This window comes from Betta splendens, chromosome 17, assembly GCF_900634795.4.
Source record: "Betta splendens chromosome 17, fBetSpl5.4, whole genome shotgun sequence".
Taxonomy (NCBI): domain Eukaryota; kingdom Metazoa; phylum Chordata; class Actinopteri; order Anabantiformes; family Osphronemidae; genus Betta; species Betta splendens.
Window position 1 is genome coordinate 16,118,870 of NC_040897.2, and position 110,620 is coordinate 16,229,489.

Sequence of the window (110,620 nt, forward strand, 5' to 3'; positions counted from 1 at the left end):
TGAGGAGGCGCTTCCTGTGATCACCAGGCGTCACCATCATCAAGGCTGCAAGATTCTATAGGGCCAAACGTTTCTGATTTAAAGAAATTCACGAGTTCCTGTAAACAAAGAGAGGAGATGACACTACGGTTAAAGTAGGTTATAAAGCTGCTGTTTTTCACTGAGGCGCTTTTGGTTTATTTGTCCTTTGAAGCTCCTAAAGCAGATTCTCCAACTCGCATTAAGTACTGATAACATGATGTTGATCATATGTTGCAGCATTTGACTGTTCTGACTCCAACTGCGCGTCCCAAAGATCAAACCAGGGAACAAGCAAAGTACACACACACACACACACACACACACACACACACACACACACACACACACACACACACACACACACACACACACACACACACACACACACACACACACACACACACACACACACACACACACACACACACACACACACACAGCTTTTTGTCACGAGCATCTTTGTGAAGACGTTATCTCTTCTGGACCAATGACTTTAATTCACAGCTACAGATCAACGAGCGCTGGCGCAGGACGTTCAGCAGCCGAGGCGGAGGAGCAGCCTGTGACATGCACACAGCCAGTACTATGACCCGAGAGCAGAGGAGGCGAAGCAAGGTGGATGAGGAGGTGCAGTGAAGCAGCAAATTAAAACACACTGAGACCCTGACAGCCATTATGCTCAGTGGCTGGAGGGGCTTTATGTTCCATCAGCTGTGGCCAGAGGCCTCAAACATGCAGTCTCCCTGAGGAACGTAAGACACTCAAACGCTGACACGCTCCTTTCTCTGCTCTTTAGAGCTGCCTTTAGTGAAAGGAGGGAGGAAACTAAACCCTGAGTGTGTTGCTGCACATGACATGTGACTGACCAACCAGCAAACAGCAGAGAACTAAACAATCCTTGGAATGCGTCGTTAACACTCAACCTGCAGATGGACATTTTTAACATAGATTAAAGGGACGCGTCGCTAGAGTCCGATCTAATTTACAGACGATCAACTGGAGCAGGGACAAAGTGGCCTTTGTGCTCGGACGCAGAGAGCAGATAAGAGTTCACTCATCACAAACGGAGCAGCTTGGAAACATGAGCTCCTCTGTCTGCACAGAACCACCGCTCCACGACGCCATGTTCAGGGACAGGGCGGGCGAGCAAACAGGAAGCCCTGAACCACACCTGTGGTGTTGACACCAGCAGCTGCCAGGACGCACACAACAAACAGGCAACGCACTGAAACCAGCTGCTTTCATGTCAACAGGTCTGTGGGAAACACCCATCCAAGGACACGGCTGCTCACGGCCAGCAGGGCCATTACTACACGTACGCGTTAGACAGGAACAGTGCAGCACCAGGCTCTGAGTCATCACACGCGATGTCCAGGAGGCCGACTCCGTTTACCATGTTACCATGTGAGGAAAGGCCAGGAGCTCGGCCCTCTGGACACGCCTGGCGCTCACGCTGATCCTCAGGTCTACGGATTTTAAACAGCCAATGAAAAAGCACGCTTTAATAAGGGCTTCAGTGATGAACTCTGTCCTAAGGAGGAGAGAGCAAACAGAATGAGGCCGTCAGCGTCCACCTGCAGACGAAGCCGTTCCACTGTTCTGACCTTTCTCCTGCTACGTAAACAGCACAGAGCGACTGAGGAAGGAAGCAGAGCAGCAGTAACTGCACATAACCTTCACCAACATCACCGAATGAAGCGAGAACACAAACACAGTTCTGCTTTGTTTCAGCCAGGGCTGAAAATGCCAAAGGTCTTATTTTAAACACTGATGTGTTGTGGCTTCATGGAGTTAGGATCCTGTGACTCTATTGTTTGACGTGGCTCATTCGACCCGTTCCCACACACTAACAGCAGCTGTTGCGTGACTGTACCTGCAGATGCTCGGTGGACGAGCTGCTCAGGTCGTCTCCAGACTCCGAGTCGTTGGTGCGTCGGTCTTCGCCTGCCGAGTCACAGTGCCGGGTGCCGTCCACGTCCAGCGGGGCCCGCACCATGTCTGGGGACCGGGCTCGAGTGCGAGGCAGAGTGCTGGACTTCCCCGTCTGCGGCGGCGGAGGGCCGGGGTCGGTGGGGCTGCTGGGGGTGTGGGTGTTGTTGGGGGGGAAGTGCCCCGAGGAGGCGGTCTGCGCAGACGGTGAGCGTCGACTGTACGACTCCCGTCTGTGAAGGTATTCAGGGGACCGGTCTGTGACTCCTAGCTCCAGATTGCTGGGCTTTAGCCAGGATGCATTGTTGCTGGGAGCCGCATGGTGTGCAATGGCTTTGGGAGGTGGCATGAGGGCTTTGCGGACCTCCCGCACATACTGAGCTGGTACGTAGAAGGGCTTGGCCCCCTCCTCCTTCTTCACCTGCCACCAGTCCTCGTTGCTTTTCTTGACCAGCATGTAGCACTCTCCATGCCGGATGCTGATGAGGCGGTCCTTGGACTTGTAATCGTAGTCATACTCCACCTCGATGTAGACCTGCCCCGGGGCAATAGCCAGCTCTGCCATGACGGTCACCACAGCAGGAAGATGTCTGTTAGCATGGCCTCATGAGTGGAGCTGCAGAGAAAACACACAAGGCTCAGGTTTCCATGGAAACGCATCAACTATCTCCGGTTTCTGTAGAGTCCAGTGGCCCAGAGCTCCAACATGTGAACCTCATCTATCCAAATTTCCTGCCTGACTCTCAGCTGTTTGCTATTACATTAAAGCAACATGATGAAAACATTTGACCAATTAAACAGTCTGGGTTCAACGCGACAGTCATTACAGGACAAACCTCTGCTTATGGACGCTGACACAAAGGTCAGCGCAGGTTTAGTTCACATCACTGAAACTGCATCAACGTCCTCAAAGACACTGATTCTGTGAACAAGGTCACAGTGATGACGGCTTTTCAACTGAGAGCATCGGTTTCAGGGTGAATTAATAAGAGAAGCAGTACATAAGCTGACTTTCCATTTAGAAGAATCCCACTCATAGTTTCGTGCTGAGGTCATGTGTGCACACAAACACAGACAGCGTGAGATGAGGCTGCAGCACCTTGAGCAACCTCTTAGCTATTTAAAGCTCCTAAGTCACCTGACAGAAACAAGATGCACGTGATGAGTCGGCTTTAAAACACAAACATCCGTTTGAGTCAACAACAACACTACACAACTAAAGGGTGACAGATAAAGACCGTGGCCAAACAGCTGCAGTCCAAGCTTCACTGGGGAGAAGGTCACGATCAGCTTCCTGTAATTAGCAAATCAGAGCTTTCTGGTGTAGATGAGGTGTAAGGATGTTACAGTGACTCTCAGAACCCACCAAGTCATCAGTGAGTCACATCCAGTGAGACTCAGTCATGGTGCACAGCACATTATGGTTTGTCTAATCAGAGTCCTGCTGTGCTGGTTTAAAGGGGAAACCACGTCGCTGCTGCGGACCTTCTGCCAGTGCATTAACTTAAAAAAGGTTTTTGAGGTGTGACTGGGTGAGATTAGGACCTGGATTACTCCAATGGAGGATAACATCCTGCTCTGAAGAAGCTCTCACTGACCATTAGCTAAATGAAAGAAAGCGCTGCCTCACACGAGAGCAGCTTCCACTCATGACCTGTGACCTCCTCATTCAGTCGACTAAAGAAGGTTCCTTCATCTACGCCTCATGTTAAAGACGTGAACAGCAGACAAGCATCACGTTCAAATTCTAGTCGCAGCTGGTAAATTAACCAAACTCCCAGGAAAAGTTAAATTCCTGCAGCAGTTGAACAAGCTAATTTACAGACTTTCTTATACAACATTTCCTTTGGCTGTTTGCTTTTCATTCTTAAAGTGTTCATGTTTTAGGTACATCTCCTCTGAGCCTGACTGAATGAAGCCAAATAAACTCACGTCATGAAAGCATTTAAACCTGCCATAACTTGAACATGCGTCTCAACACACTTATATTTGAGGATGAAGGATGTTACGGTCTCTTTAAGCCCCTTCTCTGATCAGCTAATTCAAAGGAAGCACAGTAATTCAACCATGTGGCGCTGCCTCGCTGGAACAGAGACTGACGGGTGTGTTTGCTCCAGTCTCGTCCTGCCTCAGCCTGTCTCAGCAAAGCACCAAGCAGCTCCTTGGAAATGGTTCCTCCCAGACGTGTAGTCAGTCACTGCACTGAACCTCAGCTGCTTCTATCCACCACTGGCTGATCAGCCATTACTCTGAGGACACCAAGGTCTGCAGTTAACTGGATCTAGTGGGCAACTTTACCATTCAAGACCGCTAAGAAGCGAGTAGAGCCACATACAGCGCAGTGACCTCCACAGGTTAACATTAAACAGCTGGAGCCTGTACAGACTGTCCCTGCAGCTCCCTGTGGTCCTGCTGCTCACATACCGTGGCGTCTTCAGGGAGAAGTGAGACGGTGGAAGGTCGTGGAGAGAATGAGGCAGAGACAATCACCACATGATGGAGCGCACGCTCATCAAACCCCGACTGTGGAGTCAATGATGCTCCAACAGCAGGACGCTGCCTCACATGATGCTGATGTTAAAGCAGTACATTCATTAATAATTATAAAGAGCTGCAGCCATTGATTATTACAGTGTAGATGCCCTGACTCTCCTTTAGTCTGTAAATGGATTATCCCCAGTACAACAGAGAGGCACAAAGTTGTTTAGTTGCTGTTAAAACTTTGATTCAAAGAAAACAATACTATGACATTAATAAGTTAAATGTGTGTGTGGTTAATATTAAATATATTACTACTGTGTGTTATATTATAAAGTAGCGCCACCTCAAAAAGTCAAAAATGACACATCTGGACCACACTTGGTTCTATGGTACTTGAAGTACTGACTGTACTATGAACTACTCGTTTATAGTTTTAATGAAGTTTGAAGCTTCAACATAATTCAATATTTAATTTGTTTAATGTTGCTGACACACTTTTTTGACTTACTTTAACATGACGTGAAACATTTTATAATATCTACTTGACTCTTCAGACTAAGTACTGATAGTGAAGTACTATCCCTGTGTAGTAACGTTACGTGTACTGTCAGTACTTTAGCACTGCGGCTAACGTTAGCTCCTTAGCTAATTAGCTTCCAGGCTAAACATTCCTCCGCGTCCGCACCTTTACGCACCTTCTCTCTCGGACCCAGGAAGTCTTTCCGTGCGGAGGGAAACCGCTCCGACGATCCGGTGGTGGCGTTAAATTCCCACAAACTTTCCCAGCGGCAGAACCGGGTAAAAGTGTCCGTATCGGGTCTGTCACGACTCTCCCGGTGCCCGGTGCCCGCTGCCCGCTGGCCGGTGCACTAATCCTCTGGCCGGTGTTCGTCCCCGCGGACTCAGACTCCCGTCAACTTCAGCTTCTACCTTCAGCCAAAGATCGTCTATTATAAAAATGAAATCATCACTCCGCCGATATTTTAAAAATCAAGAAGCGTGGAGGATATTTGGGAAACTATATTTACAAAATGTATGTAAACAGTAAAGTAATTTGAAATTGAAAATACAATGCGTTTATTAGAAAGAAAAGACAATTATTTTAAAATATCTACCGTTAAACTAGTTCAAATTGATACTGTTGAATTTTTGATTTTTTATCTGCTGTTTATTACACTATTGTATATAATTACCAATTATCTTTCACAATTTATTTTGTTTTTTCCAGCATTTTAAACTTGTAGCATTTTAGTAAATGCGTTTTAGAGTAAGTGCTCCTGTCAATTTAAAGTCGGTTGTTGGAGATGTCCATGCATTTGACTCCACCTGTCGGTAAAACGCGCTAACTACAGATGCATCAGCTTTCATGCTCTGATTTGCATCAATGACCACCGTACAGATTGTTTTATTTACCAGCTACAATCGAACGTAACCCCTATTATTATTCCCTTAGACACTGATTTGTAAACTCGGGGCCATTATTCCAGGTGAACCTGGTGAAACCCTTCGTACAGGTACTCAACACTCAGTCAAGTCTTACATACTGTGCTGTTTAAAGGCAAAGCTACACCACTAAAAGTGTATTATAGATGTAGATGAAGTTATTAAAAGTTTGAGTATATTGAATATTTTATTGGAATTTACACTAAAACTTTAAAATGAATCATTCATGTATTGTAATGAATACATACCATTAGAACAAAGAGCATTAATATGTACATCTAAAGGTTTCCACTAAATGAAGCCTTGACACTCGATTCAAGTCACATTTTATTATGCACAACAAAATAAAATTCACAGGGCTGCCTGGTTAGGTTTACATGTTTATTTAGCACATAAATTCTGAAATAGCAATCACAGTCAAACAGTATTAGTATATAGAGGTTAATTCAGAGATTGAAATGCTTTCAATTATATTAACATTTGATAAGTCATGTATGAGTGACTAGAATAAAGATGAATAGTTTTAAATAGTTCTTCAACGTGTTGTAATAACACAAACAACAGAAAAGAAACTATTTACTGGATTCAAAGACATATTTAAGTCACAGTCAATCACCACAATGCTATGAAAACAAAATAGTTATTGAGATTAGACTTTTATAGGTAAATGCACATAACATGCTGTAGCTAACACACTACAAGCCGAAGAAAGTTAAAACCTTATTCATAAAGCCTTTCTTTTCCTGTCTCTCCTGTCTTTCCTTGCACAGCTGCTCCTCGCTTTTTGTCAGTGTGTCTCGTCTGGTGACTTTGCAGATGATGACTGCGCGCTCCTTCATGGCTTCCAGAGACTGAATCCGGGCCTGGTAGCCCTCTCTGGCCTCGGACCGTTCCCCCTCTATCAGCAGGTCGATGTACTCTGGGGTGGTCAGAGGGTTGGGCCTCAGGGCGATCTCCTGCAGGCGGGTGATGCAGCTGGCCGACTGGTCCATCAGGGCAAAGACCAGGTCCTGAAGCTGCACGATCTCTTCTTCCTGCCTCTCAATCAGCTGCTGAACTGTCAACTTTTCCCTCGTAGCTTTTTCGTACTTCTCTTTGAGTTCCTGCAGTGTCTTCCTCTCTTTGACTTTAACATACCCCCAGCTGTAGGTCTGGTTGAAATGGACACTCCACACACATTTACCAGGGCAGACAGTGCACATCCCTGCCCCGTCCATGGATGCACAGCCACGCTTCTCACTATCAGCAGCTATTCCACATGGGTAGTGGCACGTCACGGAACATTTCTGGCAGTTGGTGATGTACACTCCTTTGTTTGTGAGCATTGTTTGCACTGGCTGAATGACGTCTACCTCGATTTCAAAGTCTTTATTTGAAACCATGACTGTTTCGTGCTCTTTGATCTTTTCTTTGGTTGATTTAATTTGTTGAAGTTTGGCTAATCCAGCTTTAACCTGTGGCTGCAAACCTTCGATGGCCGTTTCCAGCTGCTTCCGTTCTCTGAGAACCTCTTTGGTCATCAGCAGGCTTTTGGTTGTCATTTTACCCAAGGCTATGAAGAACTTTTCCATACTTCTGGAACCCATGTTCCAAAACATTTCATCAAAGTTCTCATCATCATCTCCAGATTCGTCATCACAGGTTGAGGCATGAGAACATCTGCTGTCTGCAAACAAGGCAGAGTTGTTGAACTTGAAGTGGACTGGAAGCCCCAGGTCATTTTTGGGACAGGGAACGCTTGAGACATTTATCGCCTCGAGAACTGGCGGCTGTTTGCCGTCTGCAAAAGTCACCAGCATTTCAATGTTCTCGGCCACATCTTTGCCAAAGATGGAGAGCACGGAGTCAAACACGTATCTCTGTGTTGCTGTCAGTCGAGCCAGAGAAGCCTGAGTGACAAAACACACAGCGTCTATCTCACTGACGCCGTCAGCTGAACTGAAAAGCCTCCGGATTTGTTCCGTTATCTCTTTGTCTCTTCCAACTCCTCTGGTGTCTCCAAACCCTGGAGTGTCCACAACCGTCACAGAGAACGGGATTCGAAATCCCTCCTGATGGTTGAGTCTGTACACAGTGACTTCAGACGTCTGACTTTCAGCCTGGGACTTTGATTGACCCTCATCCACTAGTTTAAATCTGAAGTCGTCCTTCCACTCCACACCAACGATGTAGTTGATCATTCCATTAATCAGAGTGGACTTTCCTGCTCCAGTTGCTCCTAGAAGCATTATGGTCCGGTTCTGCCTCATGCTTTCTTTGCCAAAGTTAAACATCCTGCATCCATCTATGTCAACATCTTCCTCTTCCAGGGACAGTTTGAAACAGGAAGGAGCTTCAGAGTTCATTTTCTTGCTAATGTGTTTGAGGTGTTCAGCAAGACGTGCAAATTCTCGCTTTGTTGTGCTAACGCTAGCGCTGACGCTTTCTTTGCTGTTGCCAGAAGCGCCACAGTCACATCGGACCCTGACGACGTATTCTGTCTCTGACTGAAGCCCTGAAATCACAGATTTTCCCGATCCTGCCGTCACTTGTTTCCACACCCGCTCTTCTTTCTTGTCTGCTTTTGTGAACTCCACCACGTAGCTCAAGACGTGGACGTCAGGTCCGAGCTCGGCCGGCGGCTCCCAGCTGACTGAGATCTCGCTGGAGTTGGGTTGAAGGCGGGGTTTTCCTGGAGGACAGCAGGGTAGGGTTCTAACGGATCCACTGAGGTCACTGTGAGGTCCGACCCCCGCTGAGGTCTCTGCTCTGCATCTGAACTCATACTCCGTGTCCAGCCTCAGACCGCTCACTGTCACCTCTCCAGGCTTTGGCGCCGCCTCTCGCTGCCACGCCTCGTCTCCACGGACACGGTACTCCACCGAGTAGGAGGCCACGCTGTCTGCTCCGAATCTGGGAGGAGAAACCTCCAGCGTCACGCTGCTGTGGTTCACATCACTGACCGTCACAGCTTCAGGCTTTGAAGGAGGCTCAAAGCTCTCACTGACAGAGAACCCGTCCTCATAAAGGTAGATGCTGGAGCCTTTGAGCTTCTCGTTGGTCTGACCCAGTGTCAGGAACTTCACCTCCTGCTTCTCCTTGTTGGCTTCTGCAAAGTCTCTGAACAGCTTGGCTTTGTGTCTCATGTCATTGGCTGCTTCGTTTGAAAGGTACCACTGTTCCTTCTCTATGTCGTAAGCATTTGGGTTTTGAGGGTCTCGTAGGTGATGTGACAAAGCTGAGAGGTACGGTTCAGAACCTCCCAGTGAAGTGAACACAAAACACACCACATGCTCTGCACTCAGAATCTCCTCACTGAGACCTTGTAATGAGACGATCTTGGTGTTTTTCATCATGTTGGTAAAAGACTTCAAGGTGCAGAGTTCTCTCTCCTTACAGTCCATCCACTGGTTCAGGTGTTCACTGTTGAAGGGAGATGACTGTCTCCTCTTAAGGATCTCTGCCAGCACAGCCTCCTCTTCTCCTCCTCCTCGGATCGATGGAAGCTTCTTTGCCAACTTACGCTGAAAGTCCATCCTGAACTCAGAGCACATTCTTTTAAAATCTTTGATCTTCTTGCTGATCTGAGGGAACTGCAGAGCAGTTTTAGTCCTCAGAGCATCGTTGCACCTCATTTCCAGCTCACTGAAGTCCTCCAGGACACTTTGTGCTTCCTGAACCAATCTTACACTTATCTCGCGTACGAGTTTGGCAGCAGAGGAGTCCAAGCTCACCAGTGGCAGCAGCCAGACCTTCAGGGGTACGGCCTTGTCTCCATCGGCTCCAAGCAGCTTCGGCAGACTTTGGTAAACTTCTACTGCATCTTGAAAGGTCACAGGATTTCTCTCGAGGGAAAAGTCACCATGAAACTTGCAGGAGAATTTTTCAACGTCTGCTTTGTCCTTTTCTTCCATTTTCAGAGAACCTTCACCTCCTACAGCTAAACCGGGAATTTTATTGATCATCACTTTCAAGTTGCCCCGAACGTCTTGATGACTTTCCTTTTTAGACACCTCACGGTCAAAGACGAAGAAGGCCTGTGCCCCGTAAAGAATACCTGTGACCACGTGAGTCGCTATCCCTTTATCAAACACATATGGATGCTTCACATTTCCTCTTCCCAGGTGATTCATTGACAGCTCCTGGAACTTTGTGGTGGTTTTGTATTTCAGTGTCACTCTGGCCTGATGTTTGGACGTCTTTTGGTCATTCAGGTATTTAGCTGATCCTTCAACCTCTACCAGACCTCCTAAGAAACTAGCTTTTAGTGAGGCTTCAACATTCAGTGCTGAAGATTTGTCTTCTATTGATTCAGATGCAACTATCTCAAACTCAGTGGCAGGGTTTGGTCTCTCTCTTGCATCTTTTTCCAGGTCATCACGGTCCCACAGAGTCATTCCTGACAAAAGTACAGTGAGGAAAAGAACAAAAGAAAAAAGTTTAGCTTAGAAGACTTTTTCTTATCCTTTTGGCTTTTTCAAGATTTAATTCAAGATTTAAAAAATGAGCAAAATTGCTTTGACAATCAAGCTACTTTGCATGCACATACAACTCCTATAGACTGCTGCAGACACATATACACATATGTATGTTGTTACAAACTCCCCCCATACGGTTTACAACTGCCAGGGCTTGACAGGGAATTGGGGCCAGGAGAGGAGCTGCAGTGGAGGTGGAGGATGGAGTTAACGGCCGCTCTAAGTGGGGAAGCTATGGCTCTCACAGCCTGGAGGAAATACAATATACTGTAAAGGCACTTCGGCCTTTGTGCACATGGCACTACGCTGCGACCTTGTCGCTTTACTAAAAACACTTGGTTCTCTATGGAACCTTTACGCTCACCTGGCCGCATCCGCTGACCAGGTAGCAGGGGAACAGGGAACAGGGAAGACCCCAAATGCGCAACCCAAACACAGGAAATAAAGTTTAACATAAAAATGATTTATTAAATACAAACATAAACTCACTGCAGGGCAGCACTAAGGTTAAACAAAAACGTGAGAACTAAAAATCGCTACTTTGCAGGAAACTAAGACTAATTAAAAAAACTAAAAAGGCTCCGTTCCTAACAGGCAACCACCTAAACATGAAAAAGAAGACAATCACTCAAGACAACTACACAATCCTACAGGTCAAAACTAAACTATGCTCCGTTCCAAACGGGCAAACAACCTAAACACAGATGACAACCACAAACCTTCAGATGACAAAAAGGACAGGACATTAAAAGAAACCAAAACTCCACTTCTTTAAGACTCCTCTCTTAAACAGGTAACGTAACTTTGGCTTAGCTTTCGAGCTTACGACCGTGTGGTGACCCACACAAAAAACACAGGAGCGCCCCTAGCGGCGCGAAGGCTGAATGCCACATATGTACTATACTACACAGATACAAGTGGACCCTTACAGAGGGAGGAGGAGTTGTACAGGCTGATGGCACCGGTAGGAAGGTTCTCCGGTGGCGTTCTGTGGAAAACCTAATACTGATCAGCTGTGGCTGAAGGTGCTCCTCTGTCCAGCCACACACTGTGTGGGGGTGGAGGTATTGTCTATAGAGAGGAGTTGGACCAGCAACCTCCTCTCAGCTACAGCATGTAAAGGGTCCAGCTCCACCCCCAGTACAGAACCAGCCCTCCTGATCATTTGTCCAGTCTGTTACTGTCTGCTACATCCATGCTGCTGCCCCACAGACCACAGCCTAAAACACTGGGTTACTTACCGTAAACCCTGGTTCTTTGATAACAGAGTGAGGTGTTTCACTATGGGTATTGCCTTGACGTGACCAACCGTGGAAGCTCCAATGACACTACGCCTGTCCACGACAGACAGGTCGAGCCGTGCAGTCCTTCATCACCTTCCTCTGCTTCAGGGGAGGAGAAGTGGGGGGTGACGGAACAGAACAAGTGGGCTGTTTCTTCGCTGGGGTGGAAAGACCGGTCTCTTGCTGCCACTGTCGCAAATGTATGTTTACCCCATTGCCTAGAGTTTACTGGCTTAGCCTGCTGGTTGGGCTGCTGTCTGGTTGTCACAGTCTGGGTTTTTATTGTTATTTTTATTGTTTTATTGAATTGTTACATTTCCTGTTTTATTTCAAGTTATTTCCGGTTTCTTTTTAGTCATTCCGTTTTCCACTTATGTTTCTAGTCATGTAATCTGCCAGCTGTTTTCAATCCGTTCAATCATTTAATTCTGTATTTAAGCACCAGCACTTATATGAGTTCTCTGCCAGATCGCTGACTTTGTTCCGTTCCAGCATTCTGTTCATTGCTTACATGTTACCACTCTTGTCTCCTGGATTCTCCTTGTTGGTACCGTAGCCTGAACCTCTTGTTGTGTACAGTATGATCTCCTGTCTGTTTGACCTGTCTACCCGCCTGCTGTCCTGTACCTTTGCCAACCTGCCTTCCTGGTTTTAACCCTCAACTGTACTTGACCTGAGAAATATTAAACTGTCTTATCTGCACCTACAAGTCTCTGAAGCTGTGCATGTGCGTCCGCCGCCTCCGCTCAAACACTGTTTGTGACATTGGTCTGTCTGGCACAGGACGGGTTTGAGTGGTAAACAGGGATTAAAGGCTGCGCCTTCTTCGAGTGCTGGTTTTTCTCATTTTCTCCAACGCTGGGCCAAAGAGACCCTTGGATGGATCATATGTGACATCCATGATTTTTGCCTTCTGTGCATCACTTAGGCCTGGCGGGTTTAGCCAGAGAGCCCTCTCTGCTGACGCTGCCACTCTTAGATAGGGTCAATGCCATAGATATCGTTGGAAAGATGGAAGACTATGGGATACACAGTAAGCGTCAGTTGTAAGACCACTAATAGATGCGGGGTTTAAGCCGCGTCAAGTACTGGTCTTGGAGCTAGCTCGTCTTAGCGCGTTAAGACAGTCTTTTCATGTTTGTGTCCAAGCTAAACACTGGGTTCGAAGCTAGCTCGCCTCGTTAGCTAGTCACCAAAAACTTTCCTGTCTGACAAGCTAAGCTAGACAAAGGTAGAATAGGCTCGAACTGAAATGCAGCCTGAGCTACGCTAGCACGATACGTAAGTAAGACAGCTCGTCTTAACACGGTCACTGTGTCCTAAAGCGTAAATAATAATTGTCTTACCCAGAGCAATCTAGACAATGGCCTGAAATCTGCGTTCGGCGACGCCCTCCTTAACGGGTTGTCTATGAACTTTTGAACAGATAACAGGTTGCCTGGATATGCTGAGGGAGCTTATAGTTCCTCACAGAAAGAAACCTATGGGGTGAGATATGGGGTGGGCGGAGCCCGAGCACAGCTCGACCTGTCTGTCTCTGACAGACATTGGAGCTTCCATGGGTGGTCACGCCGAGACGATTACTATAGTGAAACACAGAGCAAAGATAGAAAAAGAACACTATACTGGTCACCACAGACGTCCTAGAACATCCGTAGAACATCCTCAGCATGGTGCTGCAGACGTTTAAGGACCTGAGGTTCCTCAGGAAGTACATCCTGCTCTGAGCCTTTTGTTCACAGCTGAGGAGTATTTGTACTTGGTCACCACCTCCACCCATTTTCCCATCATGGGTTGCCACAGAGAATGATTTGCATTGGTTGTAATTGGCAATTTTTTACGCTGGATGCCCTTCCTGATGCCACACCTTTATTTTTGGGGGCTTAGGTCTGGCACAGAAGTCACTTCATACAACTTCTGTGGTGTGGTGGTCTTTCACGGTGTCCAAACTTTCTTGTAGGAGCTAATTACAGTATGTACAGTTGTCTGCGTTTCATAATAATGTCATTTATTTCTACTGAAAAACTTCCTGCCATTAGATTGCTATTAGTGTGATCTCTCACCTGGCACTAGTGAATCTTGGCGCAAGTCGTACAACATTCCAAGGCTGAAGGGTCGGCCCAGTGCTGCCACCTCCATCGTTCTACTGGCTTCATGATCCATCGCTTTATCTAGACTTAAAGAAATTGAACATTTTAAATCTTGCTATTAGTTCTCATGTTATTTAAAAAGTTAAGAGACAAAGGTTAAACAAACATTTTCTTTGAAGTGATCTCTTATCGCAGTTGTTTTAAATTGAACAAAAATATCACAAATTAAAAATGAGTGCAATAGTCATTTGTTTTACTTTTACATCAAAATTCTTGGTACCTTAAATGTAAATTATCAAAAGCACTCATAATTTAATTACAACGTCAGAAGTGTCATACCATACCAACTGGTTGAAACTGGTTGAAAGTTGTGTAAAGACACAAAAATTCAAGGCCCAACCCTAACCCTAATCATTCCTCATCTAAAGACTCATGAAAGGAAAGATCCTTGTACTGTATTATGGACTCTAGACGTCATTTCTGAGTTTAAAGACTGAATTATCGCAATAATAACAACAGTAACCTGTTGAATTTCAGTGAAAGAGAAACTATTAAAGCACTTTATAAACAGTCTCTTAAACAATGTTTTAAAAAGTTGATCCTGAATGGGACTGAAGTGCTCTCAGCATAAATTTAAACATGTCAGCTTGTGCTGCAAGATTTCTAAGAACATCACACTAGGAATTGTGCAAACAGTTTCAACAGTTTTTACATTACATTTACTTTTAAATTGTTTTTTACACCACTTAAACAAAAAAGAACCTTAATGTACTTACAGGACAGCTAGGTGTGATGCTCTGAAGGAGACTGGGTTTGCTGACAATTTAACCTTCGACAGAGAAACACCCCTGATCAACACCCAGGAGGCGGGAATAAGAAGAAATGAGACAACCTGCTGAATATGAAATTAATCATTAAATGACTCTAAAGTTTATTAAATTTACACATCGCTTTCTCTTTCATTTTGAGCACAGTACAAAGTGTTGCTGTAAGTGTCTTTCCAATGCACCTGATAAAAAACTTTATTAGTTACACTTGAAATTGCATTTTACAACAGCAGAATACAGTACTCAAAGGCCAACCAGGTCAAATAGCATTACCTAAATGAACCAAAGACCAGTACCAGTTTGTGAGGCACAGAAAGAATGCCTAACTTACATTATTTTCATTTCAGGTATTATCTGACTTACTCTTGACACATGTCAAGACGCTTACCTACATCCTGTAGGTAAGATAGGTAACATACCTACATCTTGTATTTAAAAAATACAACTTTCATTTTTTTTTGTATATTTCCGCCACATCTTAAAGACCAGTCTGTGAAAATAATGTCTGATATTAAAAAGGTCTGTAGTACAAAAAGGGTTGGGGACCACTAACTTATGAAACTGACATGCAATGTATATTAACATACAGGAACATACAGTAGCACCAGTGAACTAACTAGATGCCAGATAGCATAATCAATGAACAAGAGAAAAATTTGAGCAGAAACCTTTAATACTAAAACAGATCAAAGGTGTATGTGATGGGCAAACAGGAAACAGACAGAGAGTGATGTAACACCAACAAGAAAAGACAAAAACCCAGATGCCCCCAGCAGGTTGGCAGCCCGAACCGCAACAAAAAGAAAGAACTAAGATACACCAAACTAGACAAACTAGGATACGTAAGTATACTAAGGGTCTGTGGTTAAAAAATGAAATTTACTTCCAGAATCTAGGTCTCACTATGACAATTACAAAGGAAAATTTTGATGTTTTGCTTTTAAACAATTTTAAGGTTTTCACTGTTAAAATCTATGTTCTGTTGACAGCACCTTTGATTACATTGTCTTTCCACAATAGAAAACGGCAACCAGGTTAAAAGTATCTATTTGTTTAAAGTACTTCATACCAGCCAGTGGTTTGTGTCTAGTTTGTGGTGTAATTTTGTTCTTTTGTATGACTTTATATAACATGTTGTCCTGATTTAGTCTTCATTAAGAAGACACCTAGAGTCCTAATGAATTATATCTTGTTTTGTGTGGTCATGGCTGTTACCTCTTATATCTTATCACCACAATGATTGTTTCAAGACCTCCATAAAGACCTCCATAAATGCACATTTTGAAAGTGAAATAATGCAGCTTTTTGTTTTTCAGGAGGTGAGGTGGGGTTTCTGGGAAGTGGTCTTATCTCCATGTTGAAGTATCAGCACTGTCTGTATGATTTTTAGTACAAACTGAAGACACATCTAGACATGGGCAGGGCTTCAGTAAACTATAAGGACCTAGACTGCGGCAGAGCTCAGTCTTTCTTGAGCAGAGGCAGACTGACTGGCACAGTAAGTTGATGGTGGACAAGTCTCTTTTATATGTTCACATGCTTGTGATGAAGATAATGTATAGTTTGATTTTTAAAAGTATGTTACTAGTTTTGTCGACCTAGAGTAAAGGTCAAACAAACTTCCCCTTTAAGAAAAGTAAAATCTTTCATTTTAGTGTGCAAAGAAAGGGACTAAACCCGAGTGTGGGTAAAAACTCTTATAAAACACTTTTCACTATCATTAATTTCTAGTCTTTTTTTCTTTGTTTCATTTTAGGAATAACAGATTGTATATTAAAATATAAGCAACATTTTTAAACAACCGCAGCCTGAGCTGAAACTAAACTGAGCAGCTGACAGAGGTTCGATTACAGTAAGTGAGATTCAGCAGCTTTGTTCTTCTGCTTCTTTGTAGTCATGTCTGTATATACTGTATGTGTATATGTCTGACATTTGTTACAGAGCAATGTATTCATGCAGCAGTGAATATCTTTAGCCTCTAGAATTAATTAAACAGCAATATACTGTAGTAGTTTGTCAGAGTTTAATGTCCTCATATGAAGAATAATATCTATATTTTATCTATATAATATCTTTACTTTTAACACACTTAAGGAAACTTAAAGGAAAACATTTCAACATTCAATGGGGGATGACCAAAAAGATCTCGGGTAGCATTTAAGAATGAAGGAACACTCAGATTCCTCTATATTTTCTGTGGAGAGAAATTATCATTTATTCCTCCAGTGAGACGCCTCGGCAGATGGCATCCTATAAGATAATTTCCAGCTCCTCTGAACATATGTAACCCAAAACTGATCACAACAAATACTCACAGTCAGTGGTAGAATCCGCAACTTCATCTAAGAGGAACCGACAGCGGTAGATTCATTGCAGTACTGGAATATTTAGTTGTGCTTCTATCGGCGCAAGAGACAGGATGCACCTGGCGGTCTGTTGCAGGACACCTGGTCTCTGCTGCAGGCAGCTTCGTACTTCAGCAGGCTGAAGTACTAGTTGTAGTTTTTGAGCCTGAGGCAAAATAAGTTGGATGTGTTCCCCAGTAATTACTGTGTTTGTGTTATTTCACAGATTTGGGTCTGAGACACAGAAAACCTACACTAGTTAACCTCTGGTCACAAACGAACTGCAGCCATGGCAGGATTCTTCTCACGTTCAGATAGTGACAAACCTCTTTCTGATGTGGTTAAAAAAGAGAGCAAGCTATTGAAGGCTGATAAAGGGCCTTTGGATGTTTATGCAGTTAAATTACAAAAGAAAGAAATGAATGTAAATGGGTGCAAGAGTTTCAGTTTTGGGAAAAACTCCACTAAACTAAATCGCACCATCATGGTTCTTGGAGCAACTGGTGCTGGGAAGTCGACGCTCATCAATGGGATGATCAACTACATTCTGGGCGTTAAATGGGGGGATTCGTATCGGTTTAAGTTAGTGGATGAGGGTCAGTCAAAGTCACAGTCTGAAAGTCAGACATCTGAAGTCACTGTGTACAAACTCAACCATCGGGAAGGATTTCAAATCCCCTTCTCTCTGACCATCATTGACACTCCAGGCTTTGGAGACACCAGAGGAATAGACAGAGACAGGATGATTGTAGAACAGCTACGTAGTCTGTTCTCTGCTGAACACGGTGTCAGTGAAATCGATGCTGTGTGTTTTGTAGCTCAGGCCTCATTAGCTCGACTCACACCATCACAGAAGTATGTGTTTGACTCTGTTCTGTCAATATTTGGTAAAGACATCGCGGAGAACATCAGGGTTCTGGTGACGTTCTGTGACGGCCAGTGTCCACCGGTTCTAGAGGCGATCAATGCTGCAGACGTCCCATGTCCTAAAGCTAGAAACGGACTGCCGGAACACTTCAAATTTAACAATTCAGCTTTGTTCGCTGACAACAAATCTGAAGGTGGCGATGAGGATGATGAGGAAAACTTTGATCAGATGTTTTGGAACATGGGAACAAAAAGCATGAAGAGGTTCTTTGGTGCCTTAAATCACATAGAAACTAAAAGCCTGAAACTGACACAGGAGGTTCTCAGAGAAAGAAAGCAGCTGGAGAATTCAGTAGAAAACCTACAGATGCAGGTTAAAGTTGGATTAGCAAAGCTCGAGGAGATAAAAGAGACATCTAATAAACTCAAGGAGCACGAAGCAGAGATCAGCAGAAATGAGAACTTTGAGTTTTATGTCACTGTTAAGAAGCCAGTTCAAGTGGACATTTCTGGTACTGGGTGGTACATCACTAACTGTCAGACGTGTCACCACACCTGTCATGATAACTGTGCCTATGCAGATGATAAGGATAAAGTTAACTGTTGTGCAATGGGACGAGGTGGAAACTGCACCGTGTGTCCAGGTAAATGTCACTGGAGCATTCATTTTAATCAGAAATACAAATGGGATTATAAGGAGGTTAAAGAAAAGCGAACAGTGAAAGATCTGAAAGATAAGTACCTACAGGCCACAGAGGAGAAGAAACCAGTTGAGGCTCTGATTGATCGACTGAAGGCTGAGTATGATGAGGTGCAGCTTGAGGTGGTGAAGCTGATGGAGGAGTCTGGTCGGTGTCTGAACAGACTTGGGGAGATAGCCCTGAAGCCAAACCCTCTCTCCACTCCTGAGTACATCGACATGCTCATTGAGGGGGAGAAATCTGAGGCCAAGCCAGGCTGGAAGCAACGCGTTCAGTCCCTGATAGCCATGAGAGAAAGAGCAGAATACATGGCTAAAGTGGAGAAAGGAGAGAAACTCCTTCGCCGGCAAGAATCTCAAATCCAGGATGTAGCAGAGACAACTCAGAACTAAGCTGTTGTCTCTCTGCCTGTTGAGATGTACCAAAGATGTTTAACAGATCAATATGGAGACAAGACATCCCTGAATCATTGTATTGTACAAAATACAACTTTCTGTTTTCATAGACTCACAAATCGGAGCTACTGGCTACATTATACAGCCTTGTTTTTTAACTCAATCAATGTTATGATAAATTGTAAAGGACTATGATCTGCTTTAGCTGTTAGTGATGATTAATTTAATTAACAAATGTAATGAATGTAAATTCTATTGTACTGAAATGTTCTGTGCAGCAATAAGTTAACTCTCATAGAAAAACTATGTAATAAATTCAAGATAATTCACTCAAAATCAGTTAATGTGTCATAGAATTTATTGTGCATTGATGTTAGTGTATTGTAGCACTATTTCACTGACCAAGCTGGGACAACAAGATGAACCAGAGTCACTGGTTTTAGATGAGGTTGTGAAGACTTTATGAAAACATTCGAACTTGGTAATGTTTACACTTTATCCACAGGGCGGAAGCATGGCATTGCAGCAGCCAGTTAGTTTATGGTAAACCTTAATGCTACAAAAATTACAAACCCATTTCAAAGCAAAGTTACTTTACAGCCTCCACGTCGTCCGGTTACTCTGTATTTACTCATGTCTTCACTTCACTAGTTTGAGTTGGAACAACGAGTTGCGGTCTTCATTTCTCCCTGTGTGGGGGTTGGGTTCCCTGCTCGGCTGCACAGTATGTGGTTTAGTTTGAGTGGAAGACCACATGGGGTGAGCATGAACATGCTTGAGTGACAGTGGAGGAAAGGTGGCTCTGGCTGTGCTGCTTGTAAGGCCCTTGGGTCTGGCTCGGAGGTGCTGCAGGCCCTGCCTGGGGCCCCGCACAGGGGTTTCTCCCGGTGGACTACCTACTGTACAGACTGTGGGTCCTCGCGCTCCATTCTCTCGGGCTGACCCTTCCACTGGGGGGAGTGTTTACCTCTGACTCTCCTAGGGTGGACAACGTTGGCCCAACAGTGGTCCGTTCTGACCTTGGGTGCTGTCTCTGTGGCTGCTGCAGCTCTGTCTGGGAGGATCTATATTGTAATGTTTCACTGGACACAATGAGGACAGCAGAAGTGTCATAGAATGTCCGCTTTAATAAAACAACAAAAACTCTCTTTTTCCGTGCCACCTTCAACCTCTCGAGCACCTACTTCCCGTAACACACCTGGCCCAGCCCTTAAAGGAGAACACACATACCAAACTGTTTACAAGCATACAGTAGCAAATGCAGGATCACTACAATATGGATGACTCGTGTCATGACACCTGCCCTCCTGGAACTGAAGGTGCGTGGGCTCCCTGGCTACTGGGTTTCTTCCCTCCGCTCGTTTGCCTATTTTTATGGTGGCCGGGCCCCTCCCATCACCCTGGTTTTCACAGGTGGCATTATTCATGCCTGTCTCCCCCTTTTGGTGAATAATGTTATGTTACTGTTACGAACTACCCACAGACTGGTTCCTAACTGGCGAGATTTGATAAGACAGGTGAGGGGTAGAACCCAAATGCAACGACCCACAAGTCAGCACGGAGATTAACAGTTAATTTATTCAATGTAAAACACAAAACATAAAATCACTGCTCGGCAGGTAAACCAAATAATACTACTCACTAAACTAACTGTTCTACAGGCTACTAAATTAAACCAAACTAAACACAAACACACAATAAGTATAACCCTGGCACAGGACGGAAGATAGGACATTAACGACAACACGAAACTCCGCGTCTTCAAAATTCTCCTCCGATTAAAACTCACAGTAACGGCTGTGCTTATGGCTTAACACATTCATGGCCTCCTCCGACTCTGACTTGATCCATTCACACACTCCAGCAACAATATTGTTGCTAGCAATTTTGCAGCCTGTAGTGATTGGCGCCATCTACCCGGGACTTGGAAGATAAGGTGAAATGTTTCAAACATTTCTTACTTGTTCCGGAGGGCTGCCCTTCTGACTGTCTATTTGTCCCATATGCTTTACTAACGCAGGGGCTTCGATGAGGGCACGACTCTTGTTTGGCTTGTGACACGACTATGTCTCAGACCATGTTTTTAGTGGCCTAATGCTTTTGGTGGCCCTCTGTGAGGGTGAGCAGATGTCACAGCCTGCAGGGTAAGTGCCAGGACCCCCCACCTGAGCGTCTGCTGTGCCCTCTGCCGGTACTGTCCCTGGTCACACATATTGCTCATTCACTCATCCAGGACTCGACTGTCGCACTGGACAAGTTTCATCTACTGCATGTGGACAGAACGGATGACAGCGGTAAGAGGAAGGGAGGGGCGCCCCGGCTGTGAACATGTAAACCACATCCACAACATCGCACATCATACAAAAGCTTTAACAGAGACATTGAGCTGCTAGCGGTGGGCATGAGGCCATACTACCTGCCAGGGGAGTTCAAACGCGTTTTTATAATTGCTGTGTACGTCCCACCCTCCGCTAACGCTGACACAGCATCGGCCCGACCTCATCCCCTGGCACCACACCGGCATGCAGCACAAGGCCAGCAATTGGTGGGGGTCAGCAGAAAAGAGACCACCTAGGCAGACCATCAACGTACCCCGGGCGGAAAACCGGACCCCCCACACTCCAACCGCACCGCACGCATACAAACTCACACAAACACAGACGCATACACCCACCCACGCATACAACACACACCATCACATGTGTGTTGTTGCCTGTTCAAGGTTGCCGTTCGCCTGTGGTATTCCAAGGTACTTGTAATTGTCCTCAATGTCTGCTATTGTTCCTTCTGGGAGTGAGACCCCTTCTGTGTGGATTACCTTGCCTCTCTTTGTCACCATCCTCCCACATTTCTCGAGCCCGAATGACATCCCGATTCCCGAGCTGTAGATCCTGGTGGTGTGGATCAGCGAGTCGATGTCTCGCTCACTCTTGGCGTACAGCTTGATGTCATCCATGTAGAGGAGGTGACTTATGGTGGCCCCATTCCGGAGTCGGTATCCAGAGCCAGTCTTGTTTATTATTTGGCTGAGGGGGTTCAGACCTATGCAGAACAGCAGTGGGGACAGTGCATCTCCTTGGTATATGCCACATTTGATGGATACTTGGGCAAGTGGCTTCTCATTGGCTTCAAGGGTGGTTCTCCACAACCTCATCGAGTTTTCAATGAAGGCCCTTAGAGTTCTATTGATGTTGTACAGCTCCAAGCATTCAGTGATCCATGTGTGTGGCATTGAGTCATAGGCTTTCTTGTAGTCGATCCAGGCTGTGCACAGGTTGGTGTGTCGCATTCTGCAGTCTTGGGCGACTGTTCTGTCTACCAGGAGTTGGTGTTTGGCTCCTCTGGTATCCTTACCAATGCCCTTCTGTGCTTCGCTCATGTATTGACCCATGTGCCTACCTATCTTACCTGCGATGATGCCTGACATGAGCTTCCATGTTGTGGAGAGACAGGTTATTGGCCGGTAGTTGGATGGGACTGTACCCTTTGAGGGATCCTTCATTATCAGGATCGTTCGCCTTCGGTTAGCCATTCGGGGTGAGTCCCATCCCTTAGCAGCTGGTTCATTTGTGCTGCCAGGCGCTCATGGATTGCAGTGAGCTTCTTTAGCCAGTAGGCGTGGATCATGTCAGGGCCAGGTGCTGTCCAGTTTTTCATACCTGAGACTCTTTGTTGGATGTCTGCCACTGTGATAGTCACTGGGTTCTGTTCAGGGAGGTTGCTGTGGTCTTCCCTCAGATCCACCAGCCACTGCGCATCGTTGTTGTGTGATGCCTCCCTCTCCCATATCCTTTTCCCCCCCATATATATATGAGAGAGAGAGAGAGAGAGAGAGAGAAAGAGAGAACAGAAATGAGCGTCTTAAATGTGAAGTAGTTTAAAACTGAACTTAAAGCTATTTATGTCAAGCAAGTAGAAAATTACAGCTGTTATAAATACAATGCTCTTTAGTCAAACATTCAGTCAACATCCACATAGATATTTTATTTGTTTTAATTATACTGTATTGTATGTATTACTGTATTGTAATGTTTAGCTCTAAATTTACTGGCATTTTTTGACAACTGATAAAGACCAAAAGCTTCCTCAGTCTGAGGGAAGTTCCATATTATCCTCCAGTTTGGCTTCACTTCACACTTGCAAAGAACTGGCTCGTTACGTGAACAAAAGACACAAAAGTGAGTAGGTATGATGAACCCTCCCCCAAGAAGGACACCAGACTGAAAGAGTTGACATGACTCAACTTCCACACAACTTCACCTGAGCCATGAAAACCAGATATAGTTGTAAACTGCTTAAAAAGAAAATTCTTCATGGATCCATAACTTTAAAGGTTCCACTCAAATCAAGGCTCTGTTAACATAATGCTGTATGAAGGAATTTAGTTACTGTCCATACAGTAGGTCTCCCTCAGAGGACCAACAGCCTGGTGGTTAAGGCACAGAAGCTCCCAGCTAGAGACTCCTGGTGTAAACTTGCCTCTGGTGTCTTTTGTTTACCGCACAAATTCAAGTGACACAATACAGAGATCTGCATCCATATGTGTTATGAGTTATGCCAGCTGATATTCTTTCAGTTCTGTGTCATTTCAGTCACCTTTTACTGCCAAATGTCACCGCAATCGGCTGATTGTGACTGCTCAATAATTTTCAAGTAACTTACAGACTTTTCTTAAAGCAGAAACATTACCAAAAGTGCAGGAACCTTCAGTCTGAGTATAATTAGGCACTATCCTCTATTTACAGGCTTCACTTCACACCTGTAAAGAACTGGCTCATCAGTTGAACAAAGGACTGTGAGAAGCTGTGAAGACCATGTCCCCCATGAAGGACATATAATGTAGAAGCATTAGAAGAAACATTTCTGCTCTTAAAGAATTTAGTGACCCAACTTTCAGACAACTTGGTTTAGAAAATGGTCAAATGAACTGGACGTTTATAAAATCTGTAAATATCTTCCTGTTAATGTCATGTCACAGCTGTTCCCTGTCATTACCGGTCATTATCCACACCTGCAGCTCATCAGTAGTCAGTTCACCTAGTATTTAAGCACCACCTCTCACCCCGGTACCTTGCCAGATTGTTTCGTGATATCCACCACGTTCCAGCGTGCTGTATTTCGAGTCTAGCCTTGTTGTTGTGAACCTTGCTACTGACCATCGGCACCGATTCCATCTTGCCCCTGTCTGCTCGGTACGCCTTAGATCTTGATCATGTCTGGTAACGACCCTGCACGCTAGCCTGACGACGACCCTGCCTCTGACGGAACGGTACTGTAATCCTGAGCTCTTTTGGTTAACGAACCCTGCCTGTCCACGACACGGATTCTGTCTGATCCTATGTACTACTCGGTATTGCCTACCTGTGTATGACCTCATTTATGTAAATCCTCATTTACCTTTGCCAAGTGTGTCTGAGCTGTGCATTTGGGTCCAGCGTCTAGTATATCCTGACAGAACAATCCGGCCAGAATTGGACTCAGCCGGCTTTCAGGCAAAGACTCAGTTCGGGGATTTTTTTTGCTTTTGCTTTTTCTCTCAGTCACCGACCCAGCCGTGCTCCGCTCAGGTTCCAGCCCAGCCGTGTTCCGCTCAGTTTTTAGCCCTGGAGGAGGTCGTCTCAGCTTCGGTTCCTGTCGGCCTCCAGGAGGAGGTCGTCCAAGCTTCGGTTCCTGTCGGCCTCCAGGAGGAGGTCGTTCCAGCTTTGTTTCCGGTCGACCTCCAGGAGGAGGTCGTTCCAGCCCTGGTTCCGGTCGGCCTCCAGGAGGAGGTCGTTCCAGCCCCGGTTCCGGTCGGCCTCCAGGAGGAGGTCGTTCCAGCCCCGGTTCCTGACGACCTCCAGGAGGAGGTTGTCCCAGCATCGGTTCCTGGTGGCCCGGCTCCGGCCAAGCCTGCATCGGTTCCTGGTGGCCTGGTTCCGGCCACGCCTGCATCGGTTCCTGGTGACCCGGTTCCGGCCATGTTCGTCTCAGCTCCTGGTGACCCGGCGTCAGCTGCGTCCATCCAGGTCCTTCGTCTGGTCCCGTCTCCACGACGTTTTCCGGTCTTTTGGTTAACAAACCCTGCCTGTCCATGACACAGATTCTGTCTGATCCTATGTACTACTCGGTATTGCCTACCTGTGTATGACCCTACATGATCTGAACTTTGTCTCTGGGAATAAATCCTCATTTACCTTCGCCAAGTGTGTCTGAGCTGTGCATGTGGGTCCAGCGTCTAGTATATCCTGACAGTTTGCCTATTCTTATTTTTATTGAACAAAACAGGAAGTGCCTGCAAAATAAAGGTTTGGAGGTTCTGGACTTAGGTCCTAAGCTTGTCATATGTGAATTTAATTTAACAGTACTTCACAAAATATAACACAGACTTACTGTAGATCTAGAATTACAGAACAAAATTATAAAACAAACAAGAAACACAAAATCTTTGGTGACATCCTTTGAAGCTCTCAGACATTTTGTGGGACAAATTCCTTCATTTTACACTAACGAACTGAAAAACTCTGTCTCCTGATGAGGTCAAGGATTTATTTCAAGTTCAGAGTTGGACTCTTGGCATTTGGTTTCTTCGGGCTTGATTGTGACAGTGGCTCAAGTTGTTTGCTTTGGTTTGACTTCATCACCAGCTTATGGTAAACATCCATGTATCCATATAGTAGCTCCATGAGCCAGTTGGATCAACCCGTGGTCAGTCCTTATTGCTCGGCACCAAGTGGACCCGATCACAAAGTTCTGTTTCCTCAGGTCTCATCCGGATTTGAACGTCCTCAATATGCTGCAGAAAACACACAAGAAGCTTCAGACTGGATTCACCAGGAAACAGACTGATTTACATTAAGCATGAAGGTTCCATCAGACTAAAGAACCAGTTCAGCACGGTTTCATTCTTCTAGTTCTGATTTCATCATTTTAATAACTGAGTCTGACCAGTGACTGGGGCAGTGGCTCCTTGGTAAAATACGCCCGGCAGTGATGTGGTTGACAGTGGACGATGGACCAGAACACGACGAACAGGAGCCCCGACATGATGATGACGGTTCCAGTCACTGTGGTCGGAGTTTTCCACTGAGCGTCTTTGGCTGAAGGTCAATTAAACAATCAAGATACAAACAGCAGCAGCAACATCTGTCTGGACTGTGTGTGTGTGTGTGTGTGTGTGTGTGTGTGTGTGTGTGTGTGTGTGTGTGTGTGTGTGTGTGTGTGTGTGTGTGTGTGTGTGTCTGTACCTAGGATGGTAACACATTGAGCTTCGGTGCTGCTGAGAACCCTTTGGATCAGAACAACCTGGGCCATGACACAGTACTTGGCTCCTTCCTGCAGACCAGGAACCTGTAGCTGAACTGGAACCGAGTAGACGGACTCCTGGAAGACAGGCAGCTGAAAATACACATACAGTGTCACTGGACCAGGTTCACAAATATAAGTGTTGTTTAACAAAGACAAACAGGGGTCTACATTTATTAAGGGAAGTTACAGTTACACCTCTCACACATCACAGACCCAGGTTCTGATCCAATGACATGAGGACGGCACTGACCTGCTGCTTGTCGTCTTTCTTCCACACAGTCACTTTTGCTGCAGCAGCGACAGGAAGCTCGTAGAATGAGACCTGGAGACCCGTCCCCATCGCTTCCACCTTCATGTTTGGCACCATCAGGACGGCTGCACAGGGTCCAACCATGCGTTCATGATGTAAACAGTACAAACCTCTGGGCTCAGTCAGTGCTGTGTCTACGTGTGATCTTACTGTGTCGCCGGTTGAATGTTGGGCTCAGCTTGGACCAGGCCGAGGCCTCAGAACCACACTGAGCTCTGACCCGGATGTTGTAGTCGGAGTCGGAGCCCAGGTCAAAGGTCAGGTCACAGTGAGTGCGAGGGACCCGCTGGCAGTCGGAGGAGTCCACCCAGCTGCCGTTCAGAACCATCAGCTCAAATTCCCTGAAGGACACAAGCACAAGAGGAGGCGGTGGTTGGTTCTGAGGCCTCACATTCCTGGTTCAGCGTTTTGGTTTCTGTTCACTGTGTTTACTGTGATTCAGCCCTTCACTCTGTGAACGGTGCAGCAAACCTGCTGGGTGACATGTGACATCAACCTTATTGTTCGTGCGGCCTCAGTTTCTACAGCAGGTTCTACAGACCTAGATTAGATACACCTCAGTGTAAATAAATGGGTGTTTGTAGCTGTAGTTTGTAGCAAAGAATCAGAACATCAGCTGGAAGACCTGACTTCAAGTCCAAATACACACTTACATAAGAAAGGTCTCTGAACTTTATCTGTCTTTATATTTAGTTGAAGGCGTTAAGGCCACAAAAATGTTCATGAGAGTTAATTAAATGTCTTTTGATTGACAGCTCCTTTGACACAAGTGAAAATAGAGAAGCTTTTATTGAGAAAAGGGGCGTGGCCTGGATAATTGCTCCCCTTCAGCTGCATCGTTCTATACTTCAACCGGTCTTTCAACATTACAGTTAATTAGGAATTGTTTTGTAACAATACCTGTGAGTCATAATAATTAAACTCAGCTTTGTAGCTTTGCTGTTTATTACCAGGCCCAGTTCACAGAATCGAGGTCATTCCAGCCCCCGAGTGTGAGCTGGATCAGCGTGTCCTCATCATGTTTGTAGAACCTCCTTTCTGTTTCAGCTGTGCTCTGTGTCTGAGCACTGACGTAACAGTGATGGGTCCTGGTGCAGTACTCACCCCTGGAACTGGACGGAGTACAGGATCGTAGTGTTGCAGGGCGTCTCTGGGGGGATCCATGTCAGTGTGTGAGTCCTGTCCACGGACGTCATGGTGACGGAGCCCGGAGCCGCTAACGTCCACACATCTGCAACCACAGGTTCTCATGTTAAAGAGATGTTGCAAACATCCTCTACAGCCTCTAGTGAAGAAGTGATTTTATAGGTTATTGGATTTTTGCAGCCAGGCTCCATCTCATCTGTTTAAATAAAGGTCAACGGGCCTCTGCTCCATTAGGACAAAGGAGCTCCTCTTCTTTATTAGTCACCATGAACCCCCTGCACACGTTGGTGATTTTATCATTCACTGCGTTCTTTAAATAACCTGACTCCACATACAATAGCAGCAGGAGGAACTGGCTGGAGCTCGTGTCTCTCTGGTTTATTCTAGTTCCTGTTTCGTTAGCTGGTGGCTCTTGTTGTTGTTTTTAAGGTAACAGACATCTGTGAAGCTGATAAGAGCTAAAGATCTGACTCATTCTAAAGGATTGAGTTTTTTTTACTTCAGTTAAACCAATTTATTATTATTAATAAGGATTCAACTCCTTATATATTTATATTTATTCAAATAACTAATCTGTGATGACTTTAGCAGTTTATAGTTTTTCAGTGCCGCTGAAAGAAGAAGAGCTCACCGTTTATCGAGTCCAGCAGAACCATCATGATGAGGCAAGCTGGAGTCTGCCACAGGGTCATGACCACAGAGTTGATCCATACACAGAGCAGCAGGTCAGAACCCCCTTCACCATGTGTACGTACACCCCAGACTAGACAGAAGCTCCTCACCCAGGAGATGAACAAACGGCTTCAAGATGGTTGGAACATCATAGTAAGTCCTCACAGTCCTCCAGAAACCCATTCATTCTCCGATCCTCCACGTCCAAGCAGCTTCAGAGCTGAAACCAGGATCCATGTGAGCTGTGATGTGTCTGGAGGCAGAATGAAGTCAGGTCTGTCAAGATGCTGCCGCTGCTGGATTCTTAGTTGTGGAGCCGGTCCGACTCGTCAGCTCCCTCAGGACGTCAGGTGCCAACAGTTAAGCAGAAGATTGTTTACAGCTCGTCAGGGTTCAGTGATTGGGAGGAGTTAGTTTAACCTTTTAACAAACACCACAGATGAGTTAACAAACTGATGTGGTTCACAGAACAGCTACTGGTTCTGGTCAGCATCATGTTCTGACTAAATGATACTGAGCTAAAGCAGCAAACCAGGGACTCATGACTGTGTCCTGCAGGTTGCGCTTCATTTAGGAGCCATTGAGGAGCAACGCGAACACACGACTGTTTGATGAACATCAGTCACATGGCAGCAGGCAACGCTGAGGTCGAGGCTGAGGCTGAGGCTGAGGCTGAGGCTGAGGCCGAGGTCGAGGCCGAGGTCGAGGTCGAGGCTGAGGTCGAGGCCGAGGTCGAGGCCGAGGTCGGAGGTCGAGGCCGAGGTCGGGGCTGAGGTCGAGGCCGAGGTCGAGGCTGAGGTCGAGGCCGAGGTCGGAGGTCAACAAAGTTTTTAAGACCTTCTGCGACTTGCTGATCACGCCGTTCAATGGTTCATTATCAGTGTTTATCAGCCCATACGTATGGGCCGGTAGGTACCAACCTACTGACAGCGGTGTGTAGGTGCAGTAGGTCATCGTCATTGATTCGTAAGGCAGATCACGGCTTGGATGATCAAACCAAATGAAGCAGTAGGGGCGCTGTTGAGCGGATGTTGTCAGACGGGAGGATCGACTGTTTTTGATTTTGATTATATTAGCGAGCATAACTTAGCAACTAGCTAGCTGTACTGTGTCACCTGCCCCTAACCTTAACCGCAATAACGCCGAAGCTGCTGAACATAGCAACTTAGCGAGTAGGTAGAGCAGGCACCTACTGGCCATTCTGTATGGGCTGATAAGTACTGATCGGCCCATATGTTAACGCTGGTAACATCTAAAGCAGGTTAGTTAGAAAACAAAAAAAAGAAAAAAAAGTTAGAAAAGAGAACAGTGTGTTTAGATTGAACTGTTTCTGTTTCAGTCACACGGTTCAAAACAAGAAGAGAAGCTGTAGCTTCAGACTTTGGACTTTCATGGGCAGTAAACTTTAACTGTCATCAGCCATAAAACTATAAACCACAGAGCAACTCCGTCCAAAACCAGCCTTGATTCTGCAGCAGCACTTCATTTTCATTCATTCATTTACTTGTTTCTGACTCATGAGCTGTTTAAGCGTCTTCCAGCTCTGCCTGTCACATATATATACAGGTTTGTGGGTTGGTGCCATTTAAACCTGCTGCATCTCTGTCACAGGTTTCACATTGACTAGTATCATCAGGGTGAGGCCCAGCAGGCCTAATTACCTGAGGCAGGATGTTTGCTGTGCTGCAGCACAAGACTTCACTATCAGTGAAACAGAAACTGCTGGAAGTCCAAGAGTCAGAGGTTTGATCCTGTGAAGGTACAGATCATTTAACCTTGAGCTTATGTGAGTCACTGCTGTTCTTTGACAGTAGATACTTAAGTTTGAGGTGAATGTGGCTCAGCTACTGCACATGATAAGTACTGGTCATTTATTAGAGTCACTGATTACAGAGAATAAAAACACTAGAGGCTCAGACAGAAGAACTGAGCTGCTCATCAGTGGTGTGATGCTGATCACTGTGCTGTGTGGTGTATGTGTATATATGTACACAGTGTCCGTCAGGGAAATTGAATGTTCCCTTTGTAAATCTTAAATAAAAGAGACACAATCAGTTGAGACCTTCTTCAGGATTTTACTTGCAAGAAGTGAGCAGTTTATGTCATGTTTCACGCCATGTCCTGTTGTCTGTCATGTTTCACGCCATGTCCTGTTGTCACACTACTTCCTGTTTTATTTTGTTAACTTCCTGTTCACCCAGTCGTCACTCTCCGGTTCCCAGTATCCACACCTGTTACCAATCAGTAATCAGTACCAGTATATAGTCCCACCACTCACAGACTCCAGTTGCCAGATTGTCGAGTTTCTTGTGTCTCCTGAGTTTCGTGAGTTTCCTGAGTTTCGTTAGTTTCCTGAGGCCTTTAGTTTCCCGAGTTCCTTGAGTCTTCTTGAAGTTTCCCGTGTTTCGTGTTCCGTGTTCCTCGTGTTTTGTTCCCGTTTGCTTTGACCGTGTATCCTGCCTGATCCTCGTTTGTACCGCCGCCTGTAAAAATACCTGGACTAACTATCTGACCGTGAGTTTGCCTTATCCCTGCCTGTACTTTTGCCGTGACCACCTGTGTACGAACCCTGCCTGAATATCGGACTGGAGATTGCCTGCTCCCCTTTGTACTTATTGCTGAGTCTTTTTGTGTGTGACCTGGACCGTCTGACCCTGCCTTGCTAAATAAACCTGTGTTTTACTATCATCGCGCCTCTGTGCTGTGCATGTGGGTCCGCCGCCTGCCCGAGTCTGACAGAACAATCTGGCCAAACTTGGACCCAGCCAGCACTCAGCCTCCGGTCAGGTCAGTGACTGTTTTTCCTTGCTTTTTTTTTTTAACGGCGAGAATTATTCACCCGAGGGAGTATGGAGTTCACCTGCGCCGAGTTACCTAGCAATCTACAGACTTATTTTAAAATCCTCGCGGAGGATTACCGACGAGCGCGTAACCCGGAAAACCAGCGCAGCGCCGTGGAGGTGGCGATATTGACTTTGGAGGACGAGGACAGCGTGTTAGAGCGCTCCAGTGTTCGTCGCCTCTATGAGCGATTGTGCGCAAGGTTCAATGAGCTAAGCGACGCGCTCCGCACCACACCAGCGCCGGTCGCACCGCCGATGGTTTCGGTTTCCTCCTCCCAGCCCCGTCGGACCATCGTGTCTGCACCAACCTGCCCAGCTCCATGTTTGTTCCGCTGGGAGGATTTCCTGCACTCATGCGGTCCCCCGTCTCCAGTCCAGCCGCGCGCTGTTCAGTCTCCAGCCCAGCCGCGCGCTGTTCAGTCTCCGGCCCAGCCGCGCGCTGTTCAGTCTCCGGCCCAGCCGCGCGCTGTTCAGTCTCCGGCCCAGCCGCGCGCTGTTCAGTCTCCGGTCCAGCCGCGCGCTGTTCAGTCTCCGGTCCAGCCGCGAGCTGTTCAGTCTCCGGTCCAGCCGCGAGCTGTTCAGTCTCCGGTCAAGACGCGAGCTGTTCAGTCTCCAGCTCAGTCGTGTTTTGCCCAGTCTCCAGCTCAGTCGTGTTTTGCCCAGTCTCCAGCTCAGTCGTGTTTTGCCCAGTCCCCAGTTCAGCTGTGTTTTGCCCAGTCTCCAGCTCAGTCGTGTTTTGCCCAGTCTCCAGCTCAGTCGTGTTTTGCCCAGTCTCCAGCTCAGTCGTGTTTTGCCCAGTCTCCAGCTCAGTCGTGTTTTGCCCAGTCTCCAGCTCAGTCGTGTTTTGCCCAGTCTCCAGCTCAGCCGTGTTTTGCCCAGTCTCCAGCTCAGTCGTGTTTTGCCCAGTCCCCAGTTCAGCCGTGTTTTGCCCAGTCCCCAGTTCAGCCGTGTTTTGCCCAGTCCCCAGTTCAGCCGTGTTTTGCCCAGTCTCCAGTTCAGCCGTGTTTTGCCCAGTCCCCAGTTCAGCCATGCTCCGCTCAGGCTCTAGTGCAGCCCTGTCACGCTCAGGTTCCAGCCCCAGCCCAGTCCAGATCCCAGTCCAGATCCCAGTCCAGATCCCAGTCCAGTCGAGCCCAGCCCAGGTTTCAGCCCAGTCGAGCCCAGCCCAGGTTTCAGCCCAGTCGAGTCTAGTCCAGGTTTTAGCCCCGCCGAGTCACGTCCCAGTCCAGTCCGGTCACGTCCAGGCCCCAGTTGAGTCGAGTCACGTCCCAGTCCAGTCCGGTCACGCTCAGGCCTTGTTCCAGCCAGAGGGCACCGTCCGTCTGTCGAGTGTTAGCCCCACCCAATCAGGCCCGACGTCTACTCTGTCGAGCTCGGTAGCTGTAAGCAGTCATGTCGGCTCCGGAGGGGACGCCGTTCCAGTCCCTGTCGGCCATGTTGCGGCCGTTCCAGTCCCTGTCGGCCATGTTGCGGCCGTTCCAGTCCCTGTCGGCCATGTTGCGGCCGTTCCAGTCCCTGTCGGCCATGTTGCGGCCGTTCCAGTCCCTGTCGGCCATGTTGCGGCCGTTCCAGTCCCTGTTCCTGTTCCTGTCGGCCATGTTGAGGCGGTTCCTGTTCCTGTCGGCCATGTTGAGGCCGTTCCTGTTCCTGTCGGCCATGTTGAGGTCGTTCCTGTTCCTGTCGGCCATGTTGAGGCCGTCCCTGTCCCTGTCGGCCAAGTTGAGGTCGTTCCTGCCCCTGGTCCTGTCCCCGTCGGCCATGTTGAGGTCGTTCCCGCTCCCGTTCCTGTCGGCCAAGTAGAGGTCATTCCAGTTCCCGTTCCTGTCGGCCAAGTAGAGGTCGTTCCAGTTCCCGTTCCTGTCGGCCCTGTAGCGGTCGTTCCCGTTCCTGTCGGCCCGAGAGAGGTCGTTCCCGTTCCTGGCGGCCCGAGAGAGGTCGTTCCCGTTCCTGGCGGCTCGAGAGAGGTCGTTCCCGTTCCTGGCGGCCCGAGAGAGGTCGTTCCCGTTCCTGGCGGCCCGAGAGAGGTCGTTCCCGTTCCTGGCGGCCCGAGAGAGGTCGTTCCCGTTCCTGGCGGCCTGAGAGAGGTCGTTCCAGCCGCAGCTCCTGCGCACCTCCAGGAGGAGGTCGCGCCAGCCGCAGCTCCTGCGCACCTCCAGGAGGAGGTCGCGCCAGCCGCAGCTCCTGCGCACCTCCAGGAGGAGGTCGCGCCAGCTGGAGTGTCTGCCGCGGTTCCCGCCGACCTCCCAGGAGGAGGTCGCGCCAGCTGGAGTGTCTGCCGCGGTTCCCGCCGACCTCCCAGGAGGAGGTCGCGCCAGCTGGAGTGTCTGCCGCGGTTCCCGCCGACCTCCCAGGAGGAGGTCGCGCCAGCTGGAGTGTCTGCCGCGGTTCCAGTCGACCTCCAGGAGGAGGTCGCCCCCGTCGTGATTCCAGTCGACCTCCAGGAGGAGGTCGCCCCCGTCGTGATTCCAGTCGACCTCCAGGAGGAGGTCGCCCCCGTCGTGATTCCAGTCGACCTCCAGTTGGAGGTCGCCCCCGTCGTGATTCCAGTCGACCTCCAGGAGGAGGTCGCCCCCGTCGTGATTCCAGCCGACGTCCAGGAGAAGGCCGCACCTGCATCGGTTCCTGGCGGCCCGGCTCCGGCCGCACCTGCATCGGTTCCTGGCGGCCCGGCTCCAGCCGCATCTGCATCTGTTCCTCGTCGCGGTGGTCCAAGGAGGACGCCGCTGGTTCCTGTTTCTCGTCGCGGTGGTCCAAGGAGGACGCCGTTGGTTCCTGTTTCTCGTCGCGGTGGTCCAAGGAGGACGCCGCTGGTTCCTGTGTCTCGTCGCGGTGGTCCAAGGAGGACGCCGCTGGTTCCTGCCTTGTCCTTGTCTCGGCTGCCGGACTGGTGGCCTCGCCCTCATCGCGCCTCTGTGCTGTGCATGTGGGTCCGCCGCCTGCCCGAGTCTGACAGTTTACAGCAAAGGCAACAACAAGTACAGCTCAAAAATATTTCTAGCACCAATCACATCAGATAAAGATGCTACGGTGCCGCACACACAGGTCCTCCCTGTTCTCGCAGAGCAGAAGGGAGAAAACGTCAAGGCCACAGCACAGTTATAGCAAATCAGTGAAACACGTTTCAATTATAAATGCAGTATTTTTCAAGTGGGAATGAAAGAAGGATCTCATGGTCTGTCACCAGCAGGTCAGTGGGACCAGGATGACTGTTTGACAGGATCAACCTGGTATAAAGCTGAATACTACACCTGCGTGACGCAGCAGCCGTCAGCAGGTGACTCAGCAGCGGCTGCTGCCAAGAATGTGGCCTGTGTTCTCTGGCTCCGTGGGTCTGTGGTTGAAGGGAGAGGCATCGCTATGTGACCTGAAGACAACAAAGACCAAGGTTTGGATCAAAGCGGCTCCTCTGAGTTCACGCTCAGCTTCTGGTCTCCTCTGGTTCCTCCTCCACCTGTGCAGGTGATGATGGAACCAGCTGGATCCCAGGGCAGAGTTGGGCCCCGACCGTCCTACACCCTCAGACCTGCGTTTACTGCTCATACCTGAACCTGAGGTGTGGCCTGGTCACAGCTGAAGACTCATCATCATCATCATTATGACCAGTGCTGGGCGAGTGGTGACTGGGGAACTACAGGGAGTGGCTCCTGGCGCTTTATGGCCCCTGGTGCAGAGTAAAGTCCTCCTGTCTGAGTCTCAGACGCCACATTAGCGACAGAGAAGAGAAGAGCCGGATCCGAACCCTCCACCTGCTGCCTCCACCTGCTGCGCCGACCTGAGGACCAGGCCCCGTTCCCACATTCAACCTTGCCTTCGTTGCCGTCGGTTCCTCTGAGGGACCTGCAGCCGTTTCAGCCCAGGAGCTCTCTGGAAACGTTGCCATCATGTCTGCGGCCATGGAAACCACCGGCTTCGTCATGGCCATCATCAGCTGGCTGGTCACAGGAACGGCGCTGGCGAACGACCACTGGAAGATCTCCACGGTGTCGGGAAACGTCATCACCTCCCAAAGAATAACGGAGAACCTGTGGCACAGCTGCGCCGAGAACAGCGCCAGCATGGTCCAGTGCCGAGACTTCGAATCGCTGCTGGACCTTCCCTGTAAGAGCTCCGCTCCGAGTCTAAGAGTCCAGCTCTGCATTTTACACTGGTTGATTCCGCAGTGAGTCCGTAGTTTCGTGGTCTTCGTGTCCCCGCGTCTGTAGTTACATAAGACGGCTTCACTGATAACCTGAAAGTGAAGTCATCAGCGTGTTTCTTAGTTACCTTATGTCTGTTTAAGCTGTGTGGTCCAGAAACGAGGCCATTCTATCGCGTGGCTCCATTTCTGAATCAGTCGATCAAAGGTTCATTGATTTTACAATTAAAGTTTTCCCGCCAAAAGCAATTTAAGCTAAAGTGAAACCACAGCCGACTACTGATCCTAAAAGCTGTGGCAGAGGACAGTCATGTACAACCACATTGTTCTTTCTATATATAATCCTCTGACAGCATCGCGTTGACGCCATTTTGAGCAGTGACTGACGCTGAAATGGAGGGAAACACCGTCGAGCAGCCGACAGAGGAAGCTAGCGACACTTTGTCTTTACATCAGTTTACTCTGGATTCAGCTTAATTGTTCATTTGCTTTTAAGTGACTTTAACAACATTTTTATAACCATATAACTTTTTTTACTTTCACACATGAATGTTTCCACTAGTATTGGAGTGCTAGAAGCAGTTAAAGCAGTGGAGACACAGATCTCAGCTGTCGTCATGGTAACAGTCACCAGTTCAGTCTCTATCTGCCCTCAAACCCATAAACAGGCGTGACAGGGTTTTATGATCGGTCAATAAATGACTACGACGGCGCGGCTGTAAATCACACATTAGCAGGTTCCTCCTCTCCACCAGCGCTCCATGAACGGGTGAAGCCTTCAGCTGGATCAGCTGCGTAACGAGCACATGCCTCCTCTCTGCAGCTCACATCGCAGGCTGCCGCGCGCTGATGATCATCTCGCTGCTGCTCGGCTTCGCCTCCATCATCGTGTCTCTGCTGGGGCTGAAGTGCATCACCGTGGGCTCGGCCAGCGACCAGTCCAAGGCCAAGATGGCGCTGGGAGGAGGCATAGTTAGCATCCTGGCTGGTGAGCGCTACACACAGTCCGGTTCAGTGTCCGTGTGAGCAGCTCACGAGTCACAGCCTGATGCAGTTCACGCCTGTCCCGCGTTCTCCGTGTCCACGGGCATGGCACCAGGAGACCCCGCAGCGTTCTAAGTGTTCCCCTGTGTGCAGGGCTCTGCTGCCTGGTGGCCTGCTCCTGGTACGCCTACAGAGTGGTGCAGGACTTCTACAGCCCACAGTACCTGGGAATGAAGTAAGTCGAGCTGGACACAGACTGAGCCGATCCTCCTCCAGTTCTGCTGTAGAGCTTTGGTTCTATTGAAGACACGGCCGTACCTCGGGTGAGGGAACCCGTTCCTCCTGACATGTCCTCGTCTGCAGGTTCGAGCTGGGCGCCGGCCTCTACCTGGGCTGGGCCGCGGCCACGCTGGCCATTCTGGGAGGAGGGTTCCTGTGCTCCGCCGTGTCCAGAACCAAGTCCAACGCCAGTGCAGCGTGAGTGCTCAGCATGAGGTCTGATCAGTACCTTCCCATGACAGTCTTAGTGAGTCAATGATGGAACCATTCTGTTGTGTTGCAGCGCTTACTATGGAAAAGCTCCACAGAAGATCTACACGGCCAAGACCGAAACTGAAACCGCCAAGTCCTTCGTCTGAGCACGCGTTTGGGACATTTACAGGAACTGTTAAACCCTTAGAGTGAAGTTTGTGTGGGACCAGCGTCTCAAGCCTTTGTTCTTTTTATGTAGTTTTTGTTGTTTTTTAGGTGAAATTCTGAAATAAAATCTAAATCTTGGGACCAGACATTTGCTGATTGTGTTTCTGAATAAAGTTTGTATTACTTAACAAGCTGTGCTGCGTCTTTACTGTCTACACTGACAGGTGACCGGTCCTAACTCACTCTGACACTGCTGATTATGTAACAGCAGAGGACAAACATGAGAGACGGTGCTGGAGCTCAGGACATCGCTGTTTTGCTGCAGCATTGGAGTCATGGAACATACGTGTGCATGCAGCGTTACAGTAAACTGAGGCTCGATTAAGGGGAGAAGCTGCCAAACGTAAGCCTGTGTCGACTGTGACTAATCCACCACAGAGCAGTAATCCACCAGGTCCGGTACCTGCTGACGGGCAGAACTCTGGATTAGAACCGCACCGCGTCTCCGTCAAACCTGCTGCTCAGCTTTTACTGAGCTTCTCCATCACGTCTCTCATTCACCAGAGACACGAAATGGTTTAAAGTGTTTTAATGGTTCTGAAACATTAGAACTTTAGTCCACTTTATTCATCTGTCAACATAAAGACGACTCGTTCTCTTCACTCCTGACTGATCATGAAGCGGATCAGATGTTTTTGGTCATGGTTCCCTCCAACATCACACAATGTGCTGTAATTTAATGGAACAGACCTCAGTGAATGGATTCAGACGTTTAAGATCCAGACTCAGGTCTAAATAGAGGAAACAACGTGGATCTGGTGTCACATTGTGTCTCAACAGTTCATGGGATCCAACAGCTCTGATGATATGAAGACAATAAATTCTTAACTGCTGAAACATGTTGTTCTTGTGTGAAAATAACAAACACAGAGAGAGGTGCCTGTGGTGTGCAGATGCACACACACACACACACACACACACACACACACACACACACACACACACGCACACACGCGCACACACGCACACACACACACACACACACACACACACACACACACACACACACACACACACACACACACACACACACACACACACACACACATCCCTCCCTCTCTAATCCGGTCCTGTAGTGCTGACCGAGGCAGAACCACCTTCAATCCTCTCATTCAGGAGGTTTGGTCTGTCTGGATGTTGTGGCTCGTGGGGGAGGGACCAGGCTGCACCGAGCTCGTCTGATTGGTTGAGGACGTCCGATGACGGACAGCAGGTGTCTGCATATAGCGTCTGTCTGAGCGTCACTCGTCTCGTCCAGCTCGTCTCACTTCATCTCTTCATCACAGGTGAGTTTTTGTGGATCCACAGTTTTACGTCTCTGAAGTCAGCATCTGCTACAGTAGCATGAAGGTGATTTAGCTCCTCCACAGCCTGACAGTAGAGACAGTAGTTTAGTGGTAAAGGTGCTGATCTGCATACACTCTGTAATTAACCGTAGAGTCAAAGTTTTTACACAGTTTGATCTTAGTTTTATATTTGAGCAGAACGTGGTTGATTTTATTTGACAAGCAAAGTGATGGAGCTGTGGATTGTTGTTTTCTGCTTTCGGTGAAGAGAGAAGCTTTTAACTGGATTAAGAAGCTGAGCTGAGGTAAATCTGATCAGTCGCATTAGTTTAACTCAGACTGACCCAAACCCAAAGCTCAGACTGTGTTCGGTTCCCAGCTGAACCTGGAGCCTCCCTGTCTGGAGCATGGGGCTGCTCTACTTGTTCTACTGCTGGTTCTGATTGACAGGTGGAGGCCCATCAGCTCATGACGTCTCAGAGACTCAGCTTCTTGTGCTTCCTGTCTCCTTCCAGGCGCCGCTGACTTGCCTCCATCTGCAACATGACTTCAAAAAACGTTGTTTTCAAGAAGATCAGCAAAGACAAGTCGGTGAGCGACCAAGCAGCTTCCAGTGTTCCCAGTGTTCCCAGTGCCTGAACTGAAGCCAGACGTGAAGTTGAAACAACTTAACCAACTGACAGCGCCTTTTTAATACACTACACACAATGCACTAATTCACTAAGAGCAAATACACAACTTTGGATGTTTAATGACATACGACACTGATGTTAAATCCATCCACAGCTTTGTTAAATTTAACTTGTGCCGCTGATAATCTGCTCGGTGGGACATTCATCTGATGTTGTGACCGAGTCACTGTTCCTCCATCGCGTGCGGCTCTGACACCTAATGCTGGTGAACCACAGGCATCAGTGTAACCTCCTTCGTCCCGCCTCAGGTTGGCGTCTACATGGGGAGAAGGGACTTCGTCGACCGCGTGGACTCTGTGGATCCAGTGGGTGAGTTTCACAGTTTCAAACACATCACATCTGTTACACTCATTTTCATGCGTTGCCAGGTTTAATGTACTGGTAGAAGTCATTTAACCACCTACTAATGCTGCACAAAAATGAAGCAAGGTTCATCCTCTGGGGACCAACAACCTTGAGCTCCGTCTAAACTGAGGGATGTCTTTAACATCTTGAGGGTTTTCGTTGCTTTTCCCCCAGATGGCGTCATCCTCGTTGACCCTGAGGCGCTGCAGGGCAGGAAAGGTCAGTGTCCTTCCGCCAACACCACTGAGCGCTAACTAACAACAGAGCTGTTCCAGTTGGAGCTCAAACGGTCTCACCTCCGTCCTCCAGTGTTCGTCACCCTGTCCTGCACCTTCCGCTACGGCAGAGATGACATGGACGTGATCGGAATCGCTTTCCGCAGAGAGCTGTACCTCACAACCCGGCAGGTGTACCCGCCTCTGCAGGACCGCGAGAAGGGGGTCCACAACAGGACCCAGGCCAAGCTGATGCGCAAGCTGGGGGAGCACTCCTACCCGTTCTTCTTCGAGGTGACCACAGTCTCAACACAGCGTCTGTCCCTGTGAGCGCTTGTCTGACTCATCCGTCTCCTCCAGTTTCCTGACAACCTGCCCTGCTCAGTGTGTCTGCAGCCGGCGCCCCATGACGTGGGCAAGGTGAGCCTGCTGCTCCACTGTCTGCTGCTGCCAGCGCCGTGAGCCCCACCAGCGCTCACGCCTCGTGTCCTCTCTCTGCAGCAATGTGCGGTGGAGTTCGAGGTCAAAGTGTTCAGCGCCGAGAGCCAGGACGCAAAAGTGCGCAAGCGGTGAGTCTGCACATCTGGAGGCGTCAAACAGGAGGAAGCAGAGCCTCACAGAGCGTTTGTAAACAGGAGCACCGTGAAGCTGCTGATCAGAAAGGTCCAGTTCGCTCCAGAGAGCGAGGGAGACGCGCCCTGGGCGGAAACCACCAAGGACTTCCTCATGTCGGACAAACCGCTGCACCTGAAGGCCTCTCTGGACAAAGAGGTGCTGACGTGCTGTAGCCCACGCTCAGCTCATCACCCACAGGCCCTTAAAGCAGTGTGTGCTTCTCATGTCGCCCTCAGGTTTATTATCACGGTGAAGCCATCAGAGTCCACGTCAGCCTCAAGAACAACTCCAGCAAAAGCATCAAGAACATCGTGGTCTCTGGTGACGTGGCCCCGTTTCTCTGCAGACGTGGAACATGGAGCGTCCAGATGCGGGTCCTGGTCTAACGTCTGCTCTTGTCTCCTCCTCAGTGGATCAAGTATCCAACGTGGTGCTGTACTCCAACGACAGCTACGTGAAGTGTGTGGCCATCGAGGAGCACGGGTAGGATTCATGCTCCACTTCACACTGGCATCACGTCAGCCTGGCGGCTTCAAATGCCTGAGCGTGCATGTGTGTCAGGGACTCGGTGTCCGCTGGGGGGAGCCTGCAGAAGGTCTTCACGCTGCTGCCCCTGCTGGTCAACAACAGGGAGAGGAGGGGCATCGCGCTGGACGGCAAACTGAAGCACGAGGACACCAACCTGGCGTCGAGCAGCATGTGAGCACACGTTCAGCCCGCTCACAGCTGCTTGTGCTTGGTGAAATGCTCAGACTTGTCTTCCAGCATTAAGGAGGGAGTCCTGAAGGAGGTTCTGGGGATCATGGTGTCCTACAGGGTCGTGGTGAAGCTCATCGTTGGAGGGTCAGTGTGTTAACGCCCATTGAGCGGCTTTTATTTGCTCCTTGCTTCTCCGTTTGCTGACTCTCATCTCTTTCCCTGCTGCGTTTTCAGGATGGTGGGATCAAGGTGGGTCCACTGCTTCATGGGCAGTTTGAGCCTCAGCCTCAGTTTGGGATAAAATGAAAGCTAATTATGAAAGAGTCCGACCTTTGACCCCTGTCACCGACGTGTTGTTGTTATTTAGCAGATTCATGCATCTATGAATGAAGCCTCTCCTCGTGTTTGATGAGTTAACTCGGTCTGTGTTGCAGTGAGGTTGTTTTGGAGGTTCCCTTTAAACTGATGCATCCTAAACCTGATGCAGGTAAGAAACTGTGAAGCTGAAACATCACACACGCCTTCAGTTTGCTGTAAGTGTTGGACTGACTCTGGTTTCCTTATTGCTGCGAGCAGTGAGGGAGAGGTAAGGCCTCCGATCAGAGCTTCTCTCCAGCTGCTCTGTTTCTCCCTTAGATGATGAATCCACGTGTCTCTAACCGCTGTCCTGTTGTTCTGCTGCCAGTGAGATCGAGGACGAGCTCGTCTTCCAGGAGTTCCAGCGCTCGTACCTGAAGGGCATGACGGCCGACGACGACGACGAAGATGCAAACGTGTCGGGCGGCGACGACGTGGCTCCTAAAGAGAAGTAGAGGCTGAGACGGACACGGCTGCCAGTCTGAACCACCGAGGCTTAAAGGGCCGTAGCTGTGATTGAGTAGAGGTGTTATTTTGTTCTGATGTTACACTAAAAGGAGCTGATTTCATTTTATTCCTTGATTCAATCTTGTAGCTGCTTCAGGTTCTTAGATCTCTGCCTGCTCGTCTCACTTTCTGCTTCAGGTTTGTTGTAGAGACATGACTCTGAAATAAAGGCTGGTTGACGTCTTCTTGCTTCCACTGCTCTTTCTTGACTGGAGGTTGATGCCACATGTGGGACATCAGACCTGCTCAGTGGTTTGAATGAGCCGCCCTTCATCCAGTTCCACCACAGCAGCTCACAGCCCAGGTCGCTGGTAGCTAAATCTGAGGTTCCAGCCAAACACCTGCTTTTGTTTGACAGAACAGGTTCATAATCTTCAGTAAATGTCAGTATGTTGGCTTTTCTTACATGAACAATGAAAACACAAACCTCAGAGAAGGTTAATCTTTATTCTGAGATAAAAACCACAATTCAGAGGTGACAGCAAACTGGTCACCTCAACTGATTCTATGTAATGCAAGGATGCATCAGAGACCAATGCAGAAGTGAGTAAACTATGAATTACTTCTGAGAGCGGTATTAACTGCAGCAATTTAGCTTCTATGATGTTTAACCTTCTGTTTATTGAGAAAGAAAAAGGACAAAATCTCTAAATCAAAGCTGCAGCAAGTTGAAAACAGTGTAATGTTTTAAACATTAAACCTTTTAGCCTTAAAGCAGTTCAGAGCACGAATGCACGATCAAACATAGGAGTCAAGCTGGAACGTGCCTATAGCTGTGCTGAGTTCATCTAAAGGAGGGGCATCTTCCCTTTAGGTTCTGGATCACGTTGATTTTCTTTTACTCTCATGAAACGCTCATGAAAGAGAAACTACTGACTAGAAGCATCCACACACTGACCCGCTTCCTTTTGTCCTGCTTGTAGAATACCCCCCCTTGAAACCTGGAGTGGATCGACGCAACAGGTCCTTCTACCATTGAGGAGTGGGGAGAAGGTTCTGTTGTGAGTTCTTTAGGTTCTTCAGTTTACTTAGGTTCTTCTATGGCTGTGGTATGTGGAGGCGGTTCTGTTGCAGGTTCTTCAGGTTTTTCTATGACTGTGGTATGTAGAGGAGGTTCTGCTGCAGGTTCTTCTATGGCTGTGGTATTTGGAGGCGGTTCTGTTGCAGGTTCTTTAGGATCTTCTATGACTGTGGTATGTGTAGGAGTTTCTGCTGCAGGTTCTTCAGATTCCTCTATGTCTGTGGCTTGTGGAGGGGGTTCTGTTACAGGTTCTTCAGGTTCTTCTATAGCTGTGGTATTTGGAGGCGGTTCTGTTGCAGGTTCTTCAGGCTCTTCTATGGCTGTAGTATGTGGAGGCGGTTCTGTTGCAGGTTCTTCTATGGCTTTGGTATGTGGAGGCGGTTCTGTTGCAGGTTCTTCTATGGCTTTGGTATGTGGAGGCGGTTCTGTTGCAGGTTCCTTAGGCTCTTCTATGGCTGTGGTATGTGGAGGCGGTTCTGTTGCAGGTTCTTCTATGCCTGTGGTATGTAGAGGAGGTTCTGCTGCAGGTTCTTCTATGGCTATGGTATTTGGAGGCGTTTCTGCTGCAGGTTCATCTATGTCTGTGGTTTGTTGAGAGGGTTCTGTTGCAGGTTCTTCTATGGCTGTGGTTTGTTGAGGGGGTTCTGTTGCAGGTTCTTTAGGCTCTCCTATGGCTGCAGTAGGTGGAGGGGGTGGTGTTGTTGTGTCCGTCTTGTCAGGGCCCTCCCAGTTATAATCTCCATTTGAAGCTGTATTGTGTTCAGGAGGTGCTTTTGTGGTAAATGGAGGTTCATCCGAGCCCGGAGGACCATTCCAGCTAAATTCTTCATATTTATACACCTGCGGGACTCCAAAATCGCGCCCTGCTATAAAATCACAGGAGTCCGGATACAGCAGGTAGCCAGAAAATAAGCTGGTACTCTCACTGTCAGCAAAAATACCATTGGTGAGTGAATTCTTCACCTGCAGCCACACTTGGTCAAAGGTAGCGAGGTGAAGGACAACGGTTTGGCTGGAAGTGGCTTGGTTGTTTCCTTCTGTTGCTCTGACTATAGGGAAGAGGTTTTTGAAGAGGCCGACCTTAAGTGGCCTGGAGGCAACAGCCAGGTGGAAGCTGAAGACATAGGTGCCATTGACAGGTGCTGTGTAGATTCCGGTGTTTGGATTGTAATGGCCTTGAATGTTGGTGAAGACATTTGGGAAAATAACGGGCTGGTTTTCAGGAGGAAATGGCTGTACAATAGATGCAGAGAATGCAGACTGGATAGCTGGGGAGCAGGGGCCAGGTTGTCCAACGGGACCTAGATCGCCTTGGCTGCCTTTTAGCCCAGTTGCCCCCTGTACCCCTTGGGCACCTGTGTCACCTTTGTCTCCTTTAGCACCCTTTTCCCCTAGTTTACCGTCAGCACCTTTCGCACCATCAGTGCATGTACATAGACCTCGCTCACCTTGGTCACCCTTCTGTCCATTTAGTCCAGGGTCACCAGCTTTGCCCATGTCACCTTTATCACCCTTAAGACCTTTGGCCCCTATAGGTCCCTCTACCCCAGGTAAACCTCGAGCTCCAGCTGGTCCTGGGGGACCTTGTGGACCTGATGGACCCTCAACACTTTGACATGATGCAGGGCACATGCCGGTTTCTCCTTGAGGGCCCTGTGGACCTGGAGGGCCCAGCAGTCCTTGGTCCCCTTTGTCTCCTGGTAACACAAGTAACAACATCTAGATTAGTAAACTTCTTTATTTTCTGTTTTGCTAATAGGTAAGATGGTTGACCATGAGTTGCAATCTCCGCTTTGTTATGTTCCACCCTGTCTGTGAACAGCTTCCTGTACTTCAGTCATCTCTACTCTACGAAGGGAGCAGGGAAGGGTTGAAAGGAGATTGAAAACTGTGACAGTAAAAATATTTATTCAGCTAGGTTTTAGCTGACCCTTAATATGCACAAAGAGGATGTTAAAATAGTTTCACTAGGTTGACCACAACCAACCTTTGAATCCTCGCTCGCCCTTTGTTCCACTGAAACCAGTAGGTCCAGGCTGCCCTTTCTCCCCCAAGTCTCCCTTCTGACCTGTAACAACATATAGACATGAATCATGACAAACTGCCAAACAGTAAAGCGATGCTTCGAGTGACCTGCAGGATGACACTAAGGGAATGTTCCACGAGTGAAGAGTTTCTCTAAAATTGTCCATCAGCCTGTACAACTCCTCCTCTCTCTGTAAGGGTTAATCTTCATCCGGGCAATAACATGTATAATAAAACTTTAGCTAGTAATAGTTGTGAGTGTGTGTAGATGTGTTAGCATTCTTATTTTTAATCTCCCTACCTCCTTGTGTGTACCTTTAACTGCGACAGCGATCAAAGTGAGCAAAATAATTTCCCTTTGGGAATCTTGAAAAATTCGGTGGTGATTCAGCTTCATCGTATTATAATGGTAAGGACAGCTGCCCCAGGGATGGTGTTAAGGAAACATATACAGCTGTAACTTACCCTTTATTCCTGGAGGGCCTGTGAATCCCGGACGACCAGTGAACCCAGTCATTCCTCTCATGCCAGGACTCCCAGGTTCCCCTAATCAAAATTACAGTCAGTCCACTGTCTGTTTTGAATTTGTTTTCACTTCTATCTACGAAAGACCAACTCGTTACAACAAACCTTTAACACACCGGCTACAAAGTTCTGATGCTAGCCCCTGCTCCTCCAACCACACACTGATCCAATTTTAGACTGTATTTGTTGATTTAAAGTGTTGGATATACCTGGAGGACCACGATCTCCACGATCTCCCTTGGGTCCCACGGTGCCCTTACACCTCCCACAGGCACAGAAATATGGAACCTCGGCAATGGACGGTGGCACTGGAGCGTTCACCAGCAGGTCACAGATTGAGGTATCGGGCACAATGGGCGTCACTGGGTTGATGGTCCCGTTTGGTCCTCCTATGGGGGGAAGTGGCAGAGGCCCACTGCGGTACGTGCCTGTGTCAGGAAATTCTAAAGGATCCCCCTCTGCCCCTGAGCCGGTCTCCATGTCGAGAGGTAACAGCATGGCCGAGCAGAGGGAAGACAAGCTGAGGAGTCCCAGCAGCATCTGGGGGGACGAAATGATGCTTAACTCAGTACATCATGTTTAGGAAACAGGTGTTTGTACCTCAGAATGACTCAGAATAAAGAGTATCACACTGAAAAGGACCAACTACACCCAGACCCATGTTTCTAAACCTGAAGAATAACCTAAGCTAACTAACTCCTGCTAACTAAATGAACACTATGTGATACCCATACATGTAACTTAACATTCTTAATTGAACCTCATTTACAGCAGAAATCAGTATATTAGCTTTAACTTAAGTAATTGTTGTTTTAAGTAACTATAAAATATATTTCTTGTTTTCTGCTCAAACAACACAACATAGATGTTACTACCAGCGCAGGAAACATCAGAAGAAACTTACCACACTGTCCGATTTGTGCGGCATTGACCCAAGAGGAATTTTTGGAGAGATGAGTTGGTGAAAGGAGACTTTGATCCATTTATAAATGAAACCGCTTGTTCAAAAAAACTTTTCTTTTCAGATCAGTTTCACCTGATGGGCTGGCAAACAATAGCTGGGATGGAGGGAGGAGACACATTTAGGAAGAACTGGGCCCACATGTGGCACGAACTCTAAGTTTATCTGTCCATCACTATCCACCCTTCTTTTTCTTTCATGCTTCCAGAAATCTAGCTTCTTTCTTTAGAGCTCTGGGACATTAGGTCTGGTGGAGATTTGTACAGTAGGTTCCTAAAGAATCAGTGTTGAAACAATTAATCTTTGACATTAGATCCATTTTTATCAGAATGAAAAATAATTAAATCTGAATCTAGGATCAGGTTCTTCTGTTCACACATATTTCTTGTTTTAAATAATTTTAAAAATAAATAATAATAAAGAAACAAAATACATTTGTAAAGCGATGATTTGTCATTTCTTCCTCTAAATAAACACGTCAGTTGAACAATGCAGTTATCCAACCCGTGAAATGCAACCGAACAAAGAACAATGAGCAGCCTAATTTGATTTTTAAACAATGAAGGATTTTGGTAATGAAACCTCATGAGATTTAAAAAAAAAACATGAATAAAACTAATTGCACAAATAACAAAAAATGAAAGAGGCACGGATCAACACAGAAAGTTAAAACATTGACAGGTCATCAATCTAATCACCAGCCAAATACTGTAGAACATTCCTTAACTCTGGTTATTAATACATGTAGTTAAATAAACAGTGCTAGTGGAGGTGTATACTAAAGTGAGAAGAGTTTATTCTTATACTGTGAACGTAGCAAAACCAGGGTAATAAAAGTTTTATAGTTTTAATCAAGTCAAACAACAAACATGCCTTTAGCATGAATGCAAATGATTGCCTCATTGTTGTGTCAACTGTGCAGCAAATCATGTGTCAGTAAAACTGAAAGGATACAGGACACTAGAGGAAACTGGTCCAGACACAAAGCAGCCGGCAGCCGGCCAGGTCTGAGTCCAGCTTCCATCACAGGACGTCTGGGAAAACCTCCGCCCTCCCATCACCGAACCACCCGAGGAATCAGAGACACGTCCTGCCCGTCTGTGGGACAGCTTTTATTATGAAGAATCCAAACAGCCACGCACACAAAAGTAAAGTGAGCTCAGGAAACGAGGCTGAGGCACAAAAGGAGACAAAGAGAAGAATAGTTCACCCTAATAACCGTCCTGGTTTCCACAGCCCTGGGTGCTCAGCAACACCCCCGAGGCCAGACCAGGTTTCACACCTGCAGCACATGAAGAAGATGTTTACATAGAGACAGGGACGGACATCTGACCTGCTCCGCTGGTCGGGAAAGTGGACTGGACAAAGACTCTGTGTGTGTGTGTGTGTGTGTGTGTGTGTGTGTGTGTGTGTGTGTGTGTGTGTGTGTGTGTGTGTGTGTGTGTGTGTGTGCGTGTGTGCGTGTGTGTGTGTGTGTGTAAGGCTGTCTGTGTGTGTGTGTGTGTGTGTGTGTGTGTGTGTGTGTGTGTGTGTGTGTGTGTGTGTTGCTGTATTGGTCACAATATGGGGAACCATGGTTCTGAATCCTATATTGGGATCTCCCATGGCACGTGCTGGTCTCCATAAACAGGATCATAGGGTATTAGTTATAAATATTTCGTGCTTATAGTTTGATCACATTTAATTTCCAGGGAATAAACTGAACTTTTTTCAGTTTCACATTTCAGTTCCTTTCTGAGCCATGTGTCCAGTCCCTCCAGTCCCCAGGTTTCTATGACTGACCTCTGGTGGTTCATATTTAATTTCAGGTTCTGTGTTCTGTGTTTCTGTGTTGTCTGAATGAACCTTGTTTTGACAGAGCATGTCCATGGTTCATCCTGTAGGTTGAACCAGCTTCCGTCCTAATGGAGCATGAAGCACGGGGTCGTCCAGCCTTGGTCTGTGCTGTGCAGCAGCTTCAGAGGCCGTGGAAGCACCGCGTCCCGTCCTGAACAGCCTCTGGAGTCCAGGGGGTGGAGGACGACGGAGGGTCGTGTGCATATTGACCGTGTTGGCAGACAGTGCTCAGCTGCAGACTGTGGACTCTCAGTAAACACTGGTGGTTTAGTCATTAACGCAGCAGCTCCAGAATAAACGCTTGTCTCTGTCCGCGGCTTTGAGTCTTCACACGTAAGTAGAAAACTCATCTCAGACGTCCGGTTGTTCTGCTGTGTCTTGGTTTGGTGTCATCACGTGTAGAATGTCGTCCCAGCTTCGTTTCTTCCCTGCGCCTGTCAATCAGCTCGCAGGGTCAAAGGTCACCGTGGTTCATCAGGCTGTTTGTTATTGACCAATGTACTGAACAACACAATTGTTGGATTATTATAAACACCTATTTCAATGAGACAAATCTCTACTATTTTGGTCACGTCAACCTGCGTGATGCTTCAGTCAGGTGACACAGACATAATATAAGTGTCTGGCTGCAGGTTCACCTGGCATCATGTCTCGCCTCGTCCTCTGTCTGTCGGCCATCTTTGCTCTGTGGTGGGCGTCGGTGCTCAGTCTGTCAGGTGAGAAAGGTTCAGACCATGGAACCACGTTCACGTTGCATGAGTCTGTCGGCTTCCTTTCATTGGGAGTTGAGCGTCTTCTGCCTCCTCAGTGTTCTCGGACCCTCCGCGGGCCCACATGCTGCTCCGGTCTCGCCGGGCCAACTCCTTCATGGAGGAGCTGAAGCCTCCGTCCAAGGAGCGGGAGTGCATGGAGGAAAGGTGTAGCTTTGAAGAAGCCAGAGAGATTTTCACTACCAGGGAAGCCACAGTAAGATGTTGGGTTGTGTCTGGAAGCAGTTGCATTCAAACACCGACGCCACTGACTCCGTGTCCTGTGACTAATCCAGGCTTCGTCCTCCTGTTCTGGCAAACGGAAACATGTCTGATGATCTGAAATGATTTAACACAGATGTTTGAATATGAAGGGTCACTTAAAAGAAAATTAATGACGATTTTAAAGTGTGTGACCAGCAATGTTTTTTACCCATTTCAAATTTAAATGGGTAAAACTACAGTTTTACTGAAATCCCATGCTCGTCCTGGATCAACACATCCATGTGTGAACTAATTGTCTTTGGTGGTTTCACCGTGGAGCCGAGCGGCGTCACTCAGGTTTTGTCTTGTGTTTTCAGCTGGAGTTCTGGACGGTGTACGTAGGTGAGACTCGTCTGACCCACATCAAACCCTGAGGTGGAGACGTGACCATGTCTCAGCGTCTCAGCTTGTTTGTTTGCAAAGCCTGCGGTGCATTGTGGGTAATGCAGTCACGTTGGTCTGACTATGTTTCAGACGGGAACCAGTGTCTGGCCAACAGCTGCGTCCACGGCCACTGTCTGGACAAGTACCAGGACTACGCCTGTGTCTGTCACCCCGGCTTCGAGGGCAGATACTGCGACCAGCGTGAGTCCCTTCCTTTATTCAGGTCTATGGAACGCAACATGAATATGCAAAACTCACCCCCATAACTGTATTATCATTCAAAGTTTTAACAACAAAGACATTTTCCAACATTTTCTTGGTTCTGGGTCAGTGAGGAGTTGGTTCTGTGAGACCCGGTTCCGTGACGTGCTGCTTGTGGACTCTGTTGTTTAGCCCAAACAGCCACTAACTGCTCTGTGGATAACGGCGGCTGTGACCACGACTGTGTTGAGAACCGGGACAAGCCGTCGAGAACCTGCAGCTGCTTGAAAGGATACAAGCTGCACAACGACGCCAAGAAATGCGTCCCGGCAGGTGAGAGCAGGAGGCTGACGGCTGGAGGCCAATATCAGGCGCAGACCTCTGCTCAGTGTGAAGCTGTTCCCACTTCCCGTGGCAGGAAGCTCCTCCTGCGGCCGCCTCATGATCAGCCGCTCGTCCTACACCAAACCGAGGGACGGCCTGCTGCCCTGGATCCTGGGGGGGGAGGTGGGGAAGAAAGGGGAGAGTCCCTGGCAGGTAACGGCCTGATGGACGGCGTCATCAACACAGACACGTGGTTCAGTCTGGACGGCTGTTCCCTCGATCCATACAGGTTTGAGCTGTGAGTGTCTCTGTGCAGGCGCTGCTGCTCAACGCCAACGGGCTGTTCCACTGCGGCGGCGTCCTCATCGACGAGAGCTGGGTGCTGACGGCGGCTCACTGCCTGGAGGGAAGCACGCGGTTCAAAGTGCGGCTCGGTGAGTTTCTGACTGGACACACGAACAGCAGCAGGTCTTATTAGTTATCATTAGTTTACCTCATCGTAGTCATCGTTGTCGTCGTCATCGTTGTCGTCATCACCGTCGTTGTCATCGTTATCGTCATTGTTGTCGCTGTTGTCGTCATCGTTATCATTGTTATCGTCATCGTCGTCATCGTTGTCATCGTTATCGTTATCATCGTCATCGTTATTGTTATCGTTATTGTTGGTACCAGTGTTGCTCTGGCAGATGATGGTTCATTCATTCATTCAAGCTGTGTCACCTATTCCACCACTGGCTTCACCTCGGTTCTGACCCGTCTCCAGGTGACTACGAGCGCTTCAAGAAGGAAAACACCGAGGTCATGGTATCTGTGGCTCGGAGCTACAGACACCCCGACTACAACAGCCGCACGGTGGACAACGACATCGCCCTGCTGCGTCTGGAGCACCCCGTCTCCTTCACGTCCTACATCTCCCCCGTGTGCCTGCCGGGCCGCCAGCTGGCCGAGCGGGTCCTGCACCTCAACGGCACCGTGATGGTGGTGAGCGGCTGGGGCCGGAACGACAGCCACAAGTACAGCTCTGCGCTCAACGTCATCCGCATCCCGCTGGTGGACCGGGCCGTCTGCGCCCAGCGCATGTCCCACAACATCTCCGACAACGTGCTGTGCGCCGGCGTCCTGGGCCAGAGGATAGACGCCTGCGAGGGCGACAGCGGCGGCCCGATGGTCACGCTGTACCGCGACACCTGGTTCCTGATCGGCCTGGTGTCCTGGGGCGAGGGCTGCGGCAAGCGGGACAAGCTGGGCATTTACACCAAGGTGTCCAACTACCAGGAGTGGATGAGCGGAGTGATGGAGGAGTGGGCGGGTCGGCAGCCACAGCCGGCGCCGGGCGCCGCAGCCCGGCTGTAGTGGTGCTTCAGCCTTTACTCTGAGCCAATAAAGAGCGTTTGGGTGACCACGGTCTTTGTCTCCTCCGCCTTTACTCAAAGCACGACTTACCGTCAGCTTTGTTTCCTAAAAAGCAGCTCAAACCGTAAAAAGACGAGACGCTGGCGTTAGTGACGGCTTTAGGTTTTATTGTGGTTACACAGAGCTGGACCATCACAGCCCGTCGCCATGACGACGAGACAGTCACACACCGGAGGAACTAAAGCCACATTAACTCTAATAACGAGCTGCTCCTAAACTAAACGCTGTTTACTAGTAACCAGCACATCCACCTCAGACTCAACAGACCGGACACAGACTGAAAACAAACTGAAGCTTGTACCTCGTTTTAAATGTTGCTGAAACTATGCTATTTGCCCGCTGATTAAAATGGCATTTGAGCCCTCTGAGGAGGATCCAGCTCTGCCCTCAGGCTGCAGCAGCGAAGGCGGACGAGCAGGAAGAATTCACCTGGCGCTGCATTCAGGGTCAGTCGGCCGCTCCGCGTCGTCTCTTCAGCTCCCGTTCGTATCTCTGCAGCTGAGACATGAAGCCGGGGTTTGGGTCGATCACGTGTCGAGCCGTCTTCACTTTCTGGTAAAAGTTAAGAGGGATTCATTAAGGCGTCTAGTTTGTGTCATGGTTCAGACTTATGATACAGTAAATGGTAAATGTTACAGCTGCTGCTCTGCTCAAGGGCACAAACTGTCAACTCAAAGCTTGTGTTTCAGAAAACGAACGAAGCAAATTTCACACAATCTGCAGTTTCCTGACCTTCAAACATGATCAGCAGCTGGCGGCACAAAAACCTGCAGTCTACGGAATAATTCAATCCTCAGCAGCAGGTTTGGAGCCGAGTTCAAACCCACATTAACACTTTGTCTACAACACGGGGTTAAAGAAAACCTCCATTGTGTCTATGAAGGCGTTTAAAGGGCAGAGAGGCGTTAAAGGGGAGTTAGGCCAAATTTAAAGGGCTCCTCTGACTTATGTGCGTAGTGATAGTTGCATGGTCACGTTTCATGAGGTCACTGGTGAAGTGGGCCCGGCCTCGTTGGCGTCTCCCGCCTGCGTCCCACCTGTACGGCCTCCGTCAGCGTCAGCTGGCGGTGCTTCATCAGGTAGGCGATGCAGACTGTGGCCGAGCGGCTGCGGCCGTTCTTGCAGTAGACCACGCTGCGTCCGCCGCCGTTCGCCTCCGTCTGGATGGCGTCGGCGCAGCGGTCGAAGTGGCTCAACAGGTCCTCGCTGGGGTCGTCGTACACGGGGACCCGCAGCTTCTTGATGCCGGAGGAGGGAAACGGCTGCTGCCTGGAGACGTTGATGCAGAGCGTGACCGCCTCCTGCTGGAGGAGCTCATCGCTGCAGGCTGAGCGGGCGCAGCTGATGAACAGGGCGCTGGTGACTTTACACAGCTGCAGCATGCTCCTCAGGAGGAGGACGTGACCCCCACAGGATCAACACCTGTCACAGGTCTCTAGACTCTGACAGGGGGTCCATCCATTCCTGAAATAAACAGACTGATTTGATGCATTTGTTATTAGAACCTTGAGCACTTTGAGTGTAAATGTTCAGTATGTTTAACTTTAGCTGTCTTATAAGTGTAATTCATTTATCACTAACTACACAAAGAAACAATCAATAATCAGCAGGTAAACTTAACATAGACAAGTTTTTATAAATAATCCCAACAGCACAGACAACCCCCCGCTGGGGTCAGTGAACGCATCACTCTGACTGTAACACTAAGGACACAGACTCACATCCAGAGGATCTTCAGGCTCCTCTCAGATCAACGCTGACGTTCTTCACAGCCTGTGTTGTCTCTGCAGTTGGACTCAGACCGATTTGTCTGTTCAGACCTCCTCATGACCCCCAACCGCTCTGAACAACACGCTGCTTCTATATTTACTGCTCTGCCCTGGGTCCTAACACTGCTCAGATTCATGACGGACACAGCAACTGTGCACATGTGGAACCAGAACGGTCCAGGCTGCAGCATCTGGTCTGAACCAAAGTAGCTGCAGTTTAGAACAGGAAAACTAATTCTATTAACCCCTGTCGTCCACCTGAGACCACACAGGTGTGACATCATCGCCACATGCTTTTAATAACACGTGTCAAAGTCTAGAGCAGGTTTGTTTGACAAACGGCCAGATGGAAGATACCACCTTAATAAAAAGGGAACCAACAGCTAATAAAAGTGTAAACGTGACTTCCTGTGGTATATTATATGATGTAGACTTAATGTAAACTTAACCACACATAAAAATGCTAAAGTACCACACGTTGCATTTGAGTAAAATACTTGTCCTCAGTTACTTTTTCATCGTTCAATCATGCGGAACAAAAAGTCGCTGTCGGACTCCGGCCGGAACCTTTCAGTGTGACATCCGGTGGAAGTAAACAAAGGACGCTGTGGAGGAGTGGAGCTGGTTTGAAGCTACAGCCGAAGAAGAAGCAGCGATGTCTTCGGTTCAGCGTCTGAGAGCGTTTGTCACCGAGCGACTGACTGCTGCTGCAGCAGAAATCCTCGGAGCCTTTGAGAAAACCATGGAGGAGTATGAAGCAGAGATCGGTCGGCAGCGCAGGCTGCTGGACGTGGTCTGGAGACCTGAGGTCAGGCTGCACAGGCTGCGAGGTAGAACAGTGCGAGAACACGAAGCTTAAAATGAGCAACCATGAATGGTTCATGTCCGTTTCTCTCTCCAGAACCCACGCATCAACCCGTGTGTCAGGAGGAGGAGCTCTGGAGCCGAGAGAAGGACCCCAGTCTGGACCACGAGGAACCAGAAGCTCCACGGGTCAAAGAGGAGCAGGAGGAGCTCTGCAGCGGTCCGGAGCCGCTGGTTCTGAAGGAAGAGACGGGCCCCTTGATTCCTGCTTATGCGGCAGGTGATCCCAGAGACGCAGAAGCACACGCTGAGCACCACAGCTTTCCTGTAGCTGAAAGCCGAGATCCAGAGGGAGGCCAGCGTGTTGGGGCGTCAGGTGGGAACACAGAAAAACGCCCAAAGAAGAGACGGTGTAAAAACACCCGCATCATCAACCACATGGACGTCTCCCCTACGGCACCGTGTGAGACTCAGACGGATGAGAAAGCCTTCGATTGTGTTTTTTGTGGAAAGACATTTAAGCACAAGTCCAACATGAACGTTCACCTGAGGATCCACACAGGGGAGGAACCCTATGTTTGCAAAACATGTGGGAAACGGTTCCGGCAGATCTCTGCACTGAAGGTCCACCTTAACGTCCACACGGGGACGGTTCCGTTTTCCTGTGGGACGTGTGGGAAGGGCTTCACTCGCAGTAGCAACCTGCTGGTCCACCTGAGAACGCACACGGGTGAGAAGCCGTATTCGTGCGAAACGTGTGGGAAAGGTTTCACGCATAAAAGTAACTTGTTGGTTCACCTAAGATCCCACACGGGCGAGAGGCCGTACCGCTGTAAAATCTGTGGCATGTGTTTCATATACAGCAATGAGCTGACGGTTCACATGAGAGGACACACCGGTGAGAAACCATACACCTGTAACACCTGCGGAGAGAAGTTCAGTGGAGCCAAGTTCCTGAGAAACCACATGAAGGTCCACACAACGCAGACGTCGCGTGGTGCAGAACCGGGTCAGCAGCTGGTCCACACACCGTCTGTCCCATCGCAGCAGCCGGCGCTCGTGCCTCCCCCACAGGATCTCACTTCACCTGACTGAGCGTTCCTCGCTCACCACAGAAGGTGCTTATGACGGACCTGTTGGTGACTGGAAGTGGACGATACTGAAGCTGTGAATTTATACACGGTGTCCAGAATCAGCGTCTGGCTCCAGACGTGGATCTTTGTTAACTGTAGGTCTTTCTGACAGAGAATCATGAGTTCCATCCATCAATGAGAACCATCAATTGAAGGATTCAGTGTCTAATCAATAAAACACTTTAATAGTTATTTACTGTTTTAATTATATTAAGGGTCAATTATGCATCTGCAAATTATAATGAATTTACAAACAAAACTGTAAAGAGATTTTAAATAACTTATGGCTGAATGAAGTCATAATAATGAAGTCACTATTACTGTATTTACATGCAGACTGAATAATTATTATTGGAGGCAGCATGTAAGAGAAGCTGTAGCCCATAATCAGCTGCCATCCTGCAGCAGCAGGCGAAAAACAGCTGAAGCGAGAAACATTAGAGTCGCTGTGAGGAACCGTGTTCCGTGTTCTGAGCTCGTGTTTCTCCTTTGGAACCTAAAGTTCCATATAAGTTGCTGAATGTTGAACCTGTGAACGTTTCCAAACATTTGTTTGTTTTGGTTCTCAGACCTCCTGTGATTAGTTAAATGCCCTTTACAGTTATAGTTACTTTTTTAAATAAAAAAATGGTCTTTTTGGCTTCTGCACTAAATGTGTCTGGAGAAGAAAGATGAGTTCAGAAATGGTTGTATTTAGTCAGATTGAAGCAGGTTTCTACCAGGTTAAGGTGAGTTCACTTCACCCAATAAGAAGAAAATGGACAATTCTCCATTGGTGTAAAAAACAAGATACTGACAATAAAGTCTAGTTTGTGTGTATTACTGTTTTTTTTTCTTTGTAAATAAATGTTGTTTTGTAAATACTGTGTTTTTCCAGGCGGTGGCGACACTGCAGTTTTTAACCTCATTAAACGAAGGAACAAAAACGAAGAAGAAATACGACAATCAAAGATGCTTTAGCTCCGTGGAGCTACAGGTTCGGGTTTGTGTTGGATGAACAATTAGCGGCGGTGTCGTCGTTTGAACGCCTGAGAGCGTGTGTGACCTCTGATGAGCACGTTGCGCCTGTAGACGGCGCTCACACGAGTCATAACGCGCCCGTGTCAGTTCAGCGTCTGAGAGCGTTTGTCACCGAGCGACTGACTGCTGCTGCAGCAGAAATCCTCGGAGCCTTTGAGAAAACCATGGAGGAGTATGAAGCAGAGATCGGTCGGCAGCGCAGGCTGCTGGACGTGGTCTGGAGACCTGAGGTCAGGCTGCACAGGCTGGGAGGTAAAGGAACATCTGTCTGATAATCAGCGGCGGTCAATCTCAACATTTGTTTTCATCTCAGGGACGTTTGTCTTAATAATCAAGTCCAGGTCTGATCAGAATACGTGCAGGGCTTTTACATAAACACTTATAATGGACTTGTTTGTGTTCTTCTCCTCCAGAGTTTTCACCCCAACATGTTTGTAAGGAGGAGGAGGCTCTCATTGACCTCCAGCTCTGGAACCAGGACGTGGAACCTGGTGTGGACCCGTTGGAGCCAGAACTCCCACAGAACAAAGACCTGGAAGAACTCCACAGCGGTCAGAAGGGAGAGCAGCTGGTTCTGAAGCAGGAAACTGATGATGTTACCATCATTCCTAGTTCTGAGGAATCAGAACCAACCAGTGAGCTGCTCTCTAACAGCTCTCCCACATCAGACACCAACAGTAAAAGTCACACAGATAAAAAGACTTTCAATTGTGTCATTTGTGGGAAATCATTCAAGTATAATTCTATTTTTCAGAGGCACCTGAGAACCCACACGGGTGAGAAGCCACATGTGTGCGACACGTGTGGAAAAGGATTCAGTGAATCATCATATTTGAAAGCTCATTTAAAAGTTCACACAGCTGAGGGGACTTTCAAATATGTGAACGCTCACACAGATCAAAAACCTTTACCCTGTCACACCTGTGGGAAAAGATTCACTTACTTATCACAGTTGAAAATCCATTCCAGAATACACACAGGGGAGAAACCATATTGTTGCCAGACCTGTAAGAGAGCTTTCAGCACAAAAAGCGTCCTGACAATCCACATGAGACGAGCGCACACGGGGGAGAGGCCGTATCCCTGCACCTCCTGTGGGAAAAGGTTCCCAGGATACGCCGACCTGATCAATCATAATCGAGTCCACACAGGAGAGAGGCCATACACCTGTGAGACATGCGGTAAAACATTTAGACAAGGATCAACGCTACACAACCATCTAAAAACCCATACGGGCGAGAAGCCGTACATTTGCAGCATTTGTGGTAAAAGATTCCTTCAGGTGGGAAACATGAGAAATCACATGAAAACTCATAAATAGATAAATTCTCAAAAACATACATGACAGCCTAAATATGTTTTAAATCAAACCAATCACCATCATTTTTGATTTTAGGAGTATTTCCCTTTGGGTAAAAGAGTTTAAATGAGGTCACTGGTCTGAAGGCTCACCTCTGTATTTCTTGCACTAATGCTTGTTTTCAGTCCAGTTAAGGGATCCGTGTCAGTGATGTTGTCAGAAAATTGTGTTTGTGCATAAATATTATTGTAACATAAACATGATCAGATTTCACACATCATGAAACCAAATAAAAACATTTGTTTGGTTGAGTTTCAATATGTACATAACTCAGTTCATAAAATGTGTGTTGCGGAACATACATTAAAAAACATCTGTGTTCTATGATTCTATGTTCATCTTTTGGGCTGAGACAAGATGTGGATTCAGGGTGTAAGGGCCGTCTCGTTGATTCATGCGAAACCTGTAGCTAGAAGAAACAAAAACACGTTTTTATTTTCTCAAAATTCAGGCCAAACGGGGGCTGGAATGGAAGTGGAGTGGAAACATCAGGAGAGGAAATCAGAGTCAGAACAGCTGATCACATAAGTGTGTTTGCAGTGGAACTAGAATAAGAATAAGGGTGGGACTGAGGTGAGTGGAACTTAGAGGGCTGAATAGGGTGTTCATCTGCAGTGACTCTCTATTATTGCAGTCGCTGGGGGGGAAAAGGCAAAGTAGCACCAGGAGGTGTGTAATGGAAAAATTTTGCTTTGTGCTATTTCTTATCCAACACACTCGTCATGTGCTGGTTAGGTGCAATACTGAACTGAACATTCTTACACAAACAACTAATCTCTTGTGCTGTCGTACATCAAGTCTAAACATCTGATGTTCCATTTGACTGACTAATAGTTTATGATATATGTTTGTCTTTTACACCCGGACTCTGGCTCCATCCTATCTGACTCCCCACCAGACCCAAGGCTGCTAAAGCCAATGCATCTTGTCTTGTAAGCTCTGTGTTCCTTCCTTTGGATAACAAGACATGACGATGCAGAAGTGAGAAAGCAAACATTCTCACTCACAGCGAGATAAGGTGGCACAAACAAGGTGCACAGGTGTTATTTGAAGTGGTGGGTTTATTAAGTAGGAACAGTAGAAGGAAAATGGTGTTGATGTGGGTTCCGGAGCACATGGGTATAAAAGGGAATGAGTGGGTGGACAGGGTGGCGAAAGGGCAACAGAGCAGGAGGGTGTGGCACATGTTAAATTGTCAAAAGGTGAAGGGAAAAGCACAGTGTGGGTGAATATTATGGAGGGCAGTTGGGATAAAGAGGATAAAGGACGGAAATTGTATAGAATAAAACAGAAAGTGGGGACACGGGGAGGACTAGGTGGACGGGGGAGAAGAGAACAGGGCATTTTAAGTAGATTAAGAACATCGTATCTGAACAGCACTTTACGGTTGATGCGGAGACACGTGGATGGGAGGTGAGTTTTGTGGAGAGGTGGAGGGAGTGGAACATGTTATAATAGAGAGTGACCAGTATAGGAGGCAAAGGGAAGGAATGGTGAGGAGTGTGAGGGAAGCAGGAGTCAAAGATATCTGTTTGAGGAGGCTGCTGGAAGTTGGAGGAGCAGGAAGTGGAATGATAGCATTGTTTAAATTTAAATGTTACTGGGTTGAGGAAAAGAATATGAAAGGTAGAGAAATCGATAGGTGGCGGTAATGCAACAATTATGATGCAAGCTGCCGGTAAACTTAAAGAAGAAGAAGAAGAAGAAGAAGAAGAAGAAGAAGAAGAAGAGGAAGAAGAAGAAGAAGAAGAAGAAGAAGAGCTCCGTTTCACTGTCGGAGCTTTCCGGTGTGACACCTAGCGGCACTTCATGTATTTAGCTGCAAATCTGCGTTGTAGCTGTGTCATAAAAACACTTTGTTATAAAGCAGCGATGTCTTCGGTTCAGGGTCTGAGAGCGTTTGTCACCGAGCGACTGACTGCTGCTGCAGCAGAAATCCTCGGAGCCTTTGAGAAAACCATGGAGGAGTATGAAGCAGAGATCGGTCGGCAGCGCAGGCTGCTGGACAGCGTTTTCAAACCTGACGTAAAACTGCACAGGATCGAAGGTAAAATAACGACAAACTGGAAAACAAGGTCCAAATGTCTGAAGTTGTTTTATTTATCCGGATTTAGTCTGTTTGCATGGCGTCACGTGCCTCCTGCAGTCTGCAGTGTCCTCGTCCGTTTGTTCTAACGTGCAGATGCTCGATGTTCTACCTCCGGTCCAGTATGATGCTCTTCTTGGTTCCATTGATGACTTGTTTGTGGCGGTGTTTCTGTGAACTAATCCCATAAAGACACCATCACACCAATGAAGTGTTTTTGTATTCACTCTAGAACTTGACAAAAGAACTTGACTGTGTGAATATGCAGATTCAAGACGTGCTTTAATCACATTTTTTTTTCTCCAGAGCCCGCAGACCAACCTGCTCATAAGGAGGAGCAGGTTCTCAGCAACCAGCATCTCTGTGGCCAGAGAAACAAGTCCAGTTTGGACCAGAAAGATCCACATGTAAAGGTTAAAGAGGAACAGGAGCAACTCTGCATCGTTCCGGAGGGAGAGCAGCTGCTTCTGAAGCAGGAGACCGATGACCTTACGTGGATTCCTCCCTGTGGAGAAAGTGACCACGATGAAGCAGAACCAATCATTGAGCACCAGCTCTCCTCCAGCAGCTCTCCTGTGACCTACAGTGTCCACAGGTCTCCCACCTCAGAGACCCACAGTAAAACTCCCACGCACAAAAGCACTTTAAAATGTGTGACTTGTGGAAAGTTATTTAAGTATAATTCTATTTTTCAGAGGCATCTGAGCAGCCACACAGCTGAGAAGCCACATGCTTGTGACACATGTGGGAAAAGATTCAGCGAGTTATCGTCTTTGAAAGTTCATCTAAGACTTCACAGACCCGTGAAATACCTGAAAGATCAGGAACTATGCCATATTACGACTGATCCTTTTCATGAGGAACGTGACCAGCAGTCGGTCTCTCCCAGTTCTACTGCAACCCACAATGCTCACATCTCTTCATCCTTAGGGACCCACGGTCAACATTACGAATGTGACTGTTGTGGAAAAGTGTTTAGATGTCAATCGAACTTTCAGAGACATATGAGAGTTCACACCGGTGAGAAACCGTACATTTGTCACACCTGTGGAAACAGATTTCGTCAGGCATCGACTTTAAAAAGTCATTTAAGCATTCACACGGGGGAGAGGCCACATGTCTGCACCACTTGTGGAAAGCGCTTTTGTCAGGCATCAAATTTAAAAAATCATTTAAGCATTCACACAGGCGAGAGGCCACATGTCTGTCACACTTGTGGAAAGAGCTTTCGTCAGGCATCGACTTTAAAAAATCATTTAAGCATTCACACGGGTGAGAAGCCATATGTCTGTAACACTTGTGGAAAGAGCTTTCGTCAGGCATCAAATATGAAGGCTCATTTGAAGATTCACACAGATAAAATAATCTTTAAATGTAAAACCAACATTAACAAACACCTGATAACCTTCAGTGATCACAAGCCATTTCCCTGTAGGACCTGTGGAAAAAGATTCCGTAACTCATCACAATTGAAAAATCATTCAAGAGTCCACACAGGTGAGAGACCATATCATTGTGAGATATGTGGTAGGGAGTTTAAGCAGCATGGAGCGTTGAATTATCATTTAAAAGTGCACACAGGTGAGAAGCCGCACCAGTGTAACACCTGTGGGAAACGATTTGTGGCTAAGAACGACTTGGTCGTACATCAAAGAGTCCACACAGGTGAGAGACCGTACTCTTGTAAAATGTGTGGTCAAAAATTTAAGCAGCTTGGAACATTAATTAGTCATTCACGAGTCCACACTGGTGAGAAACCATACGTCTGTCAGACATGTGGAAAACAATTCATTCAGAAGACACACATGAAAACTCACATGAGGAATCATCATACGCTACAGTTGAACTAGAGATTTAAACTTTATAGACTTTAGATTCTGGTTACGGAGTCAAAACTTGGACTGAGCTGATTTGCAGCCCAACGAATATGTGAAGATGAGTCTGTTAAGTAGCCTGGTCCAGAGTAAGAAAAGCCGGCGACACTGTAATAAGATCCAGGAGAGCTGAGGAACCAGACATTGAACACATCAGCAGCATTGGCTCTTTGCTTTCGATGGAATACTGTGAAGTAGCTGTATACAAAATAAAGACTTGAGTTTTGCCAACGGTGTCTTCGTTCTGCTTTGAGAGTGTTTGTCATCCGGCAGCTAACTTCTGCTGAAGAAACAGAGGCACAGGCTACACAGGCTACACAGGCTAGGCCTAAAGTGACAAATGTCTAGAGTGAAGCTTGTTTAGTGGCTCAGATCTTTTAGACTACATAGAATAAACCTTGATTTGTCCCAGGAGGTGTTTCAATGTTGAGATAATGTAAAAGATATTACAGTATGTAATCATTTATTTCTGCAATAGAAATAGAAATGTATATACAGACGTTCACAGTGATACAGAAATTGAACTATGATACGCTGGATGCAAAGTTTCAGTAAGAAGTTGTAGCTTTTACTTTACGTGTGGAGACAGAGACAGTGTCTGAGCTTGAACAGGTGGATGTTTCCTCTTTAGACTAAACCTCAGCAGAAGCCACATATTCAGGACCAGGCCTTTGTATAAAGCCTTGGGCCACGTGTCCAATTAATGAACCAGCTGTTTCACTGAAATTTAAAATGAAATTATTGAAGTTGACTCTGATTACTTTTGTCCTGATTACATTTGCACAAACAGTGATTCCCGTAGAAGTGTGATGTTGTGTTTTAATGCTTATCCTGGTAAATAAAAAGCATCAGATAATTTTAGAGTCAGCAACCATGAGACCATAAAACCATGTTAATTTTCAAGTTATTGTAGGATTTGAGCTAAATAATCCATCTGGCTCCTTTTACGCAGCTATAGTCTGTCACCCGTATGACATAGAAGTTGTTCCCACCTGGTTTCGAACCGAGGACCCCCTACATGTGTTTATTCCTGGATCCAGAAAACTAATCGCCAACCACCAATAATTGTAACTGAATGAAAAGGATCTTATTATGGATTTTATTGGATGCTGTCAAAAGTCAAATTAATTGACTTTAAATCAGTTAAATGTTTAATTGAACATAAGTTGTTATTACATTACGTTATGACTCACTTATGACTAAACATGGATTAAACAAGAAAATAACATGTTAAAACAAATACTGTGCAAATGATAAGAGCACAGACACATTTTGTCGTGAGGTTGTGGTTTATTTGAGTAAAAAATGTTCCAACGATTGAGTTTCTATTTCAGAACAAACAGGTTTCGGGTGAAGTAACTGTGTTTCTCTTCTTTCAATACTGCAGCCATTAACCACAGCTGAGGTTTGTGATGGTACTGGTATAAACCCAGCTGCTCAGAGGGTTCTGGGTTCTGGACACCTTATCAATGTGCAAAATTATGAATACTTGAGTGCTTGATTTTCATTATTAATATAAAGGTAATTAGTTAATTACAAATGGTAATTGTAATCAGATAAATGTCATCATCACTGACTGCTCACACAGATCTCAGCAGAGTCTCCAGGGCTGTAAGGAAGCCAGAGTCCAGCGTAGAGAGGCTGAGTGAACGAGGTCTGGACTCTGTGGAGCAGAGTCATGGTCCCAGAGACGCTGTAGAAGGACAGACCCCCTGCTGTGTGGTCCAGGTAGACTCCTACTCTGGAGGACACGGGGCCTGAAACTTGGGTTATAATATTGTTGTGCAGAAATTTATAAATGTTTGTTTCCCACTTTAAAGCCCATGATTTTTCATTGTGTCCAAATCCGCATTGTTTCCAGTTCCCTGTTCTGTTGATGTTCCTGTATGCGACTGCAACATAAACCCCTCCTCTGCTTCTCCTCTCCACCTCCCAGTAACAACGTCCAGTCAGACTCTCTCTGCTCAGAACCTGCCAGGTTTCAGTGAATCTGTGTTGGTAAATATAATAAGACTGACGCTGGCTCATTAATGTTGCTTTTCTGTTCCCATCAGATAATAATAACATTGTGTTTGCTGTGTTTGGATCCAATGTGATTTTACGCAAACATTTTAGGAATCCAGCTCTAGTCTTAGGCCCTGATTGTAACTTTGTTAAAAGTGACAGCAAAACGTCCACCTCAGTCACTGCCACTGAGACGTCTGTCCACGTCGTCCTCAGAACCTCCTGCAGTCGCTCTCTGAGCTTTGACGCGACTGCTGTCACGTCCTCAAAGTATCTGAGAGGACGGATGTTGGTTCTGGAGGAGTGTGTGGGTCCACTCTTGGACTCCGGCGCTGACAGTGACGGGTCGCTGTTTAGAAACTGGACGTGATCCTGTGTGTGTGAGAGCTGCTCCAGCTCAGCCTCCTTTGATCTCCTGCTCCAGCTTCTCCTGCAGCTCTTTGACTCGACCCACTTCAGTTTCCTGCTGGGATCTGATCCGCTGCGTCACCTCACACCTTCTCTGCTCCAGGAGACGGATGAGCTCAGTGAAGAGCTTCTGGCTGTTCTCCACCGTCTGATCAGCAGAGCGGCCGATGGCCTCCACCTCCTGCTGGAGCAGCTCCACCTCCTCGTGTCTGTCCTGGAGCCTCTGCTGGAGCCTCTGCCGACTCCCCTCCAGCTCTCGCTGCCTCTCAGTCCTCTCTGCTGCCGCTGACACCGTGTCGTGGCCTCTGTGTTCGTCCACGGGGCAGAGGTAACAGATGCACTGCCGATCGGTCCGACAGAACATCTTCATGGCCTCGCTGTGACGGGAGCAGATGTTCTCCTGCAGCTTGGTGGACGCCTCCACCAGCCTGTGTTTGATGTAAGCAGGTAATTCATAGTGAGGCTGCAGATGTTGGTGGCAGAATGAGACCAGACAAACTGAACAGGACTTGGCAGCTTTGAGTTTGGAGCCAGTGCAGACGTCACAGGCCACGTCTTCAGGTCCAGCAGGGCAGAGATCAGCAGCAGCAGCAGCAGCTTGGAGTCCAGTCTTCTTCAGCTCCTCCACTAAATCAGCCAACATGGTGTTTTTCACCAGCGCAGGTCTGGGAGTGAAGCTGTGTCTGCACTGAGGACAGCTGAGCAGCTTCTTCCCCTCCTCTTCATCCCAGTGGCTTTTAATGCAGGTCATACAGTAACTGTGTCCACAGGGAATAGTCACTGGCTCCTTCAGTAGATCCAAACAGATGGAACAGGAGAACATTTCCTGGTCCAGATGAGGTCCTGGCTGCGTCATTTCAGTTGTTAGTGTCTATGAGTGAGTTCTTTGCTTCTTCAGTGGTGTTTGGTGGTGGCTGAAGAGTGAGTTCCACTTTATGAGAAATGAAACTCGTTTGAGCTCCGATCTCAACAACATGTGTTTCTGTTGTGGGTGGAGTCTGTCAGCTCTAAAGCTTAACTACATGTTGGGTACACCCATCCTCAAACTGTAGATTTAAGGGGGAGGGAGCAAGAAAACGTTTAGACAGAGTGGAGCTTATTGTGCTTCAGAGCAAAACAGAAAGAAGGTAAAGTTAGCGGAATTAAAATTAAATCACGTACACTGACGGAACGTCACGGAAGGACATCCGGCGGAAGCAGCTAGCTAAGTAGCAGCTAGCTAACAGTGGTAAATATCTCATGTGGAAACGAGCGACAACGTCTTCGGTTCAGTGTCTGAGAGCGTTTGTCACCGAGCGACTGACTGCTGCTGCATAAATACTCGGAGCCTTAGTGAAAATAGTCGTTGAGTATCAGGAAGAGATCGATCGGCAGCGCAGACTGTTGACAGTTTAGAATCCCAGTGGATCGCTGGAAAACCCGATAGAAAACTACACCCAAAACGTTGGTATGGGTCGCACTGAGCTTGTGTTTTATTCGTTCATACAGAGGATTAGCAACACGTTTGTTTTATTTTTCCAGACCTCTTTCAACATGTCACTGAGCAGGAGACGCACTTGAGTTTGGACCGAACCGATCCCCGGCTTCCACACATAAAGCAAGAACGGGAAGAACTGGACACAGTGGAGGTCGTTCTGAAGCAGGAGACTGAGACGTTTATGTTGAATTCTACTTATGAGGAAAGCGAGAGTGACCCCGAACCGAACAGTGACGGTGACGGTGAGCTGCTCTGTCACAGCTGTGGCGCAGAGACAGGAGGAGGACGCTGCGTGGACGCGGGACCCACCGGAAACAGCCTCTCTGTGACGTTCACACTGGCGAAAAGTCTAGCGAATGTAGCTTTTAAGTATAAGTACAACTTAAAGAGACATCTTAGAATCCACACTGGTGAGAAGCCGTGTGTCTGCAGCGCCTGTGGGAAAAGGTTCAGTCAGACGTCAATACTGAAGAGGCGTGTGAAGATTCACACAGGTGAGAAGCCATATTCCTGCACAATCTGCCCTAAAAGCTTCTGTCAGAAAAGCCACAAACATTCACACACGCGAAGCATCCAACACCTGAACTATTTCAGTCTTGCCGGTTAATTTTCGAGAACCATTTTGCGTCTAGCAGCACGCAGGTGCAGCTGTTAGCCGCTAGCTGCTAGCTGAGAACTGTAGCATAGCAATGTGTGACTGGTGGAGACGTTTGATCGTTTGTGGTCTACATTTTATACAGGTGTCTAATGTAGTTTATAGCTGCAGGTCACTGTAACATGCGACTTGTCTGTTTAGAAGCTGAGAAACCGCGGTAAAATGACAAACTATACAGTAAAAGTATTTATTTGCTGTGGTACTAAACAGAACTGTGAAGGAATTGTGATATACCCAATTTGAACAGAGTCATTTTATTCAAATCCAAGTTTTAGAATAGAGGCCAATTCCCTCTTTATATTTTCACGTGGGTTCTCTGCGGGTTCCCCGGGTTCCTCCCACGGTCCAAAAACATGCATTAGGTTCACTGGTCACTCCAGATTTCCCTCAGGTGCGTGTTGCCCTGCGATGGGCTGGCGACCTGTGCAGGTGTTCCCTGCACGTGGCCGGTGACGGCTGAGATACGCTCAGGCACCGACGTGACCCGCGTGGGAACAAGTTGACATTGTGAGAAAGATGCTGTGCTGGAGCTAAACCTTGTCATTCTGGGGGAAAAACAATTCCAAACTGAAATACTTGTTTTAACACTTTCAACAGTTATCTGGTAATATAATCATTATTAAAGTAATGCTTTATTTAAAATCTTTACTGCAAAATGTGTTTACCTAAATAAACAACTGTTTTCACTGGAAGACATTTATTTTACATTGAAATATATAAACTTCATTTACACATAATTCAATCCACCAATGTTCAAACTTACAAATCGATTTAAAAAACCTAATACTAGTAACCTAGGCTTTTCTCACATAATCCACTTGTAGGTGCTGTCATTCTTGTTTGGAGTTTTCTCACCTGGGTAATGAACAAATCCTGGTTGTGGTTGGCATCTGATTGGACCCTCACACACAGGTGACACAGGCAGACTCTCACCAGTGTGGCTCAGCTTATGCCCTTTCAGTTCTAATGAATAAACACGTTTCTTCCACAGATGCTGCAGGGAAACGCCCTCTCACCTGTGTAATTTCTTGTGCCTCACCAGGTTTGATGAGCTACTAAATGTTTTCTTACAGGTGCTGCAGAAGTATGACTTCTCACCTGTGTGGCTCACCATGTGCTGTTTCAGGTGTGATGGGCTAGTGAATCTTTTTCCACAGATGCTGCAGGGATACTGCTTCTCACTTGTGTGTAATTTCTTGTGCCTCACCAGGTTTGATGAGCTACTAAATGTTTTGTTACAGGTGGAGCATGACTTCTCACCCGTGTGCATTTTCATGTGAACCAACAAGTTACTGCTAAATATAAAGCTTTTCCCACATACTTTGCACAGGTGTGCATTTGCACCTGTGTGGGGTTTCTTATGAGCCAACAAGTTACTGCTAAACACGAAGCGTTTACCACTGTCTTCACGTATTTTCACCTTCACACCTGTGTGGGTTTTCTCATGACTACTCAGGGTTGACTTTTTTAGGAATGCTCTACCAGTGGTGCTGCAAACGAAAGGTATCTGACGTGTGTGATCTCTTAAATGAGCAGTCAGTGATGATTTCACACTGTACTTATTCCCACAGATGTCACAACTATATGGTTTTTCTCCTGTGTGGCTCAGCATATGCTCTTTCAATCTTGATGGGATAATAAATTTTTTACCACAGGTGCTGCACACATGGGGCTTCTCCCCTGTGTGGATCATCATGTGTCTTTTCAACACTGACCTGTCACCAAATCTTTTGTCGCACATGCTGCAGAGGTACGGCTTCTCACCAGTGTGGATTATCATGTGTCTTTCCAGTGATGATTTCAGATTGTATTGTTTCCCACAGAGGTTGCAACAATATGGTTTCTCCCCTGTGTGAACTCTTAAATGAGCTTTTAATGATGATGCCAGAATGAATCTTTTATCACAGAAGCTACAACAATATGGCTTCTCACCTGTGTGGATCATCATGTGTCTTTTCAACACTGAGCTCTCACTAAATCTTCTGTCGCACATGCTGCAGAGGTACGGCTTCTCACCAGTGTGGATTATCATGTGTCTTTCCAGTTTAGATGAGCAAATAAAGGTTTTCTTACAAGTGCTGCAACTAAATTGCTTCTCGTCTGGGTTGGTTTTCAGATGTCCTCTCAATTTAAACCTAGACTTGAAACCTTTTCCACACGTGAAAGATGTTTTACGTGTGGAATTACTAGAACGGGGTTCTGACATGGGAGCGTTGTCTGTGTTGTCCCGATGACTTGTGCTGCCTTGATACTCTGTCTCTGCTTCTCTCATTGATCCCACATCTACATGTGGACTTCCTTCCTGAGCTTGACCCTCAGCTACAGGAGAGCCATGAGAGAAGAGCTGGTCATCACTGATTGGTTCTGATTCACTGTGGTAACTTCCATCATGAACCGGAGTCAACATGAAGTCCTCAGTCTCTTCCTTCAGCACAATCTGCTCTATCTCCTGACTGGTGCCGGGTTCCTCCTGCTCCTCTTTAATCCGTAGAGGCTCTTTTTGGTCCAGACTTGAATTAACCTTCTGGTTAATCAGACCCTCCTCCTCTTTACAGACGTGCTGTGGGATCTCTGGAAGTACAGAAACAGACAAACCCCGCGTTATGCCAGCTTTTGGCTGAGCAGTGGCCTGCTAGCTCAGTAGGTAAAGCATTGGTTTGATCCCTGGCTCTGGCACCAAAACACCACTCTAGCTGTAATTGTCTGCCCACTGTTCTCCCAGGGAATGGGTCACATGCAGAGACAAATACTGTTACCATGTACCTGTACATGTTTAATGTGCAAGAAATGTCAATAATATTCTATTGCACACATCATATTCAATAATGTAATTCATATCTTGGAACCAATTAACCTTAACAACGCTTAGATTTTTTGAGGAGTTTCCTTTTTAATTCAGCTCCATGTTTTGACCAAGTTACTGTTCCTGTTGCAATAAAGTTAATTTCATCATGTAAACCTCATTTCCAACCAGCTTCAGTCATTAGTCGCATTACATACAGATAAATAGCATAACAGTATTGTAGAAACCACTTGTTCACTGGTTTCCACAAAACAACGCGAGTGAAACAGCAGAAAGACTGATTTTAGGAAAAACGAGGTGATGTGAACACACCATGAACGTGCCCCTTAAAAACATGCTTAAACTCGTCTCGTCTGAGCGTCACACGATCCACAGTTTTCTGCCGAGCCGAGCTCGCTGATCCTGGACCTGTGCTGTTTCTCCCGAATAACGCCTCACCGCCTTCCGTCGCTGAACCTACCGATCCTGTGCAGCCTGACCTCAGGTCTCCAGACCACGTCCAGCAGCCTGCGCTGCCGACCGATCTCTGCTTCATACTCCTCCATGGTTTTCTCAAAGGCTCCGACTATTTCTGCTGCAGCCGCAGACAGTCGCTCGGTGACAAACGCTCTCAGACGCTGAGCCGAAGACATCGCTGCTTCTTTGAGCGTTTGAGCTGTAAAACTTGAACGTGACGATATGATACAATCAACTTCACCGCCTCTGTCGCTGCCGGTGTTTCAATTGTTTAGTTACTTCCGTCCGGTGTCACAGTTTAAAGTTCCGTCAGTGGAAGCGAGCTTTACTTGAGTTCTACTTCTAATTACTGGTATTTCACTTGTAACTTGTCACTACACGTTTAATTCAGACTTATTAAATCTACTTTTAATGCCTGCAGCGTGGATGTACATTTATCCATCCATCATTGATTCACCTGATAAGCTTTTTCAGGCTGTCCCCAATTTGATTCCACATTGAGGTGTTTAATTTTATGCAGTTCTGTTCCCATCAACAGATCATTTTACAAATATATGAAACAAACCAAAAACTGAATATAACTAAAGAAATGTGCAGCCCTGTGGTCGTCATTTAGGCAAAGTTTCACCTGTGATGTCCTACAACTGTCCTGATGCAGCGTTGAGTCATCTCCTCCACCATCCTGTTTGTTTAAACCAGAGGAACCTCACAGTGACAGAGTACAATGGTTAATGCATTGGAGTCACGGTGAAAGTAGTCTTACATTTTTCTAGCTAAACAATACGTCTGTTTCAACTTTATTTTACTGACATTATTATCACACATTTAGAAATAAAAATGACCTCTTTGAAAAGTAATGTTAAGAATTGCAGTTGTGCAAATAAAGACATAAAACACAACTTCGAAATCCACATTTACTATATGACAATTGTCAAATGCGTTATTCCACATCATATCACCAGTTTAAAAGCCGTTAGTGTGCATAGAATTAAAGACTCCCACAAAATAAAAAAATAAAAAAGATGTTCTGAGAAGTGTTACTGATGAAATACGCCAAAAAAAGAAGTCCACTAATTCTCAAAAGAAACATTTAGAGTAAAAAATGGAAAAATACTAAAACAAAAACTTAACAGTTTGTACATAAGCATCATGCAGTACTTTCCCATTGTGGTCATATTATGTGTAGCAATTAGCAGAGATGGAGCTAGTTTTCACACAGTTCTGTAACATTACATCCTATAACTTCAGTAAATCTATAGAAAAGTTTCTCCATTAATGACAAATGAAGGCGTCGCTCTGAGTCCATTCGTGTTGTGTTCCTCCGTTCACCCGCCTGAAGTCTGAAACTCATCACTGGGAGTCTCCACTTCTACTTTACTGGCCTCTGTTTAGTTATTTACTGTGTTCACAGCTGTTGTTTTATTGCATTTTCCACATCTGCAGCAGAATCATTACAAACATAGAAAACACTGATAAATCTTGCCCCAATGAAGTTTAGTTTACAGTAAATACACATTATATGAAAAAAAGGATTTACAAAACTATCAATCTACAAATTCAATAAAATTTAAATAAATTATGATTATTAAAAAAAACACTAACAAGTACATATTTGGCAAGGTTTCATTTTTACACCGTAATACATCAACATCAGTTACAAAAAGGATAAGAAAAGAGAGAAAGAATAAATAGAAAAAACATTTGAGTCACTTCAGAAGCAGTCAGTAACTAAGAAACAGACTTTCAAGACAGTCAAGAAGAAAATGCATCAGAGTTCAATCATTTACATTTGGATGAAGTATGTTCTAAGTGTAGGAATATTAACACAAATAGTGTTTCAAAGCTAAGTACAAACATTATATGAAAGTAAACATGAGGCTATTTTAAAATATGATGCCACAGGTTCTGGTTGAAGGTTGATATTAAGATCTTTTTTAAATTGTTCTGATTGTTTACACAGAATTTGGCTCATTGCATTAAAACTGCACACAAGTCAAATAAGACTCAACACTTAGTGGTAAACATTGCTTCTGTGTTGAATGGAAGCCGCCTGCTTCACACATGCCCCATCTCAATGACTCAAAGCAGCACTGCGCAAGTAAACAGTGCTCATTTTTAATTGTTTTAACACAGCTGTCATCAGTATGGTGTATAATTCCTATTAGTGGTTTATACAAAGCTTCTTAAAAAGAATTATTGTGCATTTATCAAAAGTAACTCAGATGTAGGTTTACCAGGTCTATTGGCTTTAGACTAATTCAAATAGTGTCAATACTTCATATGAGATCTGCTCTTAAAACAGAGGGTGTTTCTGACTGCAGAGCTCTGCTGTAGAGATACAGTGAAATAGAGGGAAGATCCCAAACATTCCGGTGCGTGATCCTATTCTCTAAGTAACTACTCTTGGCATGTGAGCATTAACAAAACGCTGTAATTCTAATCAACCCGTTACCCCCCAAGCCTATTGGCACAGCCATGTTAGAGATGGGTATATCTCTGCAACCATAAGGTCTATTTGAATGCGTTTGGTGTCATAATGGGGGGACACTTCTGAGATGTGATTTGAGGTGTGGGTGTTACTCATTTATGAATAACAAAAATAAAAATTCTTCAGTTCTGTCTGAAAAATAATTCACTTTCAGGATGAATATCTCTGTAAATAGAAGCCTTAGCAACTTCTATCCTCCATATAATCAAAGCATAAGAACTCAGCAAAAAGATGGTTTTGATAAAGTGAAGCAGGACAAATATATACAAATTTTAATGCAAACAGTCGGATGAGGTTCTGAGTTTTCTAATCTGGATCTGTAATGTTGTAATGTGGACTATAGCACCTATAATAGCAATAAAGTGATTAATATATCAAAATAACAGGTATTTATACCTATCTGACTAAATATAAACCGTGTCAAGTCATTGTCCAGCCTGTCCACATCTGTCATATATGGCCAACAGAGGGCAAGTGTCTGTGTGGCCATATCTGCAACTGACTGTGGTCAGTTGGCGTCATTTTACTCACTAGAAGCTATGCAATTGGCCTGAAAACAGGACTCCCCCAACTGTTTTATGGCCTTGGTTCAATAAAAATGTGACCAGATGGCAGACTAAGAAATCACTTTAGACAAGCTCTGTGGGAGAGTTAGAAAGTCAGAGTGATTGAGTAACTCCACAGAATGTAAGAACAACAAATAATACCATTGTGGTTTGGGTAAAGTATTGGCAGCGGTAGAGCCACGAATGCGCCGTGGGCTAACATTAGCAACTAATGCAGGGGGCGCTGAATGTTATCAGGTATTATGTGTTACTATTATCTTCACATAAAAGACATTTATATAGTGCTGTAGCCCATGCTTTACTGTTTAATGTGATGTTCGATATCTTTACTCAGTCAAACCGACCAGATCTGGACCATCTCTCCCATATTTGGGAGAGCTGGAGGTAAACAAAACACGTTCTATTTGCTATTAAAAACTCCCTCACACTAAAAAGCACAGAACATCTCACCTGGGCGAATTCCTAATGAACAAATCCTGATTTTCATTGTTGGCGTCTGATCGGACCTTTTCACACAGGTGTGTGAGGAGGCGGGTTCTCGTCTGTGTGTTTCAGCATGTGTTTTTTTAATTTTGATGAGTTAGCAAATCTTTTTTCACAGAAGGTGCAGGAGTACGGCTTCTCACCTGTGTGGCTCAGCATATGTCGTTTTAATTTGGATGAGTTAATGAATCTTTTTCCACAGGTGCTGCAGGGATACGGTTTCTCACCTGTGTGGATTTTCATGTGAGCTAACAAGTTACTGCTAAACATGAAGCTTTTCCCACATACGTCGCACGAGTTTGCCTTCTCACCTGTGTGGGTTTTCTCATGACTATTCAGTGTTGACTTTTTTAGGAATGCTTTACCACAGGTGCTGCAAACATGGGGCTTCTCTCCTGTGTGATTTCTTAAATGAGCATTCAGTGATGATTTCAGACTGTATTGTTTCCCACAGACGTTGCAACAATATGGTTTCTCCCCTGTGTGAACTCTTAAATGAGCATTTAATGATGATGCCAGAATGAATCTTTTATCACAGAAGCTACAACAATATGGCTTCTCACCTGTGTGGATCATCATGTGTCTTTTCAACACTGAGCTGTCACTAAATCTTTTGTCGCACATGCTGCAGAGGTACGGCTTCTCACCAGTGTGGATTATCATGTGTCTTTCCAGTTTAGATGAGCAAATAAAGGTTTTCTTACAAGTGCTGCAACTAAATTGCTTCTCGTCTGGGTGGGTTTTCAAATGTATTCTCAATTTAAACCTAGACTTGAAACCTTTTCCACACGTGAAAGATGTTTTACGTGTGGAATTACTAGAACGGGGTTCTGACATGGGAGCGTTGTCTGTGTTGTCCCGATGACTTGTGCTGCCTTGATACTCTGTCTCTGCTTCTCTCATTGATCCCACATCTTCATGTGGACTTCCTTCCTGAGCTTGACCCTCAGCTACAGGAGAGCTATGAGAGAAGAGCTGGTCATCACTGATCGGTTCTGATTCACTGTGGTAACTTCCATCATGAACCGGAGTCAACATGAAGTCCTCAGTCTCTTCCTTCAGCACAATCTGCTCTATCTCCTGACTGGTGCCGGGTTCCTCCTGCTCCTCTTTAATCCGTAGAGGCTCCAGCTCCTCCTGGTCCAGACTTGAATTCACCTCCTGGTCACTCAGATCCTCCTCCTCCTCCTCTTTACAGACGTGCTGTGGGATCTCTGGAAGTTCAGAAACGGAAAAACCGCACGTTACTAAACCATTAACTCTGCTCAGGCCCTGATCAGCACTGATGTTGCTTCTGGACAAACAGAGGAATGTAAATGGGCCCACTCAAAGATTAGAGTGAAGCCAGTGAGGGTCGTTCTATCCTCTGGATCCTAAGAACCACTAATAAGCCTCACAGCAGCTACGCTGATTCACCGTAGCCGAGCTTAGCATGAGCCCCACGTCATCTTGCTGTTTGAACGTTCTCCATCCTGTAAAAGGACGAGGGAACGACTCTGTCCAGTGAGTGAGTGATCGTAAACTTTTCCATGCTTCACTCCAACTAATGAAGAATGAGAGGCGGAAAAAGCCAGAGGCTGAGAATAACACAATAACACACTTTGGAACGTGTGTCTCTGTCCTGGTCGGTTTTTGTGAAACAGCACAGCAGCCGCTTTAGAAAGACGGAAAAACCGAAATGATGCGAGTTGTGAATTTATAACAAGTTAAAAAAGCATGAACCTGTCATTATGTTAACGGTGTCACGCTGCTGTGGTTTATTTTACCTGCGATCCTGTGCAGTTTTACGTCAGGTTTGAAAACGCTGTCCAGCAGCCTGCGCTGCCGACCGATCTCTGCTTCATACTCCTCCATGGTTTTCTCAAAGGCTCCGATGATTTCTGCAGCAGCAGCAGTCAGTCGCTCGGTGACAAACGCTCTCAGACCCTGAACCGAAGACATCGCTGCTTCCACGATCACAGTCGTCCCGCTAACGTTAGGAGCTAACGGTGCTAGCGCCGTTTACTTCCGCCGGATCGTACCCTTATAGCCTCCGGCGGTACTTCAGAGTCTGACTTTAGTTCCGCCTGTGGTTTGGATGAAACTCGTAATTAATATTAGCAGCATGTTAATTAATGCATTGATTTCATCCAAATGAAATCATCCAAACTGAGCAACAGTAAATGTTCATGCCACAAGAGGGAACAAAGAGTTAGATCGCACCGAATTCCTTCCTTTGTGCAACTTGGCGAATAAAGCTGATGCTCAAGTTTCATTTCATGGCTGCTGAATTACTATGAAACACTGTCACAGTGAATTCAACACGTTAATCAAGTCCGTTGTCCGTTCATAATCGACAGAAAACCTTCAGAGAAGTAAAAAGCAGCCCTTGCTTCTTTATTGATACGATATTAAAAACTGTTTATGCAGCATGTTTCCATCTAAAGCACTCAACACTTAACCATAAGCTAGTAACACACTTCTTGAACTGTCAACTGAAAATGGCTTCATTTTGTAGGTTCCTCTTGATTTTGTCCATCTGCGGCCCTGGAAACAAACTGCTTCTAGCTTCAGAATCCAGTGGGAATATTTATGGATTATACCAGGGGTGGGCTCTCCTGGTTCTGGTCCTGGTCCTGGCCCCGGTCCCGGCCCTGGACCTGGACCTGGCCCCGGTCCCGGCCCTGGTCCTGGTCCTGGTCCTGGCCCTGGTCCTGATCCTGATCCTGGTCCTGATCCTGGTCCCGGCCCTGGTCCTGATCCTGGTCCCGGTCTTGGTCCTGGCCCTGGTCCTGGTCCTTGTCCTGGTCCTGATCCAGGTCCAGGTCCAGGTCCAGGTCCTTGTCCTGGCCCTGGTCCTTGTCCTGGTCCTTGTCCTGGTCCTGGTCCTGGTCCTGGTCCTTGTCCTGGTCCTGATCCTGATCCTGGTCCTTGTCCTGGCCCTGGCCCTGGCCCTGGCCCTGGCCCCGGCCCCGGTCCCGGTCCTGGTCCTTGTCCTGGTCCTGGTCCTGGTCCTGGTCCTGGTCCTGGCCCTGATCCTGGTCCTGGTCCTGCCCCTGGCCCCGGCCCCGGTCCCGGCCCCGGCCCCGGTCCCGGTCCCGGTCCTGGTCCTGGTCCCGACCCCGGTCCCGGCCCTGGCCCTGGTCCCTCCTGGTTTCCCAACGCTCCCTGCTGATCACCTTGACCAGGTGTGTCAGTTACCTTTTCAACTGACTGAACACAGCTGGACGAGGTGATCAGCAGTAACTGGGGCAGGGAGGGTTGGAAAACCAGCAGGACAGAAGCCCTACGCTGCAGATTTTGAGGCTGTACCTGAACTCCTTCCTGGATCTTTAGCCCATCCAGCGCTTGGCTGTCGCTGTGGGCTTCTCTATGTTTAACAACATTCATATATTCACATGTGTGACTCCTGATGTGACTCTTCAGATGGATCCTGGTACAAATGATCCCTGCAGCTGCTGCATTGGTGGGGCCTCATGTCCGTGACTCATCGCGTGGCTCTTCACCTTTAGCTAAAACCCCACAGATGGAGCACATATGCAGGTTGGGGCCTGGGTGAATTCTTAGGTGAATGTTCAACATTGATATGCATTACACAAAACTGATTCTGATTATAACATCAACCTGCTTATTGACACATTGCTGCAGAAGCTCTGGAAAGATTCAGTGGCACAAGAAATAAGCTCTAGACAAGCTGAAACCAACATCTGCCTGTTTAACAAGTACATGTCAAAGAATCAGATAAATGTTACCGCTAAAAAACATGGAAACAGAGTGGAAACAACAGGACAAATTACTTTTTTTCTGGTTTAGACACTTGCAGGTTAAGTGAATATATTATCTAACAAATGGAGAAAATATCATTTTTTGTTTATGCTTACATTCTATTTGTATGTTTCTCCACAATTAACACAATATTAGTTTTAATCAAACAAATTAAATCTTTAGATGTGCAACTTCTACAGGAAAAATCGGCCTGCGCTGTCATCCGATCTCTGCTTCAGCCTCCTCCATGGTTTCTCAAAGGCTCCGGGTGTTTCTGCAGCAGCAGCAGTCGCTCGGTGACAAACACTCTCAGACCCTGAACCCAACACATCACTGTGCTGTCAAACAAAATCAAGCATTTTGCCTCTATATCACTATATCGACAGCTGACCTTTTGTTTACTTCCGTATTTCCTCCATCTGTTGGGTTCTGGCTGTGAAAGTGAACTAGTTTTAGTTCCGCCCACTTAATTAGTGTCTTGTATCTTAACCACATTCTTTCATCAGTCAATCAATTTATTACCATTACATACTGGACATACATATAAGTTCAGACACATAACTGAACAAATACACAACAAACAATAAATGATTCACACCTCAAATACAAAATGTTTCTAGATTTTAAAAACAAACAGGAAAAAATTGTAAGTGAAGACAAAGTACAAACACAGTGAAGGAAGTGATTTTATTGTTGGGTTTGAAAATTCATCACACATGCAAACAGTGATGTCAAAGCTCAGTATCATTGATACTTTATTAGCAAACCAGAGAAGTAAACAACAACCAAAAAAGAGCTGAAGAACTGAACAATCGGTGTTTGTGTAGTTTATGTACAGGTCCAAATATACTACAATACTGTATATACTATTATACAACTGAATTACATTTCCTGTCATCAGTACAGCAGTCACAAAGAAAAACTTCAAGTCTGTTTCTGCAGCGGCTCTGACCAACGGTTCAGCTACGCTAACGTTCCCTCAAAGTGCCAAGTTTTCCATTTGTTCACTTCAATGTCAAAAGTAACTTCAGAGCCGACGACAGCAATTCACATGCTCAGATTTTCAAAAGTGAAGATGAACTTCACACAATGGAGTCTGACGTAAAAGCAAACAAAAACACTCAATGTCAAACTGACTTTGAACTGGTTTTAAGGCCTGATGACGGCGAGTTCCTCCAACCACCGCAGAGACCAGGAAAAAACATTCTGTTGGCTGCTAACGTGTAAACAGATGTTTAGCTCAAACGGTTATTTGCTTTAGTGGCGTGAACGCTACTGTCGTGTCTGCACAGCGTTCGCCAGCTTAGTCTCAACCTGACCTTTAAAATAAATGAGAAACAAATGAGACCCCAGGAAGAGACCCTGCCGAGGTCTGCGATCAACAACCACAAGCTTCAGCAGTTGTGTGATTCTGGGTTTGATATTGGCATCAATAAAATCACACAGAAATAGTTTGTTTTATTTAAAAATAAAATCCCAGTGCAACAGAGTCTGACTGTTCCATCTGCCTCCAGGTTTTTAAAACCTTTAAATGCAAAGCGTTTGGGAAAGTGGAGCGCTGTGAAAAATAAAAGACAGATGGTGGAGTTCACTGGTGAAGACAAAAGTCTGTTTATCTGCTTCACTGAGACAAAAGCAGCTCCTTCCTGACACTCAGATGTTTTAAATGAATTTATAAATGTAAAATGTAACAGCAGCGACTGCAAACGTTTGACCATGGGAACCAGTGAACCCTGGAGCCCAACCAGAACGATCCGTCCTCAGACCCGTCTACAGGAGCGGATCCAAGCAGACGCGCGATGGACCAGATGCAGCGCAGTCTAAACTGGACAATGGGTGAGGACTCAGGCTGGAAGTTCACGGTTTGTCTATTGTTGCATAGAACAGAAGCATCCGCTGAGAGTTCACTTCATCAGACACCGAACCCTCTCATCGGGACAGAGACCTGCTGCTTTACCTTTGTTTTTAATCAGCGCCGCACTGACCTGGATTAGTTCTGGTCCACGTCATCCCAGCTCAGAGCTGAGTGTAGATGAGTGATGTGAAATAACAAACCAAACTAAAGTCCCAGTGTTTGGTTTCATTCCTTTAACTTCTCTATCAACTTATATTTGGGTTAAACAACTTATCGATAAATGATGGTTTGATATTTGGCTGAATTTTTACCTTTGACTGATCCACATCTTCAAATTCGACCCCTCATGACATGGATTTGCTGTTTCTACATTATCCAACCAGCGCAACACACCTGCACCACCTTTACACAGCGGAAGCCTCAGCTCCACCAGCTTCAGACATCAGACCTTCACAAAACAGGGGAGATCCTGAACGTCTGCTGATAAAACCATCGGCTGTTTAAACCTAAACACTAACAGCTCATGGCTGGAAAACAAACTCAGTGACTCAACATGTTCCAGGCACTTTGCTCCGTAGCTGCAGTCTGCAACACGTTAAAAGTCACCATCAAAGGGAGATTTCGTTTCAACTAAACTGATCAGTTGTGTTTGGCATCAAGGCTTCTTCAGGCTAATAAAACAAACTAAAGGCATCGTTCCCTTGTCCAAACGCTCGCTGGCTGTGGACGTGTGGGAGGTTTAAGCCTACAGGTGCAGGTCTGTCTGAAGCTGGAGTCAATGCATTTACGAGGCCACTGTCGGGTGTGTGAGCGCCCCGTCTCCACGGCGATGGAAGCGGCTGAGCGTCAGGTGAGCAGCAGCTCTTCTCCTGGTGCAGATTAAGACTTGTTCTATCTACAAGTTTCACATCAGAGCTTTAGTTTCCTTTGGGTTTTGATTCGTGCAGGTGAAAAGAGCAGAACACGCACTCCTGCCCCCGAAACAGCTGAGTCTGCGATTTACTGCAGGACAGTCGTTAGCGGCACATCATCGAGGTGAGAAGAACAACTAACAGCTCCAGAACCAGAACCGAGCCGCCACCTCGGTATCAATGATGTATCGCAGACTGGTCCCCGCGCTCTCTGGTCATGCAGTAAAGACAAAGAAACTGGATGAAGGCGTCGGATCCGACCCGCGGCGGCGCCGCCAGGCGGGCGAGGAGCGATCAGGAGTGGTCCATGGGCTCGGTGGCACCGCTCTGCCCGGCGTCCTGACTCTCCATGTCTTCCTCCTTCTCCTCGGCGCCGCCGGCCGCAGGCGTCTGCTCGGCGCCGGGCGCTCCGGCCGCGGACGCGCTCTGCTGCTCCCTCAGGTGTCGCTCCATGGAGGCTTGGATGGACGACACCATCTCCTGCAGCTTCTTCCTCTGCTGCTCCATCAGGCTCGGGTCCAGGCCGCGGCTGTCCTTGGTGGTGACGAAGCCCGGCGCCATGCGGACCAGCTCCCTGGTGGCGTCCTCGGGGATGTCCGACAGGTCCGGCGGGCCCCGCGACACGCTGGCGCTCAGGTCCACGCCGCTGCTGTGCTGGCGCGTGATTGGCCGGTGCTCCGGAGGGGAGGAGCCTCCGGCGCTGCCCAGAGAGTGGCCCCTCCCCTGGAAGGCGGTGACGCTCTGCAGCGGCTCCTTCTTGCGGACGACGCCGCCGCTGCCCAGGCGCAGCACGCCGTGGGACGGGCTCCCCTCCCTGCTGCCGCGGGCGGCCGCCTCGGAGCGCAGCTGCACCAGCGCCTCCTTCACCAGCTCCTCCACATCGGGGCCCACGGGGAAGTGACCGGCAGCGTCCACGCACAGCTCCAGACGCTGCTCCGCCGCGTTGTACACGAACGTCTTCCCCGTCAGGTGGGGCAGCGTGCAGTGTTTCCCGTCCATCAGGCCTGAAGTCAAAGGGCCGAGAGGAGTTAAAGACAGAGGGAGACACGAGAAGCGAAGCTAAAGAAGTTAAAGTTAGAACCAGTCAGAGGAGACGCAGCGCACCCATGTCTTTCCTCACGATGTTGTAGAAGACGCCGCCCTGCTGGAACAGGTGCGGCAGCTTCTTCGCGTACGACCACACGTCCTCACCTGGAACACATCGACACCTGTTAAACTTTGTCAAAGCAGCAAATTCCAAGCACTCAGTGAAAAGCAGACGAAGCTTGAAAGACAAATAAAAGCCAGTAGAAGCAGAAGTGACTGATTTACTAACACATTTAAATCCAGTCACACTGACGTTTCTTTCATACGGAGCCAAAATATTTTACTGTTGAATCCATGTGTCAATGACTGTAGTGCCTCTAAAGAGAACGTGCCTCAGACGTTCCATCTGTTTCACTGCATTCAGTTCTATTCAATTCAGTTTTACTTATTTAGCGCCAAATCACAACAAGGTTTTCTCAAGGTACTTTAGTAAGATAAGGTTTAAGACCTCACACAACTAAACACAACTAAACCCAGCAGATCCCACATACAGCAAGCCTTTAATTACAATTAAAGCAACAGTGGAGAGGAAAAACTTCATCTCTAACCAGGAAGAAACCTCCAGCAGAACCAGACTGGATGTGGACGAACATCATGTCCAACACATGACATATAATTCATGTGTTGAAGGTTCATGTGTCAATAACCTCAGACCAGCGTTTGTAGGATTAGAACACACACATGTTGGTGCAGCCGCTGGTGTCATATCATCATCATCAAACAGCTGATCGCCCTCAGGCCTCTGGAACGCAACGCTCCTGAAAACCCAGACTGAGCGCGTCTTGTTTTCACTGGGTTATTGAATTGAACAGGAAGTGCAGCGTCAGCCTGCGGAGCGAGCACTCAGAGTGCAGATCCAACCTTCCTGAACATCGACGCTCTGTCACCGCTGCTTATCTGGATGCAGCCACGACCTTTGACCTCGCTGGCAGGTGAGACGCTCGCCTCAGCACATTCGCAGCTAAACACAGGCGGCGTTTCTGGAAAGAACGGACTCTGAGCCCCTGTGAGCTGGACGTGACCTGCAGAGCTGCTGTGGGGCTCTCACCTGGAAGCATCAGCAGCACACACACAACCCGCTGCCTGAGAGCCAGCAAACGGACACACACCTGCATGAAACCACGTCAGACCAACGCCTACGTCACTGCAGCGAGTCTCAAATATCAGACGGCGAATGGGAATAAAAAGCTCTTTGCTGCAGAGGAAACGTCTGGTAGCGACGAACCACAGACACGTGGGCTCAGGACCATGCGCCTCAAACGCTCCTGTTCCACAGCATGTTGCTCTTCTCTTCATTAATAACTTAGTGAGTGAACTATACAGAGACGTCTCAACTGCTTCGCTGAACAGCCTGAACATGAACCAAACACACGCAGCTTGAATGAGCTACTGTGTTCAACACGTCTCCAGGAGTTTGGTCACTTAAACGCTCAAAGTCGGCGTCGCAGTCATTCAACTGGGAACGCGGATGCGTGTTCTTACCCATCAGCGTTGCTAGGAGACAGAGGGAGGACATCTCAAGGTCGATGCTGTCCTGGAGTTCACGGCTGCTCATCCGGTCGTCTTTGGCTGCGTGCAGGGCCGAGTGGGAGCTGGAGGCTCTGGGGAGGGAGGCGGGGCCGGGGTCCTCGGGGCCCCTCAGTATCTCCACCGTCACGCGGTCTCCGTGCTGCAGCGCCACCGGCTCGTTCTCCTCGCCATCCTTGGGAGGGAGCAGCTCCCTGGGCGGGAAGCCGTAGCGGATGCACTGCTGGGGAGCCGGCACGCCGAACTGGCTGCCGATGCTGGTCTGCAGCTCAGAGAAGGTGGTGTGGAGCTGCAGCGTCAGCATGGCCTGCCTGCCGTCGCTGGTGGTCACACGGATCTTCTTGTCCCTGTTGGAGGACGGGGAGGAGGCCTTGGTGGGCGTGGCCGGAGCTGAGGAGGAGGAGGTGTGCAGGGACCCGCTGGGGGAGGAGGTCCGGGCCGGGCCTTTCTGCTCCTGCTTCAGTTTGTCCGTGCGTCGCTTCTGGGTGACGAGCGCCTGCTCGCCGATGCTCTGCTGGACGCTGCGCTCGGCTCGGCTCATCGTCAGCTCCTCTTTGTGGATGGTCTTTGCTTTCTGGCCCGTCAGGATGATCTTGGTGGGCGGCTGGGCCTCCGGCGTCCGATCGCCGTCGGCGGCGTCCGTCAGGCGCTGCACGTGAGCCCCGTCTATGGACACGGGGTTGTACTCGTCTGGATTCTTCTTGGCGGTGTGATGCAAGATGGTGTTCACCACCTTCTGCACCAGAATCTCGCTGCCAAACTCTCCAGGGAAGTGCTTGGTGACCAGCTTCATGGCCACGTCATACACGTTGCTGTTCAAAGTGGGCTCGGTCTCATACTGGAACCAGTACACGGTCTCCCTGACCACCCGCCCCCCCCACTCCAGCGTGATGGGAAAGGCCTCGGGGAGGTTGTCGTACTCTTTGCCCTCCCAGTAATGTTTAAAGCCACAGCCGCACTTCCCGCCCTGGGAGCGGGTGTTGGTTCGGTCCCCGTCCAGGTAAACCACCGACCCATTTCCGCGGATGTGGCGCACCGACGTGCCGTGGCACCAGGTGCAGGTGTTGAGAGAGCTGAGTTTATAGTCTGGGACGAGGACGTCTCTCTGGGGGTCGTAGGAACACACCACGTTGTTGAGGGGGAAGCTGTAGTTCTTGTCCGGACGCAGTTGTCCGTGCGTGGCCTTGGCCAAGTTGTAGAGCTTCCCTCCTGGAAGCAGCCACTCCGACGGCACGTGGAGCTCAGACAGGGCTCCGCAGATGAGGCAGCGGTGCAGCCGGTGCTCCATCACAGACTTCTTGGCCGCCTCCGTCACCTCCTCGGGCTGGATGCCGATCACCCCCGTGCGCCGGTACACGTACTGGTGGACGTCGGCCACCAGCGCAGGGTGGATGTTGTGCTTCTCCATGAACACCTCCTCCATGGCGTTGACCAGGCGCATCAGGTATTTGTCCTGCAGGCTGCGGTCGCCGCCGATCACGCAGCTCCCGTCCGCCTCCAGTCGGATGTAGCTCCTGATGAGCTCCTGGGGGACGCCCCAGGCCTTCGGCAGCAGGCGCGGCGGGAGCTTGGGCAGCACCGTGTTCTTGATTCCAACCAGAGGGATGTAGTGGTTGCGCCCAGAGCTGCTCCAGGCGATGCAGATGGGCTTGTTGAGCTTCCCGTCCTTGCCCCTGCACCGCTCCTCGGGCACCAGCCCCGGCAGGAAGGTGGCGGAGTAGTCCCCGGAGCTCCTCATTCCGCTCAGGGAGTCCAGCAGGATGATGGGCCGGTGCAGGACGTTGGCCAGGCCGAATATGTGGATGTTGCGGAGCCCGAGCGGGACGCCCTCAGGGGGGACGAACAGGGGGTCGCACTCGTTGATGATGTCCTCCCACTCGGCGGCATCGATGAAATCCTGAAAGAGGGCCTTGTAGCGGTCCAGGTTCTGCTTGAAGTTCTGCTTGAGGTTCTCCCTCAGCGCGTGCCAGAACAGTTCTCTGCCCACCAGCGCCCTGGACACGGCGTGGACCAGGCAGTGGCCGTCGCCGTCCACGTGCACCGGGATCAGGCACTCTCTGTGGCCGTTGGCCTTCTTCACCTCCTCCAGGGTGTCGTGCAGGTACAGGAGGCTCCCGGAGCGGTCCTTGCCGTAGCCCATGGTGGACACGTGGTCGGGCTCGATGAGGAACGCTCGGTCGCCCAGCAGCGAGCAGTCGAACATGTCGCCCTGGTTCATGTCCCTCAGCAGCTTGGCTTTGCCGCTCTGTTTGTCCATCCCGTAGCGGGTGAGGACGGGAGACAGCAGCTTGCAGTGGTAGTTGGACAGACCCATCACCTTCACCAGCTCCGTGCCTTTCTTCGGGGCTCCGGTGACGCCGAGCAGCGCGTTTCTGAGCAGATTGTGCAGCACCACATCTGGATCCGTCACCTCCTCCACGCGGAGCAGGTTCTTCTGTTCGTGCCGCTGGCCGCACTCCGTGCACTCGATGCTAATGGAGCCGTGCGCGGGGAAGAAGAGCCTCGCCTGACATTTCGGGTCTGGGCAGGTACCAGACAAGATACGCTTGTCTCTTTTCTTTGAGCTCTGCAGCAGCGACATTTCGGCAGAGAAAAGCTGAGACCGTCTCTCGGCTTCACAGAACCATGACAGAGACGCGCTGTCCGACGAGCTCCGACGGCAGTGGCGACAGTTATTAACCAAAATAACAAGAACAACACGGAAGCGGCTGCTTTTTTCTTCAGCAACTGACCGCTGCCAAACGTAACTACGCAATGACGTCAGGTTGTGGGACTTGTAGTCCTGCGGCGTGATCGCCTTTAAACACTGACACAAAAAATCTAAACGAATGCATTTTGTCCTTTTTTCTCTCATTTTTAGGTGTTTATAAGCAGATACTTTGTTACTCGTCCAAATATATGTCATTTAAATATTGCAATTAGCAACGTTATTGATCACTTGGCTTCATTTACCAGAATGCAACGCGAGCGGTGACGTTTCTGTTGTGTAAGGAAGTCAATAAAGCAGAATCATGGCAGTCTGGGTAGATTTTCTGGATTGTTTTACAGAGTAACCGAAATATTTGCAACGCTGAGTTAATTAAAATTAACTTTTGGTGACGTACGCTTTTTACACACGTGCTGCAGTGGTCTGGGTGCTTTGACACATAAAACTAGCGCGGTTTGCTTCACTAGAGTGTAGTGGTTAGCTTAGCTGTTAGCATGCTTCATCTAATGAGCTCTGTTTAACCTAAGTATGAAGTACTGATCTTTTACGTTTGCTATTAAGCCATTAAAGCCGCCGAGAGTCTGTCAACGTCTGCTGATCTGGACCTGACTGAAATATGGTCACAAATTCCTTTCCAAAACATTTAAATTTAATGGTTTTCCGCTGAGCAACAAAAACTGATCCAAGCCCATATTTATCTCCTGGAGGCTTTAGACCTAAACGTCCCACCGTGGTTCGGTGAAACCTGGGGTAAATGTGGTCCATGAACGCTCTACCGCCGCCTGCTGGCGGACAAGTGAACGACGAGCACCAGCGGCTTAACGACTCCTTAGTGATGGTCAGGGGTGACAGAGTAAAGTAAATGAGCCAGACTGGTGTGACTGAGTTTGTTCATCATTCAGCTGAAGTACTGCCACTGTGTGAAGGAACAGGCACTGTTTGACTCTGCTGCCTCGGGTCAAATACCAGGAACCTGCTGGTGTCAGGCCACAGTCAGAATCAGCTTTAATGGCCAAGTTTTTACAGGACAACCAAGGAAATATATGCGGTCTGACTCCGTCTTTGTTCCCAATTAATATTTACATTTTAATTGTAGTTATTTACAAAAATGAACAAATAAAGAATATAAACTGCAGCTCACTGTGTCACGATCAACAGTGGTTATTGAAGGTTTATGTTTGTGTCTGTGAAGAGTCATTCAGTCATTGTATTGTGTGACCTGTAGAGTTCAGCTCAGACACAGCTGGAGAAAAAGCTTGCTCTGGTTCTGCTGGTTCTGGTGGTTCTTGTCGTTCTGCTGGTTCTGCTGGTTCTGCTGGTTCTGGTGGCTATGGTTCCGTGACCCTGCCAGAGGGGAGGAGTTTAAGCAGTTTGTGTCAGGGTGTGTTGGTCAGCAGTGATGCTGACAGCCCGTTTCCTGAGTCTGGACCGGTACCGGTGCTCCATGGATGGACGCTTAGACCCGATGATCTTCTATGCTGACCGGACCCCCCGCTGCAGTCTGTGTCTGTCCTGTTTGGTGGCTGAACCAACCCACACAGTGATGGAGGTGGAGGACAGACCGGGGCAGATGGTGCTGATGGTGCGGGTGCCAGATGTGACGCTGCCCGGCCTCATCTGCCTGCTTTCGGTCAGGAAGCTCCTGATCCACTGACATGGAGACGATGAGCTGGGTCAGTTTATGGTGGAGTATTCATCACATTATCAATGATTTATGAATGTCTGTTCCTTCACATTACAAATAAACTGTTAAAGAAGGTTTATTGCAGTGATCTAAAAAAACTCATCTTCAATGCTTCTTCCAGAAAAGCTGGTCTGGTTTTACAGAAGACACTTAAACCTTTAAACTGGACTCAAGCTTGTAAATCTGAAATAGTTCCCACTCAGCAGCTTTAAACCAGCGTCTACTGCTGAACGTGGCTCAGTCACTTCAGAGTTCAGAGCGTCTTCCCGTTGTCATGACAACCATAACTGGCATCCTCCAGGGCTGCGTTAGTTCCTACTACTGACCACTGGGGGGCAGTCTTACTCTTTGCTCTGTTAATCGTAGCGCCAAAACTGATCATGTGATAAATGCTTGTTTTCTGGGTGTCTCCAAGTCTAGAAGCATGACAGACAACCACAGGTGACTGTGAAAACAATGTATAACCACTGCAGCTGTTAACTCAAACAGAATTACTTCATTACATTATGTACTCAACATGCTTTGTGTAAACAAGGACATGATTCTGGACAGTTCAGGATCCTGGATCAGTCCCAAACCTGTGTTTCATGGTGGGACAGGACAAAAAGCAGCGTCACAGCAGGTGTCCACCACAAGGGCTGACGGCAGCTGAGCGTCAGAGACCACGTGGCCTCGTCCTGGTTGGTCCTCAGCTGCATCAGACGCCACTTCTCCTCAGGTTCACCAGAGGAAACAGCGCTGCACAAAATGCTTTTCCTCCCAGCTGCTGCTCTGTGCTGCCTGTGTTCAGGTGAGTGTTTCCAGCCAATCAGGAGGCAGAAACTCCTCTGGAGCAAACTGACACCCTGACTTTCATGTGCCTGTTTCTCTGCAGCACTGGTTTCTGTGGCAGAAGAGCTGATCCAGACCCCGTTGTCACTGACCAAGAGACTCGGTGAAACCGACACCATTAGGTGCTCAGGTACTGGGCAGTGTGTTAAAAACCATGTTTACTGGTACCAGAAGACAGACACAGAGCCGCTGCGAGTGATTCTGCGTATCAGTCTGAGTGATGGGGCAGTGAATACCCGCTACGCTCATCCTCAAAGAGATGATTTCGATGCTTCACGGAAACCGAACGGTTGTGAGCTGATGATCAAAAAAATGAAGCCCAGCCATTCGGCCTCCTACTACTGTGTCTGCTGGAAGAAGCCTTCCCACAGCGAGAACTCACTCCTGCAGCCTGAACAAAAACCAGCACATGAGCAGATGTCAAACAGGAGGAGACAGTGAAACCGCAGCTGCACCGCTGTCACCAGAGCCGCGAGCACACGGAGCTGAAGGCTCATCCTCTGTCTGGTGCTGCTTGGACCAATGTCATGATTCACCCACACGTAGAACAGAGCTTCACACTGCGTGAGCTGCAGATTGTGACAACAGGATGCGTCCTCAGTCAGAGTCTGATGACAGGGAACAGCTGAGCAAAATGTTACACTTGATCAATGAATATAAAGAACAGAAAATAATCAAACTGACACTAATCACTGACTTTCTATAAAAGGTTTTCAGATGAAACACATGTAAAGTTATGACGGTTAATGCTTCCTCGACCTCCTGTTGGATCATGATTCATGAAGCCTGAAGTCAAACAGGAAGCGACACTGCGTTCACCTCCGGCTGATGAACAAACATGGACCTGACTGTCTGAAGTCTCTGCCACTGATGGACACACGCTCGGCCACTGCTGCCAGGTGTGTCCTTGAGCAAGACGCAGGCAGCTCCTCCAGGATGGGTTAAAGGCAGAGGACCAATCCTGTTGTCATAGTGACCAAAGGCTTTCTTCTTCTTCTTCTTTTCTTTAATACGCTCCCACTTCTCTTTCACATTTCAACGTATATATTCATTCATTAGTTCTAAAACCATCCTGACTTCACTGTTATTGTTGCCATGTGACAGCAGCTCCTATTTATGTCGGATGTATGTTTTTATTTGAATTCTTAATTATAATGACAACGAGTTTTTGTCTAAATAATAAATAAACACTCTTCTTCTTGACATACGCCTCAAATAGGAGTGGACGTCATTGGAGCCTGTGATGGAGCTGCAGCGCCTCTGCAGCAGACGGGTTTTTGTCGCAGCCTGCGTCACCGTGGAAGGAGCCAGTGAATCTGACAGGTTCCTCGTCTTCGGCTCCGGAACAAAGCTGTTTGTTACAGGTAAGAACGAACTTCCTTCCAGGTTTCACTGCAGATGTTGGTGACTTAGTTAAAGTGGTGTTTGAATCAAGGAGCCGCTGCTTGATTCAGAGTTAAACTAAACCATGAGTGGAGGAAAAGTTGAAACGTGTCCTAACGCTCAGTGAACTTTAAAATCCGGATGAGATGAAGATCTGATCTTTTCTTCAGGCTCAGACTGTGACTGCGCAGGAGGTTAATGACATTTATTCACCCTGAGTGACTGTCGACTGCTTCCTACACATGTTCACTGTGTGACTGTAAAGCTGCAGAAAGACTGGGTTCACGTTAAAGGTTATTAAAGATGCGAGGCAGATTTTCCCGTCCCACGACATTCCCACCTTTGAGCTTTAATAAAGGTGGAGCCTTATTATAAATGATCCGTCATCATATTAATGGTTTACAGCTGATGAGCAGCAGATGAGTTGACGCGTTAACATCACACAAACATACAAAAACATAAAACTAACACTAAACTGATCCAGTGTAAACATTGTTTTAGCAGCTGGTGACACTTGATTAAATTAGATATTCGATAACCTAGTGGCTTTAATAATTAACCTTTTAATTTATTGTTTGTGAGCTTTTATTAAGATGTGATAAATATTAAATGCAAAATGCAGCAATTAAAAAAAAATATTTTCAAAAATATAAAAATATATTCATGCAAAAATCTTCAACAAAAAGTGAAATGCAAAAATGTAATAAAGTGAATTGTGTTAAACGGATAAAAATATAATTTCTGCGTTCACATGTAATAAGCCTTCAATCTCTGAAAACCTAATATTCTATAGAATAATACAATGTTTTTTTAAAAGATGGTCTAATTAAAATAAACCATAAATATTATATATATACACACACACATATATATATATATATATATAATCATGAAATGATGACAGTAATTTTATTTAGTAAACCTGCTTTATTTAGTAAAGCAGGCTTTATTACATTAAATTATTGTTATTTAACAATAAAGTGATTTTTTTTAAAGATAATTACTTTTTTAATACAGAGACAAGTATTTATTGTGTTTATCCTTCAGTCCTATTACTTCTGATGCATTAGTTGCTGTTCGGCACCTAAACGCCAGCTGTGCCTAATTAAGCATCAATTAACGCGCAGTGTGTGTCGTCAGGTGAGCAGGTGCGGAGGCCGCAGCTCAGCGTGTATCCATCCGCCCGGTCCCGGTGCCGGTCCGGACCGCGGAGCAGGGACCTCCTGCTGTGCGTGGCCTCCGCCATGACGCCTCCTCTGGTCCGCTTCTCGTGGAAAAGGCGGAGGGAGAACGGGCCGCTGGAGGAGCTGCGCCCCGACCAGGGGGAGCGGCTGGAGCTGGTGGTGTCCGGACGCGTGGTCGCCATCCGAGCCGTGGAACCGGACGCTCAGTACACGTATAAGTACCGCTGCCACGTCGAGCACGAGTCTGGAGCCGCGGACGCGCCCCAGGACCAAGGTAGGAACCCGCCGGGCCTGGGCTCAGGTTCCGCTTCGCGTCGTATTGACGTGTTGTCTGTTTCAGAGGTGTCTGCCGCTCCGCCACTGCCCCCCGTTTCACCCGGTTCACCCGGTTCTGCTGCATCCTCTGGGGAGCAGGACAACTGGCGCCGGGAGCGGCAGCTGTGCCTCACGTACGTTGTGCTGCTCGCCAAGAGCGTGGTCTACTGCTGCGGACTGTGTGTGCTCAGAGCCAGCGGGAAGAATGAACGAATGAATGAATGAACGAATGAACGAATGCACCACTGCACAAATGAATGAATAAACAAACAAATGAATCACCGACCAACTGATGAACGAATGAACGAATGAATGAATGAACCACTGCACAAATGAATGAATTAACAAGCAAATGGATCACCGACCAACTGATGAACGAATGAACGAATGAATGAATGAACCACTGCACAAATGAATGAATAAACAAACAAATGAATCACCGACCAACTGATGAACGAATGAACGAACGAATGAAGAACGAATGAAGAACGAATGAACGAATGAACCACTGCTCAAATGAATGAATAAACAAACAAATGAATCACCGACCAACTGATGAATGAACGAACGAACGAACGAATGAACGAATGAACCACTGCATAAATGAATGAATTAACAAACAAATGAATCACTCACCAACGGATGAACAAATGCATGAATTACTGACAACTGGACGAATGAATGAATTACCCACCAACCTATTAATACATGAACTCAATCTTTCGCTCACCGGGTTCATGTTCACACACATGAAAGTCATCTAAATTTTTATTTTATTCTCTTTCAGATGACTAAGTTTAAATATAAACAGATTGTTGTAACATCTCAGTGCAGCTTCTAGTCTTGTCAATATTATGTTTATTTGACATATTTCTTTTTTATTGTTATTAAATGCTTTTAAAATAATGTCTTAATATTAAGATCTTTTGATAATTTAGTGTTTTTAATTTTATTTTCCAATTGTCCAATAGGATACTTACAAATTGAAATTGTTCATATTTTTTACTTTTACTATATTTTACAAAATGTTACAATTTTAATTAGGAAAAATGTTTCTGAATTTTTATTTTAATATTTTCAATATTTCTATATTGTAATATCTGTTTTCTCTATCTCTTATCTTTTGTAATTCTAAATTCATAATCATAAAATAAAAACCCTGTCAACCTGTGTTGTTTTTTTTTTATCATTTTACCTCTGTGTTGTATTTATAGGAGCATGCTTCATAATGTAAGGTTCTGTAGCTGTCATTTTATGTCGTAGTCGGTGGCTCAAGGTAAAAGTGCTGGTCTGTAAAGCACCAAGTTGCGTGGTTGAACCCAGTTGACCAAGGATTTTTCATCTCAAAATCTCTCTCTCAACAATTCTCAACAAGAAACAATTTCTCCAAGGGGATCAATAAAGTATATATATTATCAATATAACAGAAACTATTAAATCCCTAATATAACTAATGCTGAAAGCTGTAACAAATGTTTGACACCGACTGACCAGGTAACGATGACAAGTATAATGATGGACACTGATGTCCTCTGGGTCCATGAATGGGACCATGAAAAGTCCCATCAGTCATTTTCTCCTCATTATTCATCTGGTTCAGAACATTTTTATCATGTGTGAAGGTTGGAGGTGAAGCTGGGTCTGCCTGGTTCTGCCTGATTCTACGTGGGTGAAGGACGCTGAGGTGAAGCTGGGTCTGCGTGGTTCTGCCTGGTTCTGCCTGGTTCTGTGTGGGTGAAGGACGCTGAGGTGAAGCTGGGTCTGCTTGGTTCTATGGGGTTCTGCGTGGGTGGAGGACGCTGAGGTGAAGCTGGTTGTGCCTGGTTCTGCCTGGTTCTGCCTGGTTCTGCGTGGGTGAAGGACGCTGAGGTGAAGCTGGGTCTGCTTGGTTCTATGGGGTTCTGCGTGGGTGGAGGACGCTGAGGTGAAGCTGGTTGTGCCTGGTTCTGCCTGGTTCTGCCTGGTTCTGCGTGGGTGAAGGACGCTGAGGTGAAGCTGGGTCTGCGTGGTTCTGCCTGGTTCTGCGTGGGTGGAGGACGCTGAGGCGAAGCTGGGTCGTCTGTGGTTCTGCCTGGTTCTGCGTGGGTGAAGGACGCTGAGGTGAAGCTGGGTCTGCGTGGTTCTGCCTGGTTCTGCCTGGTTCTGTGTGGGTGGAGGACACTGAGGCGAAGCTGGGTCGTCTGTGGTTCTGCCTGGTTCTGCGTGGGTGGAGGACGCTGAGGTGAAGCTGGGTCTGCTTGGTTCTATGGGGTTCTGCGTGGGTGGAGGACGCTGAAGTGAAGCTGGTTCTGCCTGGTTCTGCCTGGTTCTGCGTGGGTGAAGGACGCTGAGGTGAAGCTGGGTCTGCGTGGTTCTGCCTGGTTCTGCCTGGTTCTGCGTGGGTGGAGGACGCTGAGGCGAAGCTGGGTCGTCTGTGGTTCTGCCTGGTTCTGCGTGGGTGAAGGACGCTGAGGTGAAGCTGGGTCTGCGTGGTTCTGCGTGGTTCTGCCTGGTTCTGCGTGGTTCTGCCTGGTTCTGAGTGGGTGAAGGACGCTGAGGTGAAGCTGGGTCTGCTTGGTTCTATGGGGTTCTGCGTGGGTGGAGGACGCTGAGGTGAAGCTGGTTGTGCCTGGTTCTGCCTGGTTCTGCCTGGTTCTGCGTGGGTGAAGGACGCTGAGGTGAAGCTGGGTCTGCGTGGTTCTGCCTGGTTCTGCGTGGGTGGAGGACGCTGAGGCGAAGCTGGGTCGTCTGTGGTTCTGCCTGGTTCTGCGTGGGTGAAGGACGCTGAGGTGAAGCTGGGTCTGCGTGGTTCTGCCTGGTTCTGCCTGGTTCTGTGTGGGTGGAGGACACTGAGGCGAAGCTGGGTCGTCTGTGGTTCTGCCTGGTTCTGCGTGGGTGGAGGACGCTGAGGTGAAGCTGGGTCTGCGTGGTTCTGCCTGGTTCTGCCTGGTTCTGCGTGGGTGGAGGACACTGAGGCGAAGCTGGGTCGTCTGTGGTTCTGCCTGGTTCTGCGTGGGTGGAGGACGCTGAGGTGAAGCTGGGTCTGCTTGGTTCTATGGGGTTCTGCGTGGGTGGAGGACGCTGAAGTGAAGCTGGTTCTGCCTGGTTCTGCCTGGTTCTGCGTGGGTGAAGGACGCTGAGGTGAAGCTGGGTCTGCGTGGTTCTGCCTGGTTCTGCCTGGTTCTGCGTGGGTGGAGGACGCTGAGGCGAAGCTGGGTCGTCTGTGGTTCTGCCTGGTTCTGCGTGGGTGAAGGACGCTGAGGTGAAGCTGGGTCTGCGTGGTTCTGCCTGGTTCTGCCTGGTTCTGCGTGGGTGGAGGACACTGAGGCGAAGCTGGGTCGTCTGTGGTTCTGCCTGGTTCTGCGTGGGTGGAGGACGCTGAGGTGAAGCTGGGTCTGCGTGGTTCTGCGTGGTTCTGCCTGGTTCTGCGTGGTTCTATGTGGGTGAAGGACGCTGAGGTGAAGCTGGGTCGTCTGTGGTTCTGCCTGGTTCTGCCTGGTTCTGCGTGGGTGGAGGACGCTGAGGTGAAGCTGGGTCGTCTGTGGTTCTGCATGGTTCTGCCTGGTTCTGCGTGGGTGGAGGACGCTGAGGCGAAGCTGGGTCGTCTGTGGTTCTACCTGGTTCTGCGTGGGTGGAGTGCGCAGTGGAAGAACAGCAGCCGGTGCAGAGCTGCTCTGTGGTTATTAGCAGCACTTCCTGTCAGCAGCAGGCGGCAGCGCGGCTTTCGGCGCCGCCGCCTCACATCGATGGCTGTGGTTTGTGGTTTTAGAACAACAGCGACAGTTAGAACCAAGCGTGAGGTGAGAGGATGGTTCCAGGAAGCATCTGCGTGTTTATCTGAGAGAAAACACAAATGATACAAGTCTGAGGTCTGATCGGTTTTAATAAACTGCAAATGCTGCAAAGTTTCTCACAACAGCCCAGTGAGAGGTTTTCACTGCTTCCATCACACAGGTTGTGTTCAGCCTCTGGTGTCTGAGACGCTCATGGCTGATAAACACGCTCTGACCCGTTAGAACAGGCTCCAGGTTCCAGGTTCCAGGCCTCAGGTTCCAGGTTCAGGTTCCAGGCTTCAGGCTTCAGGTTTCAGGTTTCAAATTCAAGCTTCAGGCTCCAGGTTCAGGCTTCAGGTTCAGGCTTCAGGCTTCAGGTTCAGGTTCAGGCTCCAGGCTTCAGGTTCAGCTTCAGCTTCAGGCCTCAGGCTCCAGGTTCAGGCTTCAGGCTCCAGGTTCAGGCTTCAGCTTCAGGCTCCAGGCCTCAGGCTTCAGGCTTCAGGTTCAGGCTTCAGGTTCAGGTTCAGGCTTCAGGCTTCAGGCTTCAGGTTCAGGTTCAGGCTTCAGGCCTCAGGCCATGTTACTACTGGTTCAACACTGACCCATCGTTAATCACAGCCGTGCTTCAGTTCAGGTTTAGGTTTTGCTTGTGTTTCAGGTCTGACTCAGCTCCACGTCCAGTGACTGGTTCTGGTCTGGACGTGCTGCCTGAACAAATGAGGCTGATGGTTCTGTGGTGAACACTGCTCATATTAAACCTGAAGGTGTCACTGCTGTGTGACTTCTACTTTACTTTACTCCTGGAGGAGGTTTCAGTCAGTTTCTCCCGTCTCCGTCACAGCTGACGTTCATTTGGACCATAAGCTGGAAAGAACTCTGAGCAGCACCATGCTGCAGATGGACTTTCAGTCTGTGGTGGCCAGTGGCATGTTGGACATTTCTTTTTTGTATGGGGCCACATGAAAAAGAAAATAACACGGAGGGTCAAAAGTTTGAACTCAATTCTGCGTAAAACAATTCAGCAAATTCCATTGTTTTCATAAACTGGTAATACATTAAAATAAAGCAATGAAACAGTGAGGATGCCTCACAAAAATGTATTTAATCAAAACTATGGTAAACAAAATGTGAACATTTTGTTACATTGTGATTCATTTCTAACCCCAAACAACTTTTATTTATTTTTGGAACAAGGTTCTTTGCTTCCTAAAGACATTATAATCATGACCTTGTATTATATATTACAATATATATATTGTACATATTTTAAAATGAGTGTTGCTGAACAGTGACTTTGGTGAGAAGGCCTCCAAGGCTCAGGACGAGCGTCTGACGTCTGTGTGGCAGCTTATGTCACTATGTCCTTATTTAAGTATTGACCACCAGCTCCTCCACTATGGTGAAGTCCTTCATTATCCCATGGACAAGTACGAGGATCTGGGCAGTGACACAAACATCTGCTACAGTAGTGATGGACCAGAGCCAAAGAGAATAAGTCAAAGCTTGAGGCTTCACTTTGCTGCTGAAGCTACACATTGTCTTCGATGCTTCTCATCACGGTAGTTTAGTTCCTTTCTATTTTAAGCTTGAGAACATTTTTGAGGCTAAAGTCTCTGTTGTGACAGGGTGGAATCACTCACATGCACATATTGATTTACAGATTACGTTGTACCTAAATTTAAAAAAGAACAACTTAAAACAAAAAGCAATGCGGTCCCGGTCCATGAGGACCTCCTGAGAGGAGGATGCTGGTCGACCTCCTCTCATAGACAACACCTCCACCCCCACACAGTGTGAGGCTGGACAGAGGAGCACCTGCAGCCACAGGCTGATCAGTATTAGGTTCTCCATAGAACGCCACCAGAGATCCTTCCTACCGGTGCCATCAGTCTGTACAACTGCTCCTCTGTCTGTAAGGGTCCACCTGTGTCTGTGTAGTTTACCTTTTTATTTGTGAGAGCAAAGCAGGCAAATCATTTTTTGGGGGGAACAAAGTATTTTGAATCTTGAATTAAAGACTAATTCTAATGTGTTTTCCATTTTTTGTAGCTCGTTTACTTGTGTAAACCAAAGTGTCATCAGCGTAGAACCTTAATTTATTAGACAAACCTGAATGTCATATTTGGCCTATTGCTTTATAACATCTGTGTCTGTACGTTTGCAGTTGTTGTTTAAATACTTACATATAAATTAATCTTCTTTTAGTTCACAAGGTTAAAGAACGTAAACATAAATGTTTACATAATGTTTTTTTACACCCAAGTCTAGTCCTTTGCTAGGGTAATTTACAACTAACTGTCATGGTCTGGTGCAAAGAAGAAAAAATTAATTGTTAAGTCAATTAAATTTATTATTAAGTAAATTCAAACTCACAAACTTGTCACACTTTAATATAATATAAAAAAACAAGCAGAAAACATTATTACATAAAAAATAATCTGTAAGCCACAGAGAAGCATCACTTTCTGTTTTTAACAAAAGAAATTAATAAACACTTCTACATATTGAGTGACCGGTGACCTGGGACAGATGTTTGAGGAACAAAACATTGATGGGTTACGTCATCTAAGACTCATTGACACATCCAACAGGTCATAGTTTCCATTTTAAATGTGGATCAAAGGTCTGTGGAGCTGCTCAGAAAAGGTGAGGCTCGGTCCTGAGGATCCTCAGCACAGAGAGTCCACAGCAGTAAACCAGACTCTTGACTATCAGCACCGTGGAGCACACGCACAGCAGCTTGACCCGCTGCTGCTCCAATGGGTTCTGCTCCCGGTCCCGGTCCCGGTCCCGGTCCAGGGGAAGCTCTGCAACAGAAGGTGGACACAGACGTCAGTCCGCTGCTCTGCTGCTCCTCAGAGACGCAGCAGCTGCTCTCACCGTCAGTCGGCTGCAGAGCTGCCGGCGCTGCTGCTTCTCTCTCTGGAGGACACGAGGCCGCTGGAGCCGGAACCTCTGCAACACAAGCACACGCGTCAGCGCCGAGCCGGGCCGAGCCCGCTCGGTGCCGGAGCGTCCGCAGCTCGGGTACCTTGAGCCGTGCGGGCCTCCGCCGCCCCCCCTTCGTGCTGCACCTCACAGCGGTATTTAGCGGTGCTGCTCTGTGGCCCGTGGAGCAGGATGGAGGCGCTGCGTCCCGACTCCTCCAGCTCCAGCTGCTCTTCCTCGGGTCGGCTCGGCTTGGCCCAGGAGCCGTCCTCCTTCTGGACCTTCCAGGAGAAGCGGACTCGAGGAGGAAACATGTGCGAGGCCACGCACAGCAGGGAGCCGCTCGCCTCCAGGCCTCTGGACGCTGCTGGGTACACGCTCACCACGGGCTTCAGCACCGGCTCGTCTGGACCGGCAGAACCCAGCAGAGACACACGGAGCAGCATTTAGACAACGAGCCGTGGAACTCTACAGCTTCAGCCTTTGTCTCATGCACATCACTAAATACTGTGGCTTCCCCCGAGTCGTCTCCTCCTGTTTCTGGGTTTCAGCCTCACGGCTGCAGAATTCAGCGTGAGACATCAGAACCATCACATGAAACCTTTAAGCCTGTTTAAAGGGGGTTTTCAGTGGTCACAAACACGAATCTGGACCTTTATTTAAGGTGACAGTCACGTAATAAATCTACAGATGAAACACGAGCAAACGAGCTGAAAACGCAGCGTCCTTCATTTATGTGACGTTAAACACTTCATGTTATTTGGGGTCGTTTCTATGATACAAATAAAATGTTCCACATTTTTCTGACGTATTCAATTCTATTGACGACACTAATGTTTAAGAGAAACGCGTGAATCTGCTCAAAGTCATTTCATCATTTACTGATCAACAATGTGATTTATTGTGTGAAGCAGCAGATGATGAGAATCAGAACCAGAGACTGTTGGACTCTGACACACGCTTTCAGCTGCTGCACAAAGAAACAAAGTCTGAGCAGCACAAAGTCAGGTTCAACACCATTCAACTGGTGAAAGAAAAGTTCAGTCTCACCTGTGACGACCAGTTCAGTTCCAGAACCAAAGATGTAGTAGTCCCAATGTCGTCCCACAGTGACAGAGAGTGAAACAAAAACCCGTCGCTGCTCAACGTGTGTCTGAGGTGAACGACTCCAAACGTGGTTTTAATTTCAGCTCTGTCATCAGTTTTTCTACTGTTTGTTTCTAAACCACTGTGTGATTTTAACCGTTTCTGAAGAATTATCTTTAAACATGTTCAGAAGTTTATGTTCTCCCCACCAAGTAACTCTGATCAACTTAATACATTTTAAACACAAACATTTTTGACTCTGTGAAATAAAATGTTAATTTTTACCTGTGACGACCAGTTCAGTTCCAGAACCAAAGATGCCGTAGTACCATCCTCCCACAGTAACAGAGAGTGAAACAAAAACCCGTCGCTGCTCAACGTGTGTCTGAGGTGCACGACTCCAAACCATCAACCTGGTTCTTATTTCAGATCAGTTTATCAGTTTGTGTCTAAACCACTGTTTCAGCTTTTACTTTGTGATTTGAACCATTTCTGAAAAATTCTCTTTAAACATGTTTCAAAATTCATATTCTCCACAGCATGAACAACCTCTGACATTTTAAACACAAATATTTTTAACTCAGAATAAAATAAAATTATTATTTTTACCTGTGACGACCAGTTCAGTTCCAGAACCAAAGATGTCGTACAAATATCGTCCCACAGTGACAGAGAGTGAAACAAAAACCCGTCGCTGCCCAACGTGTGTCTGAGGTGAACGACTCCAAACCATCAACCTGGTTCTTATTTAAACTCTGTGACCAGTTCTTGTCTAAACCACGGTTTCAGCTTTTACTTTGTGATTTTAACCATTTCTGAAAATTTCTCTTTAAACATGTTACGAAATTCATGTTCTCCCCAGGATGAACCAAACAACTCTGAGCAATTTCTGACATTTTAAACACAATTATTTTTAACTCAAATAAAATGAAAATTTTTACCTGTGACGACCAGTTCAGTTCCAGAACCAAAGATTAGATCCCACAGTGACAGAGAGTGAAACAAAAACCCATCACTGCTCAACGTGTGTCTGAGGTGAACGACTCCAAACCATCAACCTGGTTCTTATTTCAGATCAGTTTATCTGTTTGTGTCTAAACCACTGTTTTAGCTTTTACTTTGTGGTTTGAACCATTTGTGATAAATTGTTTAAATTGTTTAAAAGGTCAAACAGTTTTAGATGTTCATATTCTCTCCCATGAACCAAACAACATTTTAAACACAAATACTTTTAACTTAAATTTTTACCTGTGACGACCAGTTCAGTTCCAGAACCAAATATGTAGTACCAATATCCTCCCACAGTGACAGAGAGTGAAACAAAAACCCGTCGCTGCTCAACGTGTGTCTGAGGTGAACGACTCAAACCTGGTTTTAATTTCAGCTCTGTCATCAGTTTTTCTACTGTTTGTTTCTAAACCACTGTGTGATTTCAAACATTTCTGATAAATTATCTTTAAACATGTTCAGAAGTTTATGTTCTCCCCAGAATGAACCAGGTAACTGTGATCAACTTCATACATTTTAAACACAAATACTTTTAACTCAGAATAAAAGGAAATGATTTTTTTTACCTGTGACGACCAGTTCAGTTCCAGAACCAAAGATCAAGTAACACAGTGACAGAGAGTGAAACAAAAACCCGTCTCTGCTCAACGTGTGTCTGAGGTGAACGACTCCAAACCATCAACCTGGTTGATGTTTATCTCCATGTTTGTCTCTGATCGTCTCATTAACAGAATCCTCACAGTGCTGTCAGGCTTCCCAAGGTGGGCCAGTGAACGATGGAGCAGGAAGATGATGGCGTCCTTTACTCCGATGCCAGACTGGTAGGCAAACTGCAGCAGATCCATTGCTGAGCTCACCATGCAGCGCAGTTGATGTAGAACCAGTCTCTCTAGTGTCTTCATGAGGTGTGGTGTCAGAGCCACCGGCCTGAAGTTGTTGAGGTCTTTAGGGTGCGTTGTCTTGGGCACTGGTACCACACAGGAAGTCTTCCAGAGCCGTGGTACCACCCTCAGCTTGAGGCTCTGGTTGAAGACTTGCTCCATAGCCACACAGTTCATCTGCACAGGACTTAAGGAGCCTGGAGCTGATGCCGTCTGGCCCTTCCTGGTTTTTATCCTCAGCTCACGTCTCACCTGAGCTGCTGTGAGGGACAGAGGGGGCAGGGGGCTGGTGTCCACTGCGTCGGACAGTGATCAGCTGCTTCGGAGGCCAGCTCTTCCTGTAACTCAGGGAACCGGCCAATCATCTCCAGAGCTGCGAGCAACTGTGGCGCGTCCCAAAAAGCCTCGCAGCTCGGCTGTCACGTGACAAGTAAACGAACGAACGATCCATATGAACGAATCAGGAAGGAGCTGTAGCACTTGGTGCTGCCACCGATCCTGAGCTGTGAACGATGAACTGAGCCCGAGCTGCCTTTTACGTGAAGGCTGGTAGTGGAGACATGAAATTAATTCAACATATGTGTTATCACCAGCACCAGCTACTGTCAGCAGGACTGAAGAACTAGAGGTTCTACTTGGACAGCACTTTGTTGGTCATTTATTTCATTTATAATATGGCCCCTGTTTAATATTCCACACGTTGTAAAACAGTTTTTATTGACCTGGGTTGCGTTGGGTGGGTTATGAAGCACACCCTCTTAACTAACGCAGGACCTGTAAAACAGAGCATTCAACCCTCTCCCTGATCCTCCAGCTTCAAACACTCCTCAAACACACATCTTTCCCCTCTGCTTCCCTCACGCTCCTCACCATCACCTCCCTGTCCCTCCTACGTCTCACCACAGAACTCACATCACCATCGGTATGTCGGCCCATCATATGTAAAGTGCTGTTCAGATAAGTGTGACCAATCCTTAACCTACTTAGAATAACTTGCTCTCTTCTCCTTCTCCTGAACACCATGAAGCTTCCATTCTTCCACTCCTCCTGCAGCTCTTTCACAGTATTCTGTCCAGCAGCAGAGTTGCAGCCTCCTGGACGAGGTCTTTAGAGAGAGAGAGAGAGAGAGAGAGAGAGAGAGAGAGAGAGAGAGAGAGAGAGGACCAGGGCACATCACAGTAAGATTTACCGGTTCAATAAGTAAAAGGTAACTCCTTTAGGCTTTATGCCGTCAGAGGTCACCACAGTGCATGTTTTGTGTGACAGATTTGGTGAGTTTTTACGCCGGATGTCCGTGCTAACCACTGCACTAACACGGCCAGGGGCTCAATAAGGATTCTGTATTATTCACACTGAGGAGTGTAAATTCAGCCTTCCTAAAACAAACTGTCACTTGCACTGTACTGTATGAACATCTCATACCAGCGGAGAACTGATGAATATGTGGATCTTCATGCACTAATGATGTTGTGTGTCGAATATAATATATGTGTAGTTGTTTTTATGTAATGGCTGGACAAACATTTAATCTTTGATTCTTGTTGTCAAAGTCAAATAACAGAAATGAACCGAACATGAAGAGTCCAACTGAAGCTTGAATGGACCAAATGTGTGACGTGATCTGTGTGAAGCTGTGCTGAGGTTTCACTGTCTCCTCCTGTCTGACGTCTGTTCAGCTGCTGCTTTTTGTTCAGGCTTCATGAATCATGTCTCACTGTGGGAACCAGACTTCCAACAGGTGCAGTAGTAGGAGGCAGCGTGATCCACTTTAACCTGTTTGAGCTCCAGCTCCCAATCTTTTCCTTTATTTACTGATGAGAAATCATTTTCCTGAGGATGATTGTAACCTTTAGCTATGTTTCCATTATTCTTATTAATACCAAGAATCACTCTGAACGTTCCTCCTTGTTTCTTCTGGTACCAGTAGATGTAGCTGCCACACTGGTGAGTGTCTCGACAGCTGAAGGAGATGCTTCCTCCCGACCTCCTGGTCAAGGTTAAGTCCTCCTGATGCAGCTGTGCTGCCATGGCAACCAGTGCTGCAGAGAAACAGCAGACAGATGAAGGTCAGTGTGACGGCTCCAGGTGGAGTTTGCTGGAAACACTCACCTGAACACAGGCAGCACAGAGCAGCAGCTGGGAGGAAAAGCATTTTGTGCAGCGCTGTTTCCTCTGGTGAACCTGAGGAGAAGTGGCGTCTGATGCAGCTGAGGACCAACCAGGACGAGGCCACGTGGTCTCTGACGCACAGCTGCCGTCATTCAGCGTCTCTGCTGCTCAGAAGCTCAGTAAAAGCAGTGAAACAGTCAGATGGATGTGAAGCGTCAGCTTCAAAGCTCAGCCGTCTCTGATGAACGCTTCCTTCTGGACTCTGCTTCAACCTGAAGCACAGATCAGCTCCATGAGCTGCAGCAGCGACGTGTTCAGAGTCAGACTGGAGCTGAGAGCAGCTTCCTGTCTGCTCCTCATCGTCAGCTCCAGCTCCGTGTCGTCTCCACACGTGTTCTGGTCACATCACTAGTGAGCTGTGATCATAGTGTGAGTCCTGAACACCTCACATTAACAACAAACCACCTGAATAAAACAGACTCACATTGAACCAATCGTGTGTTTGTCTCTGTACGATTTGACCAATGGGACGCGTCAGCGTTTGACTCGAGGCTGTGAAGAGCTGCACACGTCGCTGTGACGCAGCTCTTGGTCACAGACTCTGCAGAACGCTGGGTTTGGTTGGGTCTGGTTCTGGTCCAGACGCTGCAGCCGTCACTGCAGCGGAGACGCGGCGGCAGCTCAGAGTCTGGACGTTTCCCTGTGTGACGGGTCCAGATGAACCCAGTGAACGTGGGACGAGTCCACGAGGACGGAACATTTACAGCAACAGGCAGCAAACGATCAACGACCACAAGCTGAGCACAGCTTCCTCAGTGTTTCTGGTCCAGGATCAGATCGGCCTCACGTCACAGCGGCTCGTTTTCACCAGCACCGGTTCCTGAAGGAGCGGGTCCAGTTCAGCTTCATCCTGGTGTCTCTGAGCTCCTACAGACCTGAAGACAGACACTCAGGGTCACATGAGGTGACGGCAGCTGCCGTCTCAGTCCTGACAGTTGTTGTGGTCGCTGCAATAGTTTCTGCTGGTACGCTGACTTTGAGCACAGGATATGTTGATTTGTGGCTCTACTGTAGATTAAACCAAGAGGCTTCATCATGTGAGCCTCAGACACGAAGTCAAACCTTCACACCATCGAGGAGAGAGAAAAACACTTATTCACATCAAATTTACTGCAAAGTCGACTTTATTTGGCAAAATGCAAAATCTGACAGCAGGTAATGAAATGATTCAAAGGTCCACACGTCTGTTCTGACCCAAATCTACTCACAACCAGGAGCAGAATTTAAGTACGACCTGAACCCGACTCCTGCTCAGTAACACTCAGCTCCACGTCACCACGATCAAAGATCACAGAATGTAGAACATGTTGAAAAATGATGGAACTCATAATTACACATTTGGTAAAAATCATAGAAATCATCAAACAAATAAGTCAATTAATAAAACAACATAAAAACATTACACTATTAAAGTAAAATCTTATCACTAATTAAAAAGTCATGTGACTATTAAATCATTATGGTTCTTTTTTTTTTGCCTGCGTTGAAATTTATCATGTTCTTCAACTCTAAACTAAAAATGTAAAAGTCTCCACAGAACGTTGGTGAGGTTTTTGTTTTGGAGCTGCTCAGAGCAGGTGAGGCTCGGTCCTGAGGATCCTCAGCACAGAGAGTCCACAGCAGTAAACCAGACTCTTGACTATCAGCACCGTGGAGCACACGCACAGCAGCTTGACCCGCTGCTGGACAGACGTGAGAAGAGAAGGAACCACTGAAACACAAGAGGCGTCGTTGATTCCTGCGTCTAAGACGACAACAAAGCAATGAAACAGCCGTTACCTTGCTCTGTCTGGGCCTTCACCATCCCCCCTTCATGCCGCACGTAGCAGCGGTAGTTATACGTGTGAACAACATCTGGATCAATTGTCTTTATGGCAGCGGTTCGTCCCGGCGCCGTCAGCTCCAGCTGCTCTTCATTCAGTGGAGGCTCCTCCTCAAGAAAACCCTCCCTTCGTCTTTTCCAGAAGATCTGGACTCGAGGAGGAAACATGTGCGAGGCCACGCACAGCAGGGAGCCGCTCGCCTCCAGGCCTCTGGACGCTGCTGGGTACACGCTCACCACGGGCTTCAGCACCGGCTCGTCTGGACCGGCAGAACCCAGCAGAGACACACGGAGCAGCATTTAGACAACGAGCCGTGGAACTCTACAGCTTCAGCCTTTGTCTCATGCACATCACTAAATACTGTGGCTTCCCCCGAGTCGTCTCCTCCTGTTTCTGGGTTTCAGACATCAGAACCATCACATGAAACCTTTAAGCCTGTTTAAAGGTGGTTTTCTGTGGTCACAAACACGGATCTGAACCTTTATTTAACCTGACAGTCACTTAATAAATCTACAGATGAAACACAAGCAAACGAGCTGAAAACGCAGCATCCTTCATTTATGTGACGTTAAACACTTCATGTTATTTGGGATCGTTTCTATAATGATACAAATAAAATGTTCAACCTTTTTTGACGTATTCAATTCTATTGACGACACTAATGTTGAAGAGAAACGCGTGAATGTGCTCAGTCAAAGTCATTTCATCATTTACTGATCAACAATGTGATTTATCGTGTGAAGCAGCAGATGATGAGAATCAGAACCAGAGACTGTTGGACTCTGACACACGCTTTCAGCTGCTGCACAAAGAAACAAAGTCTGAGCAGCACAAAGTCAAGTTCAACACCATTCAACTGGTGAAAGAAAAGTTCAGTCTCACCTGTAACGACTAGTTCAGTTCCAGAACCAAAGATCCAGTAGTACCATCCTCCCACAGTGACAGAGAGTGAAACAAAAACCCGTCTCTGCTCAACGTGTGTCTGAGGTGAACGACTCCAAACCATCAACCTGGTTGATGTTTATCTCCATGTTTGTCTCTGATCGTCTCATTAACTGCAGACTGAAGGTTTTACTGATGATTCCTCATTCATTCATGCTCTCCTCAGGATGAACCAAACATTTCAGCTGCTTGTTGTGTAGCTGTGGTTTCTACATGTTACAGACAAACAGTGTTGGTTTGGATCCAACACTTTTCTGCTCTGCTGTGTGCTGAACCAAGGCAGAAAACACACACATAGATTAACAAAGCAGTTTAATAAATGAACTAATCATAAACAAAAAGTAGTACATAAAAGTACACTATTTGTATACTTGTTTTAAACTAAAAAGGAAAAAGTATCTTTTAAGTTCACTTTTATGCACATATATTCTAAGATATATACGAAACTGAAGTATATTTAAGTGATCAAGTATACTTTCTATTTACAAGTATAAAAAAAGAGTTGAATTATACTCTAAGTAAATAAGTATACTTAAGACTTATACTCACAAATATACAGAACAGTCCAAATATGTTACTGTGGGTGAATGAGTTATGAGTAGTAATGTATGAGTCACTAATACTATCATGGAAGATGCATAGTGTACTACGTGCACAGTGTGCAGATGTTTAGAAAGAAATAGAAAATTCTTGATTAAACCCAATGAACCATCTTTTAAGACTTTTCACACTGTTGTATCTTTTAGTGTCTCGTATTTTCACTGTGATATAGAGCTCCATCAATTAAAAAGTGTATGTAAGACCAGAGGCAGTTACTGCACTAAGACGTCCGCACAGCTTGGATGTCGTAGACCTATGTAGTATATTTATGTATCGTATTATATATGATTATATATACATGTAATCAACTATCTGGTTCTGGTCATGTTAAGGTGCAGTGACTGTTCCTCAACCCTTGTAGTTTGGCAGGGTCATTGTCTGGGAAGCGCCTGGGATAGACTCCAGGAAACAGACATTTACAATTACTTTTAGCAGTAAAGTTGATCATTACTTATGGGAGAAATACAGAGAGTAGATGGGTTCATGTGTGTCCTCAGTTACTGGGGTTAAAGAGTTAGCTTAAACTGGGTTCGCAGAGTCTGATGTTGCCTAATGATGTTTGGCCGAGCTCCTAAGGAACATTCAAAATGTCACGCCGACCTGGGAAAGGAGCTGGGAGGTTGATGGTGGTCCAGAAGGATCCGGGAACTGAACAGATAACACGGCCCAGCGCCAGGACTTTTCTGAGTAGCCACGTAGGCTCTTTCTCCCACGGAGTAAACATCTACACGTCCTTATCTAGACATGAGGAAGTGTTTAGGTAGTGGTTAAAAGCAGGCCTTCTCAAGCCGGGGGGGGGCGGAGCCCCACGGACCGATGGACGACTTGCTGTCTGGGACGTTGGGGTTCTCAGGCTGATGCTCCTGCAGGAGACCAGGCCACTTCTTGTCATGTTTCAAGCCATGTCTTGTTGTCACGCCATGTCTTGTTGTCACGCCACATCCTGTTTTATTTTGTAAACTTCCTGTTTCAGTCAGTCGTTTCACTAACCGGTTCTCAGTATCCACACCTGTCCGTAATTAGCAATCACTCATCAGTATATAACCTCCAGCTCTCACAGACTCAAGCTGCCAGATTGTCGAGTTTCATTAGTGTCCCGTGTTTCTTGAGAGTTCCGAGTTTCTTGTGTCTCCTGAGTTTCGTGAGTTTCCTGAGCGTCTTGAAGTTTCCCGTGTTTCGTGTTCCTCGTGTTTTGTTCCTGTTTTGCCTTGCACCGTTTCCTGCCTGACCCTGGACTGACTATCTGACCGCGAGTTTGCCTTATCCCTGCCTGTACTTTTGCCGTGACCCTTTGTGTATGACCTGGACCGTCTGACCTTGCCTTGGAAAATAAACCTCTGTTTGATCATAATCCTGCCTCCGTGCTGTGCATGTGGGTCCGCCGCCTGCCCGAGCCCTGACAGAACAATCTGGCCAAACTTGGACCCAGCCAGCACTCAGCCTCCGGTCAGGTCAGTGACTGTTTTTTCTTGTTTTTTTTTTACGGCGAATATTATTCAGCCGAGGGAGTATGGAGTTTACCTGCGCCGAGTTACCTACCGACCTCCAAGTCTATTTTAAGATCCTCGCGGAGGATTACCGACGGGCGATTAACTCGGAGAATCAGCGCAGCGCCGTGGAGGTGGCGATATTGACGCTGGAGGACGATGACAGCGTGTTAGAGCGTCCCAGCGTTCGTCACCTCTATGAGCGACTGTGCGCGAGGTTCGATGAGCTAAGCGACGCGCTCCGCACCACACCAGCGCCGGTCGCACCGCCGATGGTTTCGGTTTCCTCCTCCCAGCCCCGTCGCACCGTCGTGTCTGCACCAACCTGCCCAGCTCCATGTTTGTTCCGCTGGGAGGATTTCCTGCACTCATGCGGTCCCCCGTCTCCAGCCCAGCCGCGCGCTGTTCAGTCTCCAGCCCAGCCGCGCGCTGTTCAGTCTCCAGCTCAGTCGTGTTTTGCCCAGTCTCCAGCTCAGTCGTGTGTTGCCCAGTCCCCAGTTCAGCCGTGTTTTGCCCAGTCCCCAGGTCAGCAATGCCCCGCTCAGGCTCCAGTCGCCGTTCAGCCTCGCCACGCTCATGCTCTAGTGCAGCCCTGTTACGCTCAGGTTCCAGCCCCAGTCCAGTCGAGCCTAGTCCAGTCGAGCCTAGTCCAGTCGAGCCTAGTCCAGTCGAGCCCAGTCCGGGCTCTAGCCCCGCTCCAGGTTTCAGTCCAGTCGAGCCCAGTCCAGTCGAGCCCAGTCCAGTCGAGCCCAGTCCAGTCGAGCCCAGTCCCAGTCCAGCCGAGCCCAGTCCAGATCCCAGTTCAGTTGAGTCACGTCCAGGCCCCCGTTCAGTCCGGTCACGCTCAGGTCCAGCCGAGTCTAGCCCATGTTCCAGTCCAGTCAAGTCACGCTCAGTCCTTGTCCCAGTCAGAGGGCACCGTCCGTCTGACAACTGTTAGTTCCACCCAATCAGGCCCGACGTCTCCTCCGTCGAGCTCGGCAGCTGTAAGCAGTCATGCCGGCTCCGGAGGGGACGTCGTCCCAGTTCCTGTCGGCCATGTTGCGGCCGTTCCTGTTCCTGTCGGCCATGTTGCGGCCGTTCCTGTTCCTGTCGGCCATGTTGCGGCCGTTCCTGTTCCTGTCGGCCATGTTGCGGCCGTTCCTGTTCCTGTCGGCCATGTTGCGGCCGTTCCTGTTCCTGTCGGCCATGTTGCGGCCGTTCCTGTTCCTGTCGGCCATGTTGCGGCCGTTCCTGTTCCTGTCGGCCATGTTGCGGCCGTTCCTGTTCCTGTCGGCCATGTTGCGGCCGTTCCCGTCCCTGTCGGCCATGTTGAGGGCGTTCCCGTCCCTGTCGGCCATGTTGAGGGCGTTCCCGTCCCTGTCGGCCATGTTGAGGGCGTTCCCGTCCCTGTCGGCCAAGTTGAGGGCGTTCCCGTCCCTGTCGGCCAAGTTGAGGGCGTTCCCGTCCCTGTCGGCCAAGTTGAGGGCGTTCCAGTCCCCGTTCCTGTCGGCCCTGTAGCGGTCGTTCCAGTCCCCGTTCCTGTCGACCCGAGAGAGGTCGTTCCAGTCCCTGTCACCCTCGGAGCCGCAGCGCCCGCCAGCCTCCAGGAGGAGGCAGCGCCTGCTGCAGCGCCTCCAGGGGGAGGCAGCGCCGGCTGCAGCTCCTGCGCGCCTCCAGGAGGAGGCAGCGCCTGCTGCAGCTCCTGCGCGCCTCCAGGAGGAGGCAGCGCCTGCTGCAGCTCCTGCGCGCCCCCAGGAGGAGGCCGCGCCTGCCGCAGCCCCTGCGCGCCCCCAGGAGGGGGCCGCGCCTGCCGCAGCCCCTGCGCGCCTCCAGGAGGGGGTCGCGCCCGCCGCAGTCCCGGCGGACCTCCAGGGGGGGGTCGCGCCCGCCGCAGTCCCGGCGGACCTCCAGGGGGGGGTCGCGCCCGTCGCAGTCCCAGCGGACCTCCAGGGGGGGGTCGCGCCCGTCGCAGTCCCGGCGGACCTCCAGGAGGGGGTCGCGCCCGCCGCAGTCCTGGCGGACCTCCAGGAGGGGGTCGCGCCCGTCGCAGTTCCCGCTGCACCTGCATCGGTTCCTGGCGGCTCGGCTCCGGCCGCACCTGCATCGGTTCCTGGCGGCTCGGCTCCGGCCGCACCTGCATCGGTTCCTGGCGGCTCGGCTCCGGCCGCACCTGCATCGGTTCCTGGCGGCTCGGCTCCGGCCGCACCTGCATCGGTTCCTGGCGGCCCGGCTCCGGCCGCACCTGCATCGGTTCCTGGCGGCCCGGCTCCGGCCGCACCTGCACCTGTCTCTCGTGGTCCTGTCGCGGTGGTCCAAGGAGGACGCCGCTGGTTCCTGTCTCTCGTCGCGGTGGTCCAAGGAGGACGCAGCTGGTTCCGGCCTCGTCCTTGGCTCGGCTGCCGGACTGGTGGCCTCGCCCTCGGCGCCTCCTGCTGCGTGGATGGCGCTGCCTCCTGCGGCGACCTCCACCTCGACTCCTCAGCCCCTCGGATCAGCGTCCGCCTGGAGGACGTTGCCATTCGGGGTGGCCCCCGGGGACATCGGCCCAGCTCAAGGACCCTAAGAGTGCCACCCTGGCTCAGCGGCTGCTGAGCAGGATCTCGCCACGCCGTCACCCTCCGTGAGGGAATCCCTGGACTTCGTGTTTTTCCCGTTCATGGACTTTGGTTTTGCCGTGTGGACTCGTGTTTTGGCCCTCCCCCGGTCCTCCCTCCACCCACCCTGCTCGTGTGCCTTGAGGGGTGGGGATTCGGTCCCTCCGCCTGGGACCACCCTCCGCCCGCCCTGGTTCGGGGGGGGGGCTTCCGTGGGCGCCATGGAAGGCGCCATAGGGGGGGGGTACTGTCATGTTTCACGCCATGTCTTGTTGTCACGCCATGTCTTGTTGTCACGCCACATCCTGTTTTATTTTGTAAACTTCCTGTTTCAGTCAGTCGTTTCACTAACCGGTTCTCAGTATCCACACCTGTCCGTAATTAGCAATCACTCATCAGTATATAACCTCCAGCTCTCACAGACTCAAGCTGCCAGATTGTCGAGTTTCATTAGTGTCCCGTGTTTCTTGAGAGTTCCGAGTCTCCTGAGTTTCGTGAGTTTCCTGAGCGTCTTGAAGTTTCCCGTGTTTCGTGTTCCTCGTGTTTTGTTCCTGTTTTGCCTTGCACCGTTTCCTGCCTGACCCTGGACTGACTATCTGACCGCGAGTTTGCCTTATCCCTGCCTGTACTTTTGCCGTGACCACTTGTGTATGACCTGGACCGTCTGACCTTGCCTTGGAAAATAAACCTCTGTTTGATCATAATCCTGCCTCCGTGCTGTGCATGTGGGTCCGCCGCCTGCCCGAGCCCTGACACTTCTCACCACTGCTCTGTTTTTTCTTCCTTGCTGATAATATGTCACCACTTGTCACCTATTTGAGATGTATCTGTTTGAACTTTAATGTAGTGGTGGTTTGAGTTTGTCCATTTCAATCTGGCAGCTGTAAATTTACTACACCTACACACACTTCTGACGATGACCGAAAACCTTGAAGTTAGAATAAAATTCCTCTATAAATAACTGAACTCTTGAAGTTGATAGCGCTCTTGGCATTTTCTGGCTATTTGTGTTGGGGCACACTTTGTTCCATGAAAATACTTTAATAGAATACAATAGAGTGCCCATATTAGATGCAAATACAAACGTAGATTTAGCCCCCAGTGTTTCACACTTTATGTGTGTAATCAAGTGTACAAAGACTCAAACAATTAGTTCACTGAGAGTAAAGTAAAAAATGTACCTTAATATGTAAAGGTTTGCTTAAAGTGTACTAATAATACATGAGTTATCAAAAGTATACTACAATAAACTACATGTACATAGCCTGTATGTAGTACACTAATAGTTTAGTTGTTTGCGTTGCGTACTGTAGCTTAAATGATGCAACTTGATCTCCAAGTATAGTGACATTATTATCTCCCCTCTGCCCCAGAGTGTGGAAGAACAGCAGGAGGAGGTCCATCACATTCTGCTGCACAGATGC

General features: G+C 47.8%; 17 protein-coding genes, 1 long non-coding RNA gene and 1 pseudogene across 33 annotated transcripts in view; 9 read left to right on the forward strand and 10 right to left on the reverse strand.

The window, feature by feature from the left end:
- The window catches only part of LOC114844157 (rho GTPase-activating protein 12-like), a 21,656-nt gene extending 16,282 nt beyond the window's left edge, over nucleotides 1-5,374 (reverse strand). For 3 of the 6 annotated variants that reach the window (XM_029131278.3, XM_055503750.1, XM_055503749.1), the window contains exons 1-2: nucleotides 5,127-5,374; nucleotides 1,895-2,566 (exon numbers count right to left, since the gene is read on the reverse strand). In XM_029131278.3, the coding sequence (XP_028987111.1) occupies nucleotides 1,895-2,515 (621 nt within the window). In that variant the 5' untranslated portion in view covers nucleotides 2,516-2,566; nucleotides 5,127-5,374. The remainder of the gene's footprint in view (nucleotides 1-1,894; nucleotides 2,567-5,126) is intronic. The other 3 variants (XM_029131281.3, XM_029131280.3, XM_029131279.3) reach the window with 2 other exon arrangements.
- Nucleotides 5,375-6,083: 709 nt separating this feature from the next.
- Nucleotides 6,084-13,792, reverse strand: LOC114844147 (uncharacterized). The gene is made up of 2 exons (XM_029131260.3): nucleotides 13,678-13,792; nucleotides 6,084-10,252 (listed from the first exon to the last, which is right to left on the reverse strand). Exons 1-2 carry the CDS (start codon nucleotides 13,775-13,777, stop codon nucleotides 6,570-6,572), a joined length of 3,783 nt encoding a protein of 1,260 aa, XP_028987093.1. The 5' UTR covers nucleotides 13,778-13,792; the 3' UTR covers nucleotides 6,084-6,569.
- A 3,358-nt stretch (nucleotides 13,793-17,150) lies between these two features.
- On the forward strand, nucleotides 17,151-18,939 carry si:ch73-170d6.2 (uncharacterized). The gene has a single exon (XM_029132362.3). The coding sequence runs from the start codon at nucleotides 17,166-17,168 to the stop codon at nucleotides 18,834-18,836; it is 1,671 nt and encodes a 556-aa protein (XP_028988195.1). The 5' UTR covers nucleotides 17,151-17,165; the 3' UTR covers nucleotides 18,837-18,939.
- Nucleotides 18,940-25,148: 6,209 nt separating this feature from the next.
- On the reverse strand, nucleotides 25,149-28,594 carry crfb16 (cytokine receptor family member B16). Its single transcript, XM_029131386.3, has 7 exons — nucleotides 28,211-28,594; nucleotides 27,538-27,664; nucleotides 26,584-26,774; nucleotides 26,374-26,498; nucleotides 26,063-26,213; nucleotides 25,764-25,915; nucleotides 25,149-25,611 (listed from the first exon to the last, which is right to left on the reverse strand). The coding sequence occupies exons 1-7, from the start codon at nucleotides 28,269-28,271 to the stop codon at nucleotides 25,525-25,527; spliced, it is 894 nt and encodes a 297-aa protein (XP_028987219.1). The 5' UTR covers nucleotides 28,272-28,594; the 3' UTR covers nucleotides 25,149-25,524.
- Nucleotides 28,595-34,788: 6,194 nt separating this feature from the next.
- Nucleotides 34,789-37,052, forward strand: cldn15la (claudin 15-like a). The gene is made up of 5 exons (XM_029131402.3): nucleotides 34,789-35,192; nucleotides 36,053-36,217; nucleotides 36,367-36,448; nucleotides 36,577-36,690; nucleotides 36,776-37,052. Exons 1-5 carry the CDS (start codon nucleotides 34,976-34,978, stop codon nucleotides 36,849-36,851), a joined length of 654 nt encoding a protein of 217 aa, XP_028987235.1. The 5' UTR covers nucleotides 34,789-34,975; the 3' UTR covers nucleotides 36,852-37,052.
- A 1,075-nt stretch (nucleotides 37,053-38,127) lies between these two features.
- saga (S-antigen; retina and pineal gland (arrestin) a) lies at nucleotides 38,128-41,812 on the forward strand. 2 transcript variants are annotated; one of them, XM_029131365.3, is made up of 16 exons: nucleotides 38,128-38,198; nucleotides 38,714-38,789; nucleotides 39,139-39,199; nucleotides 39,410-39,454; nucleotides 39,545-39,744; nucleotides 39,811-39,870; nucleotides 39,952-40,019; nucleotides 40,086-40,221; nucleotides 40,302-40,386; nucleotides 40,476-40,548; nucleotides 40,627-40,764; nucleotides 40,831-40,908; nucleotides 40,999-41,013; nucleotides 41,199-41,251; nucleotides 41,341-41,350; nucleotides 41,450-41,812. In XM_029131365.3, exons 2-16 carry the CDS (start codon nucleotides 38,742-38,744, stop codon nucleotides 41,574-41,576), a joined length of 1,197 nt encoding a protein of 398 aa, XP_028987198.1. In that variant the 5' UTR covers nucleotides 38,128-38,198; nucleotides 38,714-38,741; the 3' UTR covers nucleotides 41,577-41,812. The 2 variants fall into 2 exon arrangements, with proteins under 2 accessions (XP_028987198.1, XP_055359745.1); XM_055503770.1 differs by lacking the exon at nucleotides 41,341-41,350.
- Nucleotides 41,813-42,056: 244 nt separating this feature from the next.
- LOC114844169 (collagen alpha-1(X) chain) lies at nucleotides 42,057-47,625 on the reverse strand. Of its 3 annotated transcripts, none has more exons than XM_055503757.1 (6): nucleotides 47,371-47,625; nucleotides 46,104-47,258; nucleotides 45,409-45,739; nucleotides 45,140-45,220; nucleotides 44,637-44,717; nucleotides 42,057-44,346 (listed from the first exon to the last, which is right to left on the reverse strand). In XM_055503757.1, exons 2-6 carry the CDS (start codon nucleotides 46,125-46,127, stop codon nucleotides 42,653-42,655), a joined length of 2,211 nt encoding a protein of 736 aa, XP_055359732.1. In that variant the 5' UTR covers nucleotides 46,128-47,258; nucleotides 47,371-47,625; the 3' UTR covers nucleotides 42,057-42,652. The 3 variants fall into 3 exon arrangements, with proteins under 3 accessions (XP_055359732.1, XP_055359733.1, XP_028987139.1); XM_055503758.1 differs by having other exon boundaries at nucleotides 46,104-46,257; nucleotides 47,115-47,625; XM_029131306.3 differs by having other exon boundaries at nucleotides 46,104-47,625.
- Nucleotides 47,626-48,201: 576 nt separating this feature from the next.
- Nucleotides 48,202-51,323, forward strand: proca (protein C (inactivator of coagulation factors Va and VIIIa), a). The gene is made up of 9 exons (XM_029131358.2): nucleotides 48,202-48,329; nucleotides 48,629-48,712; nucleotides 48,805-48,962; nucleotides 49,327-49,351; nucleotides 49,484-49,594; nucleotides 49,787-49,927; nucleotides 50,013-50,131; nucleotides 50,235-50,352; nucleotides 50,682-51,323. The coding sequence occupies exons 2-9, from the start codon at nucleotides 48,643-48,645 to the stop codon at nucleotides 51,269-51,271; spliced, it is 1,332 nt and encodes a 443-aa protein (XP_028987191.1). The 5' UTR covers nucleotides 48,202-48,329; nucleotides 48,629-48,642; the 3' UTR covers nucleotides 51,272-51,323.
- Nucleotides 51,324-51,417: 94 nt separating this feature from the next.
- dusp28 (dual specificity phosphatase 28) lies at nucleotides 51,418-53,300 on the reverse strand. Of its 3 annotated transcripts, none has more exons than XM_055503771.1 (3): nucleotides 53,053-53,300; nucleotides 52,307-52,795; nucleotides 51,418-51,883 (listed from the first exon to the last, which is right to left on the reverse strand). In XM_055503771.1, the coding sequence occupies exon 2, from the start codon at nucleotides 52,711-52,713 to the stop codon at nucleotides 52,318-52,320; it is 396 nt and encodes a 131-aa protein (XP_055359746.1). In that variant the 5' UTR covers nucleotides 52,714-52,795; nucleotides 53,053-53,300; the 3' UTR covers nucleotides 51,418-51,883; nucleotides 52,307-52,317. The 3 variants fall into 3 exon arrangements, with proteins under 3 accessions (XP_055359746.1, XP_028987238.1, XP_028987239.1); XM_029131405.3 differs by having other exon boundaries at nucleotides 52,369-52,795; nucleotides 53,053-53,208; XM_029131406.3 differs by having other exon boundaries at nucleotides 52,369-52,809; nucleotides 53,053-53,191.
- A 366-nt stretch (nucleotides 53,301-53,666) lies between these two features.
- LOC114844179 (zinc finger and SCAN domain-containing protein 2-like) lies at nucleotides 53,667-55,856 on the forward strand. Of its 2 annotated transcripts, XM_029131335.3 has the most exons (3): nucleotides 53,667-53,930; nucleotides 54,002-54,634; nucleotides 54,768-54,906. In XM_029131335.3, the coding sequence occupies exons 1-3, from the start codon at nucleotides 53,756-53,758 to the stop codon at nucleotides 54,776-54,778; spliced, it is 819 nt and encodes a 272-aa protein (XP_028987168.1). In that variant the 5' UTR covers nucleotides 53,667-53,755; the 3' UTR covers nucleotides 54,779-54,906. The 2 variants fall into 2 exon arrangements, with proteins under 2 accessions (XP_028987168.1, XP_028987165.1); XM_029131332.2 differs by having other exon boundaries at nucleotides 53,668-53,930; nucleotides 54,002-55,856.
- Nucleotides 55,721-57,744, forward strand: LOC129602941 (zinc finger protein 892-like). The gene is made up of 3 exons (XM_055503922.1): nucleotides 55,721-55,765; nucleotides 55,955-56,309; nucleotides 56,471-57,744. The coding sequence occupies exons 1-3, from the start codon at nucleotides 55,721-55,723 to the stop codon at nucleotides 57,376-57,378; spliced, it is 1,308 nt and encodes a 435-aa protein (XP_055359897.1). The 3' UTR covers nucleotides 57,379-57,744.
- A 1,394-nt stretch (nucleotides 57,745-59,138) lies between these two features.
- On the forward strand, nucleotides 59,139-61,608 carry LOC129602912 (gastrula zinc finger protein XlCGF57.1-like). Of its 3 annotated transcripts, none has more exons than XM_055503759.1 (3): nucleotides 59,139-59,464; nucleotides 59,810-60,121; nucleotides 60,199-60,337. In XM_055503759.1, exons 1-3 carry the CDS (start codon nucleotides 59,227-59,229, stop codon nucleotides 60,222-60,224), a joined length of 576 nt encoding a protein of 191 aa, XP_055359734.1. In that variant the 5' UTR covers nucleotides 59,139-59,226; the 3' UTR covers nucleotides 60,225-60,337. The 3 variants fall into 3 exon arrangements, with proteins under 3 accessions (XP_055359734.1, XP_055359735.1, XP_028987160.1); XM_055503760.1 differs by having other exon boundaries at nucleotides 59,810-60,098; nucleotides 60,199-60,334; XM_029131327.3 differs by having other exon boundaries at nucleotides 59,143-59,464; nucleotides 59,810-61,608.
- An 852-nt stretch (nucleotides 61,609-62,460) lies between these two features.
- On the reverse strand, nucleotides 62,461-64,675 carry LOC114844177 (E3 ubiquitin/ISG15 ligase TRIM25-like; annotated as a pseudogene).
- A 266-nt stretch (nucleotides 64,676-64,941) lies between these two features.
- On the forward strand, nucleotides 64,942-68,884 carry LOC129603279 (uncharacterized). The gene is made up of 2 exons (XR_008693038.1): nucleotides 64,942-65,236; nucleotides 65,311-68,884. It is a non-coding gene; the product is annotated as an uncharacterized LOC129603279 (long non-coding RNA).
- A 1,196-nt stretch (nucleotides 68,885-70,080) lies between these two features.
- Nucleotides 70,081-74,743, reverse strand: LOC114844180 (gastrula zinc finger protein XlCGF28.1-like). Its single transcript, XM_029131340.3, has 2 exons — nucleotides 74,484-74,743; nucleotides 70,081-73,931 (listed from the first exon to the last, which is right to left on the reverse strand). Exons 1-2 carry the CDS (start codon nucleotides 74,656-74,658, stop codon nucleotides 72,745-72,747), a joined length of 1,362 nt encoding a protein of 453 aa, XP_028987173.2. The 5' UTR covers nucleotides 74,659-74,743; the 3' UTR covers nucleotides 70,081-72,744.
- Nucleotides 74,744-74,865: 122 nt separating this feature from the next.
- si:ch1073-340i21.3 (uncharacterized protein LOC570991 homolog) lies at nucleotides 74,866-76,086 on the reverse strand. Its single transcript, XM_055503923.1, has one exon. It carries the CDS (start codon nucleotides 76,084-76,086, stop codon nucleotides 75,154-75,156), a length of 933 nt encoding a protein of 310 aa, XP_055359898.1. The 3' UTR covers nucleotides 74,866-75,153.
- A 1,047-nt stretch (nucleotides 76,087-77,133) lies between these two features.
- On the reverse strand, nucleotides 77,134-84,869 carry vcpip1 (valosin containing protein (p97)/p47 complex interacting protein 1). Its single transcript, XM_029131262.3, has 3 exons — nucleotides 81,796-84,869; nucleotides 80,332-80,418; nucleotides 77,134-80,231 (listed from the first exon to the last, which is right to left on the reverse strand). The coding sequence occupies exons 1-3, from the start codon at nucleotides 84,743-84,745 to the stop codon at nucleotides 79,522-79,524; spliced, it is 3,747 nt and encodes a 1,248-aa protein (XP_028987095.2). The 5' UTR covers nucleotides 84,746-84,869; the 3' UTR covers nucleotides 77,134-79,521.
- A 359-nt stretch (nucleotides 84,870-85,228) lies between these two features.
- On the forward strand, nucleotides 85,229-91,115 carry LOC114844211 (uncharacterized). Of its 3 annotated transcripts, none has more exons than XM_029131396.3 (5): nucleotides 85,229-87,021; nucleotides 87,106-88,187; nucleotides 88,282-88,426; nucleotides 89,586-89,903; nucleotides 89,970-91,115. In XM_029131396.3, the coding sequence occupies exons 2-5, from the start codon at nucleotides 88,179-88,181 to the stop codon at nucleotides 90,167-90,169; spliced, it is 672 nt and encodes a 223-aa protein (XP_028987229.1). In that variant the 5' UTR covers nucleotides 85,229-87,021; nucleotides 87,106-88,178; the 3' UTR covers nucleotides 90,170-91,115. The 3 variants fall into 3 exon arrangements, with proteins under 3 accessions (XP_028987229.1, XP_028987230.1, XP_028987231.1); XM_029131397.3 differs by having other exon boundaries at nucleotides 87,106-87,961; XM_029131398.3 differs by having other exon boundaries at nucleotides 87,106-87,192.
- Nucleotides 91,116-96,021: 4,906 nt separating this feature from the next.
- LOC114844218 (immunoglobulin kappa light chain-like) lies at nucleotides 96,022-102,070 on the reverse strand. The gene is made up of 6 exons (XM_029131409.3): nucleotides 101,709-102,070; nucleotides 101,324-101,638; nucleotides 98,959-99,006; nucleotides 96,728-97,030; nucleotides 96,577-96,651; nucleotides 96,022-96,503 (listed from the first exon to the last, which is right to left on the reverse strand). Exons 1-6 carry the CDS (start codon nucleotides 101,749-101,751, stop codon nucleotides 96,334-96,336), a joined length of 954 nt encoding a protein of 317 aa, XP_028987242.1. The 5' UTR covers nucleotides 101,752-102,070; the 3' UTR covers nucleotides 96,022-96,333.
- Nucleotides 102,071-110,620: the final 8,550 nt, after the last annotated feature.

Bases quoted from the DNA above. Each gene is read 5' to 3' on its own strand.
- si:ch73-170d6.2 (XM_029132362.3), top strand. From the start codon at position 17,166: ATGGCAGGATTCTTCTCACGTTCAGATAGTGACAAACCTCTTTCTGAT.
- LOC114844218 (XM_029131409.3), bottom strand. From the start codon at position 101,751: ATGCTTTTCCTCCCAGCTGCTGCTCTGTGCTGCCTGTGTTCAG. The intron at 97,031-98,958 runs GTAAAAATTTAA...CTGCCGGTCCAG, and splicing joins AACTGAACTGGTCGTCACAG to ACGAGCCGGTGCTGAAGCCC. The intron at 96,504-96,576 runs GTGAGAGCAGCT...CTTCTGTTGCAG, and splicing joins AGCTCTGCAGCCGACTGACG to AGCTTCCCCTGGACCGGGAC.
- LOC129602941 (XM_055503922.1), top strand. From the start codon at position 55,721: ATGGTTGTATTTAGTCAGATTGAAGCAGGTTTCTACCAGGTTAAG. The intron at 55,766-55,954 runs GTGAGTTCACTT...CATTAAACGAAG, and splicing joins CAGGTTTCTACCAGGTTAAG to GAACAAAAACGAAGAAGAAA. The intron at 56,310-56,470 runs GTAAAGGAACAT...CTTCTCCTCCAG, and splicing joins CAGGCTGCACAGGCTGGGAG to AGTTTTCACCCCAACATGTT.
- LOC114844147 (XM_029131260.3), bottom strand. From the start codon at position 13,777: ATGGATCATGAAGCCAGTAGAACGATGGAGGTGGCAGCACTGGGCCGA. The intron at 10,253-13,677 runs GTGAGAGATCAC...TACTTTTGTCAG, and splicing joins CCAAGATTCACTAGTGCCAG to GAATGACTCTGTGGGACCGT.
- proca (XM_029131358.2), top strand. From the start codon at position 48,643: ATGTCTCGCCTCGTCCTCTGTCTGTCGGCCATCTTTGCTCTGTGGTGG. The intron at 48,713-48,804 runs GTGAGAAAGGTT...CTGCCTCCTCAG, and splicing joins GTCGGTGCTCAGTCTGTCAG to TGTTCTCGGACCCTCCGCGG. The intron at 50,353-50,681 runs GTGAGTTTCTGA...ACCCGTCTCCAG, and splicing joins GCGGTTCAAAGTGCGGCTCG to GTGACTACGAGCGCTTCAAG.
- crfb16 (XM_029131386.3), bottom strand. From the start codon at position 28,271: ATGACCCTGTGGCAGACTCCAGCTTGCCTCATCATGATGGTTCTGCTG. The intron at 26,499-26,583 runs GTAAGATCACAC...GACCCTGTGCAG, and splicing joins AACATTCAACCGGCGACACA to CCGTCCTGATGGTGCCAAAC. The intron at 25,612-25,763 runs GTCAGACTCAGT...TGTTTTCTGCAG, and splicing joins AGCCACTGCCCCAGTCACTG to CATATTGAGGACGTTCAAAT.
- LOC114844180 (XM_029131340.3), bottom strand. From the start codon at position 74,658: ATGTCTTCGGTTCAGGGTCTGAGAGCGTTTGTCACCGAGCGACTGACT. The intron at 73,932-74,483 runs GTAAAATAAACC...CTGAACTTCCAG, and splicing joins AAAACTGCACAGGATCGCAG to AGATCCCACAGCACGTCTGT.
- vcpip1 (XM_029131262.3), bottom strand. From the start codon at position 84,745: ATGACATATATTTGGACGAGTAACAAAGTATCTGCTTATAAACACCTA. The intron at 80,419-81,795 runs GTAAGAACACGC...GATGTGTTCCAG, and splicing joins TCTCCTAGCAACGCTGATGG to GTGAGGACGTGTGGTCGTAC. The intron at 80,232-80,331 runs GTGCGCTGCGTC...CTTTGACTTCAG, and splicing joins CATCGTGAGGAAAGACATGG to GCCTGATGGACGGGAAACAC.
- si:ch1073-340i21.3 (XM_055503923.1), bottom strand. From the start codon at position 76,086: ATGAATGTTGTTAAACATAGAGAAGCCCACAGCGACAGCCAAGCGCTG.
- LOC114844211 (XM_029131396.3), top strand. The intron at 88,427-89,585 runs GTAAGAACGAAC...GTGTGTCGTCAG, and splicing joins AACAAAGCTGTTTGTTACAG to GTGAGCAGGTGCGGAGGCCG. The intron at 89,904-89,969 runs GTAGGAACCCGC...TGTCTGTTTCAG, and splicing joins GGACGCGCCCCAGGACCAAG to AGGTGTCTGCCGCTCCGCCA.
- dusp28 (XM_029131405.3), bottom strand. From the start codon at position 52,713: ATGCTGCAGCTGTGTAAAGTCACCAGCGCCCTGTTCATCAGCTGCGCC. The intron at 51,884-52,368 runs GTGGGACGCAGG...AACTTTTACCAG, and splicing joins CGCTGACGGAGGCCGTACAG to AAAGTGAAGACGGCTCGACA.
- cldn15la (XM_029131402.3), top strand. From the start codon at position 34,976: ATGTCTGCGGCCATGGAAACCACCGGCTTCGTCATGGCCATCATCAGC. The intron at 35,193-36,052 runs GTAAGAGCTCCG...TCCTCTCTGCAG, and splicing joins ATCGCTGCTGGACCTTCCCT to CTCACATCGCAGGCTGCCGC. The intron at 36,449-36,576 runs GTAAGTCGAGCT...CCTCGTCTGCAG, and splicing joins CCACAGTACCTGGGAATGAA to GTTCGAGCTGGGCGCCGGCC.
- LOC129602912 (XM_029131327.3), top strand. From the start codon at position 59,227: ATGTATTTAGCTGCAAATCTGCGTTGTAGCTGTGTCATAAAAACACTT. The intron at 59,465-59,809 runs GTAAAATAACGA...TTTTTTCTCCAG, and splicing joins AAAACTGCACAGGATCGAAG to AGCCCGCAGACCAACCTGCT.
- saga (XM_029131365.3), top strand. From the start codon at position 38,742: ATGACTTCAAAAAACGTTGTTTTCAAGAAGATCAGCAAAGACAAGTCG. The intron at 38,790-39,138 runs GTGAGCGACCAA...GTCCCGCCTCAG, and splicing joins AGATCAGCAAAGACAAGTCG to GTTGGCGTCTACATGGGGAG. The intron at 40,387-40,475 runs GTGACGTGGCCC...TCTCCTCCTCAG, and splicing joins CAAGAACATCGTGGTCTCTG to TGGATCAAGTATCCAACGTG.
- LOC114844179 (XM_029131332.2), top strand. From the start codon at position 53,756: ATGTCTTCGGTTCAGCGTCTGAGAGCGTTTGTCACCGAGCGACTGACT. The intron at 53,931-54,001 runs GTAGAACAGTGC...TTCTCTCTCCAG, and splicing joins CAGGCTGCACAGGCTGCGAG to AACCCACGCATCAACCCGTG.
- LOC114844169 (XM_055503757.1), bottom strand. From the start codon at position 46,127: ATGCCGCACAAATCGGACAGTGTG. The intron at 45,221-45,408 runs GTATATCCAACA...AATTTTGATTAG, and splicing joins TGGAGATCGTGGTCCTCCAG to GGGAACCTGGGAGTCCTGGC. The intron at 44,347-44,636 runs GTTGGTTGTGGT...TTGTGTTACCAG, and splicing joins GGGCGAGCGAGGATTCAAAG to GAGACAAAGGGGACCAAGGA.